At 35.8% G+C, this 126,872-nt stretch overlaps 2 protein-coding genes across 2 annotated transcripts; one reads left to right on the top strand and one right to left on the bottom strand.

Moving 5' to 3' along the window:
- The first annotated feature begins 35,524 nt into the window (after positions 1–35,524).
- On the top strand, positions 35,525–97,414 carry LOC131167117 (protein SLOW WALKER 2). Its single transcript, XM_058125936.1, has 16 exons — positions 35,525–36,084; positions 39,089–39,164; positions 39,680–39,799; positions 58,019–58,094; positions 61,405–61,473; positions 61,567–61,647; positions 70,309–70,380; positions 91,770–91,862; positions 92,176–92,331; positions 93,393–93,476; positions 93,619–93,766; positions 94,062–94,147; positions 94,705–94,787; positions 94,888–95,253; positions 95,915–96,137; positions 96,536–97,414. Exons 1-16 carry the CDS (start codon positions 35,673–35,675, stop codon positions 97,154–97,156), a joined length of 2,766 nt encoding a protein of 921 aa, XP_057981919.1. The 5' UTR covers positions 35,525–35,672; the 3' UTR covers positions 97,157–97,414.
- A 944-nt stretch (positions 97,415–98,358) lies between these two features.
- LOC131167116 (17.4 kDa class III heat shock protein) lies at positions 98,359–99,904 on the bottom strand. Its single transcript, XM_058125935.1, has 3 exons — positions 99,576–99,904; positions 99,090–99,343; positions 98,359–98,798 (listed from the first exon to the last, which is right to left on the bottom strand). Exons 2-3 carry the CDS (start codon positions 99,309–99,311, stop codon positions 98,541–98,543), a joined length of 480 nt encoding a protein of 159 aa, XP_057981918.1. The 5' UTR covers positions 99,312–99,343; positions 99,576–99,904; the 3' UTR covers positions 98,359–98,540.
- Positions 99,905–126,872: the final 26,968 nt, after the last annotated feature.

The following is a 126,872-nucleotide window of genomic DNA, read 5'->3' as shown; positions in this document are numbered from 1 at the left end:
ATTGAATAGTGATGATATAAGATTTGAAATATGGGAAATGATGAAAAGTGGAATATAAAATTATTTTATTGTGAATGATGAATTGTGATATATCAATGTGTATTTTACTGGAAAATGATGGAATATGATATATATGTGTATGTATGTATGTATATATGTATAGAAATGTTTTCTATGATAAACGAGGAAATAAGAAATATCGATATGCTTTATTGAGAAATGTTGAAATACGTTAAATGAGATATATACTATTATGAGATGAAATGTGCCAACATAGTAAAATGTGAATACTGAAATGGTTATATTGAAATGTGGAAATAAAAACCCTGATGGGCTAGAGTTGGATAGAGAGCACGGTACCATTGCTAGCGAGGTGTTAGTGCAACCACACGGTCTCATGGAGAGTGTGGCGTGGCAATCGATCGAGTTAGTGAGAAGGGTAGTTTTGCCACCTGGTGTTCGGACCAGGAGTGGGCAGGCCAATCATACTACAGACGAACAAATGGATTTCTTATTTTGATATAATCGGGTAAGCCAACCACAGTTTAGATCTAACCTTCGAGTCCCACAACCTTGATTATGGGGGGAAGTGTAACACCCCGACCCCGAAGGGTTTGGGATATTAACTTTTTACTATTGATTTATAGCGAAAATAAATAAACTTAATTATTATTAATCCAGAGCACTAATTATCCATATTACAATCATTTATTTCAAAAGAAGAAAATTACACAAACATAAATATCTGAAATCATACTAATATTTCTAATTAATTTTTATTTTTCTAATCCCCACCGGCATGCTTGCTAAGCCTGATTTCTGACATGCCCTTCACAGTTATCTGAAATAAAAATATGATTGGAGTGAGACGATGCTCAGTAAGTAAATAAGATTATTATTAGTGTGTGGCCAAAATGAGCTTTTTAAAATTTCGTAAAACAATATTTAATAATATAACTTCAAAATTTCTTTTAGAATAAATATAAATTTAAAAAATTTTGCATAAAACTTTTGTCATCAGTTACAACAGTAAAATTTTATAATCATATACTAAAACTATTAAATTAAACTTTTAACTTTAAAACTGAAAAAAATATTTAATGATAAACATACATATACTTTTCCTTATACGTTTTCCTTAGATCGTCATTTAAGCACCAGAATGATCATTTTCACGTAAACTTACACTTTTCTTTCAAATCATCAGTAACTTTATACACGTAATTAAATATATATAAACATATATTATAAAAACCACCCTTAGGCCTGTTTGTCGTAAGTCATGTTTACCCCCGTGACTGAGTTGTGCAGTCCGAAGACTGGACTTAGCTGGCTGACCAACCAAACTAAATCAACGTACGTAAACTTTAAGTGAAATTTTCCTTATTAAGTCCTGGTCCGAAACCAGGTGTGCACTCAGGAGAAATCCACTAACATAAATAACCACTCTGTAAACAGTGTGGGTGCACTCTGATCTGTATAAACTTTAAGCTGCGGTACCAAGCATCTGTAACTTTGAACTTTCGTTACCATAAGGGGTTTTAAAATCATCTTATTATATTTTATGCAATTTAAAATAATATTGTGAAAATCTCATCTTTACTCATATTTTCATAAAAAAAAAAAATGCAACGTAGAAATAAACTCATGCCACACAATTTTTGTGTTAAAAATATATATGATTTTATTTTTGAATAGAAAGAAATGCTGAAAATTTACCCGAGGGAATTAGAACATTTCTTAACCCAAAAATAAATGCAAGTATATTAAAGATAGAACTGGTATAATTAAGTATACGTAAAAATAAGCTCATGGAAATTTTATGGAACTAAGTAACATATTGAAATTTACTTACAAAATAAACTCAGGTATAAATTTTAAATAAAAAAGAAACTAACATAATCAAAATTTACTTACCTTCTTCCTTATGAACACTGTAACTATCTCTAAGAAATGAGATCGGAAAGAGTGGGTGAGTGAGAACTTACTCAAAAATTCTCTCTCCACTACAAATTCTTTCACTCACTAATCCTTCTCTTCCTTGAAAAAATTGTTGTGAAAAATGAAGGTTGAGAGCTTCCTATTTATAGGAAAATTTTGGGGAAGAAATGGAATTTATAAAAGTGTGGAGAGATTGGTGAAATTATAATTTTTTTTAAAATTAAAGAATGGGCAAGGGATGGGCAAGGTATGGGTTGATAAGGGATGGGGATGGAAGCTATGTGGGAGTGTTTGCCACCATTCCCATTAAATAAAATTTTAATTAATTACTTACCTAATTAATTATTTTATTCTTTTATTATTTTTCTTAATCATTATTATCATTATTATTATCATTGTTATTACTTTTAAATTATTTTTAGTATTTATTTATTTTTTAACAAGAATTAAATTTAAATTTTGAAAACTCATGTGGGCCCCATACAACTTCGAGACCCAAATAGATCCTACGTAACTCCAATAATCCTCATACGATTTTATGAACCCTACATAGTTTCGAAACTCGTGTAAACCTTCACACGGCTTTGAGACTCATATGGGCCCCTTACAGTCTTATGGGCCCCACATAGGATACTTATATTATTATTATTTTATCATATATTTCTACAAATTATGTCAACCAAAACATTATTTTATGTACTTATTTACGTATATAAACAGTGTCTACCCTGTTTATCTTATGAAATTCCATTTTGACCAAGCCGACCTCTAGGGAGCAACTGAGCCGCAATGGTCTCTGAGCACTCGCTAAGACAAGGTCTTTCTTAGGCATCAAACATGGAATCAAGGATCCTAGAGAAAAACACTTTTGTATTGATATTAACTTAATGACCATTTTTATGATTTTATTATTATTGTGCTCGTATATATATTTTGGGTCATTACAGGAAGCATGACGTGGTAAATATCCTCAGGGCAGCCATGAGTTACAAACAGAATATGAACTAGTTACCGAGGACACTCATGAGTTAGATGGTAAAATGAATATGAGAAATGAAAAAGTGTGAGTTTAATTACATAAATAATTAGTGCGAAATAAAACTCTCCACCCGAGGACTTACTAAGTAAGGTGAGTGTCCTGATAAGTATCAGTTGTAGCCTCACCCGAGTTAATCGGGTAAGGTTACAAACGATATCAAAGTAGAGGGGCACTACATGTATGGGCGTTTAATCTCCCCTATCCTTGGGAACTTTAGCTGATAAATATTAGTTGCATGTGTATGAGTTGGGAAATGAAATTAAAGCTTATAAAAGATTGTGTTTTATATCTATATGATCATGAGTACATATTTGTATTTTTGATCAGATGATATAATTACTTAAATGAGTATGATATGATATAACTAAACTCATGCGCCACACACTGTAAATAATTTATTCCGTCTTACTGAGAGATGTCTCACCCGAATAATTAAATATTTCAGGGAATCACGACAGACTAGGAGATAGAGCTCCAAGATAAAGGGGAGCTGGTACCCTGATAGTGAGGGTAAGTGTTTTGTATTAGGGATGCATGATTTCCCCTAAAGTGTTTTTGTTGATTTTGGAAATGTGTTTAGTCATGTATATAAATATGTGGATGGTTAGAACTCTGGATATGTATATTCTGGATGATTTGTAAATGTTGACTTCCGCTGTTAGGCATGTTTATAAGAGATTGACTGTTTACCCGGTACCCACTTCGGGTCGGGTGGTGTTGAAATGGTATCAGAGTTTTTGACATGGCCTTAATATTTTGTTATTTATTTAAGGAAAAAAATTGTATGAAAAATCAGGGCGTCACAATAAGATTCTCTTAACTCTCTCTCCTTAATACCTATATTTTGAGGATGAGTTCTCTAACTTGGTATCATAGCTGGGTCTTGGGCAGCTTGACTCCTTTGTGGGCTGGACTCGTCCTCACCTCATTTCCCCCCATAGGCTCAAGGGGGAGTGTTGGTGTGCATCCAATCCCACATTGCCTCTGTGGGCAGTCCCAACCGAGTATATGATCCTCTTACCTCTCTTTCCTTAATACCTACATTTTGAGGATGAACTCTCTAACTTTCTATACATGATTCCAAATGATCCCTTAAAAATGTGACTTTTTACCATATGTATTTCAGACCAGTACCCAAAAAAGTTGTAGAAATAATTTGTATGGTGAAAAAAGATTACTTTTTAATAAATGGAGGAGGATTGTTTTTTTGTTGATAAAATTATAATTTCAAATTATTTTTTGAAAGTTGTTGAAAACTTAAAAGATGTAATGTCATATTTAGAAAACTCATAGGTACTTATGAGTTTTACTCTAAAATTAAAATAATAAACAAAAAATAAAAGTAATAGTAATTTAAAAAAATATATATATATGATGCTGGTTGGATTACACATTGTATTAAAAACTAGTTATTATAATAATATAATGATAACAATTCATCAATTAAGACTCCTAAATGGTTGCACAATGATAAATGAGGTCGTGGTGCAAAAATAGATATAAAATTTGCTTAGAAGTATACACCCTTGAAAGAGTGCATAATAACTCGCTAATCAAGTATTCTTGTGCTGAATTGCTGAATATGAATAAGAGTGAGCAATCTATCAAAGTTTGTGGAATGTAAGAATGCATTTGTATGGAAATGCTCTACCTTAGAGGAAAACACTTGCATGAGTAGTGGTGGACGAAGTGAAAGTGAAAATGTCAGTTGAGCAATGCAATCGTTGGTGAGGATATAATGCCTCAAAAATCTAAGGATTCCTTCGCAAGATTTGCTCACAAGAGTGAATCAAGGCATGCGATTAACATAATCAAAAAAATTTATTGTATAAAATATATATTTTAATTAATTTAAATTGTTAAGTGGTCGTTTTGAACACTGATCAACGAATACTTGATTTTTTGATACATGATGATACTAAATGGTAAACTAAATAATTTCTAAAGGGTAATCACTGATTATAAATACTTTGAAAAATATTTAGTTTTGGATACTCGCATTTATAATACGTTTTTAAAATATATATATATATATATTTATACATATTCCGTCCTTTTATAAGTTGGGGCAGTATTGTGCACTCTAAAAAAAAAAAAATTAACTATAAATTATAAGAGATTACAACCAAGTGCAAGTTATCTTAATTTACCTTGGATAAATTCTTGACATTTTAAATGGAAATGGACTTAATTGTCAAGATAACTAATATGATTCATTTTTCGAATAATTTTTAAGCCGTGTCCAAAATACCATTTCTAGAAAATATATATATATAGGAAAACAAATTTACAAACATACAAAAATAGGTTTTGAGGTGAAAAAGAAAAAATAAAAATGCTTAACTCACCCAAAATATGAAGAGAGAGAGAGAGAGAGAGAGAGAGAGAGAGAGAGAGAGAGAGAGAGAGAGAGAGAGAGAGAGAGAGAGCATTGGAGATTAAAATAAAAACCCCTTTAAATTAGATGTAGAAGAGATAGAGTATCAAGGATTAAAGACCTTCAAAGGTGATTAAGAGGGGAATATGTCAAATTTTAGAGAATGATTATAAATTCATCTAAAAGGGAAACAAAATTGAACAAAATTTTGTTGATCCTTTTTCTAACTCCTTGAAATGAACTTTTATGAAATTGAGTTTAGAAACAAAATTACTTACTATTTATTCACTATTTTATTTTGATGTATAAAGGAAATAGAATAATGCTCTAGATTTTGTATTTTTTATAAAATTTAAGAGTTGGGGAAAGGAAGAGATGATTTGCGATGATGTAAAGTAGGATAAAAAGGGAATAAGATAAAGTAAATTAGAAAAAGAAAAAAAAATGTTGCTTGAACAAAATCCCTCTCAATACCTCGTTTGTGTAGTATACGGGCTTGTAGATGCCTTCCTTCGCTCAAAGTAATATTAAGATAATTACTAGGCCTGAGATTGAGGTATTAAGTGAGATTTTCTCTAGGTTATGGTATTGTCATCATAGGTGTCAAAGTTGAAGAAGGACTTTTTTCTATATCAAATATTCAACGTTACAGTTTGTATATAATACATGAGAAAGGGAACAATATTCCAAAAATTATTCCAAGAATAATACCTAAATATCTGCTAACCAAGAATAATGTCTAAATAGCTGCTCTAATAACTGTACAATAATCTATAGATGGAAGGTGAAGATATTTCTCTAATAGTCCTCTTCAAGTTGGAGCATGGAGATCCGTAATGCCCAACTTGCGTGATAAGTCTTGGAAGGGTTCACGACCCAAAATTTTTGTGAAAATATCAACAACCTGACTATGGGTAGGAATGTGCTTAGTGAAGATGAGGCCAGCCCATAACTTTTTATGAACAACATGACAATCAATTTCTATATGTTTTGTATGTTCGTGGAAAATAGGATTTTGGGCAATGTGAAAATCTGCTTAGTTGTCACAATATAATAGCATAGGCTGCGAATGCGGTACACCAAGATCATTTAAAAGAGTTTTGAGTCATGTAAGTTCACAGGTAGTGGAAGCAAGTGCTCGATACTTAGTTTCAGTGGAGGAGCGAGAAACTATAGTTTGTTTCTTAGTGCACTAAGAAATGGGGCTAGTGCCCAGCTGAATGAAGAAACCGGTGGTGGAGCGAAGAGTAAGTGGACAACTAGCCTAGTTCAAATTAGAATAGGTTGAGACTTGAAGAGTGTTGGCAGTAGAAAAAAATAAACCTAGGCCTAGATGTAGTAACCCGAACAAAGAAAATAAAGAAATCAATAAAAGAAAAGTGAAAGGAAAATGAAAAAGAGGAAATTGGTTAGGCCAGGAGAAAACCGGCAACGGTTTTTTAAGGATTAGAAAAACCATCGACGGTTTTCCTATAGGTAAACAACTAAGAGCTGTTTTAAGGCCAAACTGTCAACGGTTTTGTCAAGCCTAGAAAAACCAGCGACGGTTTTCCTGCGGGCCTGTTTAATTAAGGGCTAAGTTATGTTTTAAAATTTCATAACTCACAATTCTCTCTCTCTCTCTCTCTCTCTCTCTCTCTCCTAAGCCTCTCGGATCATCTTCGAGTGCTCCTCGATCCTCTCTCTTGTTGACCTAGTTGGTCATATCCCGGTTTTGATAATGACAAATACATTTGGTACTAATGTTTGTACCGAGGCTTGCATGCAGGTTCACCTTACGCGTGTATTCAAAAAGAAAGCTACGTCATAATGGCGTATGGTGATCACGCAGAAGGACGAAGAAAATTGTGTTGTATTTGTAACTATTTTTTATATTCTTCATTATGGGCTGTAACTTAATTATGCATTGTACCTCAATATGACTTGTAATAAGTTGCATCATGCATCATAGGTAGGTATGCTCAAAACGACCTTAGTTGGACTTTAGGTTCCTACACATGGTGTAATGCCTCGTGTAACAACCCCGACCTGTCACGTGGGCCCGGAGTGCTACTTTAGTGACATCTGTGTACCTGATACCTTGTTCATCAAATATAAAACACATATACGTAGCAGAAATAAAATATAAAATCCACAAATTACATTACCAGAGTTTTAACTAAATTTATACACAAACATACCCATTTTCACATAATTACATCCCATAAAACCAAACAAAAATAAAATCTCTATCTACACACTACCTACATAAATTTACACCTCTAGCCCGACTCCTCTAGCCCGCTAAACCTGATCTCTAGGATTTCCTAAAAAGATAGTTTGTAAAGTAGGGGTGACAACTCAGTAAGGGAAAGACTAAGTTAATGTCAGTATGTGGCCAGCATGCATTTAGTGTACAGAAAATAACCAGTTCTCTAAGCAGATAAACACTTTTATGAAAACATTTTTATTTTACACCCACTCACACAATTAGCCTAGGATAGAGAAGATTTCCCGCTCATACAAGTGGCTTCCCTCTGCTCTAGTACCATTACTGCTATCAGGGCACTCACATTTCTCAGTAAGCCCTCAAAGTTATCTTATTAATTAACCGTATTCACATAAATTAACAAATATACATATAAGACACTCATTGTGACAAACATGCCATTTACATCCCCATGGCACGAGTTGTGCAGCTCGAAGTATAAAGACCTGGAAATTTAAAAGGATTAAAATAATTTAGAAAAAAATAATAAATAAAATAACAAATAAATAAATAAATAAAAGGAATGACATGGGAAAAAGAAAAAAAAATTAAATTAAAAAAAATAAAAAATAAAAAATTAAAGAAATTAAATTAAATTAAGATAAATTAAATAATTAAATAAATAGTTGTTAAATTAAATATTATTGTATTGGATTTAAAAATAATAATAATTAAAATAAGATATATATATATATATATATATATATATATATATATAAAGTATCTGACAGAAGAAAAGTAAAAGAAGAAGAAAGAAGAAAGAAGAAGGAAGAAGAAGAAAGAAGAAGGAAGAAGAAGGCAGGAGATGCACGCCCCCTCCCCTCTGAAAAATATTCTTGAGGCCAGCCACTCCGTCTTCGTCTCTCTCCTTTTCTCTCAATTATTCGGCGAGTTTGTAACGGATCGGGAAATGGAAGGTGCTGTCGGAATCCTGGTTCCGCTGCCGACATTTCTACTGGAGCAGATTTTTCATGGGAACGGCTTAGGCACTGCTCTTGGGGAAAGGTAATTTTTTCTCATTTTCTCAATTTCGCCATTAATATGTGGTTAAATCGACGAACAGACACCACCACGGGGTCCTAGTCGTCGTCATCGTCATTTTGACGTATGTAATTTTTCAATTGAGGTTTTTTAGGCCCTAATCCAAAGCGAGAGTGGGATTTAGAAAATTTGGCAATTTGGCTAAATTTAAGGGTATATTTATTTATTTAGGAATTATGACCCTAGAAAATATTTAAATAATATTTTATTCAAGAATAATTTATTGGAATTAGGAATTTAATTTCAAGGTCCGGGTGAGCGCCGCAGGTATTTTTCAGAGTCCCTGTTGGGGTAGTTCAAGAAACCAGGTAAGGGGAAAAATATATATTAAATCAGAATTTTTATGAATTTAATGGAAAAATAAATTGTGTTATATGTACGTGTATATGCTTCGATATGGGTAAAATGTTAACTGTTTAAATTATATTTTTTTCCAAGTTTAGGGTTGTTTATTAGATATGTATATGCGAAAATGAACTGATGAAAGTAGAAAATATTTTCAGGATAATTAAGTAAGAAATGAAAGGTATTTTTAGTATATAAACATTAAATGTTGGTTGGCTTATTTTACAGGTAATGTATGAATTTTACAGTTAAATTGTGTGGCATGAGATTCTGTGCAAATATATGTTAAATGTATGAGATGCAGGCTAAGTAAGTAAAGCAATGAAAATAAAATATGATATGGACAATGTTGCCTGTGTATGTTAAATGCGACCATGTAAATGTAAGACAGCTGAAAGAAAGCCATGTTAGTAGATCTAGCACACTTCTGTGTAGACTAACTGATGACAACTAAAAGGAGCTGTGTTAGCAGATTTAGCACCTTTCTACGTAGACTAACTAATGATGGCTAAAGACTAGCTGTAGTACGAAGTAATGAAATGAAATGTTATGCAATGAAATGACCGATGAAATGGCAATGAAATGAAATGACAAAGGTAAATGATGTAAATGGGAAAGAGTCACTTAAAGTGAAACGAAATGTAAAGTTAAGTTATGAACAGGAATGAACGTGCATGGATGTATAATGACAGAAAAGAATAATGTATTATGATATTAGAAGTATGTATGTACGTAGAACATGTTACGATTGGGCGAGGCGTACCTTTCGCCTGAGGGCTTGCTGAGTAAGGCGAATACACTAGTAGTTACAGATGTGGCAATAGCCGCATAATGTACTAGGGCAAAGGGAACTTACTTGTATGGGCGGGTAGATTTCCCTATCCTTAGGGCCTTTGCCGGTAAACTTTTGTATGAACTGTGTGAGTACGAGATCTATTTATCACTTGAGGGCTTACTAAGAAGGTGAGTGCCCTGGTATGCTTTAGTTGTGACCTTTGGGTTGCCAAATGTATCAGAGCAGAGGAGTGCTACTTGTATAGGCGGGTAATCACCCCTATCCTTGGGTAATCTCGTAGGTTAAACATTTGCATGTGTTTAATTAGGTTCAAGGAATGATTTCAAAAATTATGTTAACGATTTTCAAATGTTAAATATTATGTTATATATAAACTCATGTTGGCCACACACTGCTTTAATATATGGTTTCTTCCCTTACTGAGATGTGTCTCACCCAAATATGAATTTATCTTTTTTACAGGATTTCATCGAGATCGAGCTTAGAAAGCTTGAGGTTCTATAACATTATTAGGAAATAGTAAAAGAAAATGGCATATTTTTATTTTAATTATGGGATGCAAATATTTATGTTTTACGTCCTTATATTTTAAGTCTGTGGAGAAAAGAAAGTTGTGAACATACTAAAATGTTTTAGAGATATATGTAATTATGGAAATGCAGGTGTTGGATGATTTATTATAGATTATAGTTAGAATTAGTAAACTTTGGTATTATGTTATATGGAGATTATGATTATGTTTTCGGCTGCGTATGTTATGAAATATGATTTATGAGGATATGATCAGGTATAACGCACCGGAATCGGGTTTCAGGGTTCGGGGCATCACACGAAGGCTGGACTAATGTCCTGGGGGATCCACCCACACAGTAGTCATCCATACTCTCCATTAACATACTCCGCGGGTACACGCAGCTCCAACTGCTGGTCCGATTGCCCTCACCCAAGGGTGCATTCTGCTCACATAGGCAAATCGGACAAGGCCACCTTACACCTCTCAGCACAGGTGTGGGCGCACACGGCCACATAAAAAATCTCTATCAACGGTACCGTGCTCACACTACATTGGTCCCCAGGGTTCCTAAAGCATATAATGCAATTTAAAAAATAGAAAATATCATTTAAAACATCATTTCACATATATTTCTTGTTATTCCAAAAACCCAGCCCCCGGCCAAAAATACAGTTTGGCATGTAGCCATCAAATAAATCTTGGCCCTCGACCGTCAAATAATAATCCTGGCCCTTGGCCAATTAAACAATACCCGGCCACTGGTCGTTAGTTCAAACCCCTGCATTTCATAAACAATTCCAGTATTTTCACAAGCATTTCCAGTATTTTTCATAACAATTCCACTATTTCAAAATCTCAAATCCAAATATACAATAATCCATACAAATTAAATCATCTGCCACACAATTTTCCACATTTTAACATATCCATATAAATAAACAAGCTTTCCACCGTTCATTTTATTCAAAAATATCATACCATATATTCTACATTTCTAAAACTCATTTCGAACAGTTGGTTTTCAAAATAAAATTTAAATTCTCAAATGAATAAATAAATAAATATATTAATTTAATCAGTTCAAATTAAATAAAAATCCTGACTTAACTTAATCCCCTTACCTGATTCATGGAAAAAACCCGATAACACTCCGGCCTACGCCCCAAGTGTTCGAAAACTTGCTCCGGGTAGATTGTAGAGAATCTCCCCACGAGTCTCCTGACAATTTCCGTTCGTTAATGGGGCTTATAATTTAAGAGAAATTGAGGTAAGTTTAGGATTTGGCCTTATCCCAGGAGATATGCCTACGCCGCTCCTACGACATATCCGCTCCAGTAAAAATGTCGGTGGCGGCGAGTAAAGCCCAACGATATTTTCGAATTTTTGATCGGCCAAATAACGGAAACGAGGTGGAGGAGAGTGGGAGTGAGGAGACGAGGGGCTCTGTAACTTTGCTTACGCCTGAAGGATTCATTTAGATTCCTTCAGGATATATATATAAAATATATTTTTTATAACATTATATTATTATTATTATTATATTATATACTTTAATTAATATTAATTATTTAATTAATTAAATTATTATTTTTTAAATTTTAATTTTAATTTAATTTTTAATAATAATATTTTTTAATTAATTTTATTTTTATTTTTTTAAGGATTATTACATTCTCCCCTTCTTACAAAAATTTCGTCCTCGAAATTTGTTAACTATTACCAATTATCTCCTTAATTCACAATTCTTGTCTATAGAAGAGTCGGTAGCCACCCACATAGTGGCCCCGTCCCAAGTTTATTAACTACCCTCACTTATGGCGGAGGAATACCGTGGCTACAGTACTACCTTTGAGAAATTACAATAACCATAACAAATTTTCTCAAAGACTATTCATAACTAAAACTATACAAAATTAACCACACAACCTACTCTAATTCCTCTTTATACAACCATACCCTTACCCGTCTGGCACTAGTCCTCGCTAAACAGCTGCGGGTACTTCTGGCATATTTCTGTTTCTAACTCCCAAGAAGCCTCCTCAATTGCATGATTTCACCACAGCACCTTCACTAATGGAATATCCTTAGTATGCAGTTCCTGTATTTTCCGATCCAAAATCTGAACTGGTACCTCCTCGTATGCCAGAGTATCCCCGATCTCCAACAATTCATAACTGATCACATGCGAGAGGTCTGGAACGTACCTTCTCAACATCGACACGTGAAACACGTCATGTATCCTGGACAGCGCTGGGGGTAGTGCTATCCTATACGCCACCAAACCAATCCTCTCTAGGATCTCGAACGATCCAATGTATCTAGGGCTCAGCTTGCCCTTCTTCCCATACCTTATCACTTCCTTCATCGGAGCAGTCCTCAAGAATATCATATCACCTACTTCGAATTCTAGCTCCCATCGGCGAGTATCTGCATAACTCTTTTGCCGACTCTGGGCTGCCCTGATCCTTTCCCTAATAAGTTCGACTTTTGCAAAGGCCTGCTGAATAAGTTCTGGTCCCAAAATCTGCTGCTCGCCTACTTCATCCCAATACAACGGAGATCTGCATCGGCGACCATACAAAGCCTTATATGGTGCCATTCCAATGCTGGCCTGGTGACTGTTATTGTATGCAAACTCAACCAACGGTAGATATCGGATCCAATTGCCCTCAAAATCTAATACACATGCTCGTAGCATATCCTAGAGAATTTGAATGGTTCGTTCGGACTGTCCTTCCGTCTGAGGGTGAAATGCAGTGCTGAAAGTGAGTTGAGAACCCAACGCTCCCTGCAAACTCTTCCAGAAAAGGGAAGTAAACCGCGGATCCCGATATGAAACGATGGAAACAGCCACGCCATGTATTCTGACTATCTCCTGAACATAGAGTTCTGCCAGCTTATCCATAGAATAATTGGTTCTAACCGGAATGAAATGGGCAGTCTTTGTCAATCTATCAACCACTACCCATATGGCATTCTGCCCATGCAACGCTGAAGGCAATCCCGATACAAAGTCCATCGAGATATGCTCCCACTTCCATGTAAGGATGTCCAGTGGTTGAAGTGGTCCTGCTGACCTCTGGTGTTCTGCCTTTACTTGCTGACATGTCAAGCACTGACCCACAAATTTAGCAATTTCCCTCTTTATGTTACTCCACCAGAATGTTTCACGCAAGTCTCTATACATCTTCGTGCTACCTGGTGAACAATATAGAGTGAACGGTGAGCTTCCTCTAGAATCGTCCTCTTTATCTCTACATCATATGGCTTACATAATCGTGTGTGAAATCTAAGAATTCCATCCTCAACAACATTAAAGTCTTTGTGCTGCTCATCCTGTATCTTCTCTGCAATCTCCATCAACTCTGCATCTTTCAACTGAGCTGTTCTGATTCTTTCCTATAAAGTCGGTTGAACCACCAAACTAGAAATGAGTGCCTGATGATTCCCTTCTACCAATTCTACACCCAACCTCTTCAGGTCCATCACGATAAGATGAGAAGCCATAACTACTAAGGCTGATGCACCCCCAGATTTCCGGCTCAATGCATCGGCTACCACGTTCGCCTTTCCTAGGTGATAGCTAATGGTGCAGTCGTGATCCTTTATTGTAGTAACCGGGAAAAATAAAATTTTAAAATAATAAAATAAAATTAATTAATTAAATTAACAAGTAAAATGAATAGTATGATAAGGAAATATATATATATATATATATATATATATATAAAGTTGTACAAGCTTCTCCAAGAAGCTTTGCTTTAATTAGTAGTTATTATGATATTAATATATATTTATAAAATTGTACAAGCTTCTCTAGGAAGTTTGCTTTAATTTTGGACAATCCAATTGGAATTGGATTTCCTACGCTAGTGCTCTCTCTCTCTCTTCTATGACTCTCTCTCTCTCTCTCTCTCTCTCTCTCTCTCTCTCTCTCTCTCTCTCTCTTCGATTTCGGGCCAGTTTTACGCCGGATCGACAAACCAAAGCCACCACGATGCTCTTGGCGAAGTTCTCTGCAAATCTGCCGGAGTGGATCGTTGGAGAAAGCAATTTGGAAATCATCCCTAAGTTGAGGTAAGACTTTTTAAGCCAAATTTGAAGTTGTGACAGTTGAGAAAAGTGTTATACGCATTGAAATATTAAAATTTAATACTAGGAGTTTTCGTTTCCAGAGGTGTTGATTGGGAACGTTGGGAATCATCCCTAAGTTGAGGTAAGACTTTTTAAACCAAATTTGACTTTGTGGCTGTTATAGAAAATGTTGTACGTACGAAAATACTGAAGTTTAATACTGAGAATTTTGGTTTCAGGGTATTGGACAGGAAAATCTTATGGGGGTTAGACTAGATTGTTTTGGGGGCTTTCTTAGTAGTCAGGTAAGGGGATAAACTAAACTAGTTTTTTTTTTTTAAAAAAAATACTTGTATATATATATTTAGCATCTGATTTATGGAAAATAAATATATATATATGTTATATTTGCAAAATACTGTGAAAATGATCGTATGATTGAATATGTGAAAATCCGTTTGTGTGGCATAAGTAAAAATATTGTGAAATATTGTTTTCTAGGAATGTGGATGATATGAATTTTTATGATGGAAAACCGGAGTACGGGCCAAGATTTTTCTATGATTTGCCGACGTACGGACCGTGCTATGTGACTGTGATTTGCTGGCGTACGGGCCGTTTTATGTGGATGTGATTTGCCAGCGTATAGGCTGTGCTATGATTTGCCGGCGTACAGGCCGAACTATGATAAAATGTGTAATTCCGGTGTACGGGCCGATGATTTTCATGAAATATGTATATGAGAAAAATGATATGATTGATTTGATAATTATTGATATGAGATATCCATATATCACGATTTAAGTATATGTATATGATATCAGAACCTAGTTGGCTTGGTCTAGGCTAGCACTTGCACGGTGTCGTTGCTATGTGTCCATGGTCTTCGTGATCATGATATTTGTGTTAACGCGGCTGTACGGAGTGGTGTGAGATTGAATGGTCGATGTGGTTTATAAGAAGTGTGCTGATCGCCCCTGGTGTACGAACCAGGTCTGGCAGACCCATTGGACCTCCAGACTATTGTTTGACTTGGCAGTGGTCGGCTAACCATTGTCAGGTCCCGCCTTTGGGCCACACAACCCAGTCATGTGGGGGTAATACATGACAACAGCCAGCTAACCTACCAGGAATATTTTATGTTATTATTATTATAAGATGAAATATGATTATGAAAAATGCAGTATGTTCTGCCATGTTTTGATGGTATGTGTATGTTTTTCCAGATTTGATAAACAGTACTAAATATGTTATGTATGATATATGTTGAACACAGAATACTCATGTTGCCACACACTAGTATTAGTTTATTTCCCTTACTGAGAGGTGTCTCACCCCTAAATCTTATTAACTTTCAAGAACCCCAAATAAGAGAGTGGGAAAAGCCCCGCTGAACTAATGCTGTGTTTCTGCCCTTTTGAAGGGTAAGTTTTGTAGGGACGGTTATATTTTTGGGGAAATGTCCCTAGGTATTATTTTTGAGATGTATATATGGAAATATGGTGGTTGTAGTGGCTCTGGTATTTGTCGTAAAATGATGGATGTTTTGTATTTACAATATTGTGAATATATATATTTCCTACTGCTTAGGCTTCCAATTGTGTTCTGATGTATCCCTGGTACCATGGGTCCAGGTGGATTATGATTGGTTGAGCTGGGTTTTAAGATATATGATATTGATTTTATTTTATTTTTTTTTTTAAAATGAGAAAAATAACCAAGTCGTGACATTTATCAACTCGAGCCATCTGTGCTGCCTCATATTCAACTCCTTCTGGGTGAAGAAGTACTTGAGACTCTTATGGTCAGTAAAAATCTCGCACCTTACACCATAAAGATAGTGTCGCCAAATCTTCAATGTAAATACAATTGTTGCCAGCTCCAAGTCGTGTGTAGGGTAGTTCTTTTCGTACTCTTTCAACTGACAAAACGCATATGCAATAACTTTCCCCTGCTGCATTAGAACACAACCAAGTCTCTTCTGTGATGCGTCACTGTAAATTACAAATCCACCTTCACCTGATGGAAAGGCCAACACTGGGGCAGTAACTAGACGCTGCTTCAATTCCTAGAAGCTCTGCTCACATTCGTCAGTCCAGTCAAACTTCACATTCTTTCTCGTGAGTCATGTCAAAGACCCTGATAAGCTAGAAAACCCCTCAACAAATCGGCGGTAATATCCGATAAGACCTAGAAAACTTCTGACTTCCTTCACGTTCTTCGGCCTTGCCCAGTCAACTACAACCTCCACTTTGCTCGGATCCACTGAAACCCCTTCCTTGGATACCACATGACCCAAAAATGCAACCTGCTCTAGTCAGAATTCACATTTCTTAAGTTTAGCAAATAACTTCTTTTCCCTGAGCACCTGAAGTACTAGTCTCAGATGAGCTTCATGCTCCCCAGGACTCCTCGAATAGACCAAAATATCATCTATGAACACAATAACAAACTGGTCTAAATACTTATGGAATAGTTTGTTCATCAAATCCATAAATACCGTTGGAGCATTCGTCAACCCGAACAGCATAACCAAGAACTTGTAATGACCGTGCCGAGTCCGAAAAGCAATCTTCGATACATCATATGATCTAACCTTCACCTGATGATATCCAGATCACAGATCGATTTTATAGAAAATCTGCGTACCTTGAAGCTGATCAAATAGGTCATCAATTCGGGGTAATGGATACTTGTTCTTCACCGTTACCTTATTAATCTCTCGGTAGTCGATGCACATCCTCATCGACCCATCCTTCTTTTTCACAAACAACACCGGTGCACCCCATGGCGATACACTCGGTCTGATAAACCCCCTGTCTAGAAGCTCTTGTAGTTGCTCATTTAACTCCTTTAATTCAGCTGGAGCCATTCTGTATGGGGCTTTAGAGATTGGTGTCGTCCCTGGGATCAAATCAATTGCAAATTCCACCTCCCGATCAGGAGGCAACCCCAGTAAATCCTATGGAAAAACATAAGAGAACTCCTTTATCACTGGGATATCTTCCAACCTGAGTTCCTCCTTCGGTGCTTCCTTCACCATTGCTAGGTAACCCCGACATCCCCCCAAAAGTAACCTCTTCGCCTAGATAGCTGAAAGGATCCATGGTGCCGAATGAACACACAAGCCAAAAAATACAAACTCCTGCTCCCTAGGAGGTCTGAATACCGCCTCCTTTCTACAATAGTCAATGCTCACGTAACTGGATGCTGGATAATCCCTAATCACCCTACTACATATTAACACTGACCCTGTCGGTGTGCCCACTCCTAACTTAGTCTCTAACAATTGAGCCTCTAACCCACATAGTTTAATAAATCCCCGAGACATAAACAAGTGGGTTGCACCTGAATCAAATAATACAACGACACTATCTGACAATATGGAAATAGTACCTATCACCACATCGCCGGTGTTCTCTACATCACCCGGCGTAAGTGAGTATACCCTTGCCTGAGCCGCACCTTGCTGGTGACCACCTTGAGGTGCATGTGGACGTCCTCGATATTGCAACTATGGTGGTGCGTAGTTCAACACAGCATGGCAATCCCGCATCCGATGTTCTGCCTCTCCACATCGGTAGCAGACAACTGGTCCTCCCATGCACTCACCCCAATGCCTCTGATGGCATCTGGAACAGATAGAACGCTAGGGACCCCCTTGATGACCTCGGTACCCCATCTTCTGTCGCTGGCCTAAGAAACTACCAGGCCACTTCCATGAGCCTTGGCTAGTACTGGTTTGAAACCCCTAAGGCAAGGGCCTCTTCTTATGGTTCACCACTCTCTCCCCCTCCTGAATGCTGGTTTCAACTACCATGGCCCGATCCACCAACTCAGAAAAGCTCTAAGTCAACAATGCCACCACCTGTGCACGTATACTCTCTCTTAGTCCCCTCTCAAACATCCGTGCCTTCAGCGGCTCGTTCGGAACCATGTGTGGAACAAAACGGGACAACTCCACAAACTTGGCTGCATACTGCTGCACAGTCATGGGCCCCTGAGTCAGCTGCAGGAATTCCTCTACCTTAGCTGCGCGGGTGATGGTAGGGAAATACTTATCGAAGAAGACCTCCCTGAACTGGCTCCAAGTGAAAGCCACCGGCTCTAGGCGCTGCTCCTCCACCAGTTTCGCCGATCACCACCATCTTTTTGCTTCTCCCACTAGTTTGTAAGTGGCATACTTCACCTTTTGCTCCTTAGTACACTCCAACACCCCTAGCAACTCCTCTATTTCCTGAATCCAATCTTCAATTGCGATCGGGTTCGGTCCACCTGCAAATGCCGGTGGGTTCTCCTGGGTGAACTACTGAAATGTGCAACCCCTATCAACCACTGGCTGATCTTGCTCTCTAGAGTCCCTCCTGTTTTCCTTTTTAGCCTGCCGCACTATATTTCGCAGCACTGTTGAAGCATCAACATCATCCTCGCTAGAGGTGTCTCCTCCAATCACAACGTCTTTTCCCCTAGAATCCATCCTGTAAATAGGATAGAACCCGAGTTAGAAATTTTGCATTTAACATAATTAATGTAACTATGAAATAATGGAATTAATATAATATACAAGTTCTAATTTAATAATATTCATATTCCAATTCTATCACAAACCATTGAGGTAAAAATCACCATCCTAACATTAACTTCACCCACATACCCATTCATTCTAATATTCCAACCTAAATTTTCCTGAGTTCAAGTCCCTCAACCTAGAAATGAAACCTTCGATGGATTTACCATAGTTTTCTGAAACTCGTGACTAATTTAAAAAATCATAGAAGTTCACCAATAGATTTCTGCCTCCAAGCTTCCAGACTAAAACCCATCTTAACCTACCGCAACCTATACTCTGGTAATTATCAATCCTCAAAGTCTGCGAAACCTAACAAACCTAGGCTTTGATACCACCTGTAACAACCCTGACCCACCACGTGGGCCCGGAGTGCTACTTTAGTGACATCTGTGTACCTGATACCTTGTTCATCAAATATAAAACACATATACGCAGTGGAAATAAAATATAAAATCCTCAAATTACATTACCAGAGTTTTAACTAACTTTATACACAAATATACCTATTTTCACATAATTACATCCCATAAAACCAAACAAAAATAAAATCTCTATCTACACACTACCTACATAAATTTACACTTCTAGCTCGGCTCCTCTAGCCCTCTAGACTCGATCTCTAGGATTTCCTGAAAAGATAGTTTGTAAAGTAGGGGTGAGGCACAGCTCAGTAAGGGAAAGATTAAGTTAATGTCAGTGTGTGGCCAGCATGCATTTAGTGTATAGAAAATAACCAGTTCTTTAAGCAGATAAACACTTTTATGAAAACATTTTTATTTTACACCCACACACACAATTAGCCGAGGATAGGGAAGATTTCCCACTCATACAAGTAGCTTCCCTTTGCTTTAGTACCATTACTGCTATCAGGGCACTCACCTTTCTCAGTAAGCCCTCGAAGTTATCTTATTAATTAATTGTATTCACATAAATTAACAGATATGCATATAAGACACTCTCTATGACAAACACGCCATTTACATCCCTATGGCACGGGTTGTGCGGCTCGAAGGCTGGACTAATGTCCTAGGAGATCCACCCAGACAGTAGTCATCCATACTCTCTGCTAACATACTCCGCGGGTACACACAGCTCCAACTGCTGGTCCAATTGCCCTCACCCAAGGGTGCATTCTCCTCACGTAGGCAAATCGGACAAGGCCACCCTACACCTCTCAGCACAGGTGTGGGCGCACACGGCCACATAACAAATCTCTAGCAAAGGTACCGTGCTCACACTACATTGGTCCTCAGGGTTCCTAAAGCATATCATGTAATTTAAATAATAGAAAATATCATTTAAAACATCATTTCACATATATTTCTTGTTATTCCAAAAACCCAGCCCCCGGCCAAAAATACAGCTCAGCATATAGCCATCAAATAAATCTCGGCCCTCAGCCGTCAAATAATAATCCTGGCCTTTGGCCAATTAAACAATACCCGGCCACTGGTCGTTAGTTCAAACCCCTGCATTTCATAAACAATTCCAGTATTTTCAAAAGCATTTCCAGTATTTTTCACAACAATTCCAGTATTTCAAAATTTCAATTCCAAATATACAATAATTCATACAAATTAAATCATCCGCCACACAATTTTCCACATTTTAACATATCCATATAAATAAACAAGCTTTCCACCGTTCATTTTATTCAAAAATATCATACCATATATCCTACATTTCTAAAACTCATTTCGAACGGTTGGTTTTCAAAATAGTATTTAAATTCCCAAATGAATAAATAAATAAATATATAATTTAATCGGTTCATATTAAATAAAATTCTTGACTTAACTTAATCCCCTTACCTGATTCTTGGAAAAAACTCGATAACACTCCGGCCTACGCCCCAAGTGTTCGAAAACTCACTCCGGCTAGATTGCAGAGAATCTCTCCACGAGTCTCCTGGCAATTTTCGTTCGTTAATGGGACTTATAATTTAAGAGAAATTGAGGTAAGTTTGAGATTTGACCTTACCCAAGGAGATATGCCTACGCCGCTCCAGCAGAAATGTCGGTGGCGACGAACAAAGCCCTATGATATTTTTGGATTTTTCATCGGCCAAATAATGGAGACGAGGTGGAGGAGAGTGGGAGTGAGGAGACGAGAAGGGGGGGGGGGCTCTGTAACTTTGCTTACGCCTGAAGGATTCTGAATAAATCTTTCAGGATATATATTTTTATAATATTATATTATTATTATTATATTATATACTTTAATTAATATTAATTATTTAATTATTTAAATTATTAGTTTTTTAAAATGTTAATTTTAATGTAATTTTTTAATAATAATATTTTTAATTAATTATTTATTTATTTATTTATTTTTCTTTTTTTTCTTTTTTTTTTAGGATTAGTACACCCCGAACCCTTAAACCCAGTCCGGTGCGTTATACCTGATTAAAACCTGATAATCCATAAATCATTACCATGTACACAGCGAAAAACATAACTAAATCCTCAATCATAAAAATAAATACCGGAGTTTACTATTTCTACATATAATCCATATTAATCATTCATCCACCTACATTCACAAATCTACATACCTCTAAAAACTCAATCCACAAACCAGTATTCACAATCATTCCTTTCTTAACAATTTTAAAACATAAAACATAAAACATAAACTTTATACAACCCAATAGTATTATCAAAATATACCCTTTCTCTTTATAATCCTCAAAAATGCTATAAACCCTCGAGTTCTCTAAACCCAACCTCGAGAATGTCCTGAAAAATAAATATTCATATTCGGGTAAGACACATCTCAGTAAAGGAAGAAACAATATATTAAAACAACGTGTGGCTAACATGAGGTTTATAAATGTCATTTTAATAATATTTGCAAAACGTTATCATAAACACTGAAATCATTATCCGAGCCTAACCAAACACATGCAAAAGATTTAACTCACGAGATTACCCAAGGATAGGGGTGATTACCCACCCATACAAGTAGTACCCCTCTACTCTAATACTTTTGGCAACCCGAAGGTCACTACTGAAGCATATCAGGGCACTCACCTTACTTAGTAAGCCCTCTAGTGTTAGCTTGATCTCATACTCACACAGTTTAAACAAAAGTTTACCAGCGAAAGCCCCAAGGATAAGGAAATCTACCCGCCTATACAAGTAGGTTCCCTTTGCCCTTGTACGTTATGCAGCCTACTGCTACATCCGATACTTCTAGCGCACTCACCTTTCTTAGCAATCTCTCGGGCGAAGAGTATGCCCCGCCCTAGTTGTAACATATTCTATTAGCATAAATACTTCTAATATCATATTACATCATTCTTTCTGTCATTATTCAACCATTCACATCTGTTCATGTTCATAACTTTAGCATTACGTTGCATTTCACTTTAAGTGACTCTTTCCTATTTACATCGTTCACATTTCATATTTCAATTCATTGTCATTTCATTGCTATTTCATTACATTTTTATTTCATTCATTCGTACTATAACGGCTCTTTAGCCGTCATCAGTTAGTCCACATAGAAATGCACTAGAATATGCTAACACAGCTCCTTTTAGTTGTCATCAGTTAGTCCATATAGAAATGCGCTAAAATCTGCTAACACGGCTCTTTTCAGCTGTCTTACATTTACATGGTTGCATTAACATACACAAGCAAAATAGTTCATATCATATTTCATTCTCAATGCATTACTTACTTAGCCTGCATCTCATACATTTAACATATATTTGCACAGAACTTACATGTACTCATGCCACTCAATTTAGCAGTAAAAATTCATACATATTCCTGTAAAATAAGCCAATCAACTCTTAATGTTCATATACTGAAAATATACCTTTCATTTCTTACATAATTATCCTGAAAATATTATTCACTTTCATTTGTTCATTTTCACATATACATAGCTAAATAAGCAGCCCTAAGCTCAGAAAACATAATTTACATGATTGACATTTTATACCCACATGAAAACTCATGTACATATATAACATAGTCCATTTTTATTTAATTCATAAAAACCTGATTTAATATATAATTTCTCCTTACCTGACTTCAAAACTACGTAAACTACGCCGGTAGGATCCCCAAATCGATACCCATGACGTTCACTTGGACCCTGAATCAAAACCCTAGTTTAGTCAGATATACCCCAAATAACTCATTATTTTAGCATTTTATCAACTTATAAATCTCAAATAAGCATTTAAAATGTAATGACCCGAAGAATAATAGTATTTAAATAATGATTAAGAGGGTGGAAAATGGAAACAGTAACAGAAGGAGGAAGTCGACTTCGTTGACGAACACAGGGGATTCGTCGACGATGGTATAAAAGGACCTCGTTGACGAAGGCAGGATTCATCGATGAGGAAATACAGAGAGAAGTTTTGAGCAGTCTGAATTTTGTCGACGAGGAGTGGGTTTCGTCGACAAAATTATTAAAGGACTCGTCAACGAGATCATCGACGAGATGACGTGGCTCGTCAACGAATCCAGTCCTATAAATAGTGAAAAACTTAGATTTTTGATGAAATTCAGCATAAAAACTCTCTCTTTCTCCTCCCTTCGGCTCCCTATCCTTCTTTCTTCGATTTTGGGCCAGATTTACGCTAGTTCGACGATCTGAAGTTACTACGACGCTCTTAAAGAAGTTCTCTCCATATCTGTTGCAGCGAATCGTTAATAGAGCTGAGTTGAAATTCGTCCCTAAGTTGAGGTAAGGCTTTTTATGCCAAATTTAGTCTTTCCATAGTTATAAGAAAGAATATTTACAAAGAAATACTGATGTTTGGTTCTGGGGGTTGTCGTTTTTTAAGGCTTTGATCAGAAAACCCTACAGGTGTTAGACCAGGATATTTATAGGGGCTTTTCTCAGTAGTCAGGTAAGGGAATAAATTAAAGCAGTTATTTTTCATGCAAATTACTATTATTTATGAGCAAATTGATTTTCTGAAAAATATGTACGATATTTGAATATTATGGAATAAATGCATATTTGGGAAAATACTGCTGTTGTACGAAAATTATAATTTTAGAATGAAATGTATGATTTATCTAGTTTTGTGTGGCATGAATGTTATTTTTCATGAAAAGTATTATGATATGGAAGATTTTATGGGTAAAACATGTTTTCAGGTATTATGGAAAGATACAGTATGTTATGATGATGTTGACAAATACATGATAATTGATTTATTTTCAGAATGTATATACTTGAAATGATTTTGGCGCGAAGCCATGTATATATGAAATGATTTCGGCGCGAGGCCATATATACCTGAAATGATTCCAGACCAGGGTGTGGCGGGCCTATCGTACTTACAGACATTTTTGACTCGACAGTGGTCGACCAGCCATTGTCGGGTCCCGTCTTCGGGTTGCACAACCTGTCATTGGGGGTAATACATGACATCAGCTGACTATTCATCTTGGGTATGTTTTCAGTGTTATTAGTTATAACAGACATTTCATGATCAGTATGAATTATTAGAAAATATGAAAGTATATGATGATTCAGCATGTTATGACGAATGTTTACAGATATATGAAATGTATTGTATATGTATAACTGCATTATATATATATGTTGTCACACAGCTGTATTTAGTTTATTTTCCCTTACTGAGATGTGTCTCACCCCCAAACTTAATTAATTTTTCAGGAGACCCTGAGAGACTAGCGGGTCGTGGTCGCCGTTGAGTGAGTTGAGCTTTCCTACTATAAGGGTAAACTTTGATCTAGGATCAGGAGATTTTTGTTGTAAGATTCTAGATCTATTTTGATGTTTTAGAGATTGTATTCAAATACTATATTTTGGGAATGTAGTAGATTCTGATATTATGTAATTAATGGTTTGATGGATGTAAATTATTTTTACTGTTGCTTAGGTTTTCGCTGTTTATGTTAGACTATCTCCGCTACCCATGAGTTCAAGTTGATTTTATTATTATTTACATTTATTATGTGATGAGTTAAGCAGGACGTTACAAAAACAGTTGAAAATGTTGGGTAAATGTATGACAGCTGAAAAATGTTGGGTAAAACAGCTGAAAGATACTGGGTATGTAATGAAATGAAATGATAATGGAAATGAATGAAACAAAAATGAAGTGTGAAATGTGAACAATGTAAAATGGGAAAGGGTCACTTAAAGCGAAATGAAGTGAAATGTTAAAGTTATGAACATGAACATAGGTGAATGGTTGAACAATGACAGAAAGAATTATGTATTATGGTATTAGCAGTATTTATGTTAGTAGAATATGTTATGTTTGGGCGAGGCAAACTCTTCGTCCGAGAACTTGCTAAGAAAGGCGAGTGTCCTGGTTGTATCAGGTGTAGAAGTAGGTTGCATAACGTGTTAGGGTAGAGTGAAACTACTTGTATAGGCGAGTAGATTTCCCTATTCTTAGGAGCCTTTGCCGGTAAATTTTTGTATGAATTGTGTGAGTACGAGATCAATTTATCACTTGAGGGCTTACTGAGTAAGGTGAGTACCCTGGTATGCTTTAGCTCTGACCTTTGGGTTGCCTATGTATCAAAGCAGAGGGGTGTTACTTGTATGGGCGGGTAATCACCCCTATCCTTGGGTAATATCGTGGGTTAAATCTTTACATGTAATTGATTAGGTTCAGAGAATGATTTCAAAAATGATGTTAACAATTTTCTGACGTTAAATATTATGTTGTTATATAAACTCATATTAGTCGCACACTGTTTTAATATATTGTTTCTTCCCTTACTGAGATGTGTCTCACCCAAATATGATTATTTATCTTTTTCAAGATTTCCTCGAGATCGAGCTTAGGGAGCTCGAGGGTTTTTAGACTTTTTGATAAGTATTAAAAGAAAATGGTATATTTCTATGTTGATTTTGGGATGTATAAATATTTATGTTTTATGTCTTTATATTTTAAGGCTGTTGAGTAAGGAATGATTGTAAAAATACTGAAATGTTTTGGGAGTTATGTAGATTTATGAAAATGCAGGTGATGGATGATTACTATGGATTATAGATAGGAATTAGTAAACTCTGGTATTATATTTGTTGGAAGATTATAATTATGTTTTCCGCTGCGTATATGTTGATTATGGATTATCAAGGATTTTATCAAGTATAACGCGCAGGATTTGGGCTTAAGGGTTCGGGGCGTTACACTCAAAATTGTTGATTCTATAGAAAGACTGATAAAGATTCTCTGAAAATTCTATTGCAGTGTTCTTTTCTAAAAACAATAAGAGTGGAAGCAGAAGCAAGCCTATCGACATAAAGTATCTTAGTGTGAGAACGTATATTAAGAAAAAATTGGTTACAGTTGAACACACCATTGCAGACTTGATGATTGCGGATCCAATGACCAAGGTTTACCGGTTATGCAATTTTAGGGTCATGTAGATAATATGGGCCTTTGTGGCATTTAGTTTTTTCTTTTCTTGTACTCGTTGACATTTTGTCACACAAAGAGTTATTTTGATGAATTATTCAGTATTATGCGTATAAAGATAAAGTCATCATATCCATTGGGATATTAAGGTTGGATCCGAATTGTAAAGATCCGAAAAATTAAAATAATTAAAATAATTAAAAAAAAATAAAAAATAAAATAACAGATAAATAAATAAAAGGAATGGCGTGGGAAAAAAAAGAAAAAAATTAAAATTAAAGAAATTAAAATAAATTAAGATGAATTAAATAATTAGTTATTAAATAAAACATTTTTATATTGGATTTAAAAAAAAAAAAAACTAATTAGAATGATATATATAAGTAAGTTATTATAATATATATATATAAATATATATAAATATATAAAGTAAATGAAGAAAGAAGAAGAAGAAGGAGTCATAACACAAGGCACGCCCCCCCCCCCTTTGCAAATTTCCTGCGTCTTGGCGCCTCTCTATCTCCGTGTTCGTCTCTCTCCTTCTCTTAATTTCTCGACGAGTTTACAGTGGATCAGAAAACGAAAGGTGTCGTTGGATTCCTAACTCCACCACCGACATTTCTACTAGAGCAAATTTGTCGTGGGAACGACTTAGGCCCTACTCTTAGAGAAAGGTAACTTTTCCCCATTTTCTTAATTTCTCTTTAAATATGTGGTTCAATCGACGATCGGGTACCACCACATGGTCCTAGTCACGGTTGTCGTTATTTTGGTGTAGGTAAACTTTCAATTGGGGTTTTCTAGACCCTACTCCAAAGTAAGAGTGGGATTTGAGAAATTTGGCTAAATTTAAGGGGATAATTATTTATTGGGTATTTAAGGGTCTATGAAGTATTAAATAAATATTTTATTTAGGATTAATTTAATGGAATTATGATTTTTGATTCAGGATTCGGGTGAGCGCCGCAGGTATTTTTCGGAGTCCCTATTGGCGTAGTTCAAGAAACCAGGTAAGGAGAAAAATATATATTAAACCAAAATTTTTATGAATTTAATGAAAAAATAAATTATGTTATATATACGTGTATATATTTCGGTATGGGTAAAATGTCAACTGTTTAAATTATATTTTTTTTCGAGTTTAAGGCTGTTTATTATATATGTATATGTGAAAATGAACTGATGAAAGTGGAAAAATATTTTTAGAATATTTATGTAAGAAATGAAAGGTATTTTTAGTATATAAACATTAAATGTTGGTTGACTTATTTTATAGACAGTGTATGAATTTTATTACTAAATTGTGTGGCATGAGTAAATAGAATGTTATGTGGAAACATATGTTAAATGTATGAGATGCATGTTAAGTAAGTAATGCATTGTGAATAAAACATGACATAGACTATGTTACTTGTGTGTGTTAATGCAACCATGTAAACAGCTGAAATATGTTGGGTTAAACAGCTAAAAGTGGCTGGGTAAATGTGTAACAACTGAAAGTGGTTGGGTAAATGTGTAACAGTTAAAATATGTTGGGTAAAACAGCTGAAAATGGTTGGATAAATGTATGATAACAAAATGCTGGGTAAAACAGCTGAAACATGCTGGGTATGAAATAAAATGAAATGAAAAGGGAAATGAATGAAATGGAAATGAAATGTGAAATGTGAATAATGTAAAATGGGAAAGAGTCACTTAAAGTAAAATGCAATGCAATGTTAAGCCATGAATATGAACAAATGTGTATGATTGAATAATGATAGAAAGAATGATGTATTATGATATTAGAAGTATGTATATACGTAAAACATGTTACTATTGGGCGAGGCGTACCTTTCGCCTGAGGGTTTGTTGAGTAAGGCGAGTGCACTAGTAGCTACATATATAACAGTAGCCGCATAACGTACCAAGGCAGAGGGAAGCTACTTGTATGGGTGGGTATATTTCTCTATCCTTACGGCTTTCGCCGATAAACTTTTGTATGAACCGTGTGAGTACGAGATCAATTTATCACTTGAGAGCTTACTGAGTAAGGTGAGTGCCCTGGTATGCTTTAGTTACGACCTTTGAGTTGCCTAAATATCATAGCAGAGGGGTGCTACTTATATAGGCGGGTAATCACCTCTATCCTCGGGTAATCTCGTGGATTAAACATTTGTATGTGTTTGAATAGGATCAAAGAATGATTTCAAAAATTTTGTTAACGATTTTTAAATATTAAATATTACGTTGATTATAAACTCATGTTGGTCACACACTGTTTTAATATATTGTTTATTCCCTTACTGAGATATGTCTCACCCGAATATGAATTTTTTTTTTTTCAGGATTTCCTCGAGATCGAACTTTAAGAGCTCGAGGTTTTTATAGTATTATTGGGAAATAAAAGAAGAAAATGGTATATTTCTATGTTAATTTTTGGGAATGTAAATATTTATGTTTTATGTCTTTATGTTTTAAGGCTATTGAATAAGAAATGATTGTGAAAATACTAAATTATTTTGGGAGTTATGTAGATTTATGGAAATGCAGGTGATAGATGATTTAATATGGATTATAGTTAGAATTAGTAAACTCTGGTGTTATGTTATATGGAGATTATGATTATGTTTTCCACTGCGTATGTTATGGATTATGATTTATCAGGATATGATCAGGTATAACACACCGAACCCGAATTTAAGGGTTCGGGGTGTTACACGAATGACATTGATCATTCATAAAGTTTTCCCTAAAGTACTTACTTATGAAGTATTATGCATTGTAACATATAGAAAGGGAATGCTTGATAAATGAAGCGCTACCGCTATGGTTCCTTGTGTAGTATGATTTAAGTGAGCGGGAGCAATCACAATAAGATTATGTGCATGCAATTAAAGTTATATCACGACTCATTTAGATAAAGAATCTGTGTTATGTTAACCAAGTGGGAGAATGTAAGAAATATTTATATTATTTTATAAATATTCCATTAAAATGATTCACATTTCACCTTTATTTTATGGTTCCAATAACCACATTAAGTGATAGTTGTGATTGTTTACATTCCACATTAAGTGAACTTGGTGGTTATTTATCCAATGAGTGCATGAATTAATAGTCTTATTAATGATAAAGTTATAAACTTTTCATATTTGTTCATTGATTGATGGAACTAATGAGTGAGCTCAAAAGTCATAAGAGTTATGTGAAGGGTCCCTAGTCTTGCCTATAAAAGGGCATGTGTATTCCATCAATCTATCCCATCAAGTTTAAGGTAAAGACTAGAAGACATTTCATAAAATGATAGTTCTATTTTCTAGAGATTGATGTAGCTCTTAGTAATATATTTACAAGTCAAGCATAATGAACGGAGGTACAAATTTTTCTGTTGCTCGTGTTTTTAACATGTTATTTTGTTTGATATTCTTTCATTAAGGTCTCCATGACTCAATTTTTCCTTTTTTATGTTTTGCATTATAGTTGTGCCACACCTTGGTTACTTTGTGCCTTGCAAAAATACAGAATGTAGATGTTTTCTTTATCAGATAGCAAGTAGAAATCATGGCTTTATGAAATACTAATTAGGTCTTCCAAATATGGTTTTGTATAGATGACAAACCCATCAACATCAAAATAATTATTTAGTTGATATGTCGATAGTTAGTTTCCATGGTCAAATGTAGATTGAATTCAATTAACTAATACATAAATATGTAGATGTTTTATAATTTTTGAATGATTTAAATAAACAAAGAGAAAATTTCATTCATAATATTTTGGAATTCTAAAGGGACATTTTTTAATCCAAAAGGCATTACATTCCATTCAAAGTGACCGAATGGTAATGTTAAAGCAGTCTTGTATTTATCTTCCTCATCAATTTGTATTTGCCAAAATCCCGATTTCATATCAAATTTTGAGTATATTGAAGCAGTATTAAGTCTATTGAGTAAATCCCTTTTATTAGGTATTGGATACCTAATCCATTGTAAGACTTTGTTTAAAGGTTTGTAATTAATAACAAGTCTCGGGGCACCTCTTTCTATTTCAGCTTAATTTTGAACATAGAATGCTGCATGGCTCAAAGGAGATTTACTTTTTCTGATAAGCTTCTTATTAAGCAATTCCTGAATTTCTTTTTTGCAGTATTCAAGTAATTCTTTATTTATTTATATTGGTCTTGCTTTTGAAGGTATTTCTTCTTCATTAAAGTTTTTTTATATAAGGTAACCTAATAGAACGCTTTTTCCTTTCCCAAAAAGCATTTGGAAGCTCTGAGCAAACGTCTTTTTCAAGTTTTTCTTTGAATAAATTAATATGTGCTTTAATTTCTGGAGTTTGGATTTGTTCTTCTATCTTCTTTTGATAGATTTCCCTTGATAAAGATTTAATATGTTTTTGTTTATTTTGAACAAGATTTAATTGACTTATTGCTAAATCTTTGAGTGTGTTGATTTCCTTTTGATGCACTTTTTCAACAAATTCAAACACAATATCTTGATTACTAATTGAAGTATGAATACCATTTTCATTTACAGTGAAAGGATAGATCATCGTAAAGAATGACGTTCCTAAAATAATTTCTTGTTGCATGTTTTTGACAAGGACAAAAGTATTTTTGAGGCAAATGTTTTCTTTACAAATATGTGCATTGGAAATTTTGTATTGTATTTTGAGAGTAGAATTTGTTGCACTGAATAATTGTACTTTAGTTTTTTCGTAATAACAGGAAGGTATTAGACCTTCTTGTGTACAGTTTAAATCTGCTCCTGTGTCAAGAAGAGCACAAGCTTTAAGTACAAAATCTTTATTGATAACTGTAACGCCCCGAACCCTTAAACCCGGGTCCGGTGCGTTATACTTGATAAAATCCCCGATAATCCATAATCCATAATATATGCAGCGGAAATATAACCATAATCTCCATATAACATAATACTAGAGTTTACTAATTCTAACTACCAACCATAATAAATTAATCATCCACCAGTATTCAAATATATACATGTCTCCAAAACATTATCCACTAATATCAGTATGTTTCACAACCATCCATATCTTATAAAACTTAAAACATAAATTATAAAACATAAAATATACATATCGAAATTAACATAAAAATATACCATTTTTCTTATATCTTCCAAAAAATGTTATAAAATTTCAAGCTCTCAAAGCTTGATCCTGAGAAATCCTGAAAAAAATGAATTCATATTCAAGTGAGACACGTCTCAATAAGGGAAGAAACCATATATTAAAACAGTGTGTGGTCAACATGAGTTTATATATGACATATTATTTAACATTTGAAAATCGTTAACATAATTTTTGAAATCATTCCCTGAACCTAATCAATCACATGCAAATGTTTAACCCACGAGATTACCCGAGGATAGGGGTGATTACCCGGCCATACAAGTAGCACCCCTCTGCTCTGATACCTAGACAACCCAAAGGTCGCAGTTAAAGCGTAACAAGGCACTCACCTTACTCAGTAAGCCCTCAAGTGATAAATTAATCTCGTACTCACGCATTCAACAATAGTTTACCGGTAAAGGCCCTAAGGATAAGGAATTCTACCCGCCCATACAAGTAGGTTCCTTCTACCCTAACGCGTTATGCAACTATTGCCACATCCGAAGCTACTAGTGCACTCACCTTACTCAGCAAGCCCTCAAGCTAAAGGTACGCCTCGCCCAATTGTAACATGTTCTACGTACATACATACTTTTAATATCATAATACATCATTCTTTCTATCATTATTTAATCATACACATCTGTTCATATTCATGGCTTAACATTGGATTGTATTTCACTTTAAGTGACTCTTTCTCATTTTACATTGTTCACATTTCATTTCCATTTCATTCATTTCCCTTTTCATTTCATTTCATTTTATATCCAGCATCTTTCAGCTGTTTTATCCAACATTTTTCAGTTGTCATACATTTACCCAGCCACTTTCAGCTGTGACACGTTTATCTAGCCACTTTCAGCTGTGACACATTTACCCAGCTACTTTTAACTATTTCACATTTACCCAGCCGCTTTTAACTGTTTCACATTTACCCAGCCACTTTTAGCTGTTTCACATTTACCCAGCCACTTTTAGCTGTTTTACCCAACATATTTCAGCTGTTTACCCAATATTTTCAACTGTTTACATGGTTGCATTAACACACACAAGCAACATTGTCCATGTCATATTTTATTTTCATTGCTTTACTTACTTAGTCTGCATCTCGTACATTTAATATATATTTGCACAGATTCTCATGCCACACAATTTAATAGTAAAATTCATACACTGCCTGCAAAATAAGCCAACCAATGTTTAATGTTTATATACTAAAAATACCTTTCATTTCTTACTTAATTATCCTAAAAATATTTTTCACTTTTATCAATTCATTTTCGCATATACATATCTAATAAACAGCCCTAAGCTCGAAAAAAATATAATTTAAACAGTTGGCATTTTACCCATATTGAAACATATACACGTACATATAATACAATTTATTTTTCCATTAAATTCATAAAAATTATGATTTAATATATATTTTTCCCCTTACCTGGTTTTTTGAACTACGCTAACAGGGACTCCGAAAAATACCTGCGGCGCTCACCCGGATCCTGAATAAAAAATTCCTAACTCCAATAAATTATTCCTAAATACAATATTATTTAAATATTTTCTAGGCTTATAATTCCTAAATAAATAAATATACCCTTAAATTTAGTCAAATTGTCAAAATTTTCAAATCCCACTTTCACTTTGGAGTAGGGTTTAGAAAACCTCAATTAAAAAATTATCTACGTCAAAATGACGACAACAACAATTAGGACCCCGTGGTGGTGCCTGATCGTCGATTCAACAACAGATTTAACCAGAAATTAAGAAATTAGGAAAAAATTACCTTTCCCTATGAGTGGTGCTTACGCCACTCCTACGACAAATCTGTTACAATAGAAATGTCGGTGGCGGAGTTAGGAACCCAATGCACCTTCTGTTCCCCGATCGGTTAAATATTTATCAAGAAATGAGGGGAGAGAGAGAGACGGAGACGGAGAGGCGACGAAGGAATTCTAGGGAAGTTGCAGAGAGAGATTCAGAGAGAGAGAGACGTTCAGCTTTCATCTTTTTTTTTTTTTTAACTTACTCACTTACATAACTTAACATACATATATATATATATATATATATATATATCTTTATTCCTTTTTTTTTTTACTATTTATTTATTTATTTAATAATATTTAATTAATTCATTAATTAAGTAATAATTTTTTTTTCATACTATTTATTTTCATTTGTTTATTTAATACATTAATTTAATAGTGTTTAACCACTTAATTAATTAATAATTTTAATTAATTTTTTTTATATTTTTTTTTCGAGTTATTACAATAACAATCTTAATTTCTGAGTACCATTTGTGAATGTTAACTTTAGATAGATAATGAAGAAATCCTTGATTAATTTGAAAATCATCTTCATTATCAGAATTGATTTTCTCTTTTCCCTTATAATTAATTTTGTCAATTCTTAAGTTTAAATGAAACATTTCTTGTTTAAATTCTTCATTTTTTTCTTTTAGTTTTTTAATCTCTTCTTTAGTTTGATTAACTTCTCTTTGTAAATCTTGGATGGTTAAATCTTCTTTTGGTAAGACTTCTTTATCTTTAAATCTCTTATAGATTTCTTCAAGATTATATCCTTCATCAATTTTGGGAAGTTTTTTTTTTCTAAATTTCTTTTTAATTTTTGTAAATATTTGTTTTTCTTTATCAGATAGCAAGTAGAAATCGTATTATGAGATACTAATTAGGTCTTCCAAATATGGTTTTGTATAGATGACAAACCCATCAACATCAAAATAATTATTTAGTTGATATGTCGATAGTTAGTTTCCATGGTCAAATGTAGATTGAATTCAATTAACTAATACATAAATATGTTGATGTTTTATAATTTTTGAATGATTTAAATAAACAAAGAGACAAAGATCAATTAGTTATATGGAACGCAAAGTATGGGAAATCATTTGGTTAAATTTGATTAACCAAACTAATCAATCATAAATTAGTATGATAATTTGTTTTATTTGATTTAATTAGCAGAAATAATTTAACTATTTTTTTTTGTTTAGTGTCTCAATGCTAATATAACAAAAATGTGGTAAAGTTTCAAACTACAACTAAAATTTAGCAAAAATGCATATCATGGACTTTGTCAATTATTATTATTATTATTTTTATAATTTAAAAAATTACCATTCAATTTAACACACTAGCTAACATTATGTGCACGACATATATATATATATAGATGAAATTGCCCTTGTAAGCCTAAAGGACATACAAACATCATACAATTAATCGATTTAAAAAATTATGAAATTTCATGAGTTGTTGAAATTTGGTTATATTTTTTAATGTTTGATAAAGTTTTTTTGATGTATTTTATTGATTAGCATAAAAGTCATTAGAATTTGCAATATAAGTTGTTATTTTATTTATTAGTGCAATTTTATTTATTTGTTGCACTAATTTAGTATTTTTAACATTAAGTCTTATGTTTGGGAAGACATTGAATTTGAATTTATATTAGATTTAAATAAAATGTAATATTTATATTGAAATTTGTTCAAACCTATCTAAATCTAAATTTAAAATCCGAAATTCATGCTCTTAATTTCATTAAATTTGATATATAACTATTGGAGCCTTCAATATTTTCATAATAGTTATATAATTTTAATTTATTTTATTTTAATACTCTGAATGTTAACAAATTTGGGCTAGTTTTTATTTTTCTTTACTGTATTAAATTTGTGTTGCATAATGTAATAAAATAATATTTAATGTTTATTTTTTCTATAGATGGATAATTTTATTTTGTTAAAAAAAGAGAATAAATAAGTTGGTGTGAGTCATATAACAAATAAGCTTTTTCATCAAACTCTTGTAATAAAATTAACAAATCATATATTTATTAAATTTCTAGAGTTATATTTGTCTTAAAAATTATTAAATATTTATAAACTAATTGTGTTAATCCCTAATTATCCTGGTTAATAGAAGGGCGTTTCATAATTAAAATGTTATTTGAGGGGGTTTTAGTGTTAATTTTAAAAGTTCAGGGGCATTTGTATTGTGGTAAACTGGGGTGTAATTGTAATTTCCCTTTAAATTTGTTCACAGCATGCAAGTCCTCGGCGCCGCTCAAGCTCTCTCTTCGCAAACCTTCCGTGTTCGATTTTCAAATTGGCTGTTGCTCTACGGTAGTTTCTGATACCGCCCTCAGCCCTAACGCCGTTCCCTCGCCGCCCCCTCGCCGTCCGTTGTTCCGGACGCCGGCTGCTATGGGGAAATCCAAACCTAAGGTTTTCTCGTCGTCGGCTGATCAACCGAAGGCGGCAGTTGATCGGTTCAAGAGCACATCGGAACTACCTTTGGTGAAGGCGAGCGCTCTGGGAGTGTGGTATGTGGACGCCGCGGAATTAGGGACCAAGCTTTTGGGGAGTGAAGTGAAGAAGGTCCAGTCCAAGAGTGTGGAAGAGTGGAACAAGTTGGTTGCGAAGAAGAAGGAGCTCGCAGAGAGTTTGTTGGCCCAGTACGCGCAGGATTTCGAATCGTCGAGGGGGCGAAGTGGGGACATTAAGATGCTTATGGCGACGCAAAGGTCCGGCACGGCTGCCGATAAAGTTTCGGCCTTTTCCGTCACGGTGGCAGAAAATCCTATTGCGAATATGAAGTCTCTGGATGCGCTATTGGGTATTTTCTTATTACATTTCAATTAGTGCGTTAAGCCTTTTGTATTTTATTATTGAAACCATAGTTGACGTCTGCTAATTATGATTTTAGATTCTGCTCGACGCAACGGATTTTAATCAAGTTTAAATATATGTATGTTCGAAAGGACTAGGAATGCTCTAATATAAGCACCTCTCTAAAGCTCTTCGACCAAAATATTTTCTGAACAATGAAAGTTGCATCTTGGTACACAATTTGAATTTTTAATGTTATAATTATCTCTTTTTGATAACAAAAAAAAGATGAATTCATTAGATTAGGAAGAATGTACAAAAAGGAGAATAAGAAGTCGTCCCAAGCAAAAATAATAATAATAAAAAAAAAACATTGATGAAAAAAAAATCAACTATCAAACTAACAAAAGCTACCCAATTCCCATTGGATGTTAGAGAACCTCACTCCTTTAAAACAATCTGCAGTGGCACACTAAAATGATGCTAAATAATGAATCTTATCCCAAAACAAAAAGGATTTCAACTTCTTTCCCCATAAATGTATATGCATTTTATTCCAACCGTAATCCCCACAGCATTGAGAAAAGAGCATATCTCCAGAAAGCATTTGCATTCTTGCTTATATGAAAACTAGAAAAAAAATGAGTCAAATGACCAACAAATCATCCATTGATTCAGGATAGACCCAATTTTCTCCCAATAGACCAAAAAGCTTATTCCAAATCTTCCAAGCAAAAGCATTGTGCAACAGATGAGAAGTTGTTTTTCAAAAGATCAAAGGAAGACATGCAAGAATAAGTTTGAGAATCTAAGGACCAAGAAGGACTATCCTCCCTCAAGGAAGGACGACAATTCTTCAACAACGACAAATAAGAAGAAAGTTCCTCCACTTCACTATCATTTACAGTTTTACAGAAGTGGAAGTACCAAGAAAGCATATGACCAAAATCAGAAAAGAGGAAATAACATCATTATGCCCCTAATTCAAGATGTAAAACTAGGAAAAAGAAATGAAAATTCAGCATTACCACCTAGATATCTTCCCAAAAATGAGCTTGAGAAACGTTACCCGAAATAAAATCAGTATAAGGGAGGAAGAGGTGGGTAAATTTGTGCAATACACCTCTATAGGCTTTTTGAAGAATATATAATTCCCAAATTAGCATCCAACCCATTCATGTGCAATCCAAATGTACTTTTAATGACTTTATGCCAAAGAGAGGTCTCTCCTAAAGGAACCCGCCAAAGCCATTTAGCCATAAGAGCAGTGTTTTTGGATGCCAATTTTACAAGATTGAAACCCCTATTTAACTCAGGGATGCATAAAACCTCCCAACGAAGCAACTGATCCCTCTTTCTCCCCAACCCTAGACGGAAATCTTTTATAAGTTTTGCTTACTAGCTATCCCTATTGGAATCATAAAAATAGCTGAACACATACACCTTCCCCCAATAAAATAATGCACCTTTCCACTCATCTAAACACTTGCACCCTCTGCACCACTGGATCCCAAAAGCCCGCCAATCTAGGATTACAGCCCAACAGGACCCTAAATAAGACAAGGATGCCAAACTGACCTAGGATTATCTCTTTGCATGGTTTACTTCAATGATTTTAACTAAGTTCCCATTTGGAACGTCTTAAAAAATAAGCACATATTGTGAAAAGTACTAAAATTAAATACTTATGTCAATAAGTAGTGTTTGGTTTATGCTTAAATAAGTACTTATTTCAAAAAGTACTTTTCCAAACTACTTTGTTTTAGGAAAATAACTATTTTCTAAAAAATTTTTTTTTTTTTTTGAAAAGAATACTTCTAACAAGTATTCCAATACTCCTATTAGATAAGTACTTTTTCATATTAGCACTTTTTCCAGAAAAGTACTTCTTTATAAGTAGTTCCGAACGATCCCTAATTTTCCTATTTTAAAATAGTTATAACATGTTTTCAACATATTTCTGCATTAACTCCTCGAGACTTATGCTTAGCCTCATAAAGGTTAAAAAGTATCACATTCTGCTTCCATGGTTCACAGATTATTTCAAAATTTGAAATGTTTCCAACCAGTTATTACCAAGCTCTTAAGAGTTAAAGAAATAGTGGTGGTATGGTATGGCCATGCACGGTTCATTTCTGTTTTACCTCAAGTTTTTGATAGTCTTTCACATCCTTTGTTTGAATTATCTTGTAATAGTGGAAGGTTAGAAAAATTCTGTTAAAGTTTCATGTTGGGCAAGGATACCTATTGAGTCAAAATTTAAACTCAATCAGCTAGAGGCTGCACCTCGGGAAATGTGATCTCTGGTTTGAATCCTTCCCCTACTCTTGAGACCGCTATGGCACTATCTTATCTATCAAAAAAATAAAATAAAAAATGGGAAGTTACTATTGGTGTGAAGAAGTTTATGTTAAAAACATGCAAAGTTTGAGATAGTTATCACATTTTTTAGTGCTTTGGTGCTTGTGAAAAGACTATGACACAAATTCCTAGTGCTAGAATATACTTGTGCTTGCTGAGGTGAAGGTGGCTTTGGCTGTCTCTGCATCTTATTTGCCCCTCCTGATCTGTAGTGATAGTATGGGTGATTGCTAATGCTGTTTCCTTGATTTCATAGACTAGTATCATTGGAAGGGCTGTAGCAGCCTTTACTTAACGGTCGTGGTCCGTAATGGCTGCTACAGCCGTGATTTTTCTTCCCACCAATTTCGTGGTGTGTAACGGTATCGGTAACCCAAAAACCCGTTACGTAACGGTCACAGCTGTTATTTAAAACCATGCTTCCAATTGACCCCCCCCAAAAAGTGAACTACTGTTTATTTATTTTTTCTTTGTTCAAGGAGTTTACTTTTCATTGGCTTTTGCCTTTTGTGACCAGTTGATTTTGTATTGTCATAATTATCGTTCGAGAATATTCAGTAATTGCCATTAATATTTGCAAAAGTGTTTTGAGTTGCCTTCTATTTTGAACTAAGGAGCTTGCTATTTATGTAACTTACTGCTCAATGAAGGAATGGTGACATCAAAAGTGGGAAAGCGTCATGCATTGACAGGATTTGAAACACTTAAAGAATTGTTTATTTCAAGGTTCTCTCTCTCTCTCTCCCCCTACTGGTCTGGGAGTCTGCAACTTAGGGAATTGCACTCACCAATATAAGATTTGACCTTTCTGGTGCCTACTTTCTGTTGTATTCTCCTTTTTGATTTTGTTTGGCATTTTCTTACAGACTATTGTTACAGTGGCAATGATATGGTATACATGCAGACCTGTTGGCTGACCATGCTGACTGATGTGGCTCAATCTTTTAATTTTTATTTCAAAAAAAGCAATCATCAATGTGGGAATAATTTAAACTTTATCCTTGGTGCATCAGTTGGCATGGGGAGTCAACACAATTCAGCTGTAAAAGAGTTTTTTTATGAGATGGTTTTTGAGAGGAGCTGTCTTGGTGCATTTTCTAATAAGAAATTCCTCTGCTCTTAATTTGGACTTTGATTGGTATTTGATTCTTAATTTGCATTTTATCATTGTCCAGTTCTCATGTTTGTGATGGGATGCTTCTTTGATGCACTGTTTTACTGTTTAAAATATTTCTTGCCAGCCTGCTACCTGATCGTAAGCTGAAAAATCTCTTCCAGCAGCCACTAAATCATCTCCCTGAGTCAAAAGATGGTTACTCCCTTCTACTTTTCTGGTATTGGGAAGAATGTTTGAAGCTGAGGTATGTGTAACCATGTTTTTTTTTCTCCCTGTTAATAGCTAGGGATGGCAAGGTTAAATTTCTTACAACCAGGGTTTTCAGTCAAATCTTGGTGATCAAGGTTTCTAAGCTTGATTCTATCTGTGTTCTGTTTGACCGAGTGGCCGGATGTCGGCTTTTTTAGTTTTTAGTGCTGCATGTGCCATGTGCCATTTCTGTTCCTTCAGTGGAAGAAATATGTCAATGGTAAACACATACTCATATACAATACTACATGAAAACTAAAAGCATCACCATTTAGTTCAATTTTATTCTATATTTTTCTTTTTATAAGTTTAGTTGATCTTAAAGTAGCCATTTTTTATCAACGTAAGTACGGATTTGTAACTGTTTGATTGAAGATTGTCCACCCAGCGCAACCAACCTCTACATTCTTCTAACTAGAGTTACTTCTATAAAAGAATATGACCCTAAATGTGGCAGTTTCTGCTTTGGCTAAATGAGTGAAGTACTGAAGAAATTTGGATTTTGAAATACTTTTGAAGTTTTCTAATGGTTTTTTTGGGGTATTTCCAATGACATGGTACATATGAATTGTCTTTTCTCATGAACTTAGATGACCAAAACTTAAGTTATCCATACATAAGAATACTGGAACTTTGTGATACATTTTGAGGAGCATTGTGGGCACCAAAGTTTCACTTTACAGAGTTCAGGTTGGTCACCATGTATTCCCACTGCGTTTAAACCTTAGGACCTCTTATCCTTTGTTTCACCTAACCCCTCCCTTCCCCAACAAAGAAAATCCAAAAAAAAAGAAAAGAAAAGGAATGAAAAGAGAAGAGTTAAGGTTGGTCAGAGTGATGTGATATAATATGGTGAGAGAGCTTGTTTCAGGAGCAGTTTTTGATTGAGGATTCTTCATCGGTTTTGCTTATCTTTGCCTTTTTACCCTTTGTGTTGTCATAATGCCTCCCTTTTAGGTTATTTTCCCCGCCCGGGGGGCGGGTGGGGTTTGTTGTTGTCATTGTCTCGTGGAACTTTTGCTTTAGAAGGAATTTGAATGTGAGAGAAACAGTTGATCTTGTTTGGCTGTTGCAGGTGCTTGGATCTTTTGGCTCTCGTGAATTAAGAGACAACTGACAAGATACTAGGGTCTGAACTTTGGATGCCTTGGGGGAATTTTTCTGAAATTTTCCTGGAAATCTTTTTCAATCATCATACCCACAATTCTATTGGTGCTTAATTCCTCTGCCTTCTCATACTTGGAAGCTAGAACTTCTGCAGAAATTAGGGCCTTTGTCTAGTATGCTGTTCTTAATAGGATTAATATCAATGATTTGCTTCACGTTGGAAGACCCTAAAAAACTGTGTATTCAGAATTCTATGTTTATTGTTTCCAGATATGAGCCAAATATGCATTTTTCATTGCATTGTTCTCTCTCTTGGCGTATTTGAAGTAGGCTCTGTGGCATTTTTTAGGCAGCGTTGGTCATGCCCTTCCTTCATTTTTTTAAAGAATTTTAAGGACTTTGATGATGGTGGGAAGGAGAGGAAGATACTTTGGAGAAGCACTATTTGCTCTCATGTATTTGGCTGGAGAGAAACTCCAGAGTCTTCAAGAGTGGTGATGCTTTTTTTTTTTGATTTGGTTTGGAGTTGGGTTCTCTTCTGATGCTCTGCTTTTGGTTTGTTTAGGGGATTGCTGGCTGATGTGCGAAGAGATTGAAGGGATTTGTTAAATTAGCAATTTGTTTTAATTTCCTTCTTTTATTGTGTTCATTGTCTAATTTTACAAAGAGACCTGCTCCAATTTCTGTATTCTTTGTCTTAATAAAACATTTTTCTTTTATAAAAAGAAAGATGTTACAAGAATGACAAAATTTTGGTAGAAATTTGGAGAACATTAGGTCAAGTATATTTGAGGCTGGGTCAAATATATTTGAGGCTAATACATGCATGGGTATAAAAGGCAATATAATTTATTTTTTCCCCTTTTGAAATGTGAAAAATCTGTGGACAATTAGTTGAAGTATGAATATTTTGGGCTGGTGGTCCAGATGATTTGAAGGCATCTAGGGCTTGTGAGAGGGAGGGAATGGTTGTACGTGGTACTAAGAGTAGTGTGTTCCTGCAATGGTTTGGACTGAATGTTATCAACATTACTGTGCACTTGGGTCAGCTTTTGGGAAATAAAATGCTTTCTTTGGTAGGTTCTGCATGTCAACCCCCCATTCTTATCTGTGAGGCCCATCATTCAAGTTATTTGCTTGAGCCCAATCTTGTCTCAAGGATATGTGATGGTACATCCTTAAAGCCAGCGGCTTTGAAGGGTGGAATGGTCCATATGAAAAAAGATGTTAATCATAGTGATTACAATGGCATTCTTCCGGCCAGAATGAGACAGGCTTGCTGTGGGAGGTTGCTTCTTCTTCACAGGTGTCAGGCCAAGTGAATGCTTCTTCCTGACAGGTGTCAAGCCAGTCGGTTGCTTTGTCTTTGAAAGCTGAACAGGTAATAGATTGAATTGAGGCATCAGATGCTTTTTCTGGTGAATAGTAGATATGCAGCGAAGGGAAATGGAGTTTGGATTCTAGAGTCTGGTGTTGATAATGAAGAGTTGCGGGGTCAATTCCTATAGGAACAACATAAGTCCTGGTGATTCCCTTTCTCAGTCGAAAGAAACTTTTCTGAATTGTTTTCATGAGCCTTCTTCAGGTGGTTCATGTTGGAGAAGTAGATAGAGTTTTGCTCTGTTGACGGGAGGTGTTGAAAGAACATCAGGCGCTGGGGTTTCCTTTCTAAGATGGAAGGCAGCTCCCCAAATGACTTTCACAAGGTTTCTTTAGGTGGCTAATGTGGAGGGGGAGAGAGAGTTTTGTCTCTTGATCAGTGTCCAAAAAGCTTCAATTAAAAGCTGATGGATGTGAAAGCTTATTGTGGGGGCTGGGGGTGGGAGCCCCAGGGATCAATTGGATGTTTGTGATTGTGATGGATCACTTGCACTGGTGAACCATAGATCAAGGGGTTTTCATGTGGCTACCTAATGATGGGCAACGTATCTGACAAGGATGAATGTATGAAGGTGTATATCGTTGAACAATGAGGAAGGTTTTAAAAAGGAATACTGATGGCAGCTTGTCTTTATTGAGGAAGTTCCGAGTGACTCCAAGATAGACTCCCATAAGAAGGAAGGATAGTGAAAATCATTTCAAAGAGAAAAAGAAATGGGACGATGCTTTGGTAAATGAGAGTGAGTTTGATAGTGACTGCTTTTGCTAGTGGTTTACTTTTTGATGAGGTTAGTGAACAATTTGGTTGTGTCCAATTCGTCTAATACTCTAATTAATAACTCCAGTACATAAATATATATATATATATATATATTCTCTTGAGGACTTTGTTGAGAGTTTTCTAAAAGATTTGAAGATTGAAGATTAGCATGTCCAAGAGTGGGGTTCTTGGCATTAAATATGGATGAGGTGTATAATTGTTAGGCAATGAGTAAGACTTTAAAAAAGAATACTGATGGCAGCTAGTTTTATTGAGGAAGTTCTGAATGACTCCAAGATAGGCTTGCATAAGAAGGTTAGTGAAGATCATCGTTTTAAGGGGAGAAAGAATGGGGCGATATGCTTTGTAAATGAGAGCGAGTTTAACAGTGACTCTGCCTTTGCTGGTGGTTTACTCTCGGATGATGTTAGTGGTCATAGAGATATAGTTTTCAAGGCTTTAGTAGGTTGTGTTTCTCTGGCTTGGATTTTGTCCTATTTAGATCTCCCTTTAGGGGATAACCATATGAATGTGACCATTTGGGATCCAATGTTTAAGAGAGTGGGTAGGACCGTAGGAGATTGGATTGGTGGTAGGGGATGTACTTATGTATATTTTGAGGGTGGCCGTTTGTATTATGCTTATTATCGTTTTCCTTTCTAACATTCCCATATATTTCTTATCCATTTTAGAGTTCCACAAGTGTTGCGGCTCTGGAGAGGTTTATGAGAGATTTGGTCTGGCACATTGAAGAATAAAGGGGACCATTTTATAAGCTGGGATGTGGTTGAGATCTAAGTACCTGCGGGTTGTGGGTTGGGGGAGAGATAGGTCAAGCATTTCCTTAATTGGAAAATAATTGTGGTGGTTCCCCTTAGATGTTAATTTTTTAACGGCACGAAGTGATTAGGAGTAAGTTTGGAGTTCTTTGAAATGGGTGCAATAGCAAAAGAAGTGGCAGTGTTTCTAATGCTAGTCCTTGGAAATTTGTTTATGGGTTGCTCATCTTTTCTTCCTATTATTCTGTTGAGAGCAGATAATGGCAATAGGGTTTGGTTTTGGTAGGATATTTGGGTGGGATGTGGAAAAGGCCTGTCTTTTTAGACTGCCTTTAATGGCCATTGCTTCTTTCTTTTCTTTGAGGGGGACTCTTTTTTATGACATTAAAATTTTTTAGGAATCTCGATGGAAGAGAAGCTGATGAGATTACTACATTTTTTAGTGTTTTTGATTAATACGTTGCTCCAAAAACTAGGGGCTGATGAGATTACTACATTTTTTAGTGTTTTTGATTATTTCGTTGCCCAAAAACTAGGAGCTATGTGATGGTTTTGCTAAGGATTTATCAGGTTCTTTTCCCAAGTGTTTCTTCCCTCTTTTATGGAAACATTCATTTCCCAATTCCCCCACCCCCTTGAATCATATCATTTTTGGAAGGCTAAGGTTTTTTTGAAGATCCAGACTTTCGTCTGATGGGATTAATGCGCATGACTTGTTATAGTTTAGAAGACTTTGTGAGGGATTAGTCTAGATATTTGTATGATGTACTGAGAGTCTAATGAGACAAATGCACACCTCCTTTTACTTTCTCATCTGATGAGCCAACTTTGGAACACCTTTTTTTTTTCTCTTCCTTTGGTGATGTGAGTGGTGTCTCAAAATGTGGGTGTCTTGCTGGTGAGATTCTGGGGCTCTGGAAAAAGTAGAAAAGGGAGGATTCCATGAGCTTGGGCTTCTGTTGCTGACATAAAAGCATCCCTTTCCATGGCTTTATGGACATGTGCGGTGTATGCTATCCTGTGAATCCTTTTGGAATGAGGGGATTGTGAGAATCTTTAAGGCTCCAACAATTTGTCCTGATTTTTTGTCTTTATGCTTCATTTGGGCACTTCTTTTGGGGAATTTCGCTGTCTAAACTTCAAAGAGATTGGAGGGCAGCACTTTTGTGTTGTTTAGTTGATTTTTGGAGGATCTCTTGTTATCTACACATTGTGTTTTTATCTCATTTTATTTAATGGAACTTTGATTATCTAAAAGATATTTACTTGGTCATATCTCTTATGTGCCATCTTCTTCACTTGAAGGTTTGGAGGATGTTCTTATTTTTCAGGATGATGGATTGGGTAAAGAGAAGGAGAGTAATTAGTGTATGGATGGGATTTTGTGGGATTTTGCGCTTACCTCTGTGGAGATCAATGAGAAGGATATAGAAGTTCAAAAACTGTTGGACAAGATGGGCTTGTGTTATCTGGTCCTAGAGGAAAGAAACTCGATTGGATGGTGGAAAGAATAAGGTGAAGAAGGCCAGTGTGAATTAGAAAATTTTCAGTGCTCTGTTAATTAATATGGAAAAGGTTTGAAGAGGGGTGGGGTCTTCTAATCTAGTGTTTTTCAGGTCTTTCCTTTGTCATTCTTTTGTTCATTTTTTTTTTCTTTTGAGTATTTCTTATCCTCTGCTAGTCCTAGGTTGTAATCTCTGTCTTCTTTCTTAATACGCTTTTTTTGTTTAATCTAAAAGAATTAGTTGAAGTAATTAACACTCATACAAACCCTTGCCTTGCCCCACAAATGAGTGTAGAACTAGAATTTAATGGATACAAATAGTTTAATTATTCGAACGCTTTTAAACTGTGAATTGAGGGATTTGCCCCTGAATAATGCTCTTTTTTCTTGGTCTTTGGGTAGGGGGAGGGATTCTGCTAGTTGATTAGATAGGTTGTTATTTTGTAGTGATTGAGAGTATGAGTTTTCTAATCCTTCTGAAACTGTTTTGTTTAGAACTGCATCTGAACATTTTTCTATTTTGTTGGAATCTTCTAAGGTGAAGTGGGGTCTCTCTCCCTTTCGGTTTGAGAATATGTGGCTTGATCACAATACTTTTTCTTTTGTGGTGAGAGATCTTGGTTTGTTGATTTGGAGAGGGGTTGGGAAGGGTTTAGGTTCATGAGGAAACTTAAGCATCTTAAGGAGACTTTGAAAATCTAGAATAGGGAGGTTATTGGTAATATTAGGAGGAAGAAGGCTGCCATTTTGGGTGAGTTGGATTTTTTAGATGGAAAAGAGGAAGGTGTTAATTTATTGGATAGTGAGCAGGCTAAACGGGTTTCCTTGTAGAATGAGTTGGAGGATTTGATTTTTAAAAGAAGTAAGGAGTTGGATGCAAATGACCAAACTTTAAGTTGGCAAAAGAAGGTGATTGTAATAAATTTTTTTTTCTTATGTTGGCTAATGGGAAGATGAGGAGAAACATGATTAGGGATTTGGATTTAGGAGAAGATGAGGTTATTTTTGATTCTCATTTGATTGCAAATGAGATTACTAATTTCTTTTCCAATTTTATTTAGAGGAGGATTTCTGTAGGCCTATGTTTGAGGGTTTAGATTGGAATCCCATTTCCATGGACCGTGTGAGTTGGTTAGGAAGGCCTCTTGAGGAGGAGGAAGTTAAGGCAATTGTCTTTGGGATGTAAATGGATAAAGCTCTAGGTCCAAATGGGTTTAATTTGGCCTTTTTTCAAGAGTGTTTGGATTTGGTTAAGGTGGATTTGTTTAAGGTCTTTAATGAATTTTATTGTAGTGGGATTCTAAGCAAGAGTATTTATTCCACTTTCATCACTTTGATGCCTAAGAGGTATAAATCTTTAAGATTGCTTATTTTAGGCCTATTGGTTTAGTGAATAGTATGTATATGAGTGTTGCTAAATTAATAGCTAATAGGTTAAGTGCGGTGTTAGACAAAACTATTTCTAAGGCGCAAAGTGCTTTTGTAGGGGGTATGCAAATTGGGGATGCTATTTTGGTTGCTAATGAGGTTGCAGAGGAGGTTCGTAGGATGAAGGAGAAGGGCCTTCTTTTCAACTGGATTTTGGAAATGCTTATTCTAGGGTTAGCTGGAATTTTTTGGATAAGGAGTTGGCTAGAAAAGGGTTTGGGGAGAGATGGAGGACTTGGACGAAGGTATGCTTGTCTAATGCTTTTTTCTTAGTTATTTTGAATGGAGAACCTAAATCTTGGTTTAAAGCATCGAGAGGTGTTATACAAGGGGATTCCATGATCTCCTTTTTTTGTTTATTTTGGTTGTTGCTGTTTTGAGTAGAATGGTGGAGAGGACAGTTGATAAGGGTTTAGTTAAAGGGCTTGAGGTGGGTAGAAGAGTGGGGTTTATGTGTCTATTTTAGTTGAGTTTTTTACGGAAATATTAAAAAAATAAAACAAAAGACACAAATATAAAGGAGAGTGGGAAAAAATACACAAATGTGTCAGCGCACATTAAGAGATTAGAGGAGAGAGTGCTGTCAGCATTTAATTAAAGGAGCTGTTAGCATTTAAAAAAAAAATAGGGGGGTGGGACTTTAGGCTGACGCACTGTCAGCGCGCAGGAGAGAGGAGAGAGAGTGCTGTGTGCAGGGGGGGAAGGGACGTGTGTCAGCGCGGGGGAGAACTAGCAAAGCTCCCCTGCAAAAAAAAAAAGGATTTAGGGTTTAAAAAAAAAAAGAAGTTGCATGCATGCTTTTGAAAATTTTGTATGTGAATAGTGACCAAACCGGCTTTTGGAAAGTCGGTTTGGTGTTCAAAATAATTTACGTAAAAAGACCAGAACCAACTTTCTAAAATTTGGTTTGGTCATGCCCTCACCTACCCCACCAAACTTTGCATGCCTAGCGAATGTACCAAATCTGGTGCAGTGGATAGAACCCTACTCGTTGAATCCACGGGATGCTTCTGGGATGAGCATGCCACATAGTTTCTAATGTGCGCACACACTGACGCTCTTTAAAGGCTTCAAAATGATCCTCCTCCCATGCCTTGTAGGAAGGATGCATGGTACTCAATGTCAATATGGAAAAATCAATTGGACCAAACTCTATGTCTAAGTGTTAAATATAATGGAAATCTAAAATGAAAACCAAAACTAAAATTTAGGAATATAGTGGGGAGCGTGCAGACAAAAGAAATGTTTTAGACGAGGGAACTAATGCAAAACAACTATATATAGGGGTCATGGGAGGGGAAGGTGGTGAAGGAGGTTGGAGGATCAAGGAAGAAGAATGAAATGAAAGAAGAGAAAGGGTGAGAGTGATAGTGGGGGAATGATGAACGAATATATAGGGGACTGGACATGCAAAGTTTGGTGGGGTAGGTGAGGGCGTTACCAAACCGACTTTTGGAAAGTTGATTTTGGTCTTTTTACGTACACCTCATTCACGCATGCAAGCATGCAGGGGGAGACGGGTGAAATTATTTTGAACACCAAACCGACTTTCCAAAAATTGGTTTGGTTACTATTTAGGTACAAAATTTTCAAAAGCATGCATGCAGCTTTGTTTTTTATTTTTTTAATCCTAAATCTTTTTTTTTTGCGGAGGAGCTTCGTTGATTCTCCCCTGCACTGACACACGTCTCTTCCCCCCCCCCTGTGCACAACACTCTCTCTCCTCTCAATGTGCACTGACAGTGCGTCAGTGCTGCGTCCTATCCCCTTGCTTTTTTTAATGCTGACAAGCAGTGTCCCATCCCATCAATTTTAAATTTTTTTAAAGCACAAACCGACTTTTAATATTTGTGTTTGGGTACATTTGTGTATTTTTTCCCACTTTCCTCTATATTTGTGCTTTTTGATTTATTTTTTTAATATTTCCGTAAAAAAACTCCATTTTTAGTTTGCTGATGATACTTTGTTTTTCATTCGTGACCATATAGATTCTTTTTTGAATATTTTGACTCTTCCTCAAATATTTGAGAGGGTTTTTGGACGTAAAATGAAGTTGGGGAAGAGTGGTACAGCAGCAATCAATTTGACATCTAGTAGGTCTAGGGAATTGGCTTTGTTAGCGGGTTGTGGTCTTTTGGATTGGCCCTCGTCTTATCTAGGTGTTCTGTTGGGAGATAATCCTAGGTCTATGGTTTTTTTGGGATCCAGTGGGGGATATTCTCTTAAGCGTTTGGATGGGTGGAAAGGTGTGTTATTTTCTCTAGGGGGTATTCTTATTCAGGCTTGTCTTGCTTGTATCTGTCTTTATTAGGTGGGGGTAGCTAGTAAAATTGAGAAGATCATGCAAGATTTCCCTTGGTTGGGGGTTGGGAATAAGAGAGATCACCTTGTTAGCTGGGAGACTGTTTGTAGGTATAGGTTGGGGAAGGGGGATCTTGGTAAGTTTGTGTTTAGAAACACTGCTATTTTGGCTAAATGGTTATGGCAGTTTCCCTTAGAGGAGTCATCAGGTCTGCCCCCTCTTTGTTCCTCTCACTAAGTTTGTCTTGGGTAATGGTTCTTGTATTCATTTTTGGGAAGACTTCTGGGTGGGTAATGCTGCTTTATTATATTCTTTTCCTTGTCTTTATCGTTTGAGTTCAGGGCATAATGAGGTTATTTCCTTCTTTTTTATTTTCTTGGGACTTCCATTTTTGTAGAACTCTTAATGGTAGAGAGGTAAAGAGTTATCTTCCTTTTCCTTGTTGATGTTATTGGGGACTTTTTCTCCTTCCTTTGGGATGGATAGGCATTCTTGTTCTTTAGACTCTTCAGGGGCTTGTTCTTGCAAATCTTTTGTGATGACTTGATTTATGCTAACATTTCCTTTCTGCTCCATAGAATTATTTGGAAGGTCAAAATTCCCTCAAAGATCAAGGCTTTTATTTGGTTGGTTGTTCTTAATAGAGTTAACACCAACAATCTATTGTTGAGTAGGAGACTTCAAAGGCACTTTTTCTTTTGAAACAGAGTCTCCTTTGTTTATTGTGATAGTTCTGAAACAGGGTCTCATTTGTTTTTGCACTGCTTGTTTGCTTGGAATATATGGAATAAGCTTTTTGGTCTTTTGGGAGAAATTGTTAAGTCTGAAGTCAGTGGGGATTTGTTGGTCAATTTTTTTGCAGGTTTGGGTTGAAGGAAGGATGCTAATGCTGTGTGGATGTGTGTGTTTTTTGCATTTTTGTGGGGTTTATGGATTGAAAGAATCAAAGAAATGCTTGCATGTTTATTGAAAAAAAGCTGAACGAATCTTTGTTATGGGAGAAGATCCATTATTTGGCCTTGCTTTGGTGTGCTTCTGCTGGTTGTTTTCAAGGAGTGAGGTTTTCGGATATCAAACAGGATTGGTTTGCTTTGTTAGTCTGATTGTTTGAGGTTTGTTTTATTTTGATTTTCCATTTTTTTCTTTCTTCTTGGTGTGCTTCTGCTGGTTGTTTTAATGGAGTGAGGTTTTCGGATATCAAACAGGATTGGTTGGCTCTGTTAGTCTGATTGCTTGAGTTTTGTTTTATTTTTATTTTCTATTTTTTTCTTTCATCTGTTTTGGAGGATTTCTTGTTCTCCTTGTACGTTCTTCTTTCTCTAGTAAAGTTATCTTCTTTTGCTATATTAAAAAAATGGATTTATAGAAAATGTGGAGTTGACTGATCATGCATATGATGATAAATATAATACAGAAGTGACATGCTTGCTATTTAATAGTCGGGGTGTTGAGTTTACTACACATACACGCACGTGTGTGTGTTTGTGTTTATTTATTTATTCATTTTTTGTGGCTGTATATAATTTGTACTCTCTCTATTTTTGTAGTAGGCCAAACCCCCTTGGAGTCCTTTAGTAATATATTCGGTTTTCTTCTTAAAAAACTGTATATAAGCAAGGATTTTTTTTGTCAGGTTCATTTGTAGTCTCTCTTTCTTCAACACCCCCCCCCCCCCCCCCCCCCCGCGCAAAAAAAAAAGCCACAGCACCACTGTCACCAAATCTGGGGCACAATTATTCAATTAAAGTCATATAAAAAATGGTTGATAAACCACCATGCCACTGCACCCAATCTCTGACACAATTAGAGTCACAGAAAATAGTAGTGATCCTAGATCTTATGGAATGATGGAAGCTGATTCACGTAGCTGACCCCACTTAGTGAGACTTAAAGACTTTTTGGCTATTGTTATTTGGTGGGTCTTATTGAAATCATATCTCGTCCATATTTAAAACTATGGTTAGATTCAAAATGTTATGTTTTGTCACTTTATATAACGACAAAGGATTTTTTTTTTTTTTAAAGATAACACAAATAGATTCATTAAAAAAAATAAAAATAGATAATTACAGAGTAAGGAGGATAAGGCATCGTCCAAAAAAGTGAAACAAAAATAAAATCACATCAAAGCTGCCTTCCAATCCCTATGAATATTGGACAGCAAAGACCCCACAAAACCCCAAAAGAATGTGTTAAGATTTGATTAAAAATGAATTGCCTAACTTGAAGATAGGTCTCTCTCTCTATTTATAATACAAATTTAAATACATTCTAATGACAATAATACCCTCACTAACTCTCACTAATTAACATGCTAATACACTCAATAATAATAATACTAAAAGACATATAACCTCTAAAACCCCCCCTCAAGTTGGAGCAATAAATGTCATAAGCTCCTAGCTTGTTACAAATGAATTTAACACGAGCACCCCCCAACGCTTTGGTAAACAAATCAGCAAGCTGCATGTTCGACTTCACATAGGTGGTTGTGATGAGCTTCTGCATAAGTTTCTCTCGAACAAAGTTGCATTTAACTTCTATGTGCTTTGTCCGCTCATGAAAGACTGGGTTGGAGGCAATATGAAGAGCAACTTGATTATCGCACGTCAATTTTATAGGCTGAGAGTGCGGAAAACCCGATTCTTCCAACGTGTTCTTCAACTAGACAAGTTCATAGATAGTGTGAGCCATAGTTCTATATTCTGATTCAACTCTTGACCTTGCCACCATAGTTTGTTTTTTACTTTTCCAAGAAACCAAATTACCACCAAGATACAGTAGCTGGTGGTGGATCTCCGATCGGAAGGTGATCCAGCCCAATCTGCATCTGTATATCCATGGATATAAGTGTGACCCTAATCACGATATAAAAGACCTTTCCTAGGTGCACCTTTGAGACATCTCAAGATGCGAATTAGTGCGTCCCAATGACTTGTCCTTGGAAAGTCTAGAAACTGACTCACAACACTTGTTGCAAAAGATATATCCGGCCAAGTAACTATGAGATAATTCAACTTTCCAACAAGTCTTTGGTATTCTCCACGATTAGGTAGCAAATCACCCATATCCAACATTAACTTACTGTTAGGATCTATGGGTGTATCAACCGGTTTAGATCCCACAAGCTAATTTAATCTAACAGATCAAGAATATACTTCCTTTGTGACACAATAGTCCTGATACGAGATTTCAATACTGCTATGCCCAAGAAGTGTTTCAACGGTCCCAAATCTTTAGTCTAAAATTTAGTTTGTAGAAAACATTTGAGACTCTGAATACCTTTATCATTACCTTTATCATCATCACCTATAATAACAATATCATCCACATAAACAACAAGAAGGATCGTACCCAATGAAGTACAACGAAAACACGGAATGATCCACAACACACCATCGAAGACCAAACTCAAGTACTACAACTAGGGGTGAGCATAATTTGGGGAAAACCAAATTAACCGACCGAAATTGGTCAGTTAGGTTTGGTTAAAAAAACCGGTTCGGTTGGTTCGGTTGGTTCGGTCATGCATTCCAATATTTCGGTGAATCAGGTTTCGGTTCGGTGAATAGAAAACATTAATTCGGTTAACCGATTTAATAATTAATTAAAATTTAAATTTAAATTAGTAAATGAAAATCATGTTATTCTATATTTCTATTCCCTCTCAGTCTCACACTCTCACTGCTCTCAGAAACTCAGAAGTCAAAACTCAGAAGGCCCTCCCTCACTGCCTCTCTCTCGCTCACCCGAGCAGCCGAGCTCAGTCCACCGCAGTTCGCACCACCATCTTCACGTGATGCCATCGCCTGCGCCCATCGCCATCGTCATCGCCGGCCATCGTCTCCACTCACCAGCACACAAGCTCCCTCTCATTCTCATTTTTATTCTCTCGCAATCTCGGACTTTCGCGCACAGAGCAGTTCACCGAGAACCACCCTCGGGACCCGGCTCCTCCTCACCGGCATCAAGCTCGCCCGAGCCCAATTGTCTTCATAACCAACCACCTCTCTTCCACATTAGTCTCCACTTCTCAGTTCTCCGGTTCTCCCTCTTCGCCAATCGCCTCTTCCTGGCTTCACGGCTTCGCCTGAGCCCCTCTTCCAGTCTTCCCAGTTCGTGACCAGTACCGATTCCGAATCCCTCTTCGATCGGCTCTTTCCTTGCGTGGGCGTGGTGATGGATCTTCGCTCAGTGACTCAGGACTTCGAGCCTTCAACCTTCTCCCACCTTCCCTCGTTTCAGTTTGGATACACATACACATACATTAGTACACCTTCCCCCCTTCCCAGTTCCCTTGTTTCACAGTTAAAATCGATTAACCGAATTACCCGAAAAGTAAATTCAGTCGGGTTCGGTTTGGTGAGGCCCAACAGTTCGGTCGGTTTGGTTAACAGTATTCTTTAACCGAAATTTTCAGTTAATTCGGTTAATTAACCGAATTTGGCCGAACAGACCGTTTGCTCACCCCTAACTATAACACTAAAATGACCAAACCATGCTTTGGGAGACTATTTTAAACCATATAAAGCCTTCTTGAGCTAACACACTAAGCTTGATTATCCCTGAGCAACAAACCCAGGTGGTTGCTCCATATAAACCTCCTAAGGTCACTATGTAAGAAGGCATTTTTTTGCATCTAACTGATGCAAAGGACAATGACAAGTAATAGCTAAGGAGATTAACAAACGTACTGATGTAAGTTTGGCAACCGGAGAAAAGGTATCAGAATAATCCAGACCATACACTTGAGTGTATCCCTTAGCAACAAGTCGAGCCTTTAGACGAGCCACAAAACCATTAGGGTTGACTTTCACAGTGTAAACCTAGCGACAACCAACCAGACTTGTCAGAAGGAAGAGGTACCAAGTCCCAAGTACCATTGTCATGTAAAGCATTCATCTCTTCAATCATAGCATCCCTCCACCCTAAATGGGCTAAGGCTTCTGAAACAGATTTAGGAAGGGTAATAGATGACAAATTAGTGACAAAACAATAATAGGAGGGTGATAAGGAGTCATAAGAAACATATTTGGAAATGGGGTGTTAAGTACATGTGCGTTGACCTTTTCAAACAAAATAAGAGGACCAACATCATGGGAAGTATGATCATCAGATGAGGAAACCAAAGGCATGACGGTAGAAACTAGAGGGGGTTCTCTTCCTTGGAACCACTGTCGTGAATACACCTGCAAATTATAATGATTAAGGCAATGAGAAGGACTCAAACTACGTGGAGACTCAAGATGGTTGGTTGGGCAAGGACAACAAGGTGGAATTTGGAAAATTAGGCAAAGAAAGAGACTCATTGAGCTCAAAAGTGCTCAATGATTGGGTGTAATAAGGTGTAGACTCAAAGAAGGTAACATCGGCAGAAACAAAGAAGTGATGCAACGCAGGACTATAAAAATGATATCCCTTTTGAGTATACGAGTAGCCCAGAAAGACACAATTTATAGCATGAGGACCCAACTTATCCACCTCAGGAGTTAGTTGATGAATAAAAGACACACACCCAAATATACGAGGGGGAAGAGAAAATAAAGGTGAATTCGGAAAGAGAATGGGGTAGGGAATTTTACCACTAAGAATAGAGGATGACATTTTGTTGATCAGAACAAACAGTAAATACAACATCACTCCAAAATACTTTAGGTATATGCATTTGATAAAATAAAATGCTGGTGATTTCAAGAAGATGTCTATTTTTTCACTCTGCAACCCCATTTTGTTGAGGAGGGTGGGCACAGGATGATTGATGAATACCAAATTAAGCCATATAAGTAGTGAATTGTGCACTGAAAAACTCTTTAGCATTATTTGAAGTATTTGAACTAGCAAACCAAATTGAGTCTTTAGTTCAAAGCAGAAGGTAGAAAATACATGCAATAACTCAGAACGATCTTTTATTAAATATAATCAAGTCAGTCTTGAATAATCATCCACAAAGGTTACAAGTACCGGAAACCCAAGTTGGACGCAAACCTACTAGGACCCCATACATCTGAATGAGCTAACATAAAAAGACTTGCAGCCCGTTTATTGACCCGGGAAGCGAAAGAAACACGATGGTGCTTACCCAACTGTCAAGACTCTTAATCGAGACTAGGCACATAACTCAAACTAGGAACATGACATTTTAACTTTTCCAATGAAGGATGACCCAAGCGACAATGGATTTGAGAAGGTGTGGCAGCAGTAGTGCACACGGTAGAAGGAGATAGCGGCTCAAAGTGATAAGAGTCCACAAGCTTCATGCCCCTCCACCAATCGTTTTCATCATCTTCAAATCCCAAATAACCACAGAATCAAGGAAGAATGTCATTGAACAATTCATAGATTAGTACTTTTGCTAACGGACATAAGATTGAAAGGAAATTTGGGAGTATATAAAATTGAAGGAAGAGAAATAGAAGAAGTGGGATTTACAGTCTCAATTCCCTTGATTGCAGTAGTGGATCCATTAGCAAGAGTAACACAAGGTAAATTTGCAGGATATTGAAGAGTAGAGAAAAAGCTAGGTATACCTGTGATATGATCAATGGCAGCGGAGTCTATGACCCAAGGACTAGGATGAGAAGTACTGGATGACAGACATACTATGTGCTTACCTGATTGGGCAAGAGATGCAATGGGAAGAGAAGCTTGTTGTGACGCTTGATGCTGTTGGAACTTGGAATACTCTTCCTCTGACATAGAGACAGTACGTTGCCCCCCACTCGACCCCAAAGGTGAGGAGCGGGTGGTGGCTGCGCCGACTACCCACAAAGGTGTGAAGTTAGCGGTGGGCCGTGGCTGCATTGGCAACACACAAAGGTCTGCTGTGAAGATCCCAACACTGCTCAATACTATGATTATTCCACCCACAATGCGTGCACTTGCTGGGAGTACCTTTGCCTTGTCCGCCTCTACCACTGCGACTACTCAAACCACTGTGATCACTTTTTTGGTTGCATGGTTGAGAACTAGAATCACTTTGTGTAGCAAAGGCTGTCCTCTCAGAGCCATATGCAAGAACAGGAGTGCGCGCCAAAGGAAGCACAAAGGACAGCAAATGATGGCAGTTCGACACTACCGAGTATCTAGGACCGAACTGCCTCAAACTTAGGTCTCAAGCCTGCTAGAACACGAAGAACTGTCATCTGCTTCTTCTGCTTATGCATCTCACGAACGTTGGCAGTTATAGGTTGCACAATGTTAAGCTCCTCATGAATATGCTTCATCTCTCCAAAATAATCTACAATGATCCTATCTCCTTCTTGTAATTGAAGGTACTCCTGGGATAAATCATATATATGCGTAATGTTACTGGGGTAAAGAAGTTTGACATAATTCCAAATCTCCTTACACGTATCTGGATGCATACACATCTGTGCAATCTGTGGCTCCATCGAATTCCATAAAAGGGAAACAATCAAGGCATATTCCTGAATCCACACGGCTGTTCTATTCTCATAAGAAGACTTAGATTGGAGCAAGTGGTTAGATTTCCCTAATCCTGCTAAATAAATCCGAATAGCTTTAGACCATTGAACATAGTTCTTTCCATCCAACTTTTGAGTCGTTATTTGGGGCAGCGATGTTGGAATTTTTTTTTTGGGATTCATAGATTCCATCCCAACATTCACAAATCAGCAATCACACCAAGAAGAACAATCAAAACTAATCGGGACAATCACAAACTATGTGAAGCACCGACGCAATGACGGACAAGGTCAACAACTCACCGATGGATATAGCGCTGCCACAGCGCTCACAAAGCAACCACACCAAAAACAGGAAGAACAATCAATAATCGGAACAATCACAAACCATGTGAAGCACCGACGCAACCAAGGACAAGGTAAACAACTCACTGACAGATATAGCACTGCCACAGCCTCACAACTGAACATACGAACACTGCCACAGCTCCAAATGACTCACAAGGAAGCCTTCACAAACCTTGAACAGGGTGCATGGTCGAAAAAGGTTGAACTTTTGAGCAAACAACTGGCCTAACAGCTTGATACTATAGTGTAAAGAAGGAATTGGAGCATGGGAGAAGAAAAAAAAAAGAAGTGGCCAGAACTGCTCTCACGCGCCGGCCTGTGGGGGTGCGTGGAAGGCCCTCCGGCGATGGGGTTTTGTGGGGTGGTTTTTTTGGGGGGGGGGGGGATCTGATTATGGGTATATGGTTGGTTTTGTGATTTAGTATGGGATGGAGGTGGATTAGGGAAGAACAGCTGCGGGAATGGTGTTTTCTGGTGACGGCTGAGGGAAATAGGGTTTAGATAGGATCATGCTCTGATATCATGTTAAGATTTGATTGAAAATGAATGACCTAACTTGAAGATAGGTCTCTCCCTCTATTTATAATACAAATTTAAATACAATCTAAGGACTATAATACCTTCACTAACTCTCACTAATTAACATACTAAACACTCAATAATAATAATACTAAAAGACATATATAACCTCCAGCAGAATGAGCCCAAAAAGAAGCCAGAAAAGTAACTTTCTCCCAAAGCGGATCTAGATTTCTTTTGATTCTTGCATTCCTCTTGAACCAAAGTATCCACATCTTTCTTTTATTTTTTATTTCTTGCCTATGCATCACATGAATATATCGCTAGTTTTTGTCATTAGGTCGTGGTGCTGCCTTTTTTATTTTTCCTTTTTCATGTATCTTTGATAATATTTATATTTTGGTTTATGGAATAACTTTTGTATTGTTTTGGAAAGAATTCAAATATTTTTTTTAATAGGCTAAGTAGTCTGTTTTTGATGTTTTTTTTAGCTACAGTAAGCCTCATATAATATTCAGTGTCTTTTTTTGGGTATAATTCATAATTCCACATGCTATCTTGTATTCACAATTCCGACTTGCTAACTGGTCTGACGGTAAATCTATTTCATTCACATGGACTTGATGCCTTTTTTGAAGTTTTGAATACACTGACCAATCTCAGGTATGAACGTTTTGTTTCTGCGCTCGAGGAAGCATCAAGGGATGTTTTACCTATTCTTAAAGACAAGGCATTAAAGGTTATCCTTCTCATATATTCTGCATTATTTTGTGTTTCACTTGTATTATTGTTTACAATTCACATTTTTTAAAAAAAAATATTTTTGTATTCAGGTGTTAATTAAAGATAACTAATTAAAGAGATTTTCCAAATCATTTAAGTTTGCTCCTTTTGCAGAACCCTGTTGAAAGTTATCTCTGTTGGGAATTTCACACGAGAAAATTGTCATCAAGGAAGTTGTTGAATGCTTCTTTAGTTGATGGCGGTTTAAAATATTTTTTTTTGGTTTTAATGACCCATCCTTTGAAAGTTGTGGGATGAGGGAGAGGCCTGCCAAAAAGAGAGTAAGTTTTTAAAGGAGGGGTTCGACTACCCAGTTGGATCATTCCTAACAGCGCTGTATACGAGCCAGAGGTTCATGTAAGAAGTGGGACTTAATGGCATAGCAATGCTATGATTTGCAAGCCAATAGGGCAATCAGCACTTGACTGCCTTCCTTATGGAAATGTTGAAGTCCATAATCCCTAAGAAGGTGATTAGGGCTTTGCCTTCCTTGGTAAGAGTTTATTGGGATCAAATATGTGGTCATCCTTTTCCGGAAATTTCGTTGTAACTTAGGAGTATGCTTCTGCTAGCCAGAAGGATGCCCTTTGGGTGTGCTTCATGGCATTGGGATTAATTCCTTTTTGCTCTGGTCATTGCTGCAGGAGTGTTTGTGAAGTTAAAATAACCAGATCAAAAGTCTTTGTAGAATAGAGTATACTAGTCCTATTAGCATTGATAATTGTAGTTGTGGTTGTTTCTGTTGTTTTCTTCTTTTTAATATAAAAAAAATGACATAAGGGAACTTCTATAAATTGGCCAGGCCAGAGGACATACATTGTCCATGCACTTATGAGTGAGGTGGCCCATGAGGGAATGAGGGATATAGTCATGTGCTGTGATCCTTCATAGCAAGCTATTGTGAGGCTGTTCATGATTACAATATGCAAGGTGGTCTCTTTGATAGAGCAAGTCCAAGGTTGAGTGAGATATACGATTTATATGATTTATTTATGTGGCATGTATGAGAAGAGGATAAGATAGGGCTAATGTGGTTTGAAGCAAAAACTGAATATGTCAAATATATATCTCATCAAAATGTTGGATTTAGTTTCTACACGTTTCTTCCCTATTGATGTTAGAATCGAATAAACTTGTAAATTTGGATGTGAAACCAAGTAGTAACGTTGAATTTGAATTACATGTTGCTCAAATTGGTTTGATTTTTAAAGATTTAAACAAAATTAGGAATAGTGAGCATTTATGATTTATCACTATAGATTCTTTATCAAATAATGGGAGTAATATTTCATTGAGCTTGTGTATTTGTCCGTCAATTTTGATTTCGAGGTGGAAGGTTTCATGTAGGTGTGATGAAGATATCCTTTAAGATTACTATCGAGGTGAGCATTTTATACGTGGTAAGTCTCAAGAATTGCTGGCCACCAGGTGCTGGACTTCAAATTTGCCCTTGGTAACCTGCAAAATTAAAATACAAAGGTGGTAATTTTTTTAATTCCCTTTTCTTCCTAGAGCATGCACTTCATCTTCTTTTGATAAAAAATGTTGTAAATATAAATAATCATAAAAAAACAAGGTGACTCGAAGGCTTCATTCTATGATGACGCATGCCAAATCTTTGTTCTGCCTAGGAAACTTTGGAATCTGGATGTTTAAGTGAAAGCTGATATGGTAAATTATAAGAAAAAAATTGTAAAATTCATGGAATTTGGGTTTTATCCATATCTTTGTTGAGGATGCAAGTGCCCCAACCTGCGTTGTCATGTCTGTTTTTCCAAATTTTGAAAAGTAAACGTTGCCGAGATGAGAATGCTTAGATGGATGAGTGGTATAATATTGAAAGATAAATTAAGAAATGAACATATTTGCGGTAAGTTAGGTGTAGCTCCTATAGAAGATGAGATTAAGGGAGGGACGACTTAGATCGTATGGACACTTGCAACGTAGGCCACATAGTGTACCAGTGAGGAAGAGTGAGTGAGTTAGTGTGGGGGGCAGTAGAAGGGGTAGGGGAAGACTTAAAATAACTTGGGAGGAGATAGTGAGTAAGGGTTTAATATCCCTGAATCTGTCAAAAGAAATGGTCCATGATCGCATAAATTGGCAGAAAAGGATTCATATAGCTGATCCCACCTAGTGGGAATTAAGGCTTGGTTTTTTTGTTGTTGTGAGATGCTCACCTAGTCTCAAACTGTTGACTAGAGGTTTAGGATTTATAAGTTTTCTTGTCTAGGTTAATAGTGTATCTTGGGAAATGTGGATCGTGAGTGTCCCCAAAAAATCTTCAACATCATCACAAATTGTTTTCTGATTTGGTTTTATTGATGTGAGGGTGGCTAGGAAGCAACTAAGTAAACTAAGAGTGCAAAACAAATTAGATGCTGTAAACCTCAATGTTGGTCATAATCAAATTAAAACAAACATCTGACTTGATGGAGCATCTCAGGAGTCTGGGTAAAAGGAGTGGGGAACATGGTAGTGTGGAGACTCAAGAAAAGAGGATTGTTCTTCGTACCATTTTGTTGGCAGTGGCACTTTGCGCAAGGTACAGTGCGGACCTCCTTAGGAGTCTGGGTAGAAGGAGTGGGAAACAGTGTGGCATGGACTCCAGAAAAGAGAATTGTTCTTGGTATCAATTTTATGGCACTTTGCACAGGGTACAGTTCGGACTTCCCCTGGAAAAGCACTTGGAAGACTGAAGCTTCTGTTAAGTGTCAGATTTTGACACAGGCAACCTGTGAAGAGAGATTTTAAGATGACGAACAGGTTTAATGTGCATAAAATAGAAGAGATGACTTGTTGCTACTTGTTACTTTCTCGTTCTATGATTAAAGAAAGTTTGGGATTTATTGCTAATGTTGTTTAGTGTACTAGGTAATGTTAGAAACAGTAAATGGACCGTTCTGCAGCTGGTTTAGGGGATGTGAGTTTGAAGAGTGTGGGGAGGAGGTTTGGGCCGCTTGTTTTTATGCTCTTTGATGCATTCCTTGTGAAAGAAATGGGATGATCTTTGAAAGAGTAGATCTGTAACTTGAAGGGAGTGGTGCTGAGGAACCTGTTTCTTGGGCTAAAGCGAATGCTTATATTGATATAGATTCTTCTGTTAATTTTCTGGAATACATGCATAGATTCTCCTTGATGCATACCTGTCGTGTACGTTGGTTGTGCTCCCTTTTTTGTGCTTTATAGCAATACAAGAAGTATTACTTATCAGCAAAAAATAACCACCATAAGATTTCATTTTTAACTTCCAGTTGTTTTTCCAGATCATGTATGCGTTGCTAAGGAGTAAACCGGAGCAGGAGCGCAGACTGCTCTCAGCTCTAGTCAACAAAGTAAGTTTACTTATTGGCTTTATTTGGAGCTTGCAACAGAACACCTGTGGATGCCTCTTTTAAGTTCTAGTCCTCATTTTTTGATGACTACAGCTAGGGGATCCTGAAAGTAAGGTTGCATCCAGTGCTGACTTCCACTTATCAAACATTTTGTCAGACCATCCAAATATGAAGGTACAACTATATAGTGCTTCTATTACTAAATTTTTAAAAAATCTTTATCTATGCAACCCTTAGATCTGCTGTATTAGGTGTTTCAATCAGTCATACTTTTCTACATTGTCATCAAACTCACAATTTGGTTTGTAGGATCATATGTTCTTCTTATGATTTAGAAGAGGCCAATAGATTCAACTCACCTAACAAATTGTCTAGAGGTAAGATCGGGGGTAGTATAAAATCAAATAACATAATTTGTTAGATTTTAAAGATCAAAAGACTTCTCCAACATTTCTTTGGAGAAAGATATTTTTCTTGCTTTTTTCTGGGCTCATTCTAGGGGTTTGGGAGGTCTTTTTCTGTCTGTCATTCAAAGGGATTGGAAAGCAGCTTTGATGTAATTTGTTAAGTTTTCCCCTTTTTTTCTTTTGCGCTTTTTATTGGGGGATTTCTTATCCTCATTTCATTGTAATTATGTTTTATTTTTAATAGGTTTGTTTTATTATCTATGAAAAAAATCAAGCAATATAATTGGTAGAATCATAGCAAAATTAAAATCCAGTTATGACTCTTAAGTGTTCATATAGGTTTTAAAATTTTGAACTCTTTATTCTTGGTGTCTGGGCTGAAAAAGAGTAGAAATAGAGCACTTATTTAATCTCTATCTCTGCAGAAATTTGAAGTTTTAAACTCTCACTATTAACTTCCAAAATATATTCTCTCTTATGAATTAAAAATGAAAAATACAATGAAATAAAAAGGAGAAGAATAAAGGAACAAGAACAGCATAAACGATTATAATTGGGTGCATGATCAATTTCATCTGCTCTGTCAGTGAGATCAGATTACCTAGAAGCTTGAAGTAGTTGTGCTGTTGTAGGATTCATAAATTATGCTGAATCTTAACTACACTCATACCCAGAAGCTTGAAGTTGTTCTGATCCTTTTTGACTCTTAGCCTCATTGCTGTTCATCGCTTCATTACTGACCATTTTCGATCAGCAAGTAACCAGTGTCAAACCTTTTTATGGAATGCTCGGCTGTTATTTGATTGGGTTGAACAGGGTCAGAGCCTTGTATTATGGCTTTCTCATGCCTGATTCTAGCGAACAGAAAAAATGTTTCAATTTGATATATATATATACACACACATATATATGTTTTTGAGTGTGCTACGAATCATGGAGAGAACTGGAAGAAGGTTGTCTCTCCAGTTATTAGGCGTAAACGATTATAACTGGGTGCATGATCAATTTCATCTGTTCTGTCTGTGAGATCAGATTACCCATGGTTAAGAAGTTTAGATTTCCGAATGGGTTTGTCCTAATGTGATTTTTGGAAAATAAAATGGGGAAACTAATATCCATTGAGATTAATTTTTTGATAATAAAAGAAGATATCCATCTAGAAATTATTGGATTCAGGTAGAAGGTCTTCACTGAGAATTTCGGATAAAGAAGCATATAGTTGGTGGCAGTATTTTAGAGTTTTGGGTGAGATTGTGATATGTTCTTGTTAATTGTCAAGGGGGATTACGACTGAAGTAAGAGATTTGGTTCTTTCAATCTTGTGAAAGCTGAAAAGAAGCTATGACTTTTCCAGAGGATTGGCCATAAACCTAAATATGCCGATGTGTTTAAACCTGGAGCTCAATTGGAGAAGGATGGAAGTTTCACTGGGAAACTTGGCTCCAATGTGCAGGTAATAAAGAGAATTTTGCTCGATGTTGCAGTTGGCAAGAGAGTACCTGCTGCAAGAATATCAGGCAAAATTTGAATTTTGAACGAGGTGGGCTGAAGGAAAGGGAGGTTAATGGGAGGGGAGATAATGGGTTGGGATTTTAGTTTTGAGAATCGGTGCATAATGGCTGTTACCTAATGGTATTTGAGGCTTCCTAGATCAGGGCGACATCTTGGAGGCCTGTTACCACTACTAGATTGGCTGTGAATAACTAAAATAGGTTTTATAAAAAAAAATATTTTTGGGTTTATTTTCTTTGACATTTAGTATGTATTTTTATCAATGAATAACATTTAGAAAACCTTAAGTTCTTTCTCATTAAAATTACATATTTTATATCTAAGTTCTTTCTTTTTCTTCTTTTGTGTTTTTGTTACAACTAATCTGGAGGCCAAAATATTTTTTATTGCTATGCATTTTTGTTCTTGTTCAATATATGAACATTCTATATTTATTTTTTTAGATAAAAAAATTCCATTGAATATTAAAAAAGTACAAATAATGTCATTCTATATTTATGGTTTCTTATTTTAAACTTCACTTGACTTATAATCAATATATTAGTGAAGAGTAGCAAATGCATTCTTCTCGCCAATAGCAACCAAAGCATCCCAGATGATATCCAATACTTGTAGTATGCATTATATTGAAACTGATTAAAGTTTACTGAAAATCATTAAAAGCACTATATGTAGGATTCTGAGATCAAAACATGTGGATCTATATGTTTTTAACCAGTTATGAAAAAAAAAAAGAAAAAAAGAATTCACAGACCCAATGTCCATTACCTGTTATGTAACATCTGTGATGGCCGCAACCATTACACTGTGAGCAGTCCTGTTACACTGACTGTTACTTTTTATTAAAACCATGGCTGGGATATCAAGCTTGTGGAGTTTCAAGGCTTCTTCATCAGGGAGTCGGGGGGGGGGGGGGGGAGAGGATTTAAATGTGGGAAAGAGATAGGCTTATTAAATGGGCCTAGTACGAATTATGGAAAAGGCTGAGGGCTGAGGAGGCGGAAGGTGTCCGGGATGTTAGATTCTGGGTCCAATCTGAATATAATAAAGGAAGGGGCTACTAGTGTGGCTTCTTTTATTCCAGCTCTGCAGCCAGTGGACGGAAAAGAGGCCTGTGGATGTTGATTTCAAGGGTGGAGATATTGGGGTTGGACTGAAGAAAGTTTGAGCTTTGAAATCCAAGTCCAACATAAAAATGTTACTCCTGTTGGGAATGAGGATGATAATTCGAAGGAGGAAGGATGCAGAGAGATAGATGAAGGCACTGCTGGGGAGTGTTGAAAGGGAAGGAGCTGAAGGTACAAGCAATGGAAACTTGACATTGAAATTCTGACAATGAAAAGGAAGACGTATTGAGAAAAGTCACTGCATCCTGCTGGAATGCAGTAAAAGGCTATGTGACGGGGGTTGCAGAGGTGGAGGACTTTTTAACAAGATGAGGGCTTTGAAACTTTTGAGCAAGTTCACATAATTGACGTAGCTGGTAAGGTTAGAGAGTCTGTTGGGGAAGAGAATTATGAGATGAAATTTAAGCACAAGGAAAGTGTTAGGTGATTATGGTTTAATGCTCTCTTGTCAGAGTATGTTGGGGAAGAGAATGATGAGATTAAATTTAGGGCAAGGTAAGTGTTTCTAGGCAATTTTGGGTTTAACTCTCTCCTCTCAGGTGCTCACTGAGGAGGAGGAAGAGGAGTTTGATTGTAAGATGGAATCTGAGAGTTTTGCTGCTGGAACAGTTGATTGAAAACTCACGGATTCAGGGATGAATTTTTGACTTTTTGAAATTATTGAAGAAAATGAGCCTTTAGCTTGGGCATTGTGGATTTGGGGAACGTGACATTCAATTAGCAAGGAAGGGGGACTTTGATATTTGGGAGGAACACCAAGAATGTGCAGATTGGTGTTCGACATTTGAAGGTATTTCCACGCCTCCAAAACATAGTAGCTGAGGGAGGGTCTTTGGCAATTAGCCCATATAATTTAGATTCTGCATATACTGGATTTGATGTTGTTAAATTACCACTTAACCTAAAAGCTTGAGCTATTAGGTTGCGGGCCAACAATGTATATCAAGCTTTAACACTCTCCCGCATGTGCAATCCGACAGCACGTGGAGAGATACACACACGGTAGATAACACCCATTATAGGGAATATTATTATTTTTTAAAACACCACATGATAAACACGGGCAATGAGACTATAACCTAGGACCTCCTGGTAACTAGCTCTGATACCATGTTAGAGTACTACTTTACCAAAAAGCTTAAGCCATTAGGTTGTGAGCCAACAATGTGTATCAAGCTTTAACAGATGTCAATTTTGATAGTCTCTCTGAGAATCTTATTTGTCCTATTTGTTAAGACACCTCAAGTGGTTTCTAAGCCTGGGAAGGGCATTCTTTCCATTTCAAGCAGTGAGCCTGAAAATATAGCTTTGCGCCAAAGGGATTAGCGAATGGGGGAGAAGGTATTATCATTTGTCTTTTAGGGGGGTGAGATATATAATTAAGATCCTCAAGTCCTATTGGAGGCAATGGGAATTAAATTGGTGAATCTTTTGGCAAAGGTGGTTAGAGTATCTTTGCTACCTAAGACTTGTATGAGATAAAGAAAGGGTTCAAAAGAGTTGAATAATTGGAATCTTCCTTTAATATTATTTTTTATTGGGGGGTGGGTCAGGGGATAAGATAGTTAAATTATAAGGTTAGTTGGTTGGAATATTAGAGAATAGCAGTTTGAGAGATTTTAGGAAGTGGGGTTTTGTTTGGGATTGGTGTCTGGATACTCTCTTGATATTTTGTTTTACAAAAAAAAACTAAGCTGGAATGAGTAGATAGGGCAATTTTTTGGGAGAGTAAAAAATTGGGAGATCAGGCTTGGGAGAGTAAAAAATTAGGCTATCTCATGGTGGGCATCGGGAATTTTGATTGTGTGGATGCTCAAGTGGTAGCTATGGTGGATTGCATTAGGGGCTTCTTTTCTTTGTCAGTGCTGTTTGAAGTGGGGGAGAGAGGGCAGTGGTGGTTTTGTTCAGTTTATGATCCTTCTAGACCTACCTTTAGGCCCCAATTTTGGGAGTAGTTGGGTGAAGTGTGTAGGTTATGTTATCCTAGGTGGGTAGTTAAAGGAGATTTTAATGTAGTTAGGTTTCTAGCAGAAAAAGGTGGTGGGAGATATTCTTTGAGCAAGACTGTGAGACATTCCTTTGTAGAATGCTATCTTGGTGAGTTAGGGGGGGTGTTGGCTGGAGGTTGGTGGCTAGTTAGCTAGATCAATTCCTCTTTGCTGAGGTGTGGCCCATGGGAGATCCTTTTCTCATCCAAGAAGTTCTATTTGGATGGAGTCTAGAAATGTTAAGTGGGGCCTACTCCTTTTTGGTTTGAAAACATTTGGATCGATCATCATGGCTCTCATTTTTAGTTAAGGAGAGTTGGAGGAGTTGTGCTGTTTTAGGTTGAAAGGGGTTTTAGGTTATGCAAAAGTGTAATGGGATTAAAGAGGTGTTAGCGAAGTCGAATTTAGAAGTGTTTGGCGATATTAGAGCGAAAAAATTGAGTATAAGGCTAGCTATGCATTATGGTTCAGAATGTTGGGCAACTAAGATACAACATGTACAAATAGTAAAAGTTGTTGAAATGCTAATGTTAAGGTGGATGAGTGGTTTAACCTTAAAAATAAGGTGAGAAACAAGCATATATGTAATAATTTAGGCATAGCACCCATTGAAAACAAAAAAAGGGAGGGGCGGCTTAGATGTTTGGGCATTTGAAATATTGGCCTAGTAGAGCACCTGTGAGGAGGAGTGAGTTAGTTATTGTTTATGACATGAAAAGGAGGCCTAAAATAACTTGGAATGAGGTAGTGAGGAAGGATTTAATAGCCCTTAATCTGATACAGGAAGACATTGTAAATTGGGTAAATTGGTAGAAAAGGATTCATGTAGCCAACTCCACCTAGTGGGACTTAAGACTTCTTGTTGCTGCTGTTGTTGTATATTGAGTGAGTTGAGTGTTTTGGATAGAAAGCAGGTATAAGAGGGGCCTTTGTTGAAGCTAAGTGAGTTTGTTTCCAGAATGAGTTAGTAGTTTTAGGCAAGAAACTAAGTTTTTTTTTTTTTTGGATGCGCAAGGATTCATGGGCTTACACGCTAGACTAATCCTATGCCTACGCCAGCCGTGCTCTCAGCCAACACATAGGAGGTAAATTGCGGATGTGCGCTGCAGGCGGCAGGGTTTGAACCACAGACTTCACCTTTATCCAAGGCCGTCTGGTGAACCTCCTTACCACTTGAGCTTATGCCCGGGGGCAAGAAACTATGTTTTGATGGGCGAGGGAGGGTGATTCTAACTCAAAATTCTGTAATAAGGTGGCTAATAAGAAAATGTGACGTAATTATATAATAGAAATGGTGTTGAGAAATGGGGAGGTAGTGTGTGATGTTTGGATTATAGCAGAAGAGGTTACCATTTTATTTTTTTATTTTTTTAATGACTTTATTAGTGAAGAAGATTTAGATAGCTCAACAATTGAGGGGTTGGAGTGGAGTCCTATTTTAGGGAGGCACATGTCTTGGTTGGAGAGGCCTTTTGAGGTGAAGGAGGTTGGTCAGTGGTGTTTAGTTTATAGAGGGACTAGGGTTCGGCACTAGATGGATTTAATGTTGCTTTTTTGTTTTTTTTTGAGGAATGTTGGGTTGTGGAAGGGAGTACTTAATGTGAGTGTTTTATGAGTATAATGGAAATGGAAATGTGCAGAAGAGTTGTTAGTCTATCTTTATCATCTTAGTGTGTGTGGAAAAGTAGGTTGATTATGGTGTCACAGTTTGGACCTTTTAGTTTATTATCTAACATGCATAAGATCACTGCTTAGGTTCTTGCTAATAGGCTGAGCCATTCGTAGTGACACCATATCTCTTGCTCAAAGTGCTTTTGTTAGGGGGAGGCAGATTGTGGATGTTATTTACTTGCTAATGAGGTGGTATAGGATGTTTGTCACAGAATGAAGAAGGGCATTGTGTTCAAATTAGACTTTGAGAAGGCTTATAATAGGCTGAGTTGGGAGTTCTTGGACAAGGGGCTTAGGAGGAAAGGGTTTAGAGATGGGTGGAGAAGTTGGAAAAGGGGGTCCTTATCTAATGATTAATTTTCATTGATAATCAATGGACAACTTAAGTTGTTAGGGTCATCTAGGGGGTTCTAGGTTAAGGCAAGGGGATCCTCTATCCCTGTTTTTACTTGTCCATGTGGGATGCATTGAGTAGGATGACAGATAGGGCTGTGGATATGGGAGTGGTGAGGGGTTGTCAACATTGAATTTTGTCTGGGTTAGTTGTAGTCTCTGTGGTTTTGACTAGGGCTGCAAACGAGCGGAGCCTAAGCATGTTCAAGCTCAGCTCGGAATATAAATAAGAAGGCTCCGGCTCGGGCTTGGCTGGGCTGAGTTGCAACACATGCATAATATTAAATTAATTTAAATCATGTATTGGAGGACTCCTCCATGTGGGGCTGGGAGCATGTACAGCTCAATCATGGAACGGGAAAATGTGTGGGAGAATCTTGCATTTATAGGCAAAGGAGAGACTCAAATGTTGAGAGGGTTTCCGATGTGGGACAACTGGACAAGTATGGGATGGAGGCTTGTTCACACATTTACAAAGGGAGGCAAAGAGTCTCACATAGAGAATTCTTAAGAGGCTGAGCCTCCCTATCTCTATAAGGTGTCACTCCTTCCCCCCCCCACTCCCCCTCCCCTACTGCCACTCCACTCATTTGTAATTGAAACTGTAATAAGTAATTAATTATTTATATTTCTACGAATTGTAAATTAGTAGTGTAAGCATTTAAGCATAAAAATGGAATTATTGATGAGACAGTACTTAAAATTTATCAATGTAATATAAACATATTATTGTTGATTTGTGAATGAAGAAATGACTAAATTAATAATTTAAATAAATTAGTAACCAAAAAATTAATGGGCTTGAAATTGAAATCGAGCCGCTCACTAGTTGAGCTTCACTGTGCTCACACTCAGCTTGTTTACAAACCGAGCCTAAATATTGTGCTTGGGACTCACTTATTTAGATAATAAACGAGCCCGAACGAGCCCTTACCAAGCCAAGCTTCCTAGCCGGTCGTAATCGGCTTGGTTAGTTTGCAGTCTCACTAGGAAGATCGGCTTGGTGAACCTGTTGTGTAGTAGATCAAGACTATATGCTCATTGGACCTAGGTGTAGCTTAGAGACCAAGAAATCGATACTAATTAGGTGATTTGACCACACCAAGGCAAATAAGAGGTTAGTGGCCACTTGGTTGAATTCATTGACGCATTATCTCGTTTTGCTCTCTCTTGGTCATCATCTAACTTGATGCGTCAGATCCGTCTCTAGTCTGCATGTTGCAACAATGGGTATTAGTTACAACAGAAAGGGTTTAAAGAAGGGTTTTGTTATTTAGAGTCCGTGAGATCTTTTTTTTCCTAGTTTTTTTTTTCTTTCTCTTTTGAGGATTTCTTGCCTTCTACTAAGTTCTATCTTCTTTCTTATTACATTTTATTTTCTTTTTATAAGAAAAGGAATTGTGGGATGTGGTTTGAGTGTCCTGTATCTGCATTGGGCGATGTTAGGCTCAGTTATTCAAGAGTTTTGTAAATGAGTTGTTGTACTTGAGTTGGCACCCCCTGGTGCCCTTTAGTATTTTTTTCTTTTATTTATTGAAAATAATTTCTGAGAGGTAATGCATTTAGCAGGTCTGTTGCTATTTTGATGCTTTTCTCGCAATGTCTACTCTAATGTAACATTCATGGCTTGATTCCAATATTAGTGCTATTTACATGATATTTTAATTTTGTGTAAGTTACAAATTTTTTTCAGCTGGCTTTTTGCGTAATGGTGTTATTAAGAGCATCTTTCTACAGGCTGTGGTGATTGATGAGGTGGACTCATTTCTCTTTCGGCCTCATCTGGGATTACGAGCTAAATACCATGCTGTATGTCCAATTTCTTGTATTGTTAACTTGAATTTGTTAAAGTTTGTGCCTCCCTCTTTATCCTCTGGGTTTGTGGTGATGCTTTTTGCAGCTCCCTCTTTTGCTTCGTTTGCTCCTCATGTTATTTGGAGCTTATGCTGTAGCTCCTGTTGTGGTGAATAAGATCTTGATGTAGTAGCTATCCATAGGAAAATAAAGTGCTTCACTCATGTGGAAAGCTTTCTTGACCATGTTTCCTTGCTGAAACAATACCAACCTTCTCATATGAATTGAATTTGAAGGATATTATGCCATATGTATGCACTGAACATAGATTTTCAGCCAGAAATGCTGGAGTTTCGTGGGGCCTTCAAAATTGTTTACACAAATTTGTATAAAGTTGGACTGGTTACTTGTTTGCCAATTGAATTTGTTACCATCATGATTCCTCAGTTAGTCTGAACTTGGACATCATATTATGGTTGCATCTGTCAACAATATATTATGGCAATACTGTTATTGCACTTTTTAACAATATATTTTATAGAAAGTGATGAACAGTTATAAAAATATACCTAGCAATTCAGCACACTCCTTAATTACAGACCAAATAGCTCAATATGGCCATCATCCAAATTGTGTTGCTCATCTATATTGTGTAGACACTATACATACAATTATGTGTAGAGATGGGATACACCCCATTTTGTTGCTCTTCTGCATGTGCATTTCTTTCACCTTTTTTTTTTTCTATAATTTTTATTTTAAAATTTTTTTTTGTGTGGGGGGTGGGGAATGATTTGAATGAGGTGGGAAATTGCGGGAGATTGACTACACCTCATTGTGTAGCCTAAACCAAACCCTGGACCTGATTGTCCTACACAAATCTGCCGTTATAGGAGGATCTACCGTACTTTTAGAGGTTAGAAACAATTCTAGAAGTCACTGAAAAAACACTGGAGTTGCTGGAAACTCCCTAGATAGGATTGACTTCTTCAAAATCTCAATAACCATTCCATATTTTGCAAAACCAACACCATACCCATTCACAGAACTGTCTGATCTATAGGTGGGTGTAAGTTTGTCGCCAATGCCAAGCAGGTCTATCTCCACATGCCAGTGCATTAGAGCTGTTTTGGCCAATATTGCCTCTGTTTTCTTCCACATGCCGGTGTGTTAAATCCTTCTATAGACCAATAATATCAAGTCGTTGGTCATGTTTTTCGGTCAAATATTCAATTTTTTCCGATGGTTCACTCGTGGCAATTCGTTGGTTGCTTTTTAACACTATTAAGGTGATTGGTTGGTCCCTCGGGGCAGTTGCAGTGCTATGCCTGTTTGTTGGTGACTTGTTCGTGTTTGAGTTAGTGATTAGCTTTTTTTGTGGTTGTTTTTGGAAGTCCATCTTGTTTGTCGTTGGTTTTGTTTGGGAGTGCTCGGATGGAGTTGAATCCCAAAAATATGTTCCCTTCATTAATGCCACAGGAAACATTTAAAAAGTTGGGTGGAAAGAATTAAGTTGTCTTAAGGCTGTTAAGTGTTAACTGTTAAGATCTATTTGACAGGCCTAGATAAATTTGAACACTTTTCCCTATCCGGGTCCTCTGATGATAAAAGGAAAGAAACGTGGATTCAAGAGGATACACTTATTCCTCTTATGGAGCTTGATGGTGAAGGGGCCTGCTGCGGAATAGCCCTATGATCTGGCTGTAGTGCATATGGATAACAAAAAAAAATAAACGATCTTGCATACCCAGGTTCAACAAAAATTCGATCTTTCAAACCTGGATCACAATAAAAATTCAATTGTGCAAATCCAAATTACGTGATTAGGATCATACTTGCGAGATCTCTCTGGTTTGATCTCGAATCTGCAAGCACGAATAACTCCTGAATCTACAAGCACGAAGAGGAACTCCCGGATCTGCGAGATCGAAAAACTCTTGATGACAACTGGGGATCTTCTATTGTATTCCTTGAACATGCCTTGCTCCTCAGAGAGTGGGCTCGTCAGCGGCGGCTAGGGTTTGCTTCTTGCGAAGACGTCTGCCTCTGTGTGTGCGTTTTCGTCTAACCCTCACCGCTAAATAGAGCGTGTGTATATAGGCTACGGCAGGGACCTTTGGGCAAATATGACTAGGACTTCCAACGTAATTAAGAATTCCTAATCCAACCCGAATTAATCCTTAATTATGTTAATTACAATTCATACCACTAAAGAATTATAATTGCACTCCCTGTCATATTCGAAATTAAATTTCGAGCTCCTATTATTAAATGCTTATTTATCTCCCCACGTAAAGATTACTGATGCCCGTCAATTAAATTAAATTACTGGGAATTTAATTAATTGACATATTAATTCCTGGAGACCTTCCACTTAACTTATTTGATGTGTCAGATTCAAAATCCACCTGCAGGGTTTGACACAATCAAAACTTATAAGCTTCTTCAAGGGGGGTATCATCAATCCTGATACCGGGACGTGAATTCCATCAATAATTAATGTTTACCTTACACATAATGTCATTACCCAACTCATTGAGTTTACTGACCTATAAAGATTCTCACTCTTCTATGAATCAAAGTAATAAACACTACATGCACGTGTCCAATAATTATATCAGGATTAAGAGCATAAGTTCTCATAATAATCATGAGGTATTAATTGTTTTATATAGTCAGTATAAAAACAATTACCCCTAGACGGTCCTATTCAATACACACAAAGTGTACTAGCACAAGGAGTTGGAACTATACCATTCCCCATAGTCAAGACAGACCTATTAAAACCTTGTGCCTATAGTTCTACCAATGGTGTGTCCAATTCCATTTAAGACTGTGAACAATGAACTTATATTTTATAAGAACTGATGATCTAATCTTCTGTGTGTAAGTCGTACTCTACACACTAGATCACCTACTATATAGAATAAAAGACACACATTCATAATCATTAAATAGATAATGTCAGGCAAACATTGCTCACAAAGATTCTCAGTATAAATCTCTAACAATCTCCCACTTATACTCAAAGCCATGCTGCCATACATCTCACTCCCATTCCCTCTACATGACTATCAAAAGTATTAGCTGGTTAGGTCTTTGTAAATGGGTCTGCCAGGTTGCTTGTTGATGCAATCTTGGTCACCATCACATCACCTCTCTGCACGATATCTCGTATCAGGTGTTACTTACGCTTAATGTGTTTTGCCCTCTTGTGAGTCTTGGGTTCCTTTGAGTTAACAACCGCCCCGCTATTATCATAGTAAAATTTAATAGGTGATTGTACCGAAGGCACCACTCCTAGATCCAATGGAAAGTTCCTAAGCCAAACGGCCTCCTTGGCTGCCTCAGAGGCCGCCACATATTCGACCTCCATAGTGGAATTAGCAACACATGATTGTTTGATACTCCTCCAACTAATGGCTCCACCTCCTAGGGTAAACACATTTCCCGAGGTTGATTTTTTGGAATCCTTATCTGACTGTAAATCTGAGTTTGTGTACCCAATGGGTTCTAGACTATCTGCTTGATAAACCAAAATATGATCCCTAGTCCTTTTCAGGTACTTGATTATATGTTTTACCGCAGTTTAGTGTTCCCGCCTTGAGTTAGACTGATATCTGCTTACCATGCCTACGGCAAAACAGATGTCAAGTCTAGTGCAAAGCATAGCATACATGAGGCTTCCTACTACTGATGCATAAGGAACTGCCTTCATGTTCTCTACTTCAATTGGTGTTTTAGGACACTGATTCTTGGATGGAGAGATTCCATGTCTGAAAGGGAGTAACCCTTTCTTGGAATCCTACATGCTAAAATAGGCAAGAATCATATTGATATAAGTAACTTTTGATAAGCCCAACATCCTTTGCTTGCAATCTCGCAAAAGCTTCATCCCAAGGATGTGACTGGCTTCTCCCAAGTCCTTCATATCGAACTATCTGGATAACCATACCTTAACCGAAGATGATAGCCCCACATCGTTTCCGATGAGTGAGATATCATCCACATGTATCACCAAGAATACCACCACGTTTCCATCATGCTTTTTGTATCACATGACTCATCAGGGCATTGATCAAAACCATAAGATTTAATGGCTTGATTAAAATGGATGTTCCAAGACCTAGACACCTGCTTAAGTCCATAAATGGACTTCTTAAGTTTGCACAACATGTGCTGTTGGCCTACTGCTGCAAAACCATCTGGTTGCACCATATAGATGCACACATCAAGACTTCCATTAAGGAAAACTGTCTTGACATCCATTTGTCAAATTTCATAATCGAAATGAGTTGTAATGGATAATAGAATCCGGATAGACTTTAGCATGGCTATCGTCGAGAAAGATTCCTCATAGTCGATTCCCTTTTTCTGAGTAAACCCTTTCGCTACAAGCCTAGCCTTGAAGGTTTCTACCCTCCCGTCTGCTCCTCTCTTCTTCTTAAAGATCCACTTGCATCTGATGAGTTTTATCCCTTCGGGTGGCTCTACAAGATCCCATACTTGATTAGAGTGTATGGACTCCATCTTTGATTTTATAGTCTTCAGCCAAAGTTCTGCATCTTTATCTTGAAGTGCTTCACAATAGTTGTCGGATTCGGTATCCAGTTCATCAGGGATCCTGTCATAAGACTCCTAAGAACATATATTGATCAGGCTGGTGTACAACCCTCCCACTACGACAAGGCACATTTTGTTGTGTTGATCCTGATCCTTGTGCACCATCATTCTGCCGTGGTTGTACAACCGGCATATTGATTGTAGCTACACGTGATCGGTCAGACTTAGCTCGAGTTACAACATGCCTCCCATTACGACGAGGCAATGGGATGTCAATAATTGTGTCTTGTGATGGTTCTTCTTGTACTATTTGTATAGCTGGTATATCTCCTCTCAACTCTTCTAGAACAATCCTACTTTTGGGTTTGTGGTTCATTACATAGTCCTCTTCTAAGAATCGAGTATTGGTGTTAACAATGACCTTCTGATCCTTAGGACAATAAAATAAGCCATCTTTCGTTCCTCTAGGGTAGCGAACAAATAAATAGACATCTGTTCTTGATTCCAACTTATCTGCTTTCCCTTTTAGCACGTGTGCTGGACTACTCCGTATCCGAACATGTCACAGACTAGGTTTGTGCCCAGTCCACAATTCTTTGGGTGTAGTAGGTACTGACTTAGATGAGACCAAGTTCAGAATATAAGCTGCTGTTTCTAGTGCGTGCCCCCAAAAAGAATTAGGCAAATCTGAATAACTCATCATAGATCTGACCATGTCCATAAGAGTCCTATTCCTTCTTTCTGCTACACCATTCTGTTGTGGCATACCAGGTGCAGACAATTGAGATTCAATTCCCTCATCTGATAAGTAATCCACAGAGTCTCCTAAGAGGTACTCGCCACCACGATCAGATCGTAGTGTCTTGATACATTTACCATGACGCTTCTCCATTTCTGCCTTAAATACCTTGAATTTTTATTCAGACTTACGGCACGCCAAATAAATATACCCATACCTTGAGTAATCATCAATGAAAGTAACGAAATACTCAAAGCCACCTCTAACCTGGATATTCATGGGACCACACAAATTAGAATGAACCAGTTCTAATGTCTATTTTGCTCTATAGCCTTTGGCTGAAAAGGGTCGCTTGGTCATCTTTCCTTCTAAGCAGGATTCATAGACTGGTAGTGCCTCCACTTCTAATGAACCTAATGGCCCATTCTGAACCAACTTTTGAAATCCGTCTCAGATTAATATGATCTAGGCGTAAGTGCCAAAGATAAGTTTGGTTCAATTTAGAAGGTTTCTTTCTCTTACATGGTTGTTTATCAATGTTATTCAATTCATTTAGTTGCACTGTAGGAGAAACATGATTAATAATATAAATACCATCCACCAATGTACCAGAACATATAAAACGTTTATTTAACTTAATAACAACTGAGTCATTAAAATAAATGGAATATCCATTATCCACCAACTTGGAAACTGAAATCAAATTCCTTCTAATAGAAGGTACATAAAGAGAGTTTTTCAATATTAAAATCCTATCTCTACCAAAAGAAATGCGAATATCTCCTACTGCAACTACTGACACTCTCTTGCCATCTCCCAAAAATACGTAAATCTCCCCTTCACTTAACTGGCAGGTTTGCTGGAACCCTTGTAAAGAATTGCAAATATGATTAGTGGCTCCCGTATCTACACACCAGCTACTGGTAGATATCACCGCTAAACATGTTTCAACTACTAGTGAATGAGATATAGGTCTTGGGTGGTCCAGGGCCTTCTCAACCCCAAACATTTCTTTGAGGTTCTACATTATATCATAGGCAGAAGACATAGATTGATGCTGATGTTTGTAGAACATTCAACATAGTTGCCAAAATGTAACACTGCGCCATCTCATCAGCCTTAATCCTTTTTCGGTAAGCCTGGGTTTCCTCATCGGTTGCCCCTTCACCGGGTTTCCGTGGACATACCTCTACGAGCATATACTTGTACTCCTCTGCAGTCAGTACAATGTCCAAGTTCCTTTTCCAGTCAATATAATTAGGTCCAACCATTTTGTTTTCTTTGAGAATAATAGCCAGGGGATTGAAAGCCATTTTAATCATGAGAATCACACATTATAACAAAATATGATGAACAAGAATAAACTTTTAATTCAATTAAAAGAATATGGTTCCCTCTATCAATATTTTTCTTTTAAAGAATCAGTCAGCTACCTAACACACCGTGAGTAATATGCCTTGATGGGAGGTCGTCTATTACTCAACATTTGTGTAGACATGTGAGGACCTATTAATTTTACTATCTAGGCAAGTGACTATGCCAAGCAAAATTAAACTGCTGACTTTGCGTTGGTCCTATAAACAATAGCAGTGCCTTATATGGTGAGAATACTATTATTCATAGCTAAGTGTATACCATCACATAACACTAGACCTATTGTCCCGTAGTGAATCCCCCATATGAAGAGGTGACCCAATACTAACGATTACTAGAGTTTATACTTGGTAAGTTTGTAATTAATTCCATTCGATGGGGAGGAAGATACTAATATCATCTCATAAAATTAATTACATCACCTATAAACTAGTGATGGAGACCATGGGATTTATATGTAATAAATTCCCTCACCCACTTAGTTATTTAATTCATGAGGGATGCAAATTTGCACGTGTTTAATATTTCAATAAATTTAATATTCCAATATTGGTAACTAAAATACTTGCAACAAATAAAATTCCAAATTCCCTTAAATTATTTTAATTTTTTTTTATAACTTGGGAATTAATTTTATTCTCTAGTTGCACATGCATAAACCAATATTGAAATATTAAATCTTACATGCTAATGACATAACATAAGAACAAAAAACACGCTAAGCAAGCACATATAAACACGAAATATGATATAATAAAAATCCTGGCTATTATGGTCTAGCAGCTCGCATCATAAAACCGTGATTCCTTGCTTGCCATTATAGAGTGCCAGCGGTTGAAGGGGGTCCGACCTGTAGAATGTGGCTACAAGTCTATTTATAAACCTTCCAATTAAATTCAAATTCAAATTCAATTTAAAATTCAAATTCAAATTCAACCGCAACACTGTTCTAGGGGTTTTCTTCTTTTCCTCCATTACTATGCTCCGCCAGCGACCATCTGATCACTATTCTGCAACTAGGGTTTCACCTAGTTTTTGCCACTGCTATGCGCCACAACTGTGCCTACATCTCGAATGAACCTGCGACAGATTACAGAATCCTATGCCTCCATAACTGGAGTTCACATGCTACGAGTGCCTCCTTCTCGAATGAGGCTGCATCAGATTACAAAATCCTATGCCTCCATAATCCGGAGTTCACATGCTACGAATTTTTAAACAACCGCAATCATAAACCATACATTCGTGTGATCATAATAACTGGGCAGATTGCTGCAAAACAAAAGTTAGCGCAACCACACGTTCTACCCTACGCATGCACTGGTTCGAAAATTGAAGAACATGGTATTATTATTCATATACAGTATCAACCGAGGCTCTGATACCAATTGAAGGCCCTGCTGTGGAATAGCCCTAAGATTTGGCTATAGTGCACACGGATAACACAAAAAAAAAAACGATCTTGCATACCCGAGTTAAACAAAAATTCGATCTTTTAAACTCGGATCACAATAAAAATTCGATCTTGCAAATCCTAATTATGTGATTAGGATCATACCTGCGAGATCTCTCTATTTTGATCTCGAATCTGCAAGCACGAAGAGGAACTCTCGGATCTGCAAGATCGAAGAACTCTTGATGACGACCAGTGATCTTTTATTGTATTCCTCAAACACGCCTTGCTCCTCGGAGAATGGACTTGTCAGCGGTGGCTAGGGTTTGCTTCTCATGAAGACGTATGCCTCAGTGTGTGCGTTTTCGTCTAACCCTCGCTGCTAAATGGAGCGCGTGTATATATGTTACAGCAGGGACCTTTGGGCAAATATGACTAGACCTTCCAACGTAATTAAGAATTCCTAATCCGACCCAGGTTAATCCTTAATTACGTTAATTACAATTCATACTACTAAAGAATTATAATTGCGCTCTCTGTCATATTCGAAATTAAATTTCGAGCTCATATTATTAAATGCTTATTTATCTCCCCATGTAAAGATACAGATACCCATCAATTAAATTAAATTACTGACAATTTAATTAATTGTCATATTAATTCCCTGAGACCTTCCACTTAACTTATTTGATGTGTCGGATTCAAAATCCACCTACAGAGTTTGACACAATCAAAACTTATAAGCTTCCTCAAGGGGGGTATCATCAATCCCGATATTGGGACGTGGATTCCATCAATAATTAATGTTCACCATACACATAATGTCATTACCCAATTCACTGAGTTTATTGATCCATAAAGAATCTCACTCTTCTATGAATCAAAGTAATAAACACTACATGCACGTGTCCAATAATCATATCAGGATTAAGAGCATAAACACTCATAATAATCATGAGATATTAATCGTTTTATATAGTCAGTATAAAAACAATTACCCAAGACGGTCCTATTCAATACACACAAAGTGTATTAGCACAAGGAGTTGGAACTATATCATTTCCCATAGTCAAGACAAACCTATTAAAATTTTGTGCCTACAGTCCTACAAATGGTGTGTCCAATTCCATTTAAGACTATGAACAATAAACTTATATTCTATAAGAACTGATGATCTAATTTTCTATGTGTAAGCCGTACTCTACACACCAGATCACCTACTATATAGAATAAAAAACACACATGCATAATCATTAAATAGAATGTTAGGCAAACACTGCTCACAAAGATTCTTATTAAAATGGAATAACTGAAGTTATTAGTAAACAACAAAACTGATTACATAAAGCATGTCTTTCAGTATAAATCTCTAACAGATGGAACCTCAGATTGCACCGATGTGCATGCATCTGGATGGATGAGGGTATTTGTGATTATGCCAAGCTCTTGTATCCTAGTAATATTACACATTTACAATCTATACCTGGAGTACTTTCAATTACAACAGGGAGATAAGGAGTGTCTTGAAAGATGAAGTATTTATGAGGAGCTTAGCATTGTGCAATCCATATCTTCTTCTCTCTATAGATCCATTTGGAAGGTCAAAGTCCCCTTTACAATTAAGGCTTTTATCTGTTGGTTGCGCTTGATAGAACTAATACTAATAATTTGTTACTTTTCCAAAAAGTTGAAAATAGATTGCTGGTCTGGTGGGAAGTTTAAAGTCTCTCGGTGTATGTCGCTAAAATGCGCCAATTCTTGAATGTCCCCTATTTGCAATTGCAAGATTGAGCAATTCTGTTGGAATAAATCTGTGGGAATTCAGATATTGCAAATCTCCTGATATGAAGCTGCGAATAGTGCAAGAGAGGCAAGCTTTTGAAGGCAAAAAAGCTGAAAAGGATCAAGTTCTTGGGAAATCAATCGAGGATATGAGCAATTTTGTCGGAATCAATCTGCGGGAGATAAAGAAATCACAAGAAAGTAAATATTTGGAGGATAAAGGTAAATCAAGTGTTTTTGTGGACTAGCTTATTTGAAAAATCATGGGTTAATGGGATGCAATATTATAAACCTATCAACTCTAATGGGAGAATTAGAGTCTGTCCTCCGGAAGAAATCTTTTAAATTGGAACAGAAAAATGGATTAAGCATTAATTGGCAGATTCATTGGAAAATACCTGCTTATTCCTATGTCAAGAATATTATTGAGAAAATATGGAAAAAGGTAGGTGCGATTGATATATATTCACTTGCAAGTGGTGCTTTTCCGTTCAAATTCAAGAATGCCTCTGATAAGGAATGGATTCTTGATAATGGCCCATGGTTTGTCGGTAATACACCAATGTTCTTGAATGATTGGTCTTCAATGGCAGAAAAGGGGAAATTAGCCAAAGATAAATTGCCTGTATGGGTAAATTTCTACAATATCATATCAATATATTGGACCCTTCCTGGATTGAGCTATGTAGCTAGTTCTGTTTCTTGATTCATTCACGAAGCAAATGTGCAATCTAAGTTGTGCAAGAATATGCATTGAGGTTAAAGTTGATGAGTCTTTTACCTGATTCTGTTGAACTGTTGACAGCAGAGGGTGACATTGAGACTATCGATATTGAATATGGTTGGAAGCCTGAAACATGTACCAAGTGTTCTGCATTTGGTCACAATGAGATTCAATGCAAAAACAAAGAATGGATCAAGAAAGGTAAGGCCAAACATAATGTTCCTCTGTCCAATTCTTCTGTTGCACTTATGGATGAAATGAGGATAGTTCGAAGGATGAACAAGTAGTAGTTGTTGAGGATAACCTGAAGAATTGCAAAGATGATTTTAAAGGTTGGCATAAAAATGATAAATCTCCTGAAGTAGTAGATACAGTTGTTCCAATGGATAAAAATGAAAAAAATATAAAGGAGCAGTTGGATGATGCTGTGGGTAATCTGAAATTTGTTGATAAAGGAGTGAGAACTGCAAGGGAGAATCATCTAAAAGTTGCAGTTATACTGAACTCCCTACAGCTGCTGGTACTGTTGATATGGTTAATCTTAATATAGCTGATCCTGTTATTCCTACTGAAAGTGCAAAATCTCTTGTTCCTGCTATCCCTACTGAAAGTGCAAAAAGGCCTATCAAAGCTGAAAGCAACTCTTAAGGTAATGGAGCAGCAGATGGAAGAGTTAAAAGGAAGGGTCGACCTCCTAAATGCCAGGTTAAGGCTGGTGTATTAAAAAATTCAAGTGAATATGAATACTCTATCCATTTGATGTTGGAATATAGGAGGATTGCATGATCCTCTAAAACAAAAGGCTGTAAAGGATATAACAAAAGATAAGGCCTTAAGTATAATTGGCCTATGTGAAACAAAAGTTAATCCAAAGATTTTTGGCAAAGTCAGTACTGTTATATGCAGAGATTGGGTGTTCTTGAATAACTATGGCTATAGCTTGTCTATTGGAAGAATTTGGGTTGGATATGACCCTAGGAGAGTCAATATTCTGGAAATTGAAACTTGTTATCAGTATATAAGCCTAAAGATTAAATATGATGATATTTGCTGCTGGATTTCTTTTATATATGCTTCTAATGATGATTCAGAAAGAAGAATATTGTAGCAGTTGCTGATCAAATTTGGGAATAAGATAGGAGACTTCCCTTGGTTGGTTCGTGGGGATTTTAACTCTATTAAAGAGATTTTAGAGAGTAATTGTCTCTTGTCAAGTATGAATGGTTCTCAAGACTTGAAGCAATTTATGGATCAAGCAGGTTTGGATGATATTCCATTCGATGGCCCAATCTTCAACTGGACAAATAAGAGGAAAGAAAGTTACATTGTCAGAAAACTGGATAGGGTTCTCACATCTCCTGCCATCAACCAATGTTCTCCCAATCTTTTAGTTGATTTTTTGTCTCCAGGCATCCGTGATCATTGTCCAGCTATTGGCAGATTTACTAAAAACTTCAGCAGCAGTTGAAAGAATTTTTCATTTAAATTCCTTAATTGTTGGATAGAGCACCCAGATTTTTTTGACTTTGTGAAGAATACATGGTATTCAGTATCAGCTACAGGTAGTCCAATGTTTGTTTTCTGCCAAAAACTGAAAGCTATAAATGAGGTACTGAAACTCTTTCATAAAAATCACTTTTCTAAGATTGATGATAGAGCCAAAAATGCAAAGTTCATTACGGAGAAACTTCATCTTGATATGCTGAACAGCTCAGATGATCAGATAATAGAAAGGTTGAATCAAGCTTTGAAGGATTACAGGGATCTTGTCGCTTCTGAAGAGAGCATACTCAAACAAAGATCCAGAATAAATTGGCTGAAACTGGGAGATCAGAATATCAAATTTTTCTCCAGAGCTATTAAAGTCAGATTTGCCCACAACCAGATCAAATTCTTAACTGATGATGATGGGAAGAAAGTTGATTCTTTTGAAGGTATCAAAGAGATTATCCTTCAGTACTTCAGTAATTTGCTGGGTTCTAGTTGTACTAAGGATACTCAATGCAATACACAACTTTTGGAGAATATTCTGAACTTTAAATGGCCAGATTATTATGTGACAACTCTTGGTAAACACATTACTGAGGAAGAAATCAAAGAAGCTGTTTTTTCAATCTCAGATGACAAAGCTCCGGGTCTGGATGGTTATAATGCCAAAATTTTCAAATCCTGCTGGAGCATTATCAGAAAAGATCTGGTAAAGGCCATTCTCTCCTTCTTCAATGATTCTAAGATGCCAAAGCAGATAAATTCTACTCTTCTAATTCTAGTTCTTAAAGCTAGAAATGCTTCTAAATCATCTGACTTCAGACCCATTTCTTGCTGCAACCTTTTGTATAAATTTATTGCAAAGATTCTGGCTAATAGGCTCAAAAAATGCCTTACTAGCTTTATCAATTTGAATCAACCAGCCCCCTTTTTTTTTTTTTGGGTAAAAGAGGGCGACACCTCCTATCTTTATTAGAAAATCCCTTACTTATGGCGGAGGAATACCGTGGTTCCAACTGACTTAACCAATTTATTCAAAACCAATAAACCAATGACCAACAACCAAACAAATAAATAAGGATTAGACAACTATAAGTGGAAAATTAACAAAACTCCGGAAGGTCTCGAGAAATAAACCATCCACTACAGCCTTCACAAACACCAGCACAAAGCATCACGAGCGCAAGGAAGGAAATCCCAATAAATCCAATCGAATCATTCCCCTGACTTGCTGTGGAAGATCATCCTGACAACTATATGATCGAGATATACCAGATTCACCCTGCTTGGCAAAGAAATCCGCACTTTGATTCGCCTCTCTGTATGCATGTTCCGCTTTGTAATGTATGTCTCTCAATGCTAACACAAGCTCTTCCCACAATTCCCATAAGTTCCAAGCCGAACACTTTCCAAAATTAATCCGCTGAACCAACAAAGCAGAGTCACAGACAATTTTCACTTGATCAAACCTGAGATCTTTGCACAGATTAACCCCTATAATAATCGCTTTCATTTCAGCCATATTATTGGTTCCATAACCTAGTAATGAGGAAAAAGCTGCTATAAATAATCCTTTTTCATCTCTTATCACGCCTCCACCACCACAGTTACCTGGGTTACCTCTACAGCTTCCATCCACATTCAACTTAACCCAACCTATCCCAGGTTTACACCATCTGACTACACGAGGAATACGAACGCTCACATTTTTTACTTGAATATTCAAAGCACGAAGGACTGCAATATCTGTGCAAGAAGTAGGTGCACATCTAGATAATTTGTCCGAAATGGATCTTATCCAATATTTAATATCAAGCCACACAGTTCTAACCAAATCATGAATTCATTCCATCCCGGCTCTACATCGACGAGTCCAAAATCTCCAAATGATGAGACTAGGTATGAGACTTACCAAAATGCCTAACTGTGAGGCCCGTTTTGCACAACTAAACCAAAAATTAACTCTGGCTTTCCATATATTCGTTGCCATACAACTAACACCCAACGCCACTGCTGCTTGTTTCCAAACCTCCTGAGCAAAAGATCCCGTGCAAAACACATGGTCTAGAGATTCAATCTTGGCATTTGAACAACAATCACACCGAGAGGCCATCTGAACACCAACTTCTTGAATACGAGTATCAACCAAATGACAAGCGAACCACGACTTCCACATACAAATTGACACCCGTTTTGGCAACATAGGATGCCAGATCCATTTTGAAACTAAGAATTCCTCTTTACGCTCCTTTATAATTTCCCAAGCACTTGCCGTGGTAAATTTTCCATCTGTTGAAGGTTCCTAAATTACTGTATCTGGACCCTCTTTGCAAGAAATAGCAGAGTTCATTACTTCCTCAGCCTGTTCTTCACCCAACAGATCCACTAATAAATTAACATTCCACCCATCTCTATCCCAACAATCTCGTGTTCGTAGCTTATGGTTTCTGATTTCTAGAACCTTAGCACAAAGGGGACCGGAGGCTAACCAACGATCAAACCAGATAGAAGCCGACTTTTTGTTAATTTGAACCCGAAGCGGCCTTAATTTCTGGGAGATCTATCCAAGAGAATATTTTACTTGCTTAAGAACTTTTGCACATCTATCATCTTAACTGAGGAGCCCCTAAAATGGCTCTTAAGGTTGATCTTAGGAAAGCTTTTGACGATAAAAGAATGCATCACTACTATAGGCTTTTTGATTGGCATAAATGGTTCTACGGAGGGTTATTTTAAAGGCAAGAAAGGAATCAGACAAGGGGATCCCTTGTCCCCATATCTTTTTGTAATGGCTATGGAGGTTCTCGCAAGAATACTTCAAAATGCTGGTGCGAATGGAGATGTTAGCTATCACAGAAAATGCAAAAGGATAATCTCACCAACCTATGTTTTGCAGATGACATTCTTATTTTCTCCAAAGGATAAATCTCACCTGTCAGCCAAAAAGCATTAAACACTCTCTTCAGCTTTTACATTATTTTTCAAGGCTTCAAGCGAATCTTGCTAAATCTGAAATCTTCACTTCTGCAATAAATATGGAGGTAAAAAAGGATTTCTTGCAAATCTTAGGGGTTCAAAAGGGCAGACTTCCATAAAATATCTTGGGCTTCCTTTGGTAACTAAAAGGATAAATAAGATGGATTTGTTTGATGCTATTGGAAAAAATTTCTGACATAATTAACAGCTGGACTTCAAAAACCTTATCATATGCTGGAAGATTTCAGTTAATCAAATCTGTTCTGCTAAGCATTCAGTCCTACTGGAGGTCTGTTTTCTGCCCTTTAAATTCAGTGACAAATGAGTTGAACAAAAAGCTTAAATCTTTCTTGTGGCAAGGTGTCACGAGCTAAGCTTGTTCAGGGCATTATGCTTGCCTGTGACCGCTTATCTCCTCATGTGCTTAGGATGGGTTTCCATCATGTAAATACTAGTGTAGGGTTATTTTCTGCTAGTAGAGTCCAAATAATGTAGTATGACTCCTCGGTCACTTTGATGTTTACTAGTGCCAGGATGATAATTACATAAAAACCTCTTTAGGGGAGGGTGAGTGTTCATCAGTCATTGTAAAACTCAATAGCAATTGTCAACGTGCTTAGCCTACTTGCCTCCCTCGCTAAGTACACCATGTCAACGAAGGATTTGTTAATGAATTACGTTTGCTTCAATGTTTACTGCTTGCTTGCCACGGCTTTCATGAATTGATTACTGTTTCCGCTGCTATCTGAATGAATGTTAATGAAAGTGCATCGTGGATGAATGTTGGTAAACGATAGGCTGGCTAGTTAAATAAGAGTGCTTTAGCTAGTGCCGCACGGCTCTTCACAACGGTGTGAAAATAGTCGGACCGTGACACAAGGCAATGATTGGAAAACTTCTAGTTGTAAGGTGAAATGCGCTAATGTTTGTAAACCCTACTCAGAAGGTGGCTTGAATATGTATGATATCTCTGAATGGAACACTGCATATTTTCTAAAGTTTCTGTGGTAACTAATTATCAGAAAAGATTCTGTTTGGCCTTCCTGGATTCATGCCTACAAGCTCAATGATAGAAATATTTGGGCTATCAAACCCCCTCCACTCAGTACCTCTACTTGGAAATCTCTATAAAAAGTGAGAGAAGTTATATACCCATGTATTAAACATATAATAGGCAATGGAAGATCTACATCTCTATTATATGATAATTGGCATTTCCCTAGCCCATTAATCAGTCATTATGGATCTTATTTTCAATATGAAATCGGAATCCAATTGAATGTGAAGGTAAGTGAAATAATCGAAGACGGGGGCTGGAAATGGCCAAGCAGAGCCTCTGGAAGAGTAGAGAATTTAAAGAATTCTATAAATTTTACTCCTAACTCTGAAAGACAAGATATTATGAAGTGGATTCCTTCTTCAAATGGTATTTTTACTTTGAATTCAGCTTGAAATCATGCAAGGAAGAAGAATCCTATTGTAAGCTGGGCTAGCATCATATGGTTCAAAGGTAACATTCCCAAGCACTCCTTCATAAGCTAGTTGGCTATTCATAATAGACTCAATACTCTGGAAAGACTTCACTCTTGGAGAAAAATACAATATAATATTTGTAGAATATGCAACAAAGCAAAGGAAGATAGAGATCACTTATTTTTCAGTTGTGAATATTCAGAGGCTGTTTACTTCAAGGCTTTTGCTTCAATGAACTTACCTAGAAGGTGCTCTAACTGGAATGAAGAGATACTCTCAATCTCAGCAGCAAGCAATAAGTATAATGTCTCCAAACTCATCTGGAATGCAGCCATTTACCATATTTGGAGGAATCGGAACAATTTTCTTTTTGAAGATATCTCTATGAATGTAGATAGTATAGTAAACAAAATTTAATTTGATGTAAAAGGGAAGCTTTATGGTAATCTACCAGAAGGTTTCTGTTTTGAACTTTTTTGTATTGTTTCCCTCTTAGCTAACATATATTCTCACCTTTTTCCCAAAAAAAAAAACCAATAATTTGTTGTAGGTCAGTAGACCTTTGAAGGCTCTATCTCCAAATGTCTGTGTTCTTTGTTTTAACTATTTAGAATCTGCATTGTATTTGTTTATGCATTGTGATTATGCTTGGAGGGTATCGAATAAGCTATTTGGTATTTTTGGTGAATCTTGAGTGAATTCAGAGGCAGTGGAGGACTTTTTGGCAGTTCTTTTGGTGGTTTTGGCAGGAAAAATGGAATGGCAGCGCTCTGGAAATGTGTTTTTTTTTTTTGCAGTATTTTGAGGGTTTTGGATGGAATGTAATGTGCATATTTTTTTTTTGGAGAAGTCGTTGCATTTTCTGGTTTGGGAAAAAGATACATTATTTGGCTTCTCTTTGGTGTGTGGAGCAGGAGAATTTTAAGGGTGGGGTGAGCTTTTTTGATATTCAGCGCAATTGGCATTATATGTTGAATTATTAGTTCGTGCTGGTTTTATTCGTATTTTATTAGCTTTCCAGTTTTTTTCTTTGTTTTTATCTGGATTTTCCAGACTCTGTTAGGGAGATGTTTATTCTCCTGTTTGTATATTCTTAATGTTTTAATAGAATTTCTTTTACTATAGAATAAAACCATCGTGCAATCCATAACTGCTGATGTTTGTGAGATGCAAAAGCACAGGGAACAGATGACTGTTTGTTGGGTTCTAATGGGTTTGAAACCCGAGTTTGAGGCAGGCTGGTCCCAGATTCTGGGTAGTGCAGAGTTGCCATCCTTGCAGATGTTTATTCTCGTGTACTTCGTGCTTCCACCAACACACATTCTCTGGTCCATGTATCTGGTGTTTCAGTCCTTGGCCCTAAGAGAATTGCTTACGTTACACAACATGATCCTGGTTTTCAACCTAGCAGCTGCAGAAGTTTTTTAGGTGGTTCAAGTGGTTGTGATGGAAGATATGGGCAAGGTAGAGGCCCTCCTCACAAGTGCACTCATTGTGGACGAGGAGGTTATACTATTGAGCAGTGTTGGGATCTCCATGGTAAACCACCTTGCATCGCCAATGCAACCACCATAGATTCCACACTTTTGGGCACAAGAGGAGAGCAACATATCATATCTATGTTAGAGGAAGACTATTCCAAATTTGAGCAGCATCAAGAATCCCAACAAGCTTCCTTTTCCACTGCATCTCTTGCTTAGATAGGTAACCCTACAGCTTGCTTGTCATCCAATAATCTCATCCTAGTCCTTGGGTTATAGATTCTGCTGCCAGTGATCATATAGCCAATATACCTAATTTTTTCTCTATCCTCCAGTATGCTGATAACTTGCCTTGTTTTATTCTTGCTGATGGGTCTACCACTGTTGTTAAGGGAAGAGGGACTATAAATCTCACACCCTCTATTTTCTCTTTTTTCAACTTTGTATACTCCTAAGTTTCCTTTCAATCTATTAGCAAGATTAATAAATCGATGAATTCTTTAGTGACATTCTTCCTTTATTCTGTGGTCATTGAAGATTTGAAAACAAGGATGATTGGGGGAGGATGTGAAACTAGTGGACTTTACCACTTTGATCCACCATCTCCTTTTACTGCCTGCAGTGCTGTTGCCATACCACTTAAAATCCATTGTCACCTTGGTTATCCTTTGTTGGCAAAGTTAAAACTACTAGCTCCTACTTTGAGTCCTGTGTGTATGTGTGAATCTTGTCAGTTAGGAAGGCACTGCCATGTTCTTTTTGCTTCCTGAGTCAATAAGTGGGCAGCAAACCCTTTTGTGTTAGTTCATTGTGATGTTTGTTGTCCTAATTGAGTTTTGTCCAAGCTGGGGTTTTCATACTTAGTAACATTTTTGGATGATTATTCAAGAATGACTTGCCTCTATTTAATAAAGACCCAATTTGGTTTGTCTATTCTGATACTTCATACTGATGTTTAAGAGTACTCCGATACCCAAGTCACTATGTATATGACTTAGTTTGGTATTGTTCATCAGTCATCCTATGCCCACACCCCTCAAAAAATTGGATTTGGAGAGGAGAAATAGTCATATCCTTGAAGTCACCTACGCCTTACTTTATCAAATGCATGTTCCTAAAGTGTTTTGGAGCGATGTTGTACTCATTGCCTGCTAACAGGGATGCAGTCCTCTGTTCTTGGTGGTAAAATCCCCTACTCCATTCTCTTCCCTAATGATCTTTCGTTCTCTTTTTGCCTCGTATATTTGAGTGTGTCCTTTGTTCATCAGCTAACCCCCGGGGTGGCTAAGTTGGATCCTTGTGTTATAAATGTGTCTTTCTGGTCTACTTATGTACTCAAAAGGGATTTTGTTGTTATTAACCCTACTCTGCATTTTTTGTCTCTGCCAATGTTACCTTCTTTGAGTCCACGCCATACTACTCTCACTTCCTAAGTGTTTCTGACCTCAATGAGTCTCTGCCTTTGACTAATCTCCCAGGTTTTAGTTTGTTGTGTTTACCTTGTAATTCACCTTTGTTTCCATGTGGTTTGAGTTCTTATCATTGTCTCGATCATTCTAATCTGCAAGTGTATTCATCACAGCGACTCAAGGGACCAGAGTCCCCTCCAACTTCTACTGCTACACCTTTGGCTTCCTTGTAGATGATCATATTTCCCAGGATGTTGGTCCTCCCAATTGCTGTCTGGAAAATAAACATGCATGTACATGACATCCCACCTCCAACTTTGTTTGCTTTGACTTCTTGTCACCCTCCTAGTATTGTTTTGTTAATACTAACACAGATGTAAACAACATGCCATCTCCAACTTTGTTTGCTATGACTTTATGTCACCCTCCTATCATTGTTTTTGTTACTACTCTATCCTATGTGGTACTTCCTAAATCTGCTTTTGAAGCCTTGGCCACTTTGTGTGGAGAAATGCAATGGTTGAAGAGATGAGTGCCATTATAGGAAAATGATATTTGGGAATTGCTATCTCTTCTTTTTTACAAATCTGTGGTTGCTTGTCGCTGGATATACACTGAGTTTGGCCTTCAACAGTGTGTTTTATCGCCATTCCCGTCGGGTAGGATTCTGCTTAGTGTGTATGTGAATGATATTATGATTACCTGATGATGAGCAAGGTATTCATGGCCTAAAACATTTTCGACAAACTAATTTCGGACCAAAGATTTGGGACAATTAAGGTACTTCTTGGGTATAGAAGTATTCATGTGGGAACCGTTTTGTCACAGGAAGTATGTTCTTGATGATATTGTGCTGTTGGGATCCAAACTTGTCGACACACCCATGGATCCTAACAAGAAGTTACTACAGATATGGGTGATTTGTTGCCTGACCTAGGACAATACTAGTGACTTGTTGGAAAGTTGAATTAACTCAAAGCCACTCAATTGGATATATCTTTTGCAACAATAGTGAGTTTGTTTCTGGATTCTCCGAGGACATGTCACGAGGATGCAGTAATTCACATCTTGAGATATCGCAAAAGGATACCTGGAAGATGCCTCTTATATTGAGAGTAGGGTCACGCTTATATTCAAGGTCATATAGATGCAGATTGGGTTTGATTGCTCTTAGAAGATTTGTATCTAGCTAGGTATTGTATTTTTATTGGTGGTAATTTCGTTTTCTTGGAGGTGTAAGAAACAAACTGTAATGGTTAGGTCAAGTGTTGAATCAGAGTATAGGGCCATGGCTCACATTACATGTGAACTTGTTTGGTTGAAGAATGTGTTGGAAGAACTGGGTTTTCCACATTCTCGGTCTATGGAGTTGATGCATGCTAACTAAGTTGCCATTCATATTGCCTTGAACCCAATCTTCCTTGGGCAGACAAAACACATTGAAGTAGATTGCAACTTTGTTTAAGAGGAATTTATGTAGAAGCTCACTACAACCACTTATGTGAAGTCTGATGTACAGCTTGCCGACTTGTTTACTAATGCTTTGGTGGGGTGCTCGTGCCAAATTCATTTGTAACAAGCTAGGAATATATGATATCTATGCTCCAGTTTGAGTGCGAGTGTTAATGGTTATTTTGATCAGTTAGCATTCTTATTCTGTTGGTGTTATGTTAATAATTGTGACTTAGTAAGGGTACTATGGCCATTGGTTTGTACTTCACATATATTGTAAATAAAGGGAGAAACCTATGTGATTAGGTCTTCTGTTTTTCTTAATACTTCAATAGTGAAGAAACTAGATCTTTAGCCTTACTCCTTCCTGTCTCTGACTGTGTGTCTGTTGAGGCCATTAAGCTGCCACTGTTTGCTTTCTTAACAGATTCCCACCAACTAGATTTTATCCATTTATTGTTGTTTTCTTCATTTTACGCACATCAGGCATAGTGCATGCTTGAATTTTCATATGCTTCCACAATTGTATGATCTGATGCTCTATATGCAGGTTAACTTTTTGAGCCAAATTCGTCTGAGTCACAAAAAAGATGGACCAAGGGTAGCAAAACGTTTGATAGATGTATATTTTGCAGTGTTTAAGGTAACTTTGTCATTAAATCCATGTCAGTGCTTGCTTCTTCTTTTTTTCTTTCCTTTTATTTTCTTATTTTTCTTCACCTGTCTTCCTCGCCTGAGAAATATCTGTGCTATTACATTTTCAGTTTTCCTAATCAATTAAATTTCTTGAATCTTCTTGACCAGTTTATCCCCGCTAAATTCAGTATGAGATGCTTTTTGATTGACTCTTTATTTTTCTTAAACAAGGCTTTTGTTGGAAATGATCTTGCATTGGTAATATTTACCATTTTCCTACTGACCAGATGCAAATTTTCATGTACACCTGACAATTTCAGGTGCTTATTTCTGGGGCAGGTGGTGAACAAAAGGTGAACAAAAGCAGCAAAGCTGTGAATGGAAAAAGTTTAGGTTCTTTCAACAACAGTAAGGCCGAAAGGTCATCAGAATCTCATATTGAAATGGATTCAAGGATTCTATCTGCTCTCTTAACAGTGAGTAAAGTGTTTATTATTGCTATGCTTTAAAGGATGACCTAAAGCTGTAGGTTTTTAGGCTTGGGTGTGTGTCTTCTCCGTAATGTCAAAGCATAGTGAGATTGTCAATTTTCAAATGTATTTGGTGGCCCATTATTAGTTGAGGTATGTGCATCTGCATGTATGCGTGCATGAGTGTATATAGGAGTGTGAAAGAGAATTATGAGCCCATGTGCATGTTCTTGACCATTCTTATTTTCAAATTTACTTGCTAATGTGTTGGAAATCACCTATTCTGATACTTGTTCACCCTGTCCATCCTCCATTTGTGTTGTACTCTGTGTAAATGGATTGCTTTTGTGTGCTCGCACATGTGAAGCAGAGCTAGGGGTTCTTTACCTCTTTATTTAGTTTCCTATATTAATCTCTACATGAAGTTTTTGGCTGGATGCTATTTTCTTTTCAAGGTTCCAGCAACATATTGCTTAATTATTGTACCAATTGCTATAGTGCCAATGTTAATTTTCGTGTTTTATACGCTGTGCAGTTCTGGTAGACCCACTTATATTTCTCTTATTATTTTTTGCTCCATAATCCCCTGGAAATGAAAAAATGGAAGTGTTCTGCTCTCTCTCTCTCTTACATAGCTGTTGGTTATTTTGATTCACCATGATTGCTAGTACTACTCCACCACCCATCAATTTGCTAACAATCGGTTGAGTTGCTTCCAGAACTATCTAATGTCCGAATCTCGTAGTCCCATTCTCTCTGGATTCAGAAAAAATCTGAATTGAAGCCCATTTGTTTTTAGAATATGTTGAAGTTCAGATAAATTATGCAAAAATTATATTATCTTTGGTATTAGTTTGAGTTTTGAATCTTCCTATTCAATGGACTGGCCAGCTTAGGCACAATTTTCCATTTCTTTGTATCTGTCTTTCCATGCAGTTGTTGTACTGTTATTTTTATTACTAGCAAATTGCTTGCATATATACACTTCTACAAGTCATTATCTTGGAATTTAGGAAACTTTACAAGTGGCTATTTGACAAACTTCCTTTTATGCACCATGCTCTCAGGGAGTCAATAGAGCTTTTCCTTTTGTCTCAAGTGATGAAGCAGATGATGTTATTGAGGTCCAAAATCCAGTACTTTTCCAGTTGGTAAGCACAATAGATGTCAATTTGGTTTGAGTAAGGAGTAAGAAAAACTAGTTTTGGTGCGACATTGTTTGTTGCTGAATGTCAATATTCTACTGCGGTTAGATTTTCTCACTGTATTGTGTCAATAATGCTGAACGTGCAGGTTCATTCACAGAACTTTAATGTGGGAGTTCAAGCATTAATGCTTCTTGACAAGATTTCATCCAAAAATCATGTTGTCAGTGACCGGTTCTTCCGTGCCTTGTATTCAAAACTCTTACTTCCAGCAGCCATGAATTCTTCCAAGGCAAGTGAATTTGGATCTTGTTTGTTCACATGCTTTATATAAAATATAATCCTCATACTATGATGATGTGTGGAAGTAACCCTTTTGAAATGCCAACTACTGCTTATAGTAGGTCCAACCCAACTTGCAGTTACAGATTTTCCTCTTACTTCATGAGGGAAGCTTGTTGGTCACCTGGTTTTGACGACCTTTACTTTGGGTTCTGTAGGAACTTTGTGGTTTTTTGCAGTTACCTAATTTACTATTTAACTCATCAATGAACTTGTTAGTTTGTTTGGATGGTCTATATCTGCAGGCAGAAATGTTTATTGGACTGCTTCTGAGAGCCATGAAAAGTGATGTGAATTTAAAGCGTGTAGCTGCCTTCTCGAAGCGTCTATTGCAGGCTAGTAACAGATTTATTCAGTCTTGGCTTGACTGTTGAGGAAATACATTTTAATATCATTACGTACAGATATGCCTCCTTATGTTTGAGGTTTTATTGAACCCATTTATTTATTTCAATTACGAATTTTGTTGATGTTAATTCATGGTTAATTTGTTTGCCATGAGGACTGGGGAAAAGTTGCTTTTTGAGTAACAAGGCAATGTGTCATATGAGGGCTGGCCTTGGACCAATGGTAAGGTTGCTCCTTTATGACCGGATGGTCATGGGTTCGTGTCCAAGGAAACAGCTCTGCATAAAAGCAGGGGTAAGGCTGGGTACACTCTGATGACCTTCTCCGTACCCTCAGAAAGCAGGGAGCCTTATGGCCTGGGGATACCCTTTTTTTAAGGCAATGTGTCATATGTTTCCCATGCTTCAAGCTTTTCAAAGGTGGGGTTTTATTAAAAAGAAAAAGAACTGTATTGAAGAAACAGTTTTGTGTCCTATAAAAGATGATTTATGTCTTGTTTTCACTTACTTGTCCATCAACATTTACGAGTTAATTATATTAACAGGTTGCTCTGCAGCAGTCGCCTCAATATGCATGTGGATGCCTTTTTCTCCTCTCTGAAGTCCTTAAAGCGAGGCCGCCCTTATGGTATTGCTTTTGGGCATTATTTGCATTAAAATGTACCCTGACCTCCCTGGCGTCCTTAGTGATTTCATTGCTTTCTGTAACTTGTTTGCCATTTCAACAGGAACATGGTGCTTCAGAATGAATCAGTTGATGAAGATCTTGAACATTTTGAAGACATTGTAGAAGATGCTGATGATGAACCAACTGCAGCATCAAAGAAACCAGAAAATGCTGTTGAGATTTTTCACAGCAATGATTCTGTGAAATCGGATGGTGATTCCTCACAGGATGTGGATGATTCTCCTGCCTCTTCTTCAGAAGACGATGTTTCTGATGAAGGGGAAGAGTTACTAGTGGGAAATGGCTTGAATGATCGTCAGGAACCCAAAACAGTGTCTAATCATGAGAGACATCAATCTCCAGGTTCTGTTATGAGGTCTTTCCTGCCTGGAGGATACAATCCGCGGCATAGGGAACCTTCTTACTGGTATACTAATGCCTGTTCTTTCCTATTTGAGCTTCTTGTGCTTTGAATGATTGCATTGCTTGTGCTGTTCTAAGGAAGTGAGGCATTTGTCATCTATCTGGTGATGGATGGAGAAAGAAAGGAATCTATCACGTGGATCTTAAATGCAGTATAGTACATTGTTGTCATCAATATATAATTGTTGAAGCATTAAATCTTCACTACACTTTAAGCTATTAGTGGGCAAGCAATGTATTCCCCTAGCCACTTGCATGTGGCCTGGTTACACATGGAGAGGTATCTGAACTCTGAATAACACCAACTATGTGAATAACAGGCATCCAACTTGGTATAATTTAACAAATGGAAATTAAACATGATCTGCAAGAATTGAATTGGGACCTCTAATACCATATTAAGTGTCCACCAGGCTTAAAAGACTGTGGTTGTGGGTGAACAATGTGTTTCAGGCTCAGCATTGTGAAACAAGTTGACAGTAGTAGCAATCCACTGCCAGAATTTTTCTTTTTGTAGTTTTTGTTTTTTGTTTTTTTTTTTTTTTGGGGGGGGGGGGTGGTGTTGTGTCTTTTTTCTTGGATGCACTTTAATTTCCTTAAATACATCTACTAGTTTGCTACTAATGGAGGTTTTTTTCGAATTTATTTGTTTTATGAATCAATAGCAATGCAGATCATGTAAGCTGGTGGGAGCTTACAGCACTTGCTTCACATGTGCATCCGTCGGTTGCGATGATGGCTAGGACCCTTCTTTCTGGGGCTAACATTGTCTACAATGGAAACCCCTTAAATGACCTGTCACTTGCTGCTTTTCTGGACAAGTTCATGGAGAAGAAACCAAAGCAAAGCACATGGCATGGTGGTTCCCAAATTGAACCTGCCAAGAAGGTTAGTTTGGCCTAAAACTTCCTGTTTGCACTTGCTTTCTGTTGGGAAGTTTAGTCTTCTCAGAAGTCATTATTCTTTCCAGTCCTTAATTGTATTCCATCTCCTGTGCCTGCATGCCTGACTTGGCATATAGGTTTTATAAAGCCTGCCTATAAGATGTGTTTACCTGGTGACCATGGTGGTTTGGAAGTTGACAGTAAATGGGGTCAGAGTAGAGCTTCCTAGAGTTTATATTATTTACAACTGCTGGTATTACATCATGATATGAGTTTGGTGTTCATTATAGCTGACCTTATCCTGTGAACTCTCTCTCTCTCTCTCTCTCACACACACATTGCCGTGCCTCCCAATGCCACAAGTTGCTGACCGTTTTTTTTTTTCTATTTATTACTGTTCAGCTTGACATGAATAACCATCTAATTGGAGCAGAGATTCTGTCGTTGGCTGAAGTGGATGTACCACCTGAAGATCTAGTGTTCCACAAGTTCTATGCAAATAAAATGAGTTCGTCAAAGAAGCCGAAGAAGAAAAAGAAGAAAGTGGTGGATGAAGTTGGTGGAGAACTGTTTGACTTAGATGGTGATGGTGGTGATGAGAGTGACGAGGAGGAGATTGAGAACATGTTGGATTCCGTAGATCATGATTTGGAAACAGATGGTGCGTACGATTACGATGACCTGGACCGGATTGCAAATGAAGATGATGATGATTTGGTTGGTAATGCTAGTGATGGGGAGATGGACATTGCGTCAGATATGGGGGTGGGGGATGACGAGGAGGACGGCGGTGGCAACATGGTTGGCAATGAGGATGATAATGAACAAGGTGTTGCTGATATTGGGGATGCATTCGAGGGGAGGAAAAGAAAACGGAAGGCTGGGGGGAAGAGTGGGGCATCCCCTTTTGCTAGTCTTGAGGATTATGAGCATTTGCTTAACAAGGAGGACAGTCCTGCAAAACAAAAATCTGCAGCCAAGAAGCAATCCAAGTTGCGGAAGAAGGGTAAACGTTCCCAGTGAGCTGCTGCATCGTATTCGTATACCTTCATGGCGAAACATTTCTCGAGGGATGCTGTAGTAAGATTTTGGTCTTTTAGTTACAAAATGTCAATTTTGAAGAATAATTTTATTTATAATATTTAAATTTTAAATTTATTAGACAGATTATTTTATCATCACAAAGTAAATAGGAGTCCAACTTGTCTTGTCACTTTGAAAAATGTTGTGGGCATAATATATATAAACTCTTTATGCAATGGGAAACTATATTTGTTGCCATTTTTTTTTTTACTTGTAAAATAAAAATTAAGTCTTATTGTTTTTAATACATTGGACCAAGTACATCTCCATAAATGTAAATATAACATTTTTTATTGGATTTTACATAAAATATGAAAAATAATTATTTTAAAATTTTATAACTATTTGTAAAATATATATTCATTTTATTTATTTAATTACTTTTTCAGTATTTTCACATTTTAAGAATTTTTATATTGGTAAATATTTAAAAATGATTCATTATTAAATTTTTTTTAGCACGTGCACATTTATTTAAATATTTATTGCTAATTGAAAGTTAAAGAATTATTATTATTATTTTTCATTTGTTCCAAAATTTTTCTTCAATTTTATGACTAATAATTTGATAAATTATTTTTATTTTAAAGTTTAAGCAAATCTCTATGATTTCACAATATTTCTTAGAAGCAATTTACATAAATTTCTATAAGTTCACATAATTTTTAAGAACAACAAAAATTAAAAATTGTGATGCACACAACATAATATAATGCTATGTTTAAAATCATAAACATAAAATTAAAATTAAATTTATAAAATTTAAATATTTTATTAAAACTTTAATAAGCTCAAATAATTTAATGGTTCTATACCTGTTTCATATCTAGGATAAGCTTATATTTATGAGCTTGTACTTGGTTGAACGCCAATACATTTAGTATAATACATAATTCAATTTCAGATTAAGCTCAACTTGGTTAAAGCTTTAAACCAAAATCTAAGCTCGAGCTCAAATTTCAGTTAACTAAAATTCATTTCAAACTAATGAACGGACTAAATTATTAAGCTAATTAATAAATATAATTTTTTAAAATAAAAAATTTAAAATTAATATTGAATAAAATTAATATCAAGTTTATGATCGAACCAGTAGAAGAGGGGTCGGAGGGACGGTGGCCTCATCAGCAGCATATTAGAGGTTTTCGAAATAGCGATTCCATACAACATCGATACATTGAAATAAAGCTGCGTTTGCAGTGCCATACAACTACAAAGGCTCCATTCAAACACTGGATATATCTAAGTGAAGAGATACCATAATCCCAAATACAAAAACAGATGAAGCTTCTCCCACCTACCATCTTCCCTAATTGCCCCTTCATCAGGCAATGGTAACTTCCACCGTCTTGGACTTTGGGGGCGGAGGATGCTTCTCCACCACCACCGTCAGAACCCCATTTTCACATTTGGCCGTTATAGCCGCCGTGTTCGAATTTTCCGGCAGCCGGAACTTCCTCATCAGCTTCTGCGGTGCCCTCCTCTCCAGCCTCAAATATTTGCACCCTTCTTCCTCCCCGTCCTCGTGCTTCCTCTTTCCACCGCTCCGCACCACCAGAGTGCTCTTATCTTCCACCGTAACCTGCAATCAAAACAATCATACAACCATCCAAGCATAGGTTAACAATCTCACAGGTATACCATTCAAATAGCATATTCTTAGGATACGATTTCAGGGCACGAGAGGGCGTGAGGGAAGAAGATAAGCACTATCATTTAACCCTAGTTCTTGAAGGTTCCCAAACAACATTAAAACAGAGCAATTGTGACACTAGGGTTGATCAAGTACAGAACCCAATTTCTTTTTTTTTTTTTCAAAGATCCAGCATGATAAATTAGTTTCATGGGTGAGGAAGAAGCATGGATAGCTTACATGAATATCAGATTTGGACAAACCAGGGACGTCCATGTAGAAAATGTAGTCCTTGGGCGTTTCGAGAATGTCCACGGGCATGTTACCCAAGCCTCTGCTTTCATGAGTGTGATTAGCACGCGATGGGAATCCAAAATTTTCGGGACTTTCTGGGAAATTGAGCAGGTGGTTCACTACTTCAGCCACCCCGTCGAAGTCTCTCGAATCCGCAACTGGGCTCATCTTCGGATCTCAGAAACTGGAAAGCCTGTGCTCTGCACAACAGAAGTGGTAAGAAGTATGTCACCCAGAAGACTTTTTAAGAGCAGAAGGGAAGCGGAAAAAAAAAAAACAACCAAGTTCTCACTAATGAAGGGAACTCGTAACCCCTGTTTGGTTCCATAGAAAACAACAGATATACAAAGATTTTCGTCCTTCCCCCAACCATTTCTGCTTTCCTGCGACTCCTTGGTGATCAAATAAACGGAAGGAAACACAAAATCGTACCTGGTAAGTAGTTTCCAGCGAAGGAAGCAGAAGAGTGTTGCAAGCAGCCAAACAAACAGAATCGACCGAGAAAAAGCGCAAAGAATGGGAGCGACGGGGTAAGAAAATTGGGTGGAAAAATTTGGGGAAAAAAAGGAGTGGAACGGAAAGATCGAGAGGGAGGGGGAACCATCTGGAACAGTCCAGTGAAGCCTTTGCTGCCCCCCTCCTGTCATTTCACCGACGTACACATGGCAGCGATTGCACATTTGTCTGTCAGATAAAAGAGAACTCCAATTCTACACTTTCGCATTTTAAGGAAATTTCCAACTTCCAAACAAACATTACTTAAGCAGACACTCCAAAACAAACATTACTCAAGCAGACACTCCAACAAAATTTAATCAATTATTTCTTTAAAATAATTTTAATTTTCTTGTTTATTTAGAATATAAATACATGTTTATGTGTTTAAATTTATTTATTTATTTTAAGAAAATCATAATAAAAAAACATTTTGAGTTAAGGACATCATATAGTTTTATTTATTTGAAAAGAAAAAATTATATTTTCGAGTACCATGAATATTGTTAGCCTTGATGGTCATGGTTTATTGTATTTTGATGATATTAACCTACTCGTGGTTCTTAATATTTTATTATATTTGCAGATAATGTTTAGTACAGGTTCAAAAAGGCAAAAATCGGATCGAGTAGACGTCAATAAGGAAAGATCAAATGGACACGTACTCGGAAGGACCCAAACACGACCAAAGGAAGTTTAATGTTGTCTTATATGTATTTAGGGAGTGTTTGAGGTAGTGTTTTGTAACTCTTACTGGTTTTGTTTCATTCATGATTTTTGAGTAAGAATTGAACAAAATACATGCATACAAAGACATATGAGTTTATAGGGTAACACTAAAGTCATAAACATAAACTCACCTTTTATGACTTTCAAAGTTAAATTTAAAGAGTTTGTTAAATCAATCCTAAACTCAAACATGTTTTTCAAAGGGACAAGTTTTCAACATATTGTTTTATAAACCTTTTCATACTTAGTTCCAATTGTGTCAAAACATTGCTAATGTCTTAAATGCTTTAGAAAGTCAAGCATATTTTATAAAGGATATACTTAGCATATAAAATATCAAATCAAGTTTCAAAAGTATTTTCATAATCAAGATATCTTATATTTATGGGAAAACTTACTTGGACAAGTTTTAATCTTAATTGAACTTAATATATTTCAAGTACTTTTGTCCAAAAATGTTCTAAGTCATCAAAAGACTTTTTGACAAGGAAAAACGAGCAATCGTTTAACATAGTGTAGCCTCGAGTCCTGAATACCTTTCGGTATTTGAGGCATAATTTTTTCTAGAAAAGTCCAAATAGGACAATCTTTGTGTCTAGGGAAAGTTAAGAGAAAATCTTACAACTTTTGTGTTGATGACTTTTTATGATTTGGGGTAATCGTCGATGTATGGAGAAAATCGTTGATGGTTTTAGAGAGCCTAGAAAAATAGTCAACGGTTTGGGACGGTGACAGCATCCCAATGACTGGAAAATGACTAGTTTTGTTTGTGAATTGCTCCCAATGGCTAGTTAACAGTTATAAGGGCTTTTTGGCTTTAAATACAAGTTCTTATACTTGTTCAAACATGGTTTTGATGATTTATACAAGCTTACAGTGAAAAATATCATTAATTCCAAAACCTAACACATTGCATCTTAGTTCATATTCATAAGTGCTCATCTCTCTTGTTCTCCAATCTTGTGTGATACAATTCTTGAGAGAGAAGTGTGAGGTTTGCTTTATATTTAATATTTGCTCATTCAAGGAGCATTCTCATTGTAATCATCTACTTTGTGTATAGTTCTTTGTGAACCATTGTGAGGGTTCTTAGTGAACCGCTTGGTAAAGGCTCTTTGTGAGCAAGTTGGGGCTCGTTCCCAAGTTTAGGGTTGTGTGCCCGAGTTGTAAGGCTTACTTCGCCGGGGAAGGAGCGTTGATAGTGGATTGTGGAATTCTTGGCTTGGTGCTAAGGCATGGACATAGGCTGAGTGCCAAACCATGTTAAAACCCAGTGTTAAGCTTTTCTCTCCCTACTCTTTATTTTAAGTCTTGTATATGATTTACTTTTACTTATATTGTGATATAATTATTTGAAATCTTGCCAAGAGTTTTATTTTGTAGAGAAATTTAATATACGCAAAAAGAACCATTTACCCCCCTCTGACTTGATATTGCATATTCGTTGTGGGGCATACGTATATACTCCCGGGTTACGACGATTACAAGTGGCATCAAATCCAGGCACTTGAATTTAATGGAGTAAAATCCAGAGCGTAAAGATCAAATGGTGTAGCGCCGGAAACCTAGTGGGGCTTAGAGTGCTAATATTCCATAAATATTCTAGTAAAACTCCGATACCATAGTATCAACTTCTATAATTGATATAAACATACAGCCAACAGAAGCAAAATATACTTATACAACCATACGTATCAGAGTACCACTCTCAATCTGTCTTACCAATTTTTTCCCAAAACATTATACAACCTAGAATGTTTGAAAACAACTAAACATAACAAAATAGTATCCCACCAAGCCCACTCTCGGCTGGATCGTCTAGATCCCGCCTCGAAGCTTCTAGACTCGATTTCTAGTAGGTCTTGAAAAATTGATATATTTACTAGGGTGAGACACTTCTCAGTAAAGTGAAATAAATTATTATCAGTGTGTGGCTAGCATGAATTTCAGTGAAATCAGACTCATTCTTTAATTTACTTTAGCTGACAAATATAACATTTGTATAATATAACTCACACCTACGTAGTTGAAAATACACATTTTCTTCATAATATAATCAACTCAGTAAATAATATCATTTACATAAATTCACATATATGCGTAGAAGAAACCCCTTTTTGGACATTCAACATCATCATGTATAAAGCCCCATGAACGGGTTGTGCGGTTCGCAGACTGAACCTAACCCAGACTGGGTTACCACCAAGCTAAGTCAAACCTCATGTCTACAAGTACGATTTGCCTACCTAGCCTGATCTAGACTCTAGGGGGTACACAACCCTTCCATGACCAAATCGACTTTTCAATACCAACACTTCTATCCAGAACAGTGTGGTTGCACTATCTCAAATACTAGCTATGGTACCGTACTCTCATCACATCTGGTCCTTAGGGTTCTTAAACCATATAATGTAATTTAAGTAATAAAAACTATTGTATAACTCATTTCATAATTTAGTATAAAACCCTTCATATCAAACCCCAGCATACAGCCGTTATATCAAACCTAACATACAACCATCATATCAAAATCCGGCATACAACCGTCATATCAAACCCGACATACAACTGTCATATCAAAACCATCATTCAACTGTCGTTTCACAATTTTCACCACATTTCCAGTATTTCCCTCAATCAGTACAAATCAAAATTTCACTATATATTACCATAAAATACTCAAATTCAATTGTGCTGCAAAATATAGATAAATCGCATTTTCTTTTCTTTTTCTTGGTTCCTCCCAAAGGCAATCTGTGGCAAGATCATCATTGTTCAATGGTTCAAACTACCCAGTTTGGAAAAATCAAATGACTACCTTCATCAAAGCACACGATTTCAAGATGTAGTGGGTCATCTCAGAGGGAGATTATGAATTCAAAAATGCCAAAGGTGAACCAAAACAACCTAAGGAGTTGTCGGAAACCGAACTAAGGTTAGTTGAGCTTAACTTTCAAACCAAAAACTTTCTCTATTGTGCTTTAAGTGATGATGAATACAATTGTGTTTGTGTTTGTGATACGGGTAAAGAAATATAAGAAAAACTTGAAGTCACATATAAAGGTACTTCACTAGTTAAGAAGTCCAAAATTTACATGTAAGTCAATGAGTATGAAATGTTTAAAATGGATTAGGGAAAATCCATCACATCCATGTTCACTCGATTCACACACATCACAAATGAACTAAAAACAGTCGGTAGAACTTATCTATTGAGGATAACGTTCAAAAAGTTCTCCGATCTTTACCCGAGTCATGACATGGAAAATTCACCGCCATTGAGGAGGCAAAGGATTTAACCAAAGTCACACTTAATGAGCTTATTGGGTCACTTATGACTTATGAACTTAAGAAAAATACGACTTTGGATCCTAAAAAGCCTAAGAAGGATAAATGCATTACTTTTTAAATCATCTAGTCCAAATCTCAAAGAAATTCTTGAAGATGATGAAGATAGTAAGGATAACGTGGAATCACTTGTAAGAAAATTGAGGAAGTTCCTTGTAGGAAAACAACACCTTAGGAATGAAGAAATAAGCAAAAATGAGGAAGAAGCACATCAATGCTTCATGGCCAATGAAGATGAAGTAGAAGGAACAAGTTGGGAAGATGATGATGATTATACTCCTTCATATGATGAGTTAGAAGAAACTGTAGAAAACTTTATAATGAATTAATAGCAACTAAAAGGAAAAATAAACATCTTGAAGCAACTCTCTCAAAATGCAAACAAAAAGTACTCTCTTTGAACGAAGAAATTGAATCCCTAAAAAAGGAAAATGAAGAGCATAAAACTTTAGAAGTAAAAATAAAGAGCCTCGAAGATAAATTGCTAAAATGCAAAGACAAGGTTCCTTGTCTTAAAGAGGAAAATGAGAAGCTTATAGAAAAGACTCAACAAGACCATGGATCTTTTCAAGTTGAAGTGAAAAATTTGAAAAATCAAATTGAAAATGTTTTGAAGGAAAATGCCATCTTGAAAAAGAAAAATGAAAATCATAGCAAAGTCATAAGAGGTAAAGAAGATTCAAATAAATTCTTAGGAGCTAAAAGAAACAACTTTTTCAAAAAGAATTTGAAAACCTCTTATAAATTAAATGGGTAGGCCTCAATAAGTAAAAATAATGCATATAAGTCAAGACCCTCACATGAAAACAAGATTTGTTTATATTGTGAAAGAAAGGGTCACATAAGATATTTTTGCCCATTTAGAGGAGTTAGAGGCAAAGCAAGGAAGCTTGAATGGGTTGTGAAGAAAAACCCATTAGGACCCAAGGAGGAATGGGTTCCAAAAGGAATCACATAAATTCCTTGAATTGCTTCCTTAGGACCTAGGATTAGAAAATAGGATTTAGGTAGAAACCTAGGAGAAATGAATAAGTGTTGATCAAGTGAATTTATATTGTGTTAAAATAGAAACACTTATTTGTTTTGCGGTTAAAACTCAAAATGGGAAAATTCCAGCTTTTGCATTTTAATTTGTTTAAATTATTTTGTTGGAATTTTTTTTTTTGAATTATGTCAATATTTGATGCGTTCAAATTATGAAACTAATGTGATGCTTTAAATTGTGTGTATATCTTATCAATTGGTTTCTTTTTGAAAATGTTGGCTATTGCTTAATGGGATGAAATAGCATGTTAAATAGAAAAACCTTATTTTTCTCATATGAATTGCTAAGGTTTGAATTTATTGATTCAAAAGTATGCTATTATTTGTTTTGATGATATATGCTCTTGTTTGGATACATAGGATGTTTAAGCATAGCATAATATATCCCATTCATGAAGTTGAGCTTTAGTGAAAATTTTGCAAGATTTACTTTTGCTTATATTGTGATATAATTACTTGAAATCTTATCAAGAGTTTTATTTTGCAGAGAAATTTAATATATGAGAAAAGAGTCATCCGCTATGGGGCACACGTATATACTCTCGGACTACAACGATTGACAGATATAAAATTGAAAGTATATATAATTGGTTTAAAAAAAGAATATAAAATTATCCTAAAATATAGTAGATTATAAAATTTCGTTTCTTAATTCTTTCACATCATAATAATATTATAATATAAATAATAAAAATATATTTGTCATAATAATTGTGAAAAGAAGATGATATATATAATATATATTTTAAGAATCACTTTTCCGATAATTTTTCATGAGAAAATATATATATATTTATTATTATTATTTATATTATAAAATTATTTATTTATTTATTAATTGTTTGACCCTTAACTCCTACTAAGATGAGTCCTTTGGACCCACTTTTTCAGGTGCACCAACATGTAAGTGTCAAAACATTATAATATACTCATTAACGCATACTTGATAATTTACCAAGTAAATCATAACACATTATAAAGAGTTAAGAAAAACTTTTATAATTTATTTATACATTAAATTTTTATTCTTTTATTTTTTTAGGTACACACATATTCTCAATTTTATATCTATTCAACTAGGTAACGTAATTTATTTTTTTTCGTAACTTAATTTTTGCCCTTCTTTCTTCAAGTAAATAAGATCATGTTATGTCTTGAACTAAATTTTTGCTTCAATTTTTAGTATTTTTTTTCTTTTAAAAATGCACAAATTTAAATACATAAAAGACAAAAAAATGCATTTATTTTTTAAATAAGAAATTTAGAAATAAAGATTTAATGTGTGAAGGAATAATAATTAGGATTTGCTTATTTTGTCACTTAGGAGCTGTCACCATTTAATTGAATTAGTTTGTGGATGATGTGGTAGGCCTAGTCTACCTAATAATTTCTCTTTGTATTAGATTTGGATAAATTACAAAATAAAATTGTATTGAAATTTGTCAAAATTCTATTAAAACTTGTCCAAATTCACCCAAATTCAAATCGATTCCCCAATGTAGTGATAAAAGATTTGGAGGCAAATTCCTACCTTTTCAAATTTCAGTCTAACTTTTTTTTATTTTTTAAAAAATTTTTTTTTTAAATTTTTTTTTTTTTTTTTATGGAAACCCAAGCATTCACATTGATAGACTAATCTTTAATTTCATTTTACCTGTAAATAAAAGCTTTTATAATCTAAAAATACATTATTAAGTTTAAAAAATATATCAACATTTTCTTTTACGAAAAGTGGGATGTCAAGTTAAGATTTCATATGCGCATATAATTTAAAGAAATTTGTGTCAATGGTAGTGTTTTATTTTCTTTTTTATATGCTCGTTAAACTTTCTATTATTATGTTTGTAGGATAATATTTGATTTAGTTTTACACAAATGTCAAATATTTTTTTTGTCAGTTGACATTACAAAATATATTAATCAATAAATGGATCATTTTCTAATGTAGGGGCGGACCTACATTAGGATGAGTATGGGCAATAGTCCCCATTCAATTTGTAAAAAATCAATTATAATATATATATATATATATATATGTATATATATATATATATATATATATATATGTATGTAATGAATTAGGACAGAAGTATTTTTTAGGATTGTACTCACTCAACATAGGGTCTAAGTCTAAATAAATGAGATTTAGGGGGGCTAATTCAATTTTTTTTTTAAATTTTTGTGTGTGGCTAATTTAAATAAACAAAATTAGATTCCTATAGTTTTTTTTTAAATGTCGTAAAGTATTTTAGAATATTGACCTTGTTTTTAGGAGAGGTATTAGATTTGAATATGTGTGGTTTTGACAAAATATAATTCAAAATGTGTCAAGTTTTGTGACTTTTGTCTAAATCAAATAAATGCAAAGTCTAAAATGGACACTCTCAAAAGTAATGTGAGCTATTTTATTATGAGACTTAACTTTAGGAAAATCCTAAATTGTCATGTTTTTTTATATTCAACTCTAAATTGTTTAGTCACTTATATTGAGAGAGAGATTTTTCTAGCATATGGCAAATAAGTTGATTTTGGAGAATTTAATACATGAAAATTATATTAAAAAAATTAAGGTACACCTTTTTCTTGTTTTGATTAGTATTCCAATGTCATGTCTAAATTAATAATATATGAATGAGTAATTTTTAAATATTTAAATATTATAAAGTATATAAATAAAGGATTTAAAAACATGTTATAAATTAAATAAGTCTCTGCCCTCACTGACTTTAGGCCTTGATGTAATGATAAAAAATTATGAAGTTTTCTACCAAAATATTAAAAAAAATAAAAAAAACACAAATATGAAGGAAATTGGGAAAATTTACACAAATGTACCCAACCGACTTTTTTTGGACTTTAAAAAATGAAAAAAAAAAAAAGAGGTCAGCCGCAATTCTTGACTATCAAAATAAAAAAAAATAAAAATTGAGAACCGACTTTCCAAAAGTCGGTTTGGATTTTAAAATTAAAAAAAAAAATTAGTTGTAATTCTTGACTGTCAAAAGAAAAATAAAAAATAAAAATTGAGAACCGACTTTTCAAAAGTCACCCCCCAAAAACCAAATCCCAACCCCCCACCCAAAATCAAATAATAAAATATATATTAATTTTAAAATTTTAATATTTAAATAAAAAGTTATAAATAAAAAATATATTTTTAAGTGTCATTTAATACAAAAATATTTTTTACATTTTATTTATCTTTCAAATGAATTAAAAAAAGTAAGTTAATTTTTTAATTTCAAAAAATTATATAAAAATGAATACAATAATAAAAAAATTTGAAATAATTTACTTTGGGGAATATTAAGACAAAACATGACATTTTACTTCCTAATTACATAAAAAAATTATTTAATATATAATTAAGAATGGAAAAATTATTTAACATATTATTTTATGTATATTTTATATAGGAAAATTTTAAAGTTTAATATTTCTTACCTAATCGACTTTTTAAAATTCGGTTTGATTAAAAAATAAATAAAACAAAACAAAAAACTTGCACAAAAATCTAGGCACAAAAAACAATAAGAATGAAATAATGGAATGGAAGAAAAATATAATCAAATAAAAAAATTATAATACCTGTTTCACGTATTCTCCCATCGCCGATGTGTCCAACCCGTATTGCCCGCACACCGCAACTGGGTAAAAATTCGGGCATTCCCACATTATGATTTTCGGAGTAGAGTGAAGTGGGTGTTTCGCATTGACCCAATTCACGAAATCTCTGGTTTGGTACAAGTAGGCCATTCCCTGATGCTTCCTTCGGCCGCCGACGACCATTCTCCAATGCTCGTCTCGCCCGATCTAGCTCGTGGTTGGGTCACGGAACGCGCTCGTGTTCATGTTCGGGGTGGGAACCACAAGGGGGTTGTCGTCAGGTTTGATCCATTCACGGAGATATGGGTCGGATAGGTTAGCGGGTATGGCGTAGTTCTGGACCTGCCTACTATGGGGGTCGAGTCTGGTGTAGAGGATGATGAGTTTGTTGCCCGGGAGGATGGTGGCAGATCCGGACAAGTACCCATTTATGTCGAAGGGCTTAGATGGGTAGATGGTCGGGTCAATGGTGACCCAATTGATGAGGTCCTATAGATGGAGTGAACTCAAACGATGTTGCCCCACACAGCTCCCTTCGGGCTGTACTGGTAGAAGAGATGATAGATTCCATTGTAGTACATTGGTCCTATTTGGTTCGAAAGAAAAGTAGAATAGCGGGGAAAGGAAAAATTAATTAAAATTAGAGACAAATTTTCTATTTTAGGAAAAAAATGAAAGTTAGTTTTTTTAAATAATTTTTTTTATGTAATTAGGAAGTAAAACGTCCTTTTTGTCTTATTATTCTCAAAAGTAAATTATTTTAATTTTTTTATTATTGTATTTATTTTTATATAATATTTTGAATTTTAAAAATTAATTTACTTTTTTTAATTCATTTGAAAATAAATAAAAAGTAGAAAATATTTTTTATATTAAATGACACTTAAAAATATTTTTTTATTTACAAATTTTTATTTAAATCTTAAAATTTGAAAAATAATATATATTTTATTATTATTTAAATTAAAAATAATATATATTTTGTTATTTGATTTTGGGTAGGGGGTTGGGATTTGGTTTTTGGGAGGGTGACTTTTGAAAAGTCGGTTCCCAATTTTTATTTTTTGTTTTTATTTTAGCAATCAAGAATTGTGGCTGACTTTTTTTTTTTTTTTTTTAAATTTTGACGTCCAAACCGACTTTGGGAAAGTCAGTTCTCTATTTTTATTTTTTATTTTATTTTGACAGTCAAGAATTGCGGCTGACTTATTTATTTATTTATTTATTTATTTTAAAGCCCAAACCGACTTTTGGAAAGTCGGTTAGGTACATTTGTGTAAAATTTTCTAATTTCCTTTATATTTGTGTTTTTTGATTTTTCTTTTTAACATTTTGGTAAAAAACTCAAAAAATCTGTGTTGATGAATGCCAATGTTCAGGTTCGAATTTGATTTTTGGTCACTTTCTACAGTTGCATGATGATAAGAGGTACCTCGGACCTATAGATAGTTAGGACATCACTTTAAGGTGTTTTGATATAATCTATATCCTTGCATATGATGTCATTTATTTATTCTTGTGAAAACCATTTTTTCATAGTACTTTTGTTGGAAATTGCAGTATTATTTCTCATATTTGATTCTTCTATCTTAGTAAAAAAAAATTTTAAAAATTTTGTTCTTTATAACCTGTAAAATTTGGTCCATATGCAATGCACGTGCCTATAACTAGTATATATCTACAATATGTACATAGTAAAGGAAAGAATGAACAATATTCGAGGTCAATTTTTGTGTATTTCTAATTTTGACCCTAATTTTCTCAAAAAAAAAAAAAAAAACTGGTGCAATTAATTTATAACAGTCTATTGATGTTCAACCTCCTAAACTTATCTTTTGAAGAAAGTATAAATTTCGGGGGGTGGGTGCGTGTAGGGTCTACTAGCAGAAAAATTATTAAATAAATTGGGTCTACCATATTATCCATATATTAATCCAATAAAACAGTGATAATTCATGAATTTTTTGATTTGTTTTTAATAGTAACTTAGTTATGATTTATTCATTGATCTAGTGTGAGTTGTCTCCATTTTATTAGATTAATGCATGAATGATGTGGTAAAGTCGATCCATCTAGTTATGTCTACCCCAACACCCCTTCCCTTCTTTGTGTCCCCTATACTAATTTTTTTTACCGTAGAGAGAAGACTACTAGGAGAATTATTAGACAGATTGAGTTTACCACACTATTCATAGACTAACTCAATAAAATGATAACAACTCCATTAGATCAATGGGTATCATAACTTACCTTTTAAAAAAAAAACAAATCAAATAAAATTCATAAATTGTAATTGCTTTATTGACTTAGTCTATGAATGACCCGGTAGGCTTAGTTTACCTAATGATTTATCGTACATAGAAATAGGTAGCATGGGAGGGATTGGTTCTAAATTTGCTAACAATGAAGATCTTTGGCAGCCCTTTTTTGGTTATGGTTGGAAGTGTTTTTTGTTAATGAAATTGATTGGACGCTGTTCTATGTGTGTGTATGTAGGGTTGCAAACGAGTTGATCCGAGTTGAACTTCAGCATCTTCGGGCTCAACTTAGCAGAGTGGAAGCTTTGTTCGGGCTTGGATTTAGCTTAGTTCAGGCTCAAAAAGTTGGGCTTGAGCTTGGTTTGGGATTAAAATTATTGGCTTAGGCTCGAGCGCAAACTCTAATTGTATAAATGGCCTTTTGGGGCTTGGCCAAAATAAATCCTACAATTTGTCTTGAGCCTTTTTAAGTCCTCATTTTTTTTTTTTAAACCATCCTTATGCTGCAAAGGAAAAAAATTGAAGCATTTACCGAACTTGGGTCAAGCCTATTAATAACCTCATTACCAGGTCCCTTAATGAGTTTGGTAAGCGAGCTCAGTCCAGTTTGTAATTGAGTTGGTCACGAGCTAAAATGAGTTGAACCCACTTGTATTCAGGCTCAGCTCATTTACTAATTGAGCCTAAAAATTAGATTTAGTAATCACTCATTTAGACAATAAATGAGTCTGAACAAGTCTTTACTTAGTAGAGCTCCCGAGACGCACATAAGTCACTTGGTTCATTTGCAACCCTATGTGTATGTTTAAGTGGGTCATAAGGACTTTAAAAGAGACAATGTTATGTTAATATTATGTAGATAATCCTAGCATATATACATACACACACTGCAAAAAGTACTTAAAATAAATATTTGTACAAAAAAGAGACATTTGGTTTATAGAGCAACAAGTACTCATTAAAAATAAAAGTACTTTTCAAGAACTTATCAAAAATAAAAATTATTTTTTATGGAAAAAAACTACTTTTTTTTTTTTGTAAATATATAAAAAAAAAAAATTTGAAGTTATAAAAATTCAACGGTCTAGTTTTTCAGGAACTAAATGTTGCTAATCATCTTATTATCTCATTTTGTTATAAAGCATGTTCTTATATAGACAAATACATTGACATCCCAAAGGTTAACCACATAATGAACCATTATGTGGGTATACCAAAGGTTGTGACTTATTATCTAGATAGTCATCCACATAAATATACATGTTTTACAACACTTCCCCTTAGATGACTATACTTTATAAATATGCCTCGTTAAAACCTTTGTTAAGGAAAACCCTGTGGGACAAAACCTTAACGAAGGAAAAAGAGTACAATATTCATACTTCCCCTAAAAAATACAATCAATTAAGAAATGTTCTTAAGTTATCGCATTCCAATGTTATGTACATGCTTCTTGAAGATTGAAGTTGACAATGCTTTTGTGAATAGATTTGTTGAGTTGTGACTTGAACGAATTTTGCCAACATCTCCTTTCTTCAGAAGTTCATGAGTGTAAAAGAACTTTAGTGAAATATGTTTAGTTCAATCACCTTTTATGCACCCATCTTTTATTTTTGTAATATATGCTGCATTGTCCTCATACAATATTGTTGGCGTGTCATTCTCTAGTGATAATCTACTTGTCCCTTTAATGTGTTGGATTATAGTTCTTAACTATACACACTCACAACTTGCTTCGTGAACTACCAATATTTCTAAATGGTTTGAAGAGGTAGCGGTGATCGTTTGCTTTACAGATCGCCATGAGATAGCAGTATCACCACATGTAAAGATATAACCTATTTGTGATCGAGCTTTATGAGGATAAGAAAGATATCTAGCATCCGCATATCCTTTCAACTTTGACTTTACTCCCTTTAGGTAAAACAAACCCATATCAGATGTGCTGCGGAGATAACGAAGGACATGTTTTACTCCATTCCAATGTCTCTGAGTTGATGTAGAACTAAACCTTGCCAATAAATTTACCGCAAAAGTTATATCTGGTCTAGTGCAATTTGCAAGATACAATAAAGCTCCTATTGCACTAAGATAGGGTACTTCAGGACCAAGGATTTCTTCATCATCTTCTCGAGGATGAAAAAGATCTTTTTTCACATCAAGTGAACGAACAACCATCGTGAAGCTTAATGGATAAGATTTATCCATATAAAATTGTTTCAAGATTTTTTCTATCTAAGATGATTGATGAATAAGAATTCCACTTGTTTAATGTTCAACTTGAAAACCACGATCTTTCATCTCAAATTCTTTCATTAAGTAGTTAGCAGTCGTTGAGATCTCTTCTGGAGTTCCTACTATGTTTATGTCATCAACATAAATTGCGACTATAGCAAATTCAGAATTTATCTTCTTAATAAAAACACAAGTACATATAAGATTATTTTCATATCCAATTTTCAACAAATACTCACTTAGACGATTGTACCACATTCTTCCAGATTGCTTTAATCCATACAAGGATCTTTGTAATTTAATAGAATACATTTGCCGGTTTTTTGGATTATATGCTTCAGACATTTTAAATCCTTCAGGGATTATATATATGCATATGTCATTATTCAATGAGCCATACAAGTAAGCTGTTACTACGTTCAAGTCCTTTAGAAACTGTTAAACTAATCAGAAATTCGAAGGTAACTGTATCCATAATAGGGGAATAGGTCTCATTATAATTTAAACTAGGCTTTTGGGAGAAACCTTATGGTACAAGACGCGCCTTGTATCTCACAATTTCATTCATTTCATTTTTTTACGTGCAAAAATCCATTTATACCTAATAGGATTGACATTCTCAAGTGTTTGGACTACTGGTCCAAGTACCTTACGTTTGGCTAATGAGTCTAACTCAGCCTGTATTGCTTCTTTCCATTTTGACCAATCATTTCGATATCAACATTCTTCTACAGTTTGAGGTTCAGGCTCATTATCCTTAATAATTTCTGAAGCAATCATATATGCAAACACATTATCAACAACAACTTCATTTATTCTAAGCATATTTCCAAATTTTAATGAGATCTCATAATTTTCCGGTATTGGAACCACTTCTGGTGTTGCTTCTGTGGAAATATGAGATTGTTGATTTATATTTCATTTAACCTCTTCTTAAGTGTTAATGACTTATTTTGGGGTGTCACTTTTATTCATTTCCTTTTTCTTTCGAGGAACTGTATGCTTTACACCAATTGGTCTACCATACTTTTGGCGCTCTTTAGATTCATTAGCTGCTATTCCCATTGGGTGCTCTTCAGGAACAATCAATCTGGCAGGAATATTTGTAGTCGGAACATGTGATTGAGTGACCCATTTGGTGTTTGTAAAAACATTTGGAAATTGATTTGTAGCATTCTGTAAATGAATTATTCGTTGAACTTCAAGTTCACATTGATTTGTGCGTGTATCAAGATTAGACAAAGTTGGTGTGTTCTAACAAATTTCTTATGTTTTTAATCCTTTAACTTTTCCTTCTTCTAATGACGGGAAAAATGATTTATCAAATTGACAATCTAGAAATCTTGCTCTAAAAAAATCACCTATTAGTGGTTCAAGATATCTAATGATAAAATGAGAATCAAAACCATCATAATTACCAAGACGACGTTGTGGTCCCATCTTACTTCGTTGTGCAGGTACAATAGGAACATATACAGCTTAACCAAAATTCTGAAAAGAGATATATTAGATTGGTGGTTAAACACAAGCTGTGAAGGAGGAAACTTGTGATATGCAGTTGGTCTAATTCTAATCAAAGATGCAACATGCGCTATAGCATGACCCCAAGTAGATGCAGGAAGCTTTGATCACATAAGCATAGGTCTAGCAATAAATTGTAAATGCTTAATGAAGGATTCTGCTAAACCATTTTGTGTATGAACATTTGCGATAGAATGTTCAACACTTATTCCTATTGACATGTAAAAGTCATAAAATGCTTTTGAAGAAAATTCACCTACATTATCTAAATGGATAGTCTGAATGAAATAATTAGGAAAACTTGATCTTAACTTTATTATTTGAACAAGAAATTTAGCAAAAGCAACATTATGAGCTGAAAGTAGACAAACATGTGACCATTGAGTGGAAGCATCAATTAAAACCATGCATTATTGAAATGGTCCGTAAGATGGATGGATTATGTCACAAATATCTCCTTATATTCTTTGCATAAAATATGGAGACTCTAAAGATAATTTAGATGGAGAAGGTTTAACAAGTAGTTTTCCTTAAGCACAAGAAGTACAAAAATAATTAGCAGGTAAAAGAACTTTCTAATCCTTTAATGGATGTCCATGTGTATTTTCAATGATTCGTCGCATCATAGTTGAACTAGGAATGTGACAACCCGAATAATAATGGGATTTAAATAATAAAGAGGAAGGGAAATGGAGACGGTAATAGAAGGAGGAAGTCGACTTCGTCGACGAAATTGTACTTTGGAAGGAATAACCGGGGGAAATCATCAGGGCTTCGTCGACGAATACAGGGGATTCGTCGACGAAGGTATAAGAGGATTCGTCGACGAAGACAAGATTCGTCAACGAGGAAATACCGAGAGAGGTTTTTGAGCAGACTGAATTTCATCGACGAAGAGTGGATTTCGTCGACGAAATTATTAAAAGACTTGTCGATGAATGACGTGGCTCGCCAACGAATCTAACTTTATAAATATGAAAAATTCAGATTTTTACTTCCCAATTAAGAAATCTCTCTCCTCTCTCTCTCTCTCTCTCTCTCTCTCTCTCTCTCCCCTTCTCTCTCTCTCTCTCTCTCTCTCTCTCTCTCTCTCTCTCTCTCTCTCTCTCTCTCTCTCTCTCTCTCTCTCTCTTTCGTCGATTTCGGGCCAAATTTACCCCAAATCAACAATCCGAAACCACCACGACGCTCCTGGGGAAGTTCTCTCCAAATCTGCAGGAGCAGATCGTTGGTGAAAGTAAGTTAGAAATCATCCCTGAATTGAAGTAAGGCTTTTTAAGCCAAATTTGGTCTTATGGTAGTTATAGGAAATGATGTACGCACGAAAATACGGAAGTTTAGTTCCACGAGTTTTTATTTTAAGAGTATTGATGAGGAAGTCCTACGGGTGTGAGACTAGAGTTTATAGGGGTTTTTCTCAGTAGCTAGGTAAGGGAATAAACTAAAGCAGTTGTTTTTCTTGCAAATTACTATTATTTATGAGCAAATTGATTTCCTGAAAATATATACGATATTTGAATATTATAGAATTAATGCACATTTGGGAAAAATACTGCTATTATGTTGAAATGTGTATATATATGTATGAGATGCTAGAAATCATGATTTGTAGAATACAAGGTATGGTTTAATACAGCAAATGTGTGACAAGAATATTATTTTACGTAAAGAAATATTATGATATGATAATGATATGAATGCAGTATGGTTTGAGAAATTATGAAAGTATACAGTACATTATGATTTTGACAAATACATGATAAAATGATTATTTTCAGAATGACGTATTATGTATGATTTCGGCGCGAGGCCGTATTTATGTATGATTTTGGTGTGAGGCCATATTTATGTATGATTTCGGCACAAGGCCGTATTTATGTACGGTTTCGGCACGAGACCGTATTTATGAAATGTTCGGCATGAGGCTGTAATTATGAAATGTCCGGCGCAAGGCCGTAACTATGAAATTATGAAAGATGCTACATTATCATGTATTATATGTTATTAGAACCCGGATGTTAGTTTAATTCAGTTCAAGAACACGGTATTGTAGCTTATAGATAAGACATCTATGTTCAGATTAGTGCTAACCACCCCATAAAGGGGTGGAAGATGGATAGTCGATGTGACTTTCAGTAGAGTGTGGACGTCCACCTGGTAGTCCCAAGGTGTGGCGGGCTCATCGTACTTACAAACATTTTTGACTCGGCAGTGGTCGACCAGCCATTATTTAGTCCCGCCTTCGAGCTGCACAACCCGTCAGGGGGGGATAATACATGACATTAGCTAACTATTCATCTTAGGTATGTTTTCTGTATTATCAGTTATAACAGATGTTTTATGTATGGTATGACTTATTAGCAAATATGAAAGCATGTGATTATTTAGTATGATATGATGAACGTTTACAGAAATATGAAATATACTATATATCTATATTATCATTAAATGTTCATGTTACCACACAATTGTATTTAGTTTATTTTCCCTTACTGAGAAGTGTCTCACCCTCGAACATTAAATGATTTTTAGGAAACCCAGAGGGACCGGCGGGTCAAGGCCGTCGTTGAGTCAGTGATATTACCCTGTTAGGAGGGTAAGATTTTGTACTACGATCAATATTATTTTGTTACAAGATCCTAGAATTATTTTGAGATTTTGGAGGTTGTACATAAATACAGTGTATTGATGAAGTAGTGCACTCTGGTATTATGTTTATGGTTGGATGATTGAGATTTTATCTTTACTGCTGCTTAGGTTTCCGTTATGATTGACAGGTGTCCCTGTTACCTACGGGTTCGGGTTGATGTTTCTATTTATTATGTTTCATTTTATATTAAGGAATTTGAGGTCGTTACAAGGAAGGCCAAGACAATCATGCCAAAGTATAAAACTTCTAGACTTGGAGCACTTTCGGTGCATAAAATTTGATTCAGCCATCGTTATTTTTGTGAAATATAGGCTAGATGAGAAAACTTGAAAATTTTTCTAATATAATCTTCTGGTTTGAAACTGTAGGTGTAATAAAAAATATTTCATATCTCCTTCATTTTTGGTTTCAACATGATATCCATTGCGACGTATATCTTTAAAACTTAGTATATTTCTTCGGGATCTACTAGAATACAACGCATCATCAATACACAATTTTGTCCCATTTGGAAACATAATGTGATCCCTTCCAGAACCCTCTATTACATTTGCAGAGCCAGTTATTGTATTAACATTAATTTCAACTAATGTTAATTGCAAGAAATATTTTTTAACACGAAGAATTGTGTGAGTCGTGCCACTGTCCACCAAACAAATGTCATCCTCCATTTTATCAAGTTTATTTTGTATGATTTAGTAAATGAAAAGTAAAATTTAAGAATTAGGAAAGATAACAAAATATTACCAAGCATATTATATGTAAAACTTTTAATAAAAAAAATTACATAAGTTAATTTTTTCAAAATAACATAAACATAAAGATAATTTAATAGTAGACATTTCTATCCCCAATCAAATGATCAATTTTGCCACTAGGATCCTCAAAAAAATTAGAAACATCAAAATTAACATTCAAAGGAGGCTCATACTTAGCATTAATGACTTCAAAATAAATTCACTTAAACATTTTTTCCTTTTCCTTTTAACAATGTCTTGTAAAGATCAATAAGGTGTTTAGGAGTGCGACATATTCGAGATCAATGACCTTTTGATCCACACCTATAGCAAATACTATAGCAAATATTGTCATTATTTTACACTTTGTTATTTTGTTCAGAGCTTTCTTTATTCTTTGCCCATTTCTTTTGAGTCTTTTGCTTTCAAACTTTGAAAGATGATCATCACGGGTCCAACAATTTTTCCTACCACGACCCCTTTTACCACCACAACCTTGTCCACGATCTTGAGAAAAAGTCACATTCACTTCAAGGAATGATGTTGAGTCAAGTTAAATGAGAATGATGATTTTTCAATAAAAACTCATTATTTTGTTTAGTCACAAGTAAATGAGAAATTAGCTCAGAATATTTTGTAAATCTACGCTCTCGATATTGCTGCTACAGGAGCACATTCGAGGCATGAAAAGTCAAATATGTTTTTTTTTTAACATATCATTATTGGTAATTTTTTCTCCACATAACTTCAATTGAGTGCTAATTTTAAATAAGGGTGAATTATATTTACTTACAGTTTTAAAATCTTGCAGTCGCAAGTGTATCCAATCATATCAAGCTTTTGGAAGAATTACCGTTTTTTTTGTGTTCATATCTTTCCTTCAAGTTATTCCAAAAGATTAATGAGTCCTTAATAGTAAGGTACTCAATTTTCAATTCTTCGTATAAATGGTGTCGAAGGAAAATCATTACTTTTGCGCAATCCTACAGGGATGTTTGATTTCCTTCTTCAATTGTACTTCCAAGATTCATAGCATTAAGGTGAATCTCAGCATCAACTATCAATGACTGATAATTTCTTCCAAAAATATCAAGGGTAACAAATTCAAGTTTTGTGAGGTTTGACATCATAAAGTTACTTTGAAAACAAATAAAAATTCAAAGTTAGGTAAATATTAAATGGAAATGTTATTCTCACATATATCACAACATAATAAAATATTTAAGGACACGTACTCAAGATAAGAGATAATAATTAATATATAAATATAGTTTGACGAAAAACTAAAGTTATGTAGATAACAAATGTTAAAGATAACAAAATTCTTACCTTAGAATAACACCAACGAAACTTGTTATACCATTAAAGACTTGATCGTACTGATAACGTAATGTAAATAAAAGAGGAATATAAAAAAAAGTTTTGGAGTTAGAAATTCAACAGTCTAGTTTTTCAGGAATTAGATATTGCTAATCATCTTATTATCTCATTTTGTTGTAATGCATGTCATTATATAGACAAATACATTGGCATCCCAAAGGTTAACCATATAATGAACCATTATGTGGGCATACTAAAGGTTGTAACCTATTATTTAGATAGTCATCTACATAAATATACATGTTTTATAATATTTTTTAAGAAGTAGTATGAGACTATTTCTTGGTTAGTTAGGCATGGTTCAATTAATTGAACCATACCCCCCGGATTATTAACAAGATTAAAGCTTTCGTTCGCTAAAAAATGTGAACCAAAATGAAATTTCTTCAAATGGTTAATTGAAATTCTATTAACCAGTTTTTAGACTAATGTCCAATGATTGGCCGAACCAAACTGTATTGAATCTGAATCTAAACTAAAATTTTTATGTACTAGAAACTAATATTTTTTCTTTCATAATAATCAACTTATAAAATTTAATATATTTATTATTATAATTTAAGCATCAATCTCAAAGCAATATAATTATTTTTTTAATTAAAATTATTAAAAATTTATATAATATTATATATAACATGTATTTATGTACATTTTAAACATATGGGTAACCATGATTATTGAATGTACTTAGCCGAAAATAGAAAAAATTAAAAATTCTCAAACTAAAAAAAGAAATGATAAACTAATTTTTTGTCTGATTTGGTTCAATTTTGTGATTTTTTTCTTCCAAGCTCGGATAGCCAAGGCCTGCTGCCACTCCTCGCCCTCATCCTCCTCCTCTTCCTTTACGTTATTAAGATCGATCGAGTTTGAATCGAATTTTAAACATTAGATTTTAAAATTGAATTCGAATATCCCAATGTCCTGACTTAATTCAATAATCAATAAATGTGAACTGAACTTGACCCATGAGGAGAAAAGAAGAACGGCAGGATTGAGGATGGGGCCTGAGAGACCCACGACGGCCCATCAAAAAATCAAAAGAAAGAAATAAAAAAAAAACCCATCCACAACACCAGAAGGCCCAGCGGAACTCGAGGGCCCACGCGGTTTCGGGCCATGAAGGGCGGGCCCGGCTGGGACCTTCAATTGGTCAGCCCAAGCGGCGAGCGGCCGAAGAAGGGAGAAGAAGCCCATGTGGAGCCCACTTTAAAGGGTCAAGAAATACAGAGAAAATGAAAGAGAAATCAATCTCCTTTCACTGCGGATGACGCATTGAAATTCAAACTCTGAATTTGACTAAAGAAGTTTTTGGGTGTCTACCAACTAAGAGCACAAATTTATTCACAGGTGACAGGAGACTGCTGGTACAATTTTTTTAGTCTGCGCAATTATGAGAATAGGAGTGGGCCCTGACATGGGCCTTTTAAGTGCCCTAGAAATAGAAATAGAAATAGAAATAGAAATAGAAATTGACATCACTCCCTCCTTGAATATAGCCGTAAAAGGTGTAGCCTCACATGGCTTGGGTCTTTTTGTGAAAAATTTTCTTTAAATTTTGGGCCATATTCGTACACTTTATTAACCATTTGATGAGAAATTCTTATTTGTTTTCGGTATATGTGTATGGGGCAAATTATTCCACCTGACTGTCCTTTTTTTTTTTTTTTTTTTTTTCCGATGTGAGAAATTATAAAAAAATTATTTTTAAATGTATCGGATCTTTAACAACTTAATTTTTTTTTTCTTAAATGAGGTTATAGGAATAGGATTATAGGTAAATTATTAGATATCATGTAAGATATATAGTATTTTTTTATTTTTATTTTCTTACATTAAGAGGTCTATTAGACCTAGATTATATGATAGTAGTTAAGCATCTCTTTTGAAATCATTCAACTTTTTGTAATATTTAAATATAAGACTATTAGTGTTTTTGAAGTTTCATGATGAAACTCGAAGTGAGTTCTTAGGAGATTACCTTAAAGAAAATAAAATGGAATAAGCTTGACTCCCTAACGGTTAGCTTGTAAATCTATCTTTTAATTTCAAATTGAATTAGGGTAGAATAGGGAAGTCTGTTCGTGTTTCCTATCGTAAACCTTGCTTATCGGGCTGATTATAAAAATTATTCTGGAGGATCATTACTTTTAAACAATGAAGATCAAGTAGGAACCTAACTATGAACTACTACCTATGTGGTCATACACAAAAATGATAGGAAACCTTTTCAATCATTATCCCCTCAAATATAAAAATTGATGATAAGATCCTCATTGAGACCACTTTGAAATCATTTATCCTTAAAGACCCATGTCATGCTTCTCGATGCCATGTGGTCTTTAAATATTATTAGAGTACTCGGTGCTAGTTGCGAGAACGAGATTAGTTCATTCGATAACTAAGGAGGTAAGAGTTCAAGGCCTCGAGTAAAAAGTTAAATTACTTATGAAAATAGGCTTTTAAAATGATTTTATACTTGAAATCATGCAATTTGACTAGAGGGCAACTTTTTCCACTTCCAAAATTTTGAAGGCACATTCTCAGTACCTTGTGGGTCAACATATTGCATGCATAGATGCTTCTGGTTGGGACACTTTCTTGACAAATATATCCAATGTTGAATAAACAACTTCATGATCTGTATGAATGAGAATGCATTTGAATGTCTCCTAAAGGACATATTGCTATTTAAGGTTTGACAATTTTGATAGTAGGTAAGGTATTAGATTTGAATTATTATTATTTTTTTTTAAATGTATAGAGTGAAAAATGGATTGTTTGGCTTAGACCCAATATTGACTTCTAGTAAAACAAATAAAATAAGAACAAAGTATATAAATATTGGGTGTTTAAATGTGATGAAATTAGTAATTTTGGGCTGGTGTTGTGTGATATAGATTCGATATGAGGGTAAGGAACATGGTTCAGGAGTTGGTGACAAATTACAACTTAAATTGACTTAATTTTAGGATGACTTAGGAGAGCGGCGGATTTAGGATTTTATGAGAGCTAAGGGGGGGGGGGGGGGTTGACTAGATTTACTAAGTTTTATATCTTTTATTGCAGTATAATGAGTTATCTAACTTCTTTTTTTTTTTTGGGCACATGCATAAATTTTTATATTAAAATTTAAGATAATTTTATGTTAAAAATGGAAATATAATTACAAATTCTGAAGTGTCTTAAATAATTTTAACAGTATATTTTTTTTTCCCTTTTTTAGAGGCAGTCTATCATTGTGAATATTGATTAAGTGCCTAAAATTTTAAAAATATGATAAAAATCAATGAATCCCAAAACAAAAACAAATATGTGTTTTCTATATTCGCAAAGGTAGGGTTTTTGGGAGTATGAATTTCGGACCTTCAATTTGGATTTGGTGAATTTAGACAAATTTCAATACAATTTTATACATAAACTTATACAAATCCAGTACAATTCCAAATTTAATGTCTTTTCAAATAAGGGAAAAATGTCTTTAAATAAAATAAAATATTAATTTATTAAATAAAAAATTACTATATGTAGACCAAACAAATTATCAAAATATAGCTCCATCAATGTTAGGGTGAGTTTCTAAAACTCAATATTTGAGAAGAAAAAAAATGGGGTAGATTTTGTATTAATTTTTTGTTATTAAGTGTTGGTTTTCATCGGCTTTATTGTAATTTATCGAAAATTTATTATAGTGTGCTTTTGAAGAATTGATTAAAGTGAAAACCAATCAAGTTTAAAGGTTTTGAGATGGATTTAAGCTTTGTATTTAAGGCAAAGGAATAGTAAAAGAACATTTAATTTTAAACATCTTTTGTAAGAAATTTTAGTAATATTCTTATAAAAAAATTTATGTAGAGGACAATTTGTCCCAAAGGCTTTAGAGAGATTTTGTAACGGCCCAGACCTGCCACGTGGACCCAAGGTGTTACTTTAGTGACGTCTGTGTACTTGATACCATAATCATTATATAACTGCAGCGGAAATAAATGAAATAGACTCCACAATCCATTTCCAGAGTTTTATATATTACTAATATACATCAAAGTCTCTCTAATCTCATAATACAACCATAATACAATACCAGAGCTAACTCAGCATATGCACCCGTAATACATATTCAGGGCCTCAAACCCAACTTAATTACAAAAGTGTTCTCATTAACACTCACAATAATCTAACTGGCTATCAACCGCCCCGGAGTTCAGTAACCTCGACCTCGAGATGGTCCTGAAAAGATAATTTGTATAATAGGGTGAGACACCTCTCAATAAGGAAGATTAAGTTAATATCAGTGTGTGGAGAACATGCTTTCAGTGTTTACAGAAACATTCCTTCTTCATTTAACTAGGAATAACATTTATACATTGTACTCACTGTTGAAAATACTTGTCTCATTTCCACGGTATAAACAGTTCAGTAAATAAATAATATCATTTACATAAATATACAGATATGCATGAAAGACACTCCTTGAGACTAATGCCATTTACTTTCCCCATGGCATGGGTTGTGTGGCCCGAAGGTTGGACTAAGACCTGAGGGATACCAACCTAGACAAAGTTAAAACATACTTCTACATCTACTCTCTGACTACGCAAGCATCCATAACTTGCTTGCGGGTATCCAATTGTCCTACCATATCTTGAAAGTCCGATTTTCCAGGGAAGGTACTCCCTCTACCGAGGCTAATCGGCTAAGACCACCCAACACCTCCTCGCAATCAATGTGGGCGCACATGGTCTAATGCTAAAACTCTGGCAACGGTACCGTGCATATAACATAACTGGTCCTCAGGGTTCCTAAAGAAAATCATGCAATTTAAGTAATAAAAACTATATTTCAATTCATTTCAGATAAATCCTGTCATATTACAAAACTCGGCCCTTGCGGCCATTATATAAAACTAGGCCCTCGCGGCCATCATATAAAATTTCCTGCATTTTCACAAATAATTCCAGTATTTCACAACCAATTTATCCATCCGCCACACAATTTTTCATATATAGTATTTCTTATTTATAACGTCAAACTATACTTCCCACTATTTATTTTTACTGAAAATATCATATCATATATCTTAGGTTTGAAAAGACCATTTGAACAGGTGGTTTTCGAAATAACAACTGAATATATATATATATATATATATATATATATATATATATATATATATATATAAAACATTTTATTAGGTTTAACTTTAAAGAAACTTATGACTTAACTTAATCCCTTTACCTGGCTTACAGATACGCTTCCTGGCACCCTTAAGCCACGCCCTACGGTGTTCAAAGTTGAAAATCCTAAAACACATTTTTCCCAAATTAATCATCCCAAATCACATAATACTTTACATTAAACACTCCCTAGACCTCCTATACTCCAAAACAACCATAAAACTCCAAAATACCTAATTACCCTGATTTTGGAGTGGTATCTGGAAAGACCCAAATCAAGAATCTATTCCACTAGACTTGTAGAGAATTTCCTCATGATCCTCGTGGTAACTTCCGATCGTCAATTTTGACAATGAACAACGAAGAAACTGAAGAGAGAGAGAGGGTCTGGCGCCGGCTAGAGAGAGAAAGAGAGTTAAAATATGATTTCTTAACTCTTAAGCAACTAAAAGTTGTATTTATAGGACGTTGACCCGGCCAACTTCATCGACGAGTTGGCACCTTCATCGACAAATTGTAGAAGGGCGTTCATCGCCGAAGGAAGGGTTTCTTCGTCGAACCTTAAACTTGAAATTTTAGTCGTTCGGGATCTCTTCATTGACGACGCTCTTAACTTCGTCGATGAACCACAAAAGAACCTTCGTCGAAAAAATCAAGGTTTCGTCGACGAATCTTGTTGTTTGCCCCTTTTTAATTTTCCCTTCTTCTTTTCTTAATTATTTCTTTATTTTTTGGGTTCGGGTTTCTACAGATTTCACATAAATGGATGATGAAATACCCTTAAATTCAATATTTAGAATACTATAAAAGAACGTTTGGATGGTAGTTTTCTCTTATTGTGTTGCCTAATTTCAATAAGCAAACCTAAGTAAAAAAAAAATGAGGGAGCAATAAGATAATAATGAGAAATTTTGGTAATTATATTAATATTTTAAGGGGTTTTGGGGTGGGGGGAGGGGGTGGGGGCTTTAATTTAGTTCCAGGATGAGGTTAGGACTCACAAGAATCTTAGGACATGAATTGGATCATAATCCAAGGATGGCATAGGCCAAGATGCACTTAGAACTGATGAATGGGTTTAGGACTTGGATTGGCATTACATCAAAAGATGGCTCACAACTAGTTGGGATGAGATTAATTAAGGCTCGAAGATCCTTATTGACTTTGGTTGAAGGACGAATCAAAGTTTCATAGACTAGAAAAGAGTTTAGGGTCTAAATCGGCTTAAGGTTGAAGGATGACATTCGGTTAAGATGAGCTCATTAGATTAGGGTTCAAGATCTAAATTAGCCCAAAGGCGAGGGATGACTTCGAGCAGAAAAAGCTTAAGGTTAAAAATGCATTTGTGATTTAGATTCATTTAGAATTTGAAGGTATCTTAAAGTTATACGATGAGCTCTAAGTTCGATAATTAGTTTAAAAGTTAGATTAAATCAAATTTAGAGGATGGCTTAGGGTGAAAATGATCATAGGACTCGAGAATGGGTTTAGGGCTTAGATTAGTTCAAGACTAGAGGATGAATTAGGGCTAGGACAAGCTTAGGGCTCGAGAGTGAGGTAAGACGATCTTAGTCCTGGAGGATGACTTCAAGTTAAGGTGAGCTCATGGTGCTTCAGAATTGGTTTAGGACGTGAATTGACTCAAAGTTAAAGAATGATTTACATAATGATTCATAGCCAAGATGAGGTTAAGACTTATGAACTTCAAATGATATCATACTTGTAATGAATTTGATATGTGTTTGAAATTCAAGGAGGGCGAGGGGAGTGGGTCTAAAACAAAATGCCAAGGGAGAGGCATGAAGCAATGTTGGTGCCACTCCTCTCAAGTAGCATTGTGAGGCCTTGCTACTTGCAGGCCTATATGACTTCTAAGTTGGTTTTAGGAACTGAGAAAAGAAAGAGAATGAAACCATTCAAAACTCAAAAATCCAATCAATCCCCCTTAATGAATTAGGAGTAGTGAGGGAGCAAAAGAAAAAGAAGAAAACAGGGGAGGTGGTCAAGAAATGGGGTTGTATAGTAGTCTAGTTACCGTAGATAAGCAATCACTGACAATAAAAGACCTAAAATCCTAGTGCCCGACAATGTTAAATAGCACCAATAGTTCTTTCACATGACATAAACCCCTCCAAATCCACCTGATTTTGACCTTTCCTCCACCTGCACATGCTTTGGGGTCCTTAGAAAATCCTATACAATATTTGATCATCCCCCCAATGCACATGCTCTAGCCCCAGCCTCAACAATAATTCTCTTCACATGTTCTGCAATTCCCGTGCCAGATTCTGTGTCATTGCATTGCCCCCACAGGCCACGCCCACAGAGGGCCTAGAGAAAGAGATGCACCAAAACAGAGCACATACACTGAAACAGAATGGCTGCATGCTTCGGAAACAGAGCAACTATTTTTTAATTGGGTTGTTGCAGCATTGGTCCTGCCCCTGCAACATAAATATAATATTTCCATGAAGATAATATATTATTTATCGGCAACTAATAATAACTCGGTTGGCATCATGGAGACATGTGTCCTTGTTAATTAATCTTGC

This window comes from Malania oleifera, chromosome 10 (assembly GCF_029873635.1).
Source record: "Malania oleifera isolate guangnan ecotype guangnan chromosome 10, ASM2987363v1, whole genome shotgun sequence".
In the NCBI taxonomy this organism is placed as follows: Eukaryota; Viridiplantae; Streptophyta; class Magnoliopsida; order Santalales; family Ximeniaceae; genus Malania; species Malania oleifera.
This window is presented reverse-complemented; position numbering and strand designations above follow the sequence as displayed.

Coding starts and splice junctions, on each gene's coding strand:
- LOC131167116 (XM_058125935.1), bottom strand. CDS start 99,311: ATGAGCCCAGTTGCGGATTCGAGAGACTTCGACGGGGTGGCTGAAGTA. Junction 98,799..99,089: donor TGTCCAAATCTGATATTCAT/GTAAGCTATCCA, acceptor TTTTGATTGCAG/GTTACGGTGGAAGATAAGAG.
- LOC131167117 (XM_058125936.1), top strand. CDS start 35,673: ATGGGGAAATCCAAACCTAAGGTTTTCTCGTCGTCGGCTGATCAACCG. Junction 70,381..91,769: donor TACGAGCTAAATACCATGCT/GTATGTCCAATT, acceptor CTCTATATGCAG/GTTAACTTTTTGAGCCAAAT. Junction 95,254..95,914: donor CATAGGGAACCTTCTTACTG/GTATACTAATGC, acceptor ATGAATCAATAG/CAATGCAGATCATGTAAGCT.